At 46.7% G+C, this 144,179-nt stretch overlaps 1 protein-coding gene and 1 pseudogene across 2 annotated transcripts; one reads left to right on the top strand and one right to left on the bottom strand.

Annotated features, from left to right (window-relative positions):
• Positions 1-29,987: 29,987 nt before the first annotated feature.
• On the bottom strand, positions 29,988-77,123 carry LOC144937573 (neuropeptide S receptor-like). The gene is made up of 9 exons (XM_078864912.1): positions 77,001-77,123; positions 75,040-75,175; positions 58,177-58,280; positions 55,443-55,536; positions 50,044-50,248; positions 48,179-48,279; positions 47,313-47,405; positions 43,921-44,101; positions 29,988-30,249 (listed from the first exon to the last, which is right to left on the bottom strand). Exons 1-9 carry the CDS (start codon positions 77,121-77,123, stop codon positions 29,988-29,990), a joined length of 1,299 nt encoding a protein of 432 aa, XP_078721038.1.
• A 9,058-nt stretch (positions 77,124-86,181) lies between these two features.
• LOC144936633 (ATP-dependent 6-phosphofructokinase, platelet type-like) lies at positions 86,182-140,498 on the top strand (annotated as a pseudogene). The gene is made up of 16 exons (XR_013637441.1): positions 86,182-86,571; positions 97,729-97,802; positions 104,446-104,523; positions 105,696-105,885; positions 111,341-111,498; positions 119,333-119,397; positions 121,303-121,366; positions 122,921-123,067; positions 123,765-123,835; positions 124,539-124,626; positions 131,375-131,527; positions 134,232-134,396; positions 136,477-136,538; positions 136,971-137,082; positions 138,181-138,280; positions 138,661-140,498. The product of XR_013637441.1 is annotated as an ATP-dependent 6-phosphofructokinase, platelet type-like (transcript).
• The last annotated feature ends 3,681 nt before the right edge of the window (positions 140,499-144,179 follow it).

Raw genomic sequence — 144,179 nt, 5'->3', positions numbered from 1 at the left:
TTCCAAATGGAGGACGCTTCCTTGGTCGGGATGCGCCACCGCGTCGTGCGGTCTGACGGGGAGGAAGGCCATGGGGGCTTGGCTCCGGTTGTCTTGCGGGACGGCTTATTGATGTGCCGGGACGAGGGTGCACGCCGCTATGTCATTGTCATGCCCACAGCTCTGCGAGAGAGAATTGTGTGGGCAATGCACGAAAGGCTTATGCACTTGGGCGTGCACAAGACCCTAGCCACAATCCAGCGGGACTTTGTCTGACCGCGCATGGCCAGGGATGTGGCTGACTTACTGAAGGGCTGTGTGCAGTGCACGCGGCGGAATTGGCCGGCCAAGCCCTGTTGTCCGCCCTTATAATCAATTCAGGTTTCCCGCATCAATGAGCTCGTCGCCCTGGACATCCTGGGTCCTTTTCCCGCCACCCCGTGGGGTAACACATTTTTGCCGGTAGGGGTCGAGTATTTTTCACGATGGCCCATGGCCAGCAGCGACCATCGCGGACGCTTTCCTAAACGGCTACGTTATGGACAAGGGGGCCCTCGAACATCTGCTGATGGACCAGGGAAATTTTTTTTTTCCAAATTGCTGCGGGAGGTGTGCTAAGATGGCGCCGATGATGGCAGCCTCGGCCGGTCAGTGCGCCCTGTTTTGTCTTGTTTTGTCTGTTAATTCAGTGTTCTGCCAAGATTTTCGGAGTTCTCTGACAAGAGACGAACTTCTAAACATCAGGGAAACAACTCCTGTGGATTTATTTCCCACTTTTCTGCTTCCAGCGGCAGAATTAGTGGGCGTTCTAGTCAAAGCCGTGCTAGGCTTTGCTCAAGCAGTGAAACGCCGTCGAAGGGGTAAAAGGTCGGGGGCTCTAGTACGGCTACGCAGACGCGGGATCCGAACAGTGCTTCCAAGCTTTTTCCTCTCCAACGTACGCTCACCGTGCAACAAAATGGACGAACTTCAGCGACTGATGGTGAAAAACAGAGACTTTCTTTATTCTTCTTGGTTCTTTCGGTAAAGTCACGTAGAAGGGAAATAATAAAATAATAAAAATAAACATAATAAAATAATTCTCACGACGTTTCGGCCACAACGCAAGCAGCCCTTCTATGTGAATTTACCGAAAGAACCAAGAAGATGAATCCCTGCAGTCACGAAAGCTTTAAATCGAAACTTTCTTTTATCTTCTGTTTTGTGCTTCACGGAGACATGGCTGTGTAATTTGATCCCGGACACTGCGTTACAACTGGCAGGCTTCCAACTCGTAAGATCGGATCGGGACATAGCACTCTCCGGCAAGACGAAAGGCGGTGGTATTTGTTTTTACACTAACAGTGGCTGGTGTGTAGATGTCACAGTGATTCTGCAACATTGTTCTCCGGACCTGGAATCATTTTTTTTTATAAACTGTAAACCTTTCTACTCGCCTCGCGAGTTCGCGTCACTCATTTTGGTCGGAGTTTATTTATCGCCGGGTCCTCAGGTTAAAGAGGCCCAACGCATGCTCGCCGACCAGATTCTGAGTGTGGAGTGAGCAAATCCGGATTCTCTGGTTATCGTACTCGGCGACTTTAACAAAGGTAATCTCAGCCACGAACTCCCCAAATACAGACAATTCATCAAATGCCCTACCAGAGAAGGGAACACTCTGGATCACTGCTACACTACAGTCAGTAGAGCCTACAACGCCATCCCCCAAACAGCACTGGGACACTCTGACCATGCCCTGGTTCACCTGATTCCTGCATACAGGCAGCATACAGGCAGAAACTAAAGCTCTGTAAACCTGCTGTGAGGACATCTAAACAGTGGACCAGTGAGGCTATGGAGGATCTGCGGGCGTGCTTGGACTGTACTGACTGGGATATGTTCACGACTGCTACCAATAGTCTGGATGAACTCACAGAGGCTGTGACGTCGTACATCAGCTTCTGTGAGGACTGCTGTATTCCAACACGCACCAGGGTGAACTTCAACAACAACAAGCCCTGGTTCTCAGCAAAGCTCAGAAGGTTGAGGTTGGAGAAAGAGGAAGCGTTTAGGAGTGGGGATAGAGACAGATTCAAGGAGTCGAAGAACAGGTTTAGCAAGGCGGTGAGAGAGGCGAAACGACTGTACTCAGAGCGACTAAAACACCAGTTCTCTGCTAACGACTCTGCTTCTGTCTGGAGAGGGCTCAGGCAGATCACCAACTACAAGCCCAGAGCCCCCCACAACACTAACGACTCCCGCCTGGCCAACGACCTGAACGAGCTCTACTGCAGATTTGAAAGACAATTGGACTGTCCTGAACTACCCCTTCCCACCCAAGAGGCCTCCCCCCTCCCACCCACTACAGAGACGACTCTCTCCATTCAGGAGGGAGAGGCTAACAGACTTTTCAAGAGGCGGAACCCCCGCAAAGCAGCTGGGCCGGACTCTGTCTCTCCAGCGACCCTCAAGCACTGCGCTGACCAGCTGTCTCCGGTGTTCAACATCTTCAACACCTCACTGGAGACATGCCATGTACCAGCCTGTCTCAAGTCATCCACCATCATCCCTGTGCCCAAAAAGCCAAAGCCAACAGGACTGAATGATTACAGACCCGTCGCCCTAACCTCTGTGGTAATGAAGTCTTTTGAGCGCCTGGTGCTGGCACACCTCAAAGCCATCACAGACCCTCTCCTGGACCCCCTGCAGTTTGCCTACAGAGCTAACAGGTCTGTGGACGACACAGTTAACATGGCCCTCCACTTCACCCTACAGCACCTGGACTCCCCAGCAACCTACGCCAGGATCCTGTTTGTGGACTTCAGCTCTGCTTTCAACACCATCATCCCTGCTCTGCTTCAGGACAAGCTCTCCCAGCTGAACGTGCCCGACTCCACCTGCAGGTGGATCACAGACTTTCTGTCTGACAGGAAGCAGTTCGTTAAGCTGGGAACACAAGTCTCTGACTCGCGGTCCATCAGCACCGGATCTCCTCAGGGCTGCGTCCTTTCCCCTCTGCTCTTCTCCCTGTACACCGACAGCTGCACCTCCAGTCATCCGTCCGTCAAACTCTTGAAGTTTGCGGACGACACCACCCTCATTGGGTTCATCTCTGGTGGGGATGAGTCTGACTATAGGTGGGAAGCTGACAACCTGGTGACCTGGTGTAGCCAGAACAACTTAGAGCTCAATGCTCTTAAGACAGTGGAGATGGCTGTGGACTTCAGGAAGAATACAGCCCCACTCAGCCCCATCACCTTGTGCGACTCCCCAGTCAACACTATGGAGTCCTTCCGCTTCATGGGCACTATCCTCTCCCAGGACCTCAAGTGGGAACTGAACATCAGCTCCCTCATAAAGAGAGCACAACAGAGGATGTACTTCCTACGGCAGCTGAAGAAATTCGACCGGCCAAAGACAATGATGGTGCACTTCTACACAGCCATCATTGAGTCCGTCCTCACCTCCTCCATCACCATCTGGTACGCCGCTGCCACTGCCAAGGACAAGAGCAGACTGCAGCGTATCATCCGCACTGCTGAGAAGGTGATTGGATGCAATCTGCCTACCCTCGAGGACCTGCACACCTCGAGGACCCTGAGACGAGCGAGGAAGATTGTGGCCGACTCCTCCCACCCTGGACACTCTCTGTTCCAGCTACTCCCCTCCGGCAGAAGGCTGCGGTCCATCAGGACCAAAACCTCACGCCACAAAAACAGTTTCTTCCCATCCACTGTTGGCCTCTTCAACAAGGCCAAGGGCTCACACTGACTTTAGAACTTTATCTGCACAATGACACCTTGCCATATTTGCACTATGTTGCCATATTTGTATTTTTGTATTTTAATATTGTATATTATAGCTATTTTATATTTTAATTTATTCAAAATGTATACATACTTTAGCTCCTTAGTATTAGTTAGACTTTGTACTTTTTGTATAGTTAGACTTGCACACCACTTAATTAAGATTTAAGATTCTCATATGTTGAATGTGTAATGTAGTAACTCGGCGGGAGACGACTTCACGGGTAACACACTCTTTATTTTACCAAACTCGTTCACAGGTGACTAACACCTACTTTGTATCTCGGGTGACAAACACCCACTTAGTATCTCGGGTGACAAACACCCACTTAGTATCTCGGGTGACAAACACCCACTTAGCTACCCTGGCGACTAACGCCCACTGAGCTACTCGGGTGACCAACACCCACTTAGCTACTCGGCGACTAACGCCCACTGAGCTACTCGGGACACTCCCTGCCCGGGGTATCCGTCTTGACTGTGGGTTCCCAGCCCGACCCACGTGGGCGTCGGACCCCGGGTCCCACAGTCTCGCCTCCGAGCCACACAGGGCCCCGGTCCCTACAAGGACGGCGGGACTAGGGGTCTCGGGGCACTAGGTCTTCAGCTCCGTCTTCTGGTCTTCAACTGGGTAACTCTCCCCGAGTGCTCTCGCGCGTCCCCCTTTATACCCCACCTGCGGACGTCGCTGCGAGCACCCATCCTATTCGACCAATCACTGGGCGCTGGCTACGATCCTGTTTTCCCACATCTCAGCGTGCCTCAGCACCCACGCCGCGCCGCCCCGTCATCTGTCACTCCCGGCGCGCGCGTCCACACCACGCCCACAACGCGTGCCCAACCCCGCACCTCGCGCCGCCCCGTGATCCATCACTGTCACAGTCGGCGCACGTCAACACCACCACTACATCACCCCCTACCACATAGCTCGCAGCCGACCCGGCTGCTATAAAAATATACAAACCCCCCTGTGTGCCCCGTAACACAACACAACAACAAGAACAACAACTAACGTAACAACCCAACACAACGCGAACACTACCATCCGCAACCATCAACCAATGCCACCGCGACAACAGAACAATATATACAATCCGGCGAGTGACAATAGCAATGTGTATGCAGCAAGAAAAATAAATGGATTTTTTTTTTTTTTTTTTCTCTCTCGACTCGTGCAGCGTCCCATTCTTTCCGAGCGTCCCTACAACGGGACATTACCCCGGCAGAGGGGAACACCGGGCGAGCTCGGTGTCGAAAAAAACGTCTTCATGAAAATTGTTGTGCCCTAGCCCGAGTCCGCCTTGCCGGTCCGTCGTACGGCACCAGACGCGGTTGAACGTCCGGTGGTGCCGGCGGTTCAGGAAGACATCGGCCAGGCATCGAGGACCCGTGCGTGCCGCGGGGTTCAGGCTCCCGACGGTCAGCAGCCGTCAAGCCCGAGGCACCTGGGGGTGGGTCAGGTGGAGACACGTGAGGATCAGCCTGCGACACCTCCCTCCCCGAGTCGACGGTCACATCACACGCCCGGTCGTTACGGCACAGAACGGGGTCACACGGTGCCGCATAGGGCTTCAGTCGGGAGGGGTGCACGTACCAACGGCGTTTTTCCCATTTAATCTGTATACTCTGGGGTCGTGCAACCCGCACAATTTCCACCGGTCCCCTCCAAGGTCTCAACAACTTGGGGGACGTAGCCAACGGTGCATGTGGACAATGCAGCCAGGCCTTATCGCCTGGTTTCCAATCATGCGTATGCACCCTCCGCCCATGCAATCTCTCGTTCGCAATTTGCCGAGACCGCGAATTCAACCTCGCCGCCTCCCGCGCTTCAGTCAATTTGGCGATATTAAATTTGATGTGGTCTGCCAATTTTGATTTTGCTCGTGGCTGGGAAATCCCCAGTTGGACGTCCATGGCCGGATCGGCCTCCCGCCCATACATAAGAAAAAATGGGGAAAACCCCGTCGCCGCATGAGGGGCCATTCGATAGGCCGCGAGTACCCCCGGCACCTGTAAGTCCCAATCAACCTGATCGTCGCAGACCTGTTGGCACAACATAGACGTAATCGTCCTGTTCAGACGCTCAACCATCCCGTCAGTCTGCGGGTGGTAGGGGGAAGTACGCACTTTCTTTGTACCCAACAGGTCGCACACCTCGCGCAACAAAACGCTCGAAAATTCTTTCCTTGATCCGTCAGCAAGCGTTCGGGGGCGCCCTTGTCCAAAACATAGCCCTGGACGAAGGCGTCCGCCACCGCTGCAGCCGACTGGTTGGCGAGTGGCCATGCCATGGGCCATCGGGTGAAGTATTCTACGCCAACCAGCAGGAACTTATTTCCCCTTGGTGTAGCAGGAAAGGGCCCCAAGATGTCCAACGCAACTAATTCGTTTATGCGCCAAACTTGAATGGATTGCAGCGGTGGATTAGCTGCCAATGGTGGCGGTTTTCTTTTGGCGCACCCTACGCATCCCTTAAGAATATTCGCCACGTCGTTACCCATCCCCGGCCAATAATAGTCTCGCTGGATTAGGGCGAGCGTTTTGTGAAAACCCAGATGCATGAGCCGTTCATGAGCTGCCAGAACGACCCTACCCCGCATAGCAACAGGCACAACGAGCACGTGACGCCGGGACATGTTGTCCCACTTCATCAAAAGGCGCTGTCTGCACACCCAGGAACCGACCCGCGCATCCCCTACCTCGGGAGCGCCAACTTTTCGACGTAGCGTAAGTAGGGAACCGTCGGACATTTGGAGACGGCCCCACTCAATGAGGGGCAACGACAACAGCGAATCCCTCCCCGTGGGGGCGTCGACTCCCGGCGTGTCAGTGGCGGCGAGCGCAACTCCCGGGGTGCCGGCGACCGGGGGTTTGCACCGCGCCGATCCCAACAAACATGTGCAGTCCGTGCACGGTGGCAACCGCGACAAGGCGTCCGCATTTGAGTGTCGCAATCCCTTGCGGTAAATCGTCGTGAATTGGTAGTCCTGAAGGACCTCCAACCATCGGGACAATTGGCCCGATGGTTGTGCCACGCGCATAGCGTATTGTAGAGCCGCATGGTCCGTACGGACCGTAAAATGACGGCCGTAAAGATACGGCCTGAATTGCTGTGTAAAAAACACAATCGCTATCAATTCACGACGAGTTACGCAATAGCGTTGTTCGGCGGGGGAAAGAACTCTACTACCGTAGGCGACCACCCGTTCAACCCCCCCGACCACCTGTGAGAGCACCCCCCCGATACCCGTGTTGCTGGCATCTGTGTCAAGCAAAAACGGTTGTGTGAAATCGGGGTAACACAAGGGGGGAGCCTGCACCAAGGCGTCACGAAGGGAGCAGAACGCAGCCTCCTCTTCCGCCCCCCAGTGAAACCGCACACCCTTAGCCGTCAAAGCGTGCAGGGGCCTGGCTATGGTGGCAAACTGCTTGACAAAACGACGGTAATAGGAGGCGAAACCAATGAAACTGCGAACCTCCGTGACCGAGGTTGGCGTTGGCCATGAGCTGACGCAGTGCGTCTTAGCAGGGTCCGTCGAGATCCCTGAACGACTCACGATATGGCCCAAATACCTGACCGATTCCCGAAGCAGAAAGCATTTAGCCGGTTTAAATTTAAGCTTAGCGGAACGCATCCTGAGGAACACCGCTCTCAGTCGCTGGAGGTGCTCCTCAAAAGTTCGACTGAAGACGATGATATCGTCGAGATAAATCAAACAGGTATCCCATTGGAGGCCCGACAAAACCAATTCCATGAGTCTCTGGAACGTGGCGGGAGCGGAATGTAAGCCCATGGGCAACCGGTTGAATTCAAATAGGCCACCAGGTGTCCGGAAAGCGGTTTTAGGTTTAGACTCGTTATCGAGTGGCAATTGCTAAAATCCGGAAAGCAGATCGAGTGTGGAAAAAAACTGTGCTCCCGCCAAGGCATCCAGCGACTCATCCATCCTGGGGAGCGGATACGCATCCGCCATCGAGATTTTGTTTAAGCGGCGGAAATCGACACAAAACCGCAAGGACCCGTCATGTTTTTTTACTAGGACAATAGGAGCACCCCACGGACTAGAAGAGGGCGAAATGATATCGGCCGCCAACATATCATTAACCGCCGATTGCACATGCTCCTTCTCGGCTGGGCTGAGCCGGAAGGGATTCTGACGAATAGGGGCCACGTCCCCTGTAGCCATGTGGTGGCGCAACAGGTCAGTGCAGCCGATATCGTACTTATGTTTGCTGAACACGTCAGCAAACTCGAGTAGCAAACCCCTCAATGCTCCCAATTGCACCTTGGACAAGTTAGCCGAACCGGCACACAACGAGTCCAACCACTCAGTCCCCTCATCACTTGGAGGATGCGACTCGACAGTGAAATCTGCTTGAGCCACGAGCCGTTCCTCAACGGGTAGCGGCGCGGCGTGAGCCAGCACCGTTCCCTGCGCAATTACGGCCGGCCGCGAGCCCGTATTCAAGACCATTACGAACGGCTCACTGTCCCCTCTCACCATGGTTTGAGCAACCGCTAAATCGAGGCCCCTTCTGGCCCTGTTAGACGGCCCCAACAGCACCCCCTGTGCCTCCGCACCCACCTCGAGTGGTTTCCTCAACCGAAGGGGTACCAACATTTGCGATCCCGGGGGCACCCGTACAGTGTGAGTTGCCAGCGCCTGCACCGTCGCACAAACCGTGCGTATTTTGGTAGGGCTCGTCAAGAACGCAATCCGCCGACCTGACGGAAGCTCAATGCAGGCCTGATCTATAAGAATTTTGATGGGCATTTTGGACAAAAAGTCCGTACCTAGCAAACAGGGAACGGCCAGCGATGATGATACAAAAATAGGGCCCGCCAATTTGATGTCACCAATGCAAATAGTCGCCCGAATCTGGCCGATGATCCCCAGGGATCCCCCATTCGCCGCATAAAATGGCACGTCTACTGGCAGAAGGGGTCTACTTTGGACGGGAAGAATGTTATAAATAAGGTCCGAGATGATAGTGGCCGACGCACCCGTGTCCACCAGCACCCGGACCTCAACCCCGTCAATAAACCCCGTCACCACGGACGACCCGGCCGACGCAGCCACTATCCTGTGGGCCAATTCGGACCACTCGACTGCTTGCGGGCCGTGTACGGACCCCCCTCGCCGAAGTGAACCCCCGGCACCCAGCCGCGAACCCCCCACCGCCAAGCGGCGACCCGAATGTGCCGTGTTTGTGGACCGAACGTGTGAGGTGCCGCGACTCGCCGGGTTTTGTTGGGATGACTTGTGGGCCTGGTCGTCGTCCCGACGTGGTCCTGTGGCGCGCTGACGCGGGGCCCGGCACCCGGCTGCGACGTGGCCCCGAAGGCCGCAGTTGTAGCAGACGACGAGGGACGTCATAGGTTTCGGTTGCTCCAGCTTGCGGGATGAACGTGTGGGCGAACGACCTCCCGTTCTCCACTCCCCCGGACGCGATGCAGCGAAGGCCTGCTCCTGATCCGCAGCTGGCTGAGGTTCGGCGATCGTGGCGGCCAGTGCCGCGTTCCCCGCCCATTTGCAGACGACCCCCGGCTTGCGTTTGAGGACCTCGTACGCGTGAATGCTCGTGGCGATCGCCAGGGAGCAGATATCCATTTCGTCCGCCACATTGATGGGGACCCCCAACTCGTGGGCCAACGCCAGCAGCTGCTCCGTCACCATGGCGTCCTTCCCCTCCTTATCCATGCGGGGAAAAGCTGCGTCCGCCAAGGCGAGCAGTGCCGTGCGATAGGCGAGCGTCGTTTCTCCAGCCACCTTCCGCCGATCGTAGAACTGGTGGCGACACGTGGAGGGCGGTTTGAACACCTTCGCCATCAGGTGTAGTGCGGCCTGGAGCGTAGAGCGGGACGACCTTGCAGCAGATGTGAAGGCTGCAAGCGCGTCGTCGTCGAGCATCGCTGGCAACGCACGCAGGGCAGTGGTGTCGGACCACCCCGACATCTCCTGATGAGCGAGGAACCTTCGTTGGAAGGCTCCCCAGTCGCCCCCATCCGCCTTGAACGCCGACAGCACGGGCAATCTTTGCTGGAGGACCCGATCGTCGTCGACGTCGGAGAGATTTTCCCGCGCTCCGCTGTAGTTGTGTAAAATGTCGGCTCGGTTGTCAGGCGCAAAATGGAGAGCTCCGGCGCGCGCTGATGACGTGGGCTGCGCTGAGCGGAGGTCTCCGGCCACGTGGTGTCCGTGTTTCCCGCCAATCGATGGCGGCCCCTCAAAAACGGCGGCAACTTCCAGACTTTTGGCGCGAAGCGCCTTTTGGCGGGATCCCTCCAACGTCGCTTTCTCCACCAACCCCGCAGCCGTTTTTCCGCTCGCCGGAACAGAGATGTCCGCCAAGACAGCGGCGGCGGCGAGTAGCAACTCCGCCAACCGGGAGTGCGCGTCTTGGAGGCTGGTGTCGGAGGCGAGCGGAGCGTCGGCCATCACCGCGAAGTGCTGCATCGGCGGCAACTCCTCGTCCTCTCCTCCCGAGGTTGGTGTCCCCGGTACGCCGTCGTCGTCCCGACCTCGCTCGTGGGTACGGGTAGTCTTCCTCGTGTCCATACTTCTTGAAGACAGGTTTACTTCTGACGCCAGTTGTAATGTAGTAACTCGGCGGGAGACGACTTCACGGGTAACACACTCTTTATTTTACCAAACTCGTTCACAGGTGACTAACACCTACTTTGTATCTCGGGTGACAAACACCCACTTAGTATCGCGGGTGACAAACACCCACTTAGTATCTCGGGTGACAAACACCCACTTAGTATCTCGGGTGACAAACACCCACTTAGCTACCCTGGCGACTAACGCCCACTGAGCTACTCGGGTGACCAACACCCACTTAGCTACTCGGCGACTAACGCCCACTGAGCTACTCGGGACACTCCCTGCCCGGGGTATCCGTCTTGACTGTGGGTCCCCAGCCCGACCCACGTGGGCGTCGGACCCCGGGTCCCACAGTCTCGCCTCCGAGCCACACAGGGCCCCGGTCCCTACAAGGACGGCGGGACTAGGGGTCTCGGGGCACTAGGTCTTCAGCTCCGTCTTCTGGTCTTCAACTGGGTAACTCTCCCCGAGTGCTCTCGCGCGTCCCCCTTTATACCCCACCTGCGGACGTCGCTGCGAGCACCCATCCTATTCGACCAATCACTGGGCGCTGGCTACGATCCTGTTTTCCCACATCTCAGCGTGCCTCAGCACCCACGCCGCGCCGCCCCGTCATCTGTCACTCCCGGCGCGCGCGTCCACACCACGCCCACAACGCGTGCCCAACCCCGCACCTCGCGCCGCCCCGTGATCCATCACTGTCACAGTCGGCGCACGTCAACACCACCACTACAAATGTATGCACCTTCCTGCCAAAGTAAATTCCTTGTCTGTGCGAACTTTCATGGCGAATAAAGCACAAATACAGCATCTGTTAATATCTTTCTCGAAGGCTTCCAAGAGCTCTTTTAGACCACCCAGCGGCCCCCGTCTACCGGTGGCCCCCTACAATATCATCCAGTCACGTGTCATCAGGTCAACCAGCGTATCTTGCCCCAACGTAACCCTGGCTGGCTGACGCTCCCTCTCGCTCCCTCACCGGGAGCCCGCACTGCACACTGATCGTGGTGCCTCCGCGCTGACCAGCGCTTACCCAAGCCCCGCTAAGGCGGGTACTACGTCCCGTAAGCGGGCTACACATGTCAGCACATTATTCGCTGTGGCTCCGTAAGCCCGGCACCACACAGTGACAATCACAGGAACTACACACACACACATAGACTCACACACATACATAGACTCACCCAAACATTGGCCTACACACACATATGGACTTACACACACAGACATGGACTTTAGATACACACAAATGGAGTTACACACACATATCGATTCACACACACATTGACTTACACACACACATAGCGACGTACACACACATATGGACTAACTCACACACATATGGAGTCACACACATACACATCGACGTACACACACACAGTGACTTATCTCTCTGGCGAGCCTTAGCGAGGAGCAGTTTGAAAACAAAGGTCTTCCCAGGACTGGCAGGTGCATCAAGGAAAAAAAAGACTCGATTTGTAGTCTCAATGTCTTCCAAGATTTTCGTGTAGGCTTCTATTTGTGCATCCATCAGCTTTGGTTTATTTTCCTAACTAAATTTAAGAAGCTGTAAAGCATAATAGCATATTTAACGTAGGATCTCTTGAGCAAGGGCATGCAGGTTGTCCCTGTAGGGTGTTGGTAGTCCCATTGACGTGAGGTATTTTCCACCAATGAAGTGCAGTTTGTCCTGAAGGAGGATAAGGGACTGTTTGAAGATGACATAAGAAAAGTTGACGTCGAGATTTGTATTTTCTCATTGAGTTCCGTGGAGGATGTCCTCACTCATGCCCTCTTTGTATTTTTGCCAGAGTCCCATGGGGTTAGATGGGCTGCAAACTTCGAAGATTTATGCAGCAAAGCAATGTCAGTTGGAAAGGGGACTGTCCAACAGAAGCTTCTGTCATAGCTTTACGAAGATGGTGATCATGCGTAAGAATTGCATGAAGATTGCAAGCTTCCCTGAAGGTATGACAGACAACTCCTTCCACTGTTTAGAGGTCTTGGAAAGATTTTTGCCCTTTGGCAACATGGAGAAGCATTGGGAGAAAGTAGCACTGCTGATTGTTGGCATGAACTGTGTAGACTCGTCCTAAGGCATCAGATTCACCGTCAGCAGCACGTCGCTTCCATTTTTTTTAGCAGTCCATGTATAGTAGGAGGGAACTTAATGGTAGCGCAGGTTGGCAGCAAATGGGTCAAAACAAAGAACGCCATAAGGTGGAGCCAGGGCCTGCTGTTGGGCATTTCCTTTGGTGACGTAGATGCGTTGACCATTTTGGAGGTGAAGTGCCAAATGGACGACTGTGGGGGAACGGTCATGGGTGGGGAAGCCAATAATTCTGCAAATGGCCTCATTGTTGCTGATGTATGTTCCTTGCAAAATAAGTTTGATCTCATGTACACTTTTCCCCTCTGTTTTGTAAGGCAAAGACAGCCATGTCAGAGCCTTTGCTGATGTATTGGCAAACATATTTGATGGCTTTTTTAGAATAGCAGAATTTCACATTAATGTGGGCCTGGAAGATTTTGCACAGAAGAGGGCAGTAGGGAATGATCCACCGGTTGTGAATCTTAATTAGCGAGTTAGTGGTAGGTGTGAGCATTGTTTGAAATCCACCATGCTCAGTATTTCTGTGACGATATAGAGGATAGCCATCATGGACCGACTGAGTGTTTTTCAAGTAGTTCCGTGGATACCTCTTGGTCCACCTGTGGTCTTGCATACATGGTGCATTTGGATAGAACTGGCCACATGGGCCATGTACCATTTGGTTGCAGACCGCATGAGGTAGCTCAGCACTGATAAATGTGTCAATGTGACTTGCATGAATTGTTTCCTTCATCCATATCGAAATGTGAGCATGAGGAAGACGACGTTTTCGCCACCCAATGGTGTGCAAGTTACTGCTTGTCTATCCAAAGACGCCACCTTTGTTGGTCGTAATAAGCATCATGAGGTCATAAACTTTGAGTTTTAAGACCCTCGCTAAGATGTCTTGTCTGTCTGGTGGCTTTTGGTTTGGATCAAGGTAAACCTGGATGTCCTTTCATTTGGGATTGCAAGTGAAGGTGATGAGGAGATGGGGCGTGGCATATTGGCTGATGTATGTCATGGCATCCTGAGTCTTTTCATGCATGTATCTTGGTGGAGCTGTGAAGGATGAAGGCAAAATAACTAATCAGCCCACATTGTGACCGTTTGCATCTCCTTCGGCATTGATGGCGTCCCAGAGATGACCATACTGTTCACACGCAGGCGGTTTTTATTCAGTTGATTGTAAAGAAGGCGCTCACTCTCAATATTTGCATACCATCGACAACATACTGGTGAAAGAGGTTGGCGCACCATAATATGTGGTTTCCTCCTGTGTCCATGATCACGAAGGAATAGAAGTTTTTTTAGAGGAGACAGTTTTGTGAGGATGTCTTTGTCCTGCAGCTTTGTAATTGGAGGAATCTTGACGTGGTACCCATCTTGGCCTTGCGACAGGAAAAAGTGTCATTGTAGGGCATCATATGCTCTGTTAGTGTCAGGAAATCGTGCGATGGTGTTTTCTTGGTATGGAAGAACAATGTCTCTCTCACAATGTTCCTCACCCACGTAAGAAAGCAAGGTCAACAATATTTGGAGCATTGAACCTCCCTGCGTGCTCCTCGCTTTGGTGGAAAGTAAAGGTGTTTTACGGCAAAATTTGAATGGGTGATGTCCCCACGATTGTAACAAAACGATAAACGAAATGCAATGGGCTGTAGCTAAGAAAGTCCAACGTATTTAGCAGTATAACATATTAATCAGCATCGCAGTACTACGTATCAGTAAATTGCGTGACGTGAGCAATCGAAACAATAGAAATGCATTGAATGAATACACTGGAATAAGTGTACATTATAGAGCAGCAGTCCGCACAGGTAAGTTGAGAAGCAGGCTACAGTCTAGATTATAGACTGCCAGTACGCCGACTTAATGACATAAGCAGTCGACATAAAAAGCTGGAAATATGGTCAGCAGCTGAAAAAGCAGGATACAGTCGACATGAAAGGCCGGCAGTACACTGAGTGAGGTAAAAAAGCAGGCAACAGATTATAGACTGGCATACACTCATAATGGCCAAATGCAAAATCAGCAGTGTAAATAAGAGAGTGCCAATGCACTGACGTTAATTAATCAGCAGACAGCAGGCCACAGCACAGACTGGCAGTACACCATCGCAGCGTCATAAAAACACACCAAAAAAAGAAAATATTTAGCAACCTATTAATGAAATATTAGTTTTCTGCACACAAACATTATTATTGTAATATTTGCCATCTGATTTGTTTCATACTAGTAAACAATGAACCTGAGTCCTTAGCGAAAGATTCAATAAAATTGTACTTTACATTGACGTGGTGAGGCCTAGTCCCGTGCAGAACCCACGGCCTCGCCTAGATTGCCCAGCCGGAGGAGGTGACACATTGCCAGGCGGGGGGCTGGGCCGCTCTCCCCATCCGCGCTGCATTAATGCTATATAAGCGCTCTAATGTTAATATCTACGGACTTTATAGCAGCAACTGCACGCATTGGGGTGGGGGGGAGAAGAGGACATAAGACTGTGAAAAATGAACCTCAGCGTTGTATATATATTTTTTAAGCATTGTTAACGCGAATGAATTTTTTTAGCGATCGTGTGTGCGTTGCTAATGGCAACTCCTGTTAGCGTTTCGCGCATGCACAATTGCGTGCTTTGTCCCGCAGCCGGCAGAAAAACTGTATAAATAAATAACGAAAAATCGCACGAAATTGCGAATTAAACTAATTTAAAGAATTCCATCCCCGGACTCAAGCACAATTTCCAAAATCTTAAACAAACACAAGATCCAGGTCCGATTCAATACAGTACACAAAATCCGTGATTTGATCCCATCTGTGAAGGATGTCATTCCTGACATGCAATACCCTGGTGTCTACAAAATAAATTGTGTCTGCGGCAGCAGTTACATTGGGGAAACGAAACAACATGTCTCGGACCATGTTCGCAAACACAAGGCAGATTTGAAACATAGCAGAACCAATACCTCTGCAATGGTTGATCATTGTTATAACGCAGTGGGTTCGCACGATATAGTTTTTTCCGACACCAAGGTACTCTGCAAACCTTCGGGCTACCATCAAAGATTTGTTCATGAAGCCATCCAGATATATAAACACAGAGACAATTTCAACCGAGAAGATGGATATAAGTTGAGCAATCATTGGAAGGACGTTATTAACCAAGCAAAGTCATAACTTGTTGTGGTGCTTCCATTTTCCCCTGACGTTTGGCTGTTATCTCTGACTCTCTGAGTTGCATTGCCCTGTTATGTGTCCTCTGCATCAATGGGCTGGGGTCTCACTAACATGGCCACCTCTGCTCCCTTAGCCTCGATGTTTGATGGTTCCGGCTGTGTGATGGGCTTTGTGTCTCACTGGCATGACCACCATTGCGGTCGTTCTCTTGCATAGACGCGCTTGCCTCACAGCACAGTTGGTAGCGCCACAGCTTGTGTTATACATAGACATGACATGAACTTGCTGAACCCCCTAATCTCCCTGCCTAATCTCTCCCATCAACATAGTGCTAATCTCCCATTAACACTGCTGTTGTGCGTATATGCGGGTATGATACTCTTACACAGCGACGGAAGCTCATTTCATGCTAATTTCTTTCCCTAAGCTCTCTCTCCCTAATCTCCCCTATTAACACAACTGACGTGCTTGCGTCCGGGGATGGAATTCCTTTCCAGCTCAGACCCCACTTGCTTGCCCATCGCCATGTAAATAACCTCTTGTTGTAACAGCTCTCTCGCTGGTTCAGCAGTTCCAATGTTGGATAATTTTTCCGTCTGAGGACGACCGCTTGTGTTGCGATCGAAACGTGACATATTATTTTTATGTTTTATTTTATGTTTCTACTTATATGACTTCACCGAAAGAACCAAAGAGTATAATTTAAAGGTGACGGACATGAAAAAAGAATAGCGCTTGCCAACCGCGGGGCTTACGGTGTGGTACCTGGCAAATCCCTCGCAAGTGCACGTACTACGACTAGCGCTATAGCGGCGGTGCGAACGAACGTGCTTCTGCGGACGTTTATATCCTAACCCGTGCACGCACTATGACTAATACTACAGCGGCGGCGCAAACGCACGTGCCTCTGCTGATGATTGTACTTTAATACGCGCACGTCCCACGACTAGTGCTATAGCGGCGGCGCGAATAAGGTGCGCTTCTGCGGGCGGTTTATATCCTAACCCGCGCACGCACTGCCATTAATGCTATGGCTGCGGCGCGAACATGCGCGCCCCTGCTGACATTTGTATTCTAACACGCGCACGCCCCACGGTTACCACTACAACAGCGGCGCAAACACACGCGCACCTGCAGGTGATTAATTTAACGAGCGCTTGTGCTGCGGCTCTGCCCTCGCCGCTCGTCCGCCTACGCAGCTGCTCCACGCACACACACAAATCACACTGCACCGATGCTCTGTGCTAACGTTTATTCATGGCGCATAACCCTGCACTGCCCGGAGGAAATATTCTGCGAGCAGAGCTGATCCTATCACTACCCAATTCCCGCAAACACTTACGTGCCCTGTTACGTACCTCGCAGCCATCCTCACGGCGTCGGACGGATGCGGGGAGAGGCGGAGGAACGGAGATGGGAGAGAACCTTGCCTATCACTGTCTCGTGGCGGGACTCGCTGGCATCTCACGGACGCCGGGAGTGGCTTGAAGAGGCTTGCTGGCCGAGAATCGGTCTGGGTCACCAAGCGACAGGAGATCAGAATACCCCTGAACCATTTCGGGTTCCCCTTTTTATGCCCTGGGATTTCAAATATCCAGTGTTACATTACGTCATCCTACACAGCCAATTTTGCGCCTACCTTTTGATTTTCAAACGTTTCGCTGCCATTACCTAGGGCATTACATTACGCTATCTCCCAGCCAATTGTCTCCCGCGCCCGCATTCCTTACCCCCAACTCAGCCGGCTTAATCGGAGAGGCCGCCGGCTGCCGATTACACACCCGCGGTGTGCACAGGGATTTCCCTCTCACCTCCGCGTCTGCGCTGCTCGCGTAATATTTCACCCTGGCCCCTCCCCGGTGCTGTGAGCATCTAATTGCGGTTAGCCCGGTGAGCTTCTGTGCGTCCATACAATTTTCAGCCAATTTAGGGGGGGGGGCGCAATGTAATTTGTTCTGGGGTTGTCGGCAAATCTCCTGGCACCGTGAAACCGTTGGACTTCCCCTCTAGGGGCTCTTCGGATGAAAACCCGTGGTGCCAGGCGATCCCCCGCCGGGACACTATGTGTGTGTGTGTGTGCGCGGCGTGTGTGCGTTCAGGGCGGGGGTAGGGGGGGAGTCGCGGCGCTTGCGGAGTGGCTCCGCGGTCGTGGCACCACACTGGCAGTTCAATCACCGAGCTTAAAAACCATTGCTACAGTCTCCATTATAGACTGCCAGTACACTCACCAAACTTAATAACCAGGCTACAGTCTATATTATAGACTGCCAGTACACTCACCGAGGTTAAGATCCAGGCAACAGTCTACATTATAGATTGCCAGTACACTCACCCAGCTTAATAACCATTGCTACAGTCTATATTATAGACTGCTAGTACACTCACCCAGCTTAATAACAATTGCTACAGTCTACATTATAGACTGCCAGCACACTCAACAAACTTAATAACCAGGCTACAGTCTACATTATAGACTGCCAGTACACTCACCCAGATTAATCACCATTGCTGCAGTCTACATTATAGACTGCTAGTACACTCACCAAACTTAATAACCAGGCTGAAGTCTACATTATAGACTGCCAGTACACTCAACGAGGTTAAGAACCAGGCTACAGTCTACATTATAGACTGGCAGTACACTCACCCAGTTTCTATCGAAACACAAGCGGTCTTCATCAGGTGGAGAGGAAAGAGGGGTCAAGCCTCCAAATGCTTAGAAGGGCTTCGAAAGTGAGTGAGCGGGGGACGAGAGTTGCGAGGCAGCAGCAATGAAAGCTGTGCGGCATAAAGAGCATGGGCGGGGCAGCCACTGCTAATGTAGGAGTAAAGCGCGAGAAGTAGGAGTAAAGCGCGAGATAGAGGTTGAACTGAAGGCGAGGGACGCAGTCCAAGTGTGTTAGACAATGGGGGGAGGGAGGGGGTAGAGATAGGGGGGGAGAGACGGGGCGGGGGGGGGTAGAGATCGGCGGAGAGGGGGGGGGGTAGAGATAGGGGGAGAGAGGGGAGTAGAGATGGGGGGGGGGGCATTGCACCTCGCTACACACATCCACACTGCTGATGGTAGAGGTTGACAAGAAAACACAAATCAAATCATGACCCAAAGTGGTTGATGACATCTTTCCAATGATTGTTGAGTTTATAACCGTCGTCTCGGTTGAAATTGTGTCTGTGTCTATATATATGGATGGCTTCGTGAATGAATCGTTTTTGATAACCAGTCGGCTTGCAAAGTACCATCGTCTTAGAGAAATCAATTTCATGTGAGCCAGCCGCATTAAAGTAATGATCAGCCACAGCAGAAGTATTGGTCCTGCCGTGTTTCAGATATGCCTTATGTTCACGAACACGGTCCGAGGCATGTTGTTTAGTTTCCCCAATGTAACTGCTGCCGCAGATACAGCTTAGTTTGTAGACGCCGGGATATTGCATGTCAGGAATTTTGTCCTTCACAGATGGGATCAGATCACGAATTTTATGCACTGTGTTAAATCGGACCTGGATCTTGTGTTTGTTCAAGATTTTGGAAATCTTTTTGGTTATCCCTGCTATGTAAGGCAAGGTGATGGTTTTGATTGGATCTTCAGATGGCTCCTTCCTCACGGTTGGGGTGATGGCTTTGCAGAATTTGTAGTCAGAATATCCAACCTCTACCGTCAGCAGTGTGGATGTGTGTAGCGAGGTGCAATGCCCCCGCACCCCATCTCTACCCCCTCCCTCCCCCTATCTCTACCCCCTTCCTCCCCCATTGTCTAACACACTTAGACTGTACCCCTCGCCTTCAGCTCCACCTCTATTTCGCGCTTTACTAAATAACTACTGCTGGTTTTTATGATTATCATCATCAAATCTGAGATGATTCATGTTTTTTTCCATTCATATTTGTAATAAAGGACTCTCTCTCAGATGTCGATCTCCGTTGTCCTTTATTGGGTTCGTAGAATCTCGATACCACGGCGTCTCGCTCAGGCACGCGTCCCTCACGACGACCTCTCCACAGCCCCTCGGCTGCTCCTATATGCAGTCTCCCTGCTGCTCCGATATGCAGTCTCCCTGCTGCTCTGTTAGGCAGTCTCCCTGCTGCTCTGCCTTGCAGCCACACCGCTGCTCCGCTCTCTAGCTTCACTGCTGCCCCATATACAGCTAGCCTCCCACAGCCGCTAGCTCTCTGCGTCTGACACCAATGGCTAACGATGTCGACGTCTCCCACCGCGTGGCGACCGCGCCACTCTCTCCGTCCTGCCCAGCGTGGCCTCCTCCTGTTTCACTCCGTCTCAACTCCCCCTTCCCCTTCCGGTTCTCTCCCTAAATCCTCTCCCCCACGTGACCCTAACTCCACCCACTCCCCACGTGACCCAGACTCTGCCCCCCCTCAATCCTTGCTCGCATTACATATTTATGCTTTTATATCTCCGATATAATTTTTTGTAAACATCTTATAATTTTTCTGTGAATAACTTAAGAGAAAAGTGTTCCTTTGTCTGACTTCCCTCAAAAATATATTTGATTACTTTCGTCATGATAAAATAAAATGAAGTAAATAAATTGAGAAGAGCAGATTTGAGTGCTTTTGAAAACTTGATGAAAGGAAACTTTACAATGTGCGTAAATGGGAATGGTTATCCATAATAGAGGTTTTTGGGTTAGATCGCGTAAATATTTAAATGTGTCGTTAAAACCCGCCACCACCCGACACAGCCAACTAGTAAGGGTTGTCACGTATACAGAACATGCCAATTCGTCACTAGTACAGCACACTAGTGTGTTGGAGAGCGAAGGCACAACATTTACAATCTGAGTACAACGTTTCGCCAGTAAATACAACTAGTTTCATAACGCTACAGTCAGATTTGTGGAGTCTTACTGTTTCGTTCCCTACATATAGGCCTAGATGTGCTGACCACGCAGCTGCGTTCTTGCACAATGTGGGGGGGGGGGTTTACTGAGGCAACGTACATTATGCATGGCCGTCCTCCCCATCAGTTGGTATGGTTGTGCATGCGTCATAAATAAATAAATAAGGAAGCGCATAGAAATCGCACAAATTCGCGAATTAAACTAATTTAAAGTTGACAGATGTGAAAAAAGTATAGCGCTTGCTCACGGCAGGGCTTACGGCATGGTACCTGGCTATTTTTATTTTACGTAAACCCCACCGTTGGAGAGGCAAATCCTTCGCAAGCACGCGAACACACATGTAGTGGGTCAATAACTAGAGGAGAGTCGCTCTGAGGCAACACGTATTTTTATTACCAAATAATTCCTAACACAAAGGGATAACGGCCCCTTACACCCGATACACCTCTCACTGGCTATTCTAACTCTTCTTGAGTGAATCTTGGTCTTCACTAGAAAAAAGCTGGGGTTGACCCTTGCCAGGGGTACGACTCTGTCCGTGGGCCCTTCTCTTCAGTCTTCACTGGTATAGCTTAGAGCCGACCCTTGCCAGGAGTACGGCTCTGCCCATTGGGCTCTTCTCTTCAGGAGGCTCGAGATCTTCGGGTGGACGACAACTGCCTGGACCGTTTAGAGGTCCGGCTTTTATTCAAGTCCGTGGCTTGCTCCGCCCCAGCCACGCATTCCTTCCAGGACCTTCCGCCAGGTACTGGGAGGGTGACGTCATCCCCCAGCCCCCCTCCCGGGGTCTGGGGTCTGCGTCCCAGAATTTGTTTTCCCATCGGGGTTATCATTGGCCGCATGGGCCATCGTCCCTTGACACTGGGCTCAGTCACACTACCGCCCCCTATTGACACGTGTGGGATACTACCAACTGACAGCATGGGGAGTGCATAATAATACCTCTACACACAAACCCACACACAAACACACAAACCCACAGACAAATTTTTACTTTTATATATATAGATTGATCAGAGACCATACACAATCTTAATTTGGGAGCTTTCGTGACTGCAGGAATTATTATTTGGTTCTTTTCGGTTAAGTCACGTCTAAAAATAAAATAATAAATCAAAATAAAACAACACATTACGACGTTTCGATTGCAACACAAGCAATCATCATCAGGCATAAAAGAAATAGCAACAAAAATCTAACTAGAAAACTATAGACCGACATACAAGCAGACAGACATCACAACGGCACACATAGAGAGGAGTATACAGGCACACAAAAATTAAATAACCTAGTAAAATATTGAAATGTGATGTAATACAACACAGAGAGTCGGTTAACACACAATTAACGCATGGCCTGGTTGACTACGTGTTTCAAAATTTGCTAAGTTAGAATTTTAAGTGTGAGCAACAAATATCTAACTAGAAAACTATAGACAGACATACAAGCAGACAGACATCACAACGGCACACAGAGAGGACACAAATCGGCTGTGTGAGCAACAAAAATCTAACTAGAAAACTATAGGCAGACATACAAGCAGACAGACATCACAACGGCACACAGAGAGAGGACACAAATCGGCACAAAGAGATGGTCGTTTCTGTGACGGTCCCTTAAATATAGAGAGGAGGGGGAGGGGACGGGGGGAGGGAGAGGGCGGGGAGATCAATAGGTGCACGCCAACGTACTCCTATTGTAAGTGAGATGATAGACGCGGCACGGGAGGCAAACCTGAAAATTAGGACAAACGCGGCACGGGAGGCAAGCCTGAAAATTAGGAGATAAGCACACGAAAATTAAATAACCTTGTAAATTATCGAAATGTGATGTAATACAACACAGAAAGTCGGTTAACACACAATTAACGCATAGCCTGGTTTATTACGTGTTTCAAAATTTGCTAAGTTAGAATTTTAAGTGTGAAATTTCAAGGAGAGGACACAGGTAGAGAGAACAAATAGCCAGAAAGAAAAAAGGATAAGTTTAAAACTTCCCCGTAGAAGTGGTTCAATCTTAATTTGGGAGCTTTCGTGACTGCAGGAATTATGTTTTGGTTCTTTTCGGTTAAGTCACGTCTAAAAATAAAATAATAAATCAAAATAAAACAACACATTACGACGTTTCGATTGCAACACAAGCAATCATCATCAGGCATAAAAGAAATAGCAACAAAAATCTAACTAGAAAACTATAGACCGACATACAAGCAGACAGACATCACAACGGCACACATAGAGAGGAGTATACAGGCACACGAAAATTAAATAACCTAGTAAAATATTGAAATGTGATGTAATACAACACAGAGAGTCGGTTAACACACAATTAACGCATGGCCTGGTTGACTACGTGTTTCAAAATTTGCTAAGTTAGAATTTTAAGTGTGAGCAACAAATATCTAACTAGAAAACTATAGACAGACATACAAGCAGACAGACATCACAACGGCACACAGAGAGAGGACACAAATCGGCTGTGTGAGCAACAAAAATCTAACTAGAAAACTATAGGCAGACATACAAGCAGACAGACATCACAACGGCACACAGAGAGAGGACACAAATCGGCACAAAGAGATGGTCGTTTCTGTGACGGTCCCTTAAATATAGAGAGGAGGGGGAGGGGACGGGGGGAGGGAGAGGGCGGGGAGATCAATAGGTGCACGCCAACGTACTCCTATTGTAAGTGAGATGATAGACGCGGCACGGGAGTCAAACCTGAAAATTAGGACAAACGCGGCACGGGAGGCAAGCCTGAAAATTAGGAGACAAGCACACGAAAATTAAATAACCTAGTAAATTATCGAAATGTGATGTAATACAACACAGAAAGTCGGTTAACACACAATTAACGCATAGCCTGGTTTATTACGTGTTTCAAAATTTGCTAAGTTAGAATTTTAAGTGTGAAATTTCAAGGAGAGGACACAGGTAGAGAGAACAAATAGCCAGAAAGAAAAAAGGATAAGTTTAAAACTTCCCCGTAGAAGTGGTTCAATCTTAATTTGGGAGCTTTCGTGACTGCAGGAATTATTCTTTGGTTCTTTTCGGTTAAGTCACGTCTAAAAATAAAATAATAAATCAAAATAAAACAACACATTACGACGTTTCGATTGCAACACAAGCAATCATCATCAGGCATAAAAGAAATAGCAACAAAAATCTAACTAGAAAACTATAGACCGACATACAAGCAGACAGACATCACAACGGCACACATAGAAAGGAGTATACAGGCACACGAAAATTAAATAACCTAGTAAAATATTGAAATGTGATGTAATACAACACAGAGAGTCGGTTAACACACAATTAACGCATGGCCTGGTTGACTACGTGTTTCAAAATTTGCTAAGTTAGAATTTTAAGTGTGAGCAACAAATATCTAACTAGAAAACTATAGACAGACATACAAGCAGACAGACATCACAACGGCACACAGAGAGAAGACACAAATCGGCTGTGTGAGCAACAAAAATCTAACTAGAAAACTATAGGCAGACATACAAGCAGACAGACATCACAACGGCACACAGAGAGAGGACACAAATCGGCACAAAGAGATGGTCGTTTCTGTGACGGTCCCTTAAATATAGAGAGGAGGGGGAGGGGACGGGGGGAGGGAGAGGGCGGGGAGATCAATAGGTGCACGCCAACGTACTCCTATTGTAAGTGAGATGATAGACGCGGCACGGGAGGCAAACCTGAAAATTAGGACAAACGCGGCACGGGAGGCAAGCCTGAAAATTAGGAGACAAGCACACGAAAATTAAATAACCTAGTAAATTATCGAAATGTGATGTAATACAACACAGAAAGTCGGTTAACACACAATTAACGCATAGCCTGGTTTATTACGTGTTGCGAGCTGTACAGGGCGGGGTGATGTAGAGGTGTAATTGTGTATGGGCACGGATGGCTAACAAACACAAGGGGCGTGGTTAGGGCCGTACACAGAGGAGGTGCTCACACCGACGTCCGCACCTGCATCCCCCACGGGCCCCTCCTGGGGGCCGAGTACTATAAAAGGTGGTGAGCCGGAGGGCTCGAGGTCGAGTATTAGCTTAAACCAGCGAAGAGCAAAGACCAGCTAGAATAGGCCCCGGAGCTCCCCTGGCTCGCTGTCCTTGTCAGGGCCGACCAAGGCAAGCCGGTGGCGTGGCCCCGAGAGCCCAGACTGACGTTCTTATAAGAGCCGGTCTGGAGACTCAGGGTGCCGGGATCCCAGCTTGACCAGGGCTGGGATAGGTAGCCTTCCCTAGCTCCGTAGTGGAGGACTCGGGCGTAGGTTAGTGGGGTTGGATGTTGCGTCTCCCTGTTAGACGAGTGAAGGGGACGATACCCCTCTAAGTGCTGTGTGTACCCGTTACTGTACACAAGTTTGTGTTAATAAATAAGTGTGCCTCCGACCCCGTCGTCAAAGCCTCCTGAATACTTACTACACCTGTGTAAATTTCAGTGGACACTCGGTGGGGAGCAGGGACGGGCAAATGAACTTCAGCAGAAGGGGAGCGGAGAGGAGCAAGGAGGCTGCCTCTGACGCCACTTGCTCTGGCGACGGTGTCAGGCCTGTGGTGGTCCACGATGCACGGGATCGAGCTTCACCTGGAGTCAGGGTGTTGCGAATGTAGCCCAAAGCGGGTGGTCAACCCCATCTAAGGCTAAACGTGCCTTATTTAAGGGTGTGTGTGTGTTCAGGAACGCGTAGGCTTAGGTGTGAGTGTCGGGATGAAGGGGTCATCCTGTAAGATATTGTGAGTGCGCTGTGGTGTTCCAGAGATACGCTACTGCGTGAGAACTGGCAGGGTGGCTTGTCTAAAAATAAGACCGACCAACCCTATTGAATTGCCTCAGGTGAATGGTCTCGACTGTTGTCACAAGACTTGACCCACAATATACACGGCAGTAATCTGGCTGACCAAAAATATAAGTGACGCGGATAAAGGTGAGCCTTTGAAAGCAGGCAAGAGACTAAGCATCACAGGGATGATGGCTGGTGGTTTAAACTGTGGAGTCGCAGCCTGAAAGGATGTCGACTGCAGAGATGAAGTATTGAGATCACTCTGTATTCAGGCACTCGATGAATTGTGTCATTATGAGACCATGAGAGGTGACAACTTGGAGGCCTTCATCCAGAAGTGGATAAATCATGACCGACAATGTCGTTTTCATCTTCTCCCACATTTATGGCTTCATATCGTGAGACACAGTATCCATTCAGATATCTCGAAGTGCAGTAAAGCCTTCATTTTATAGTTAGGCACGTGGAAGTGGATATCACAGAGCAATACCTTTTTGAGATCCTTTTAAGTTATCGCTCGTCCACACAGGAGAGGGGACCACTAACTAATCACACCTGATTTGCATATGAAAGTCATGTCCCATAACAAATTGTTATTTTAATTCTCAAGAGCTGTAATTTAGCAATGTCAAGTGCAGAAGCAAATTCAACGTATGTGTAGTGACTGGGTATGTCATTATGTTGTGCCAGGCCTGCGAGGCCACGGCGGATAGTATGTTGCCATTATGTGTAGTCCGGTTACTGGGCGCAGTACCAGCCCTAGCGGGGCTTGGGTGAGTGCTGGTTAGCGCAAGGGCACCATGTACACTATGCGGTGCGGGCTCCGGGTGAGGGAGCAAGAGAGAATGTCTGCCAGCCAGGGTTACGTTGGGGCATGATACTCTGGGTGACCTGCTGACACGTGACCGGATGATATTGTTGGGGGGCTACTGGTGGACGGGGGCCGCTGGGGGGTCACGTGGTATCGAGGAGCTCTTGGGAGCCTTGGGGAAAGTGCTGGAGAGATCGAGAAGGTGGGCGGGGCGAGAGGCGGAGCCAGCTGTGGCCCAGGCTGATATAACGGGGGGCCCCGTTTGGGGCTCGGGGGTTCTTGACTGTTGCTGAGTGAAGATCCACATCGGGTTGAAGAAGCCTCTAGCCACGCGGTCCGGGACCCAGCTCGTGGTCCGGACCGGAATAGCGGGACCGTGTCTTGTTCTGCCGTAGCGTGGTTAGATGGGCGTTCAACACCCGAGTGTAGGTTATGTTATGTTGTGTTGATTCGATGTAATAAATAGTGTTGCTCCCAAGACAACGTCTGCGACTCAGTTGGACTCACTACATGTGTTTTTTTGTATGCAGTTCATAAACTCATTACGCATGGGAACTCTTCTTGGTTCTTTCGGTAAAGTCACGTAGAAGGAAAATAATAAAATAATAAAAATAAAACATAATAAAATAATTCTCACGACGTTTCGGCCACAACGCAAGCAGCCGTCTTTAGGTGGAGAACAGGTCTGTCGAGAAGACAGACCTGTTCTCCACCTGAAGACGAGAAGACAGACCTGTTCTCCACCTGAAGACGGCTGCTTGCGTTGTGGCCGAAACGTCGTGAGAATTATTTTATTGTTTTATTTTTATTATTTTATTATTTTCCTTCTACGTGACTTTACCGAAAGAACCAATAAGATGAATCCCTGCAGTCACAAAAGCTTTAAATCTAAATCATGGGAACTCTATTTAATCACAGGTGGCTGTCAAGATTCAAACTCAAATGATCAATCTCCGCAGTGCCTGCTGAAAGCTCTGACGTTTGAGCCACACCGCTACTCCATCAATATATTTACAATAACGCTATCACTGAATATATCCAGCTGTGCTATGGAAATGACAAAAGCAAGTTGATTTTTGCTACAAATTGCATATGGAAAACCACATGACATAATGACAAATGCAGTCATCTATTTTGTGCAATGTTCCGAATGCAAATATATTCTTACAAAGTTATGACATGTACATTTTTCAGGTGTGGTAAATTGATGATACTGTAATATATACTTCATGAGCAGGAACTTGCGGAACTGTAAAAGGTTGGCGAATATGTAGAGAAACTGATGGTTTTATAAACTGATTATGTCATACGGAAAGATAGATTTTTCATATCTATATGGATATATGCTGAAAATACATTACAATTATTCACGATTGTATCTCAATTACAATACATTTGATCGATAAAAGTAACAACAAGAACAAAGAAAAACTATCTACTCAATTATTTGCAGGAAACACTGGGAAAGAGCATTTGAGAGTTAGACACACGAACAAGACTTGTAGAGTCGAATGGAGCAAAACTTCATCAAACACAGCGAGGTTGTAACGCTTTACCCACTGCAAGTACGATTAAGCTGAATGGATGTGTAGTATAGTAAACTACGGCGGGAGACCACTTGACGGGTAGCACACTTTATTCACACTTGGGTTGTCACAATAACACGTGTGGTCACTACAGCTCACGCTACACGTTCCACCTGACACGGGTGGTTACTACAGCTCAGGCTACACGTTCCACCTGACACGGGTGGTTACTACAGCTCACGCTACATGTTCCCCCCTGACACGTGTGGTATCTACAGCTCACGCTACCCGTTCCACCCGGCTACACACACACGGGCATTCCAGCCCCGTAGCATCCGGGGGAACCTCTAGACCCACCCCAGCTTGGGTATGGATCACGACCACTGGGTCCCGCGGCCCGATCCTCACACGGACGTCCGGCCCCCGGGTCCCAAGGTCCCGCCTCTGAGCCACACAGGGCCCCGGTCCTTACAAGGACAGCGGGACTAGGTGTCTCAGGGCCCTATCTCTTCCTCCTCCGTCTTCCGTCTTCACTGGTCACCAACTGCCCCCCGAGCGCCCGCGCGCACCGCCTTATATAGCCCTCCGCTCCAAGGAGACGGAGCCTATGCGGACCGCGATGTGAGCACCCACCCTAGCCGATCAATCATCACGCGCTGCCACACGATCCCTTCTTGTGTCAGCGCACATAACCAATCACCACGCGCTGCCACACGATCCATCACAGTCAGCGCGCGTCACCAACACACAGCCAATCACCATCACATAACCCATGACCCCGCGCCTACCTACGATCCCTCACCGTCAGCGCGCGTCACCAACACACAGCCAATCACTACGCGCTACCCCACGATCCCTACTGCCAGCGCGTATCACCACTACAGATGCACGACCTTTCTGTTTGTCGGAAGGAATTAGACAAAACGTGTTAACTTATTTATTTTCAGTTTTCTGCGGCCGTCTGGAATGCTCTTCCGATATTAGGAAGCCACTGGGGCTATGCAGTTTTAAATCTAAATTGAGAACTCTTTTCTTTAGTACTGATTTTTTGTGATTAGTTTGTTGTCCTTCCCACACACCTCCGATAAGCACGGTTGTCTATGTACGGCTCAAAATAAGTTGAACATACAGTACCTACATAATACATATGTTCTGGTTCGTTATAGACACACGAACACGCGTAAAGTAAACCCTCTCTATCCGCGAGGGTTACGTTGTTGAAAATACTCGTGAATACAGAATTCCCAAATGCAGAAACCATGTTCCAATGGGGAAAAATTGGGTTATGTTGCTGGTACGAGTGAACATGGGGTGGAGGGGGGGGAATGTTAAATGTTTTAATAACAATGACTACCATAAATAATAAAGAGTAATGTGTTTTTTATTTATTCATTACGTTTGTGATGATGATTTGACGACGATAGAGGTGGTTGTGAATTCAAGAGGATGACTCCTCGGGAGACGCAGGTGTTTGATAACAACGCACAGTTGTTATCATTTTAGCACCCTAGGGAGTGCTCAGAATCGACTCGTTTACACCAAAATGTATAAACGAGTTGACTGCAAGTACGTATAAAGTAAAAAAAACAATACAGTAGCGAGTTCAGAGCGGGATTACTACGAGACTGAGGACTTACGTGGGCAGCTTAGGAGGCGTGCCTCGTCTTCGCAGCTCCCAATGTAAATTTTTGCCCACACCTCCCCGGTGGAAGTGGTCTGGTACGGTACACTCGCGAACGCTGGAGTCCGACGGGTCGCGACTAGGGAATTCATATGCATTTCGCAACTCGCGGATATGCGAAACTCGCGAATCCAGAACTCGTGGATAGAAAACGTTTAACCGTATTATCATAATTTGACTGTAATACTTTTAGGATGTGAAAACAAAATATTCTGACATTGGGTGTAATTAATATCAATATGATGTCGTGCGTTCATGGAATCGTCATTATTTCATGTGGGCAAAGACCAGTCCAGTTATAGGACAGCCATTGGGCCTTGAGCGACAATGGGCTGAATGGTCCACCAGCTAGGACTTAATGAACCCGTCTCTCCAATTGTTAAACACTGACAACAGCACTAAATTACATAATATAGTGAAAATATGCTACGTACATATTACGATAATAATTATGAGAGTATTTTCCCCTCTTAAGTTTACGTCGAGTTGTCACAAATAGAAAACGTAAATCACAATGCAAAGTTTATATCGACGTTTAGGTCCATGAAGGTTAACATGCTATGGCCAAAGCTACTAATGCCATGTCGAGTACAGCGTGTGAAAGGTTGAAATCAGAAATGCACAGGCACGTGTTATCACAACAGCTAAAAAGGCCACAAAAGAACCTCTTATTGCACACAAACGTTTTCTCTGTGCAGTACAGCATGTGCTGACTGCTGTTTGATAGATGTCGTCTCAGATACGAATGTGAGAATGATGTCCGATGAGGAGATTTCGGTGGCATCGTTGTGCCTCCAAGCATCTTGCCTGCCTGGGCTTGTGGACACCCTTGGAATGTGTGTGGAGCAATTACGACGGTCCAGACACCGAAGGTCATGCTGGCGCTTCCGCAGACGCACGGGAAACATCCACGATGTCTTTATCCCCAACCTGTGTGTACAAGAGAATGGTGATGGAAAATGACAGTTACAGAATCACATACATGCATTTCCACTCCCAACAGTCAGTGTGAAAAATAAGAGGGATTTGTTATTGGGTATATTTCATAAATTGTCCTCACTCGGCTACAGTCAACATTTAATTTAGACCCGAATGGGAAGCCAAGTGATTCCAGAAATGATGGCATCAACTGGGTCTGGATATAAGCCACGCCGTTGTGCCATTAACTTATTTGTGAATCCATTGAAGACACTTTTGACACAATGTGATTATCTCCTGTAAGAGCTGTGACCAGATCTGAAACCATTAAATGTACGTACTGCGTATGTATGTGCATGCAGCGTTTTAGATGAGTTACATGCTGTAAAATATATTACATATGCCTGCACAATTTGAGTCTACGTCATGAAGAAAAAAAACGAAATTATTCTTAAGTGGGCGCATTGGGCCTGCTGAAACACTTTCTGGAAGGGTCGGTACATGTGAGGGGAATAGAGGATGCAGGTATATAATACAGAAAGCTCCACTGTGGTCGGAAATCAAATACAGATTGCTGGGTTTGTACGACCACTCGACCTTGTCACGTTTATGATGGAATATTGCCATATTTCAATAACATAAAAAAAGAGAAATTTCACATTAATTGTAAATATGCTATTAGACGGAAATTTTGCAATACCAGACTACATTGACATTAATCAGCTGATACACCTTCCCTTCAGCTTGATGTCGCATTCCATATTTTCAAACGATTTGGTCCTGAATGGGCTGTACTTGTTGCTATTAGAAACATGACTCAAATGCTGGACAATTTTGGCTCAAGGCACCAATTAAATATTTATGTTGGCACGTGTCATTACATGAGAGTAAATACACATAAATACTGTATGCACCATGTTATTTGATCATATGCCAGCAGTCAGTTGTGCATGAATTATTTTATGTATATTGCAGGTGTGAAAGTGACTTAACAGCAAATGATTCAAATATATGTTTGTAAACAAGCTGAGAATGAAATACCATTTCGTTACTTCATACATTTAAAAATAGATATACTTTTTGGATAAATTCATTAATCAAACACTTCCTCTTCATCAGGGGACCTCCTTTGCCAGTACCAAAATATGAGAATAGGTTTTTTCCCTTTTTTTCTGGCAACAAAACAGGTGTTAAGATGTTAAAACACCAAACTAAAACCTTTTAGAAGTACTCTTTAGTTATTTCGGTAATAAAAATAACATACAACAAAAAAGAATATTTCACAACGTTTCGATCGCAACACAAGCGGTCGTCCTCAGTCGGAAAAAAACAATCCAGCAGTGGAACTGCTGAACCGCAATGCTTGTGGTCAGAATGCAAACCAAAAACATACTCTGATAATATATACATTGTCTTTGCAACTGATTGGTCCACACCAGAGACAGCTTTCTTCTGAGCCTCGTCTCAAACGGTGTTAGACCAGAGGCCACTTCCTCTATGAGCACAACTGTTTGTGAGCATGTTTTATCGTGCATGACTATTCACATTTTGACCATCCATATCCAATCTCAATACCTTTGTTAATTTCTAAGCATGGGTTTCATCTACTGTGAAGTGTGTATTTTCCTTGTGAGAATGTAAATGTACACTACATTACCTCCTACAAAAAGTCAAGTTGAGACAATTATCTTTACGACGACTCTTTTATGAACTATTCCCCACAGCAAGTAATTACTATTATTCACCTAATAAACCTTGACAACAGCAGCAGCAGCAGCAGCTCATATGTCGGTATATCATCATTACAGGATGCACATGCCTGTCTTGGATTGAGAATTAAGTGATGGGCCCATGTCTTATCGCATGGGTTTACACTCATGAGTTGTAGAAGCTGTTGCAAATGATGCAGATTAAATAAAAAGGGGAGAGTTGTTTAATGTTATTATTGCAGCTATTTAAGGATGCAGATCAGGAAGCCCATTAGCCTGAGGTCTGAGCTCTTGTTAATATCTGATGATGTTGAATGTAATCTCCAGTGAAATGTATATTAATTGTCAAATTTTGCTTGCATTTTCAAGTGGCACATATGTCCAGGTGACATCTTTATTTGTTTGGCTGTCAGTTGGTGTTGGGTGAATCTCTCTAATTTACATTATTCCTACACGAACTAACCCAATGAAGGGTTAACTGTTAAATACTTGAATACAGTATGAATAACAGTAACCAGAAGAGCCTCATTTTGTTTCATAATGGTTTCATAATGGTCCTGATCTCGGATATTTAACTCATTCATTTAGCGAATGTAACGATGTACCAGTGCATTGATTTTATTGATATTTATGCTCACATTACACCCATGAATTACAATTAGAATACATATCTTAAAATTTGTAGTTATACGTAAATGGGTTCACGTGACCCGTGCAGCAACGTGTGGCCGTGAATACGTAAATATTTGCTTGCATGTGATTTAAAACAGGTTTTTTTAAGAATAGGGTTTTCCCCTTTTTCTGGCAACAAAACTGAAACCTTTTACAAGGAATCATGTCTGCATTAACCACAATGCTTGTGGTCTGAATGCAAACTAAAACATACTCTGATAATATATGCATTGACCTTGAAACTGATTGGTTCACACCAGAGACACCTTTCTTTTGAGCCTCGTTTCAAACGGTGTTAGACCAGAGGACGCCAAAATGCATGCACCCCAAAGACAATGCACTATCAGAGCAATGAGAGCTCGGGTGAGCATCTTCATCATGGGATCTCCTTTGTCAGTACCAAAATATGATAATAGGCTTTTTCCCCTTTTTTCTGGCTACAAAACTGAGACCTTTTTACAAGGAATCATGTCTGCATTAACCACAATACGTGTGGTCAGAATACAAACAAAAGAGACGGACGCCATCCAGACTGCCACTCTACGCCCGACCTTATGGAAGAGGTACGTAGACGACACTTTTGTCATCTGGCCACATGGCCGGCCTGCTCTAGACCAATTTCTTGACCACATCAATTCCATACACCCAGCCATCAGATTCACCATGGAAGTCGAAAAAGATGGCAAGCTACCCTTTTTGGATGTCCTAATCAAAAGGAGACCTGATGGTTCAATGAGCCACTCTGTCTACAGGAAATCCACCCATACGGACGCTTATCTAAAACCGAATTCCCACCACCATCCATCCCAGAAGAATTCCCTCATCAAGACTCTATATCATAGAGCCCAATGCATATCCGACCATGAACACATTTCCAGTGAACTCAAACACATACGCCAAGCTCTTAAGGCTAATGGTTACTCCGACTACACAATCCGCAATGCCATCTCTCCAACCATCAAGAAGGATCCTGTTGAGGAGCCTTTCAAGACCATCACCTTACCTTACATTGCTGGGGTCACAAAAAAGATCTCCAAAATCCTGATTAAACACAAGATCCAGGTCCGATTCAACACAGTACATAAAATCCGTGATCTGGTACCGTCTGTAAAAGATGTGGTTCCAGACATACAGCACCCTGGTGTCTACAAACTAAGTTGCCTCTGTGGTAGCAGTTACATTGGACAAACCAAACGACATGTCTCGGACCGCATCCGTGAACATAAAGCTGACCTGAAACACGGTAGGACAAACACCTCAGCCGTGGCAGATCACTGTTATAACTCAGTGGGCTCACATGACATTGACTTCTCCAAGACAGAGGTTCTCTGCAAGCCACCTGGCTATCATGAGAGATTCGTTCATGAGGCGATCCACATATACAAACACAGAGACAATTTTAATCGAGAAGATGGATTCTGGCTTAGCAATCATTGGAAGGACGTAATAAACCATTTTGATACACATTAGGGTAGGTAGAATAATACATAGTGTTATGTTGAAATGTGGTTTATTGCAATACAGTATATAATTTAATGTTGGGTTTATCTATGGCAGTATATAGTACGGTATATGCTCGGTTGATGTAAGAGAATAAAGTTTAGATGGAAGCATATTATATAACTTTTACGACGTAGTATTGTAATGTATTACTTGCCGTTAGTAACTCAGCTTATTGTAGAGTATAGTAAGTATACTGATGGTGCTATGCAGTTTATATTTTAGTCTTTGTATGTAGTTTATACCTTAGTTTTCTACGGTGTTGTTTAGTTACTGCAGCTACATATCATTGGCATTCCTTTCCTTTGTTAATGCTAATCCCTGCACCCCCCTTTGGTGCTCTTGATCCTGCATAGTGCGTGGGCATGGTATGACTTTGAAGCCCCCCCGCCCCTTGCGCATTTCCCATGTATATGCTAAACTCATCTTGATATGCACATTCTTTTTGTTAAGGCGCTCTTCTACCACCCCCAACCCAGCTTATATGTAAGTTCCTAGCTTGAAGTGTCTCATTCTTCACCTGAGGACGGCTGCTTGCGTTGTGGCCGAAACGTCGTGAGAATTGTTGCATTTTATTATGTTTTATTTTTATTATTTTATTACTTCCCTTCTACGTGACTTTACCGAAAAAACCAAGAAGACAAACAAAAGTTCTGATAATATATGCATTGTCAGTTTAACACGTAGGCTTTCACGACCAATATTATTTCGCTACACTACCGCTCCCATCACTTGCACCAACAGCCTGTTGGGGGAAGTGGTGTCGTTTGGTGTGTGTGTGTCTTTGTGTAATACACCTCTTGGAGATGGCTTGTGGAATCGGTCCTTTTATTTCACTTCTTCAGTTCACAAACACTCCCCCGTTGCTGGCAGGCAACGGGAAGCGGGCAGACAGCCCACAAGAGACGCACCGCCACGTGGCACCTGGAGCCCCGCTCGCGCATGGCCCCTCTCTCTCTTCGTTCTGATCTCTCCCCTTATTTAACGCCTGGGTCACGTGGTACACTTGTGGCACATTAGGAATGGATCACTCTTTTAAGTATGTCCTTGTGCAGCAAGGGAGTAAAGTGTGGTTTTGTGAAAGTCCTGATGTGCTGTGCAGTGCATCAATGCAAGTGTGTACAGCAGCAGGTGATGACTGAGTCGGGCCTGTAGGTGGCTGGCAGGGTTATTGAATGACCACGCGGATATACCAGTCACATGGTTAATGGCGACTCGGGCGCAAGGCTGGTTGTAACACACGTGTTGTTGCATTTGACAGGTAAAGGACCCAAAGGTTGTTTTTTATCGTTATATAAATGTTCTAGACATGTTCTAGACTTGTTCTAGACTTGTTCTAGACTTTAAGCCTTTGCTTTGAATTGTTCGTTTGTGATATATGCAATTAGAGGCGTTTTAGCACTGTGCATTGTAAAGGGATGACGCACTGTAATTAGTTACTGTCATTGTAATTCTCTAACTCTAATACTGTTTAGTCTATAACCATGCCCATGTACCCAGAATATGACTACTTGCAATGCTATTGAGAATAGAACACATGTAAAGTAGTAAGCTGTACAATGGTGATATACAGTACGTATACTGTACACATACAGTACATATAATGGGTGTAAGATACCGATATAAGTGGATAGTATAGATAGACATACAGCTTAGAATTAAAGTAATAGTCGAATAGTGATGTGCAAATGTGATTGTCAAAGACAAAGATAGTTTTCAGTAGTAGAATTGGGTTTAAGAGAAAGGGTTAATGAATAACCGTACGTATATACCAGTCACATGGTTAATGGCGACTCGGGCGCAAGGTTGGTTGTAACACACGTGTTGTTGCATTTGACAGAGTGACGGTGCTGTTCTTCCCAAGATTAATATTAACTACAATAAATAAATGTGCTTGCCCTCGATTTGGAGCACCTGCCCACGTCCTTCATTTCGAGTGTGCAACACACTCCAGCCAATGATTAATAGCCTGCGCCGAATGTTCCAGATTCCCCATCAACTCCCGGGACCACGCCCCTTACTTGTCTTCCCATTGAATGAGGCCAAGACCAGCAGAACCAATCACCCTAGCTGACATCCCGTGATCACGCCGAGGCCATGCTCCCAGGCTCTCCCCCCATTGGCTGTAAAGCGGGACCGGCAGAGCCGATCACCACGTGAGCCGGACATAGGCTCTTATTACATCTGTGTGCTTGGGGAGCCGTAGTGTAGCGGTTAGCACGCTGCGCTACGAACCCGGCGATCTGTGTTTGATTTCAGCTCACGGCCAACACCAGTGACAATTATCTGAACCAGTCATGGGCCTCCTCTAGGTCGACTAAGCCTCAAATGAGTGCCTGGTGAGGTGTGTAAAAATATCGTCACAGGGGAGACAAGGCGGCCGGACGTGGTGGGTGCCACCTGTCCCCTCATGAGCCCTGCCGGCCTTCATAGGTGCTCACTAACAGCACTTGTATTTGTTGGCTTCGGAACAGACCCCCTTCGTAAATCGGGGACTGCCCAAATCCTCATGGAAGTTCTGTGGGTTCCTGCTAGTTCTAAATAATTCCTATTTAATGTTTGGTTTGATATAGGGTGCCCCGTGTGTGTGCAATTATGGTGACTCATTGCCCTCCTTCCCATGACAAGCTAGCATCAGGACTCAAAGTAAGTGAAAATAAATACTGTTTTTTTAATGTTACTTTATGTTTTATTTACTATATAGTATTTGTTTAGTGTTACATGCAAATGTACAATATTTCTAGTTATGAGTTTAACAATGGTTAATTTTTGCTGTTGAACCATAACACATTTCATTTAAATACAATTCATTAGTGGTCCCACTTAGGAACTGTTCGACTTATGAACGGGTCTTAGGAACTAATTAGATTCATGAACTCGACGACTGCCTTATGTAAATTGACTGCCGCAGGCATGGCCATACTACATATCCTTTTTATTATTTTAATATTAAGATTGCTAAATTAGAGCTGTGTGGAAATCCACCTCGTGGCGGCAAGGGGAGAGAAAGACCCAACAAACCTGGTATATTTTAGAGAGAGTTGTGTGGAAATCCACCCAGAAGTGGCCGGGGGAGAGAAAGAGCGATGAACCTATGAGAGCCTGGTACATTTTTAGAAAGAGAAATAGGCAGTTTGAGAAAACAAACTTAGCAATTTTTTGGATATCTAATGTAATGCAACGCAGAGAGTCGGCTAACACACATTTAACGTATAGCCTGGTTGAGTACGTTCTCCAGAGATTGCTAAATTAGAGCTGTGTGGAGGATGTAAGTTTGTTTTCTCTCTCTGTGTGTCTCTGTTTGTCAAATTTCACACCTAACTTCTAATTTAGCAATCTCTAGGCGACTAGGGAGAGTGCAAGGCCGAACCTGTGAACCTGGAGGCGTTAATAAAGGAGGTGCTTCTGAAAAACCTTGTCTCCTGTTCCCACTCCTGGTGTCAGGAGTGGGGTGACAAAATAACCCACCTATAGTGTCATCGGAGGATGGGAACGGCAGAACATTCGTCCCTCCGGCAGCCCCAGGATCCAGGACCCTGGATACGAAGCCCGTGGGCAGCGGGAGAGGGGTTGCAGAATTGCGGGAGAGAGCGGCTACGCATCAGCGGGAGAGCGGCTGCGGATCAGCGGTAGAGCGACCGGAGGAGATCACTGATGGCAATGTCTCCAGACCTTTCAAGGATTTGTGAGCTCCTCACACAATCCAGCCTAGTTAAACCCAGGGTGCCTGAATGTTTCTAACCGGAGCAGATGTTCCATTTAGAGGAGTTCACATTACATAATATGCTTGACCAATAGGGAGCCGTCCCTTGACCGCGCCAAGACATCGATCAGACTCAATTGTATCTATACCAGATGGACATTCCACCGGTACATCCATGGAAAGCTTATCGAACTATGTGGTCAAAGAAGATGTTAAAGTGTAGGGGCCAGAGGACATCCCTGCCGCACCCGAAGGTGGACAGAAAATAGCTATGACACCTGACCACACAACTTTACCCGGGCCTGCCCACCATCATAAAGGTCCTTAATGATTGTCAGCAGATGGTCTGGGATTCCAAAAGGATAAAGAATAACTCAGAGCCCTGGCTTATTTATAGTATCATATGACATGACCATACTCTTTGGATCTTTCGGTAAAGTCACGTAGGTATAAAAGAAAATAAACTGCAGTCACGAAAACTTCAAATCTAGGACATAACCAGGTTAATAAAGCAGAGATGTAGGTCTTGTTGGAATTCCCTACACCGCTGCTGTAGCAGACGGACAGAAAATGTGGCATCTGTGCAGGACCGCCCTTTCCTGACACCGCATTGGGGCTCCGCAAGCCTCTCCACAGCGTGCCTAGTAAGGCGATGTTGAATAATCCTTGCCAGGACCTTTCCCGGCAAAACTGAGGAGTGAGATGCCCCTGTAGTTGTTACAGTCTGTGCAATCCCCCTTCTTAAAGAGGGGGACCACCCGGGCATCCTTCCAATCCTGCGGAACCCGTCCAGTGGTCCAGACTGTTGTTATGATGTCATGTAGGGCAGTCTGTGCACAAACGCCACCTTCCCTCAGCATTTCCCTTGGGAGATCATCTCTGCCCGGTGCCTTTCCTGGTCTCAGACTCTGGATCGCCTTCAGTACTTCCTCAACAGATGGCACCTCAGCCAGCCACTCACAGGGGGTGACTTCTTCTTCCAATATTTGAGGCACCGCAGCCCTAAGCAGGGTCATCCCCACTTCGTGCCACATTGTTTCCCTGGCTGGGGGATTTCCCCTCCCCCAGGACCTCACAGAAATGCTCAGCAAATCTGCAAACCTGTTCCTGGGGGTCGGAGATTGGATCTGTGATCGCAGGCCACTGAGGCAGACTCCATCTCCTCAGCAACCCGCGACCACCACCCATCCTTGCAGCGCCACACGGCTCTCCAAACCTCCGAGCGAACGCTGTGGTAAGCCTCCTCATTCTCTGGCGTAGGATGCTGTAGACGATTAGAGTGGGCCTGTCGCTTTTTCTCAACCATCCTGAACACCTCCTCTGTCAGCCAGGGTCTCTGGGGAGGTCTGGACCGCATACCCAAACCAGCCATTGCAGCTGCATGAGTCACAGTCCTAAACCTCGCCCATTTACCCTCGACATCAGGAGGAGTGGGGTAGGATGCCAACTCCAGCTGCAAGCGATGATTAAATTCTCGCTTGCAACTTTCATCAGCTGAGACCAGGCCACCTTAGGTTGGAATGGGGTCCTGGGTGTACACCCACCACCGGAGTGGAAGAATGGCAGGCACATCTTACAGATGACTAGTCGATGGTCAGAGGGCAGATCAACTCCACGGTAGGTCCTGGTGTCAAGGACATGGGCTCGCATCCGCTGGTTCGTCACTATGTAGTTCAGCAGATGTTCTTGCTTGGACCCGGCATGCATCCATGATGTTGTGTGGATGCGCAGATGCCGGAACAGCGTGTTGGTAATTACAAGCCCATGGGCTGCACACAAATCTAGCAGCCTCCTACCATTGTTATTGAGCTGATCTGGCCCATGCCTTCCAATCACTCCAGACCAGGTGCCAGCATCATGACCAACTCGGGCATTGAAGTCACCAAACAAGATGACTCTATCCCGAGGGGCCACTTTAGCCAGAACCTGTGACAGGTCATAGAAGGCATCTGACTCATCGGCCTTGCCTGCATCCCTCCACGGATGTTCGTCTTTGGTGGGGGTATAAGTAACTATGACCACCACTCCTCGCCTCCGGTTGATGGGAAGGCGAGCCCAAAGTAGCCTAGGGCTTACAGCTTCTCACACCTTACCACCACGCTCCCACGCCCCCTTCATTCTTTTGTTCAGAAGAAGAGCCACACCTTGTTGTTTGGCAGTCTCCTGCCCCGAGTAGAGGACTGTCCACCCCTCATGGTGGCAGGAGCCAAAGCTGGTCCACCGGACCTCCTGAATGACACAGAGATCCAGGTGGTACCGGTCCAGCCCCCAACAGAGGAGTGGTAGCCTCTCCTCCGCAGTGAGCGTTCGAACATTCCACGTGGCCATCCGTAGTGGCTTTGCGTTGTTTCTGGAGGAGCCCCGAGTGTAAAGATTAAATCTCCTGGCTCCGCCTCAACACTCACCCCCACTCACACACACTTCAGACTCACTCCAACTTACTTAGGTTTGCCTCACTGTAGGCACCCTCACACTGCACTCTCACATACGTAAGTTGAACTTCTTTTACACTGTATATAGCCAACCGTGCTAATCAGGAGGTACATACACTGCACCATAGAATACATAATACACTACACACAGCAAATTGCACCAGACTGCAACATTTATCAAACACTACTGTGCAATATACTGCACGTCATGTTCTACTTTATCCATCAGCATCCAACTATACAGAACAGCAGTATATAGTATTCCGCATTAAATGACACACATGAACATGCACGCAACACACAACTACAGAAAATCTGAAACAGACACGCATACAAACACACAAATATATATGCTAATTAATTAGCAAAAGAAACGGATGAAAACTAATTTAAAACTGAGAATTTTAATAATATACAAACCAAACCGTTAAGTAAAGTCACGTAGAAGGGAAATAATAAAAATCAAACCGTTAAGTGTTTAAACTAAGGATCAAAGGTTAAATAACACATTTACACAAACCCATGTAGACATGAACACTAACTTGAAGGGAAAAAAGTCAGAACGTTAATAGATTGTTATTACAGTATTTTAACATTGCTGCAGCCTAATTGAGCATCCACCATTGCGCCATGCTTGTGGGACAAAATACGAAAGCGGCATTCTCTTCTCCCTGAACTGCAAGGAAAGTCTGCCTATCAGTGATGAATTCTATAAATTTACCATAAAAAATTAACAATAAAAAATATGAATCTTATGTTACTTATTAAATTATTATTCTTACCTATAAAATAATTTTTGTCTGTCTGTGTGTGGACGCCTATCCTTGTAACGCGTTTAACTGACAAACTGTTGAGTTTACATATTAACAAAGTACACAGATACAATAAACTAAGCCCCCTGACAAAAAAAAAAACTCGCTATTTGTTTTTGCCGTTAGTCTAATGTAAACTAATAAAATCACACTTTGTAACAATGTAAGATGATCGTAATGATCACTCTGAGCTCACGCCAAAGCACGCATGTGCTTATGTGCAGAAACGCCGACTCGCGGTTGCCCCTCGCAACGCAATCGAGCTTGCCTCGCGGAGGACGAGAGGGAGGTTCTCCTTTGCGTAAAAAATGCCAAAAAGAAAAAAAACCCCAATGTGTGCAGTTACTACTGTAGAGTCAGTAGATACTACTATAGAGTCAGTATATACTATTATAGAGTCAGTAGATACTACTGTAGAGTTACTAGATACTACTGACTATTGTATGTAGGGTGTGTAGGTATATATGCCTACAAAATAAAAATTAGGTCGGGGGGCTGTAAAAACATTTTTGGAGAGGGGGGGGAATCGACAATTTTTTGAAACCTTTTAGATCAATTATTTACCCTCCACTTTCTATAACTTTTTGATTCAGGCTTTCTGTAAGGCTCTTATAATTTGGTTGACCGGACAAATGGAGAAACGGAACAGCGGGCTTTTATAATAGCTTAATATTTGTGTATGTATATGTTATGTTTTTTAAGAGAAGACAAGTTTAGAGATACATATATGTATTCCCCCCCCGGGCAAAGCTGGGTACTTCCTGCTAGAATACAATAATAGGCGAAAACACGTTTTTCCTGTAACATTCTGCCCCTCTGGTTGGCTGCTTGGTCGCGGTGACGTCACACACTGCAACCAATCGGCGTGTGCGACAGGGCTCATTAACATAATTTGATACAAAGCATCATCGCACAGGCTGGCTGGCCGCTTGCTGAGCGTTACCTCACATATACATTGGCTGTAAACGTGAGGACACAAACTTCCGATAACAAAATAAAGGTGAGACATCCTATCCATACAACATTATTTGCAATTTATCGTCAAAACACTTTATGGCTAGTTCTCGCCTTACAAATGGGTTCTGTTCCTGAGGCCTGTTCATTGGTCCAACTCAATGTACGTCGACACACTCAGTGCACGAAAGTCCCACTAAAGGCAATACTGAGATAACAAATTCCGTGAAAAAAAGCTGTTTCAATACAAATTGCAAACGTCTACTCACACTGGCGAAATTAACCGTGGAACTATTTCGTTTGGAGGTGCAATCCAGCAGCTGTAATTAGTCCTTATGTCACCAGTGGGAGTGTGTTTGTTGAGAGTGTGTGTTTTGTGTATGTGTAGTGACATGGAATGGGTCACTATGGCGCGTAGCGCTGGTTTCTGGCCGAGAAGGGATTCTGCTGTTGTAACAGCCCTGCCTGCCAGTGGGTCATGTGATAAGCCAGAGAGAGGGAAGTGGGGCAAAGGTAACAGAGGGGACACGTGGGGCGATAACCTTTTGGTAGGTTCTAGAAGGGGGGCGTGGCCGAGGGTGGAGCAAGGCCACGCTGGGTGGATAAAAGGGGGACCCCGAGCAAGGTTCACGGCTGCTGTTTGGAGTGGAACCCGTCGTGCTACAGGAGTCTTCGTCACCATCTTCACCTCCTCGGCGTTGTTGGTCAGGCAGCCTGTTCACTGTCCTGACCATAGTGTAGTTATTCCCTGTGTAGATCGACTTAGCCTGAAATGCGTACCCAGTGTGGTGTGCAAACATCGCCACTAGGGAGACAAAGGCGGCCGGGCGTGGTGTTGGCCACCCACCCCCTCGTGCACCGGGCCAGCCTTCATAGGCGCTGCTCGCTAACTGCACTTGCACTAACAGTCTGCTAAGGCTACACGAGGGATCTTTTTTTCCCCGTCAGGAGCGGTCGTGTAGCAGTTTGCGCTACGCTACGTTAAAAACCTGCTGACCCAAGTTCCATTTGCGCACCCGCGCACCACCAGTGACGATTATCTGAACTACTCATGGGCCTCCGCTAGGTCGACTCAGCATCAAATAAGCACCTGGTGCGGTGTATAAACATCGCCACTCGGGAGACAAAGGTGGTCCGGGGTGGTGCTGGACACCCACCACCCTCTTGTGTGCCGTGCCACCCTTTATTAGGTGCTACTCGCGAATAGCACTTGCCCCAACAGTCTGTTAAGGCTATGTGGGGGGTGTGAAAGTTTACGTGTGTGCATTAACAGCTCTGACGATTATCCCCTATAACTTATATCCACTCAGCCTCAAATGCGTACCGGGTGCGGTGTATAAACATTGCCACTCGGAAGACAAAGGCGGTTCGGCGTGGAGCTGGCCACCCAACCCTCTTGTGTGTCGTTCCGGCCTTGAGATGTGCTGCTCGCTAACAGCACTTGCCCCAACAGCCTGTTAAGGTTATACAGGGGATCTTTGTCTTTGTGTGCGCGTGTGAAAGTTAGTGTATGTATGTATGTTTTCGGAACAGACCCCCTTCGTAAATCAGGGATTGCCCAAATCCTCGCGGAAGTTCCGCGGGTTCCTGCTAGTTGTAAATAATTCCTGTTGTAGGGTAACATAAAACAAAAGGAGGGAGTGTTGCATTTCAAACCAAGAACCAAATCCTAGTTTTTCCATTTGAGTTTGGGGATCGCGGATTTGCCAATTGCAGCCATTTCAAGAACGTAGCGATGGGCAAAGTTTTGCTGTTTTACAGTCAGCCTGCTCGAAATCCTGCCCACACTTTTGAGTAGTTACTGCACCACTTGACACACCTGAACAATAATACCTGCGAGGAACTCGTTGACAAATACACCGAGGACTAGACTCAAAGGGCGGCGTACAGCAATTTCTCACCGGATGCAGTGGCAGGCATTGTCACTGAATGCACAGTACACCAATGGGTTGATGGCGCTGTTGAGCGCAGGCAGGTTCTGAATGATGAGTAACGCAAAATTACGTTCCTCTGTCTCGGCCAGAAGGTAGAAGTTGTCCAGAATGTCAAACATGAAGTACGGGCTCCAGCACAGCACAAACGCTGGGAATGAGAACCGAGCACATTTGTTAACAGATAAATCTTCATACAGGCTATTGGCTCGTATAAATAATCGATTTTAAAACAAAATAAAATGTCAAGTGACACATTATGGTTGTTGAAGTTATATAAGAATTTGAAAACTATGTTGTATTAAGCACAATCAAAATAATTCAACCTGATTACGATGTACAGGCAGTCCTCGACTTATGTGCACCTGTCTGATAAACACCCACACTCACAAAACAGTTTCCATGACACCTACATATTTTTTTTTAACACTGACTTAAAATGCAAACTCGCACTTGCAAACTGAACCACGTAACTATTTTGTTTGGCGGAGCGATGCTCCGCGAGATGTAACAAGTCAGCCTTGTGCCAGGAGTTTGTGCGTGTGTGTACATGGGGTGCCAAGGCTTTGAAGCCACTCTGCAAGCGCTGCGACTCCCCCTGTCCCCCACACTGAGTACACACGCGCAGTACACACACGTAGTGTCCTGGCATGGGATTGCTTGGCACAACAGGTTTAAATCCAAAGGGTACCTATGAGGAAAGTCCCACGGTTTCCCGGTGTTAAGTAATTGGCCGACCCTTGCAGGACAATTTACATCGCGGTGCCCCTGGATTGGCTTAATTGTGTATGGGCGCAAAAAGGTTAGCGGTCGAGCTGTAATGAGTCATTCATGCCGGGGGGGAAAAAGTGAGAAAAGCAGGTGATGAGCAGAGGGGAGCTCAGCGCCACGACCCCCCGCTGACCCCCACACCAAATATACACCCGTAGGGTGTGTATTCGCCAGTCGGGTGTTAATCTGGATTAACGAGGGTGAGTTTGATTCTTGAGTGCGGAAGGGCTGACAATGGATCGCGGGAACCGCGGGTGCGACGATCCATGTAAGGGCAAAAACCTGAGCAGAAACTACAGGTAGGCACACGATTGGCCGTGCGGTACGATGCGACCCCGGGCTTTTAAAGTCAGGGGGATAAAAAGGGGAGCCCAGGGGCCATTCAAGAAATTAATCTTCAACATCTTGGCCGTCAAGACCCCCCTGCTGTCCTGCCTTCTTCAGGCGCTCACAGCGTCCATGTGATGCCGTGCGTACAGTTACGAAGTACGTGGTAGGATGCTTGAGTGACTGGTTGTGTAGGCAGTAGTAGGCTAGGCTTTTCTCGCGAGATACTCCCTCTGGGTAGTGCTGACTGGGTAGCTTCCTTTAAAGGATTGTAGTTTGCGCCGAGAATAAAAGTCAGCACAGAGCCAGCAGGGGCATGCGTGTTCGCGCAGCCGCCTTCGCATTAGTGGTGGTGTACGTGGGCGTGTGCGGAGTAACCTCGTGCGGCGGTGAGCCAGCCCTTTAGCCATGTCTCTCCGAGATGGCGCTAGCGCGGGAGGACCGACCACCCGATTGGCAAGGGCCCGGTGGGAGCTGAGCGATGTGGTAAAGGAGGGAGTGGAGGGGACGAACGTAGCACCCCACCTGCCAAACGAGGGCGGTAGGGCGGACGTCGACCCTCACACACTCAGTCGACAGGGGCCTGGCGGGAGCCGACTGACGTGGTGGAGTAGGAAGCAGAATGGGCAGATGTCGTGCCCCATCTACCCAGCGAGGGCGGCATGGCGGACGTGGGGCCCCACATACACACACGCGTGGGTCATGTAGCCTGCATGCCCAGCCACTGCACGCCTGAGCAGCTTTTGTTTGGCCAGATAGAGGGGGCTAAATGGGCGCGGCAAGGGCTAGGGAAGAGATGGAGTGATGTGGCACAAGAGGATGTGGAGCTAAGTGGACTTCCCGACCACTGGTGCCAGCGGTATCAAGATTTGCCTCTGTGGAGGAGGCTCGTGAAGGACGCTACTGGGCAGTTGGAGGCAGTCGCCCTCCAGCAACAACGGAGGGCAAAGGAGCGACGCTCACAACAATGAGCGGAGCACCGGGTGGATAAAACACAGTAAGTTGGTACAATAGAGGGCACAGGTGGTGCATTGGCCAATTATCTCAGTCAGTCGACCCATGGCACCTGGGTCTGCCCCGTGACCTCCTGACTGTGGGCATTTGACACTTCACATGGTCTCAATATGCACATAGCCTGGCACAAGCGCCGTGGTGACGTCACCACCACTTAGTGGCGAATGGCGGTTGTTGTTGTTGCACACGCATGTGTGTGTGGGGAGCGGTTGCACAACGCTGTGTGGAAGCTACGTGGTCTGTCGCTCCGCACGAAGTTTCGGGTCTTCTTGGCCAAAATCACGCCCTCACTTCTCTATGCTTGTGAAACATGGACCCCTCCAATTGGACATATGCGCCAGTTAGAAACATTCAGGTTTGTACGGCCTACGATCCATCCCGGGTTTAACCAGGCTGGCTTGTGTGAGGAGCTCACATGTCATTGAAAGATCTGGACACATTCTCATCAGTGAGCTCCTCCGGCAGGCAAGGCTGCGTTGGCTGAGTCATGTTGCCCGCATGCCCAGCCACCACATACCCAAACAGCTTCTGTTTGGCCGGACCGAGGGGGCTAAACAGGCACAACACGGGCTGGAGAAGAGACGGAGCTGATGCGGTACGGGAGGATGTGGAGCTGAGTGGACTTCCCGACCACTGCTACCACCGGTGTCAAGATTGGCCTCTGTGGAGGAGGCTCATGAAGGACGCTGCTGCTGGGCAGTTGGAGGCAGTCGCCCTCCAGCAACAACCAAGGGCGGAGGAATGACGCTCACAACAACGAGTGGCGTGCCGGGTGGCTAAAATGCAGCAAGTTGGCACAGGTAGGGGGAACAGCTGGTGCATCTACAGGTCATCTCAGTCAGCCAACCCATGGCACCTGGGTCCGTCCCAAGACCACCTGTCAGCAGCAAGCCTTCGACACTTCACGTGGCCTCAAAGTGCACCTGGCCTGGCACAGGCGCCGTGGTGATGTTACTGTCACTTAGTGGCGATTGGCAGGTATTAGTGTGTGGGTATACACAATAGGAGTGAGCGGTAGTGTAGCAGTTAGCGCGCTTCGCTACGAAAGCAGCGACCCAAGTTAATTCTTGCTTACGGCCAACAGAAGTACCTGGTGTGTAAACATCACCACTGGGGAGACCGTTTTGCGGTTGCTAAGCTGGCATTATTGTTCTTGGTAACATTGCGGATATATTTGTGGTGCACAAATTAAGGGAAATCTCAGTCCTACGAATAATAGAGCATGTATAATATGTTATGAACATGCTTACCAGATATGACAGCTAGGCTGTATTTAATGGTCTTCTTTTTTGCCTTCCTGTATGTTTCTATAGGCAAAATATCAGCCTGAACACCATCGTAACCTGTGAGAAAATTACGAAAGGGTTAATAAATAAAAAGCCATATCTAATGTTCATTCATGTATGGGGCAGTGTTCAACTTAATTAAACAATTCAATCAGGATCTAAGATAGCGGGTACATAAGAAAATGCTTCCAAGCGTATGATGGCCGATGGTCCAGAATAGTGGCAGAGTGGCAGCAAAGGAATGGAATGCATCCAAGAGGACGTCTAACAGGAAGATGGAGCGATTAATTCAGTTTGTGTGTAGGTGCTTGGGAGCGGTGGTGTGGCGGCTAGCGCACTGAACTACGAATCCGGTGACACACACGAATTTGATTCCCACTCACGGCCAATACCAGTGACAATTATCTGAACCGGTCTTGGGCTTCCTCAAGGTCGATTCGAGCTCAAATGACTACCTAGTGCGGTGTATAGAAATCGCTACTAGGGAGACAAAGGCAGTCAGGCATGGTGCTGTCCACCCATCCCCTCGTGTACCGTTACGGCCTTCATAGGTGCTCGCTAACAGCACTTGCCCCAACAGTATGTTGAAGACTATACGGGAGATCTTTGTCTTTATTACATAATTGGATTGGGATACATGACGACAGTTTGGGGGAAGCCTTCATCCAGGGTAGATTGATCATGGCTTATGATGATGAAAAAATGAAGACTAATTGGAATGTGCACAACATATGCAATTTAATGTAATCGATGGCAACTACTATAGCCCTGCCTAAAGTACTGTACATCCCTTCGCTAGAGCTTGTGTGGCCAGCAATTGAGGTACGTACCATCATTGCTGCCAGTGGTTGCCACGGGTCGACATTTCAAGACATTTGCTGCATTGCTGCTTTTTCTCCAGATGGTACGTACTATGAAAAAATACACCACACTTCACAAACACACGGAGCACGGTAAATGAAAAGAACACTGACATACATACTTTGTTTTGTTTACGTTACGTGACGTGACTTGTTCAGTAATCAAGATTTTTTTCTTTTTTTTTTACTTGGATTGTAAATCTCAAGATTGCAAAAATCATTTAAAATGGATCCATTGGCCGGATTTGCTCCACTTGGGCTTCAGGATTACAGGAGTTGACAGTCAGGTTCCATGCATATCCTGTAATTCGCTTTTTCCCACGGAGAATAACAGAATCCTGTGGCTAATTTGTCCTTAAATCCGCCGTGCACTGCCATTGGGTTTTTTTGTGGTCTGCCGTGAATTACCGGATCCGTGAGTAGGTCATCCCCCATGTAACCGTGGATTATACAATTTCGCCTGAAACAACACTTAAAATATACTCTACTACAGGTACTGAACTGTAATCTGAGTCACCATCACCGTGAAGCAGAGGATGGAAGGCTGATTCTTAAACCAAAAACAGACTGATTCTCATGGGCTTGAATAATTTGTTTTTATAAAATAAATACAAAATTGAAGGAGAGAAAGGGTTTACCCAATTCCGTACAACAGGAACATAGATGTAGTTACTGTATTATAATGATTGGATAGTGTCCAGTCTTAATGTAATAAACCCGCTCTGGACGATATCGTGTCTGTTGTCTTTTCTTTATTCTTTCTTCGTTTACACGGCTCCCTCACTTCCTTTTTCCTGTTACTCCCGTTCCTTGAGCGTGGCGTTCGCTCGCTTCCTCGCTCCCTCACGCCGCTGGCTGACGGCGTGTGGGAGACAGCCTCCGGCCTGCCACGTGGCCGCTGGCGTGCCGGAGGCACAGATGTGGTCTCCCTCTTCAGCCCCTCTCCAAACTGACCTAGAGCTGTCTCTCTCCACCCCTTATAACACCTGGCCCACGTGATACCACGCAGCCAATCCTCAGCCTCACCCTTGGAACTTTCCAGATGTTACTATGCAGCCACAGGGCTACGCCCCTGGCTCGACGTCCCATTGGTTGCGGGCTGAGGCCGGCAGAGCCTATCACCATCGCCCAGTTACCCCCCGGGTGCATCCTCATATTACATTAATAAATGCACCTGGAATTACTACACAACATTAGCATAGCTTTAAGCAGTATCCTACGTTGCTCAGCTTAATTAGAGCGTGGAGAGTGTTCTGGTCGAAGGATTACGTGTTGTTTATTTGTGGAAAATATAAATACAGTAATCCCTCGCCACTTCGCGGTTCAAGTTTCGCGGCCTCAGTGCATCGCGGGTTTTTCGAACTGTTTAAAGGCCTCATTATACCTGTGCAGTGACACCATCATCATCATCATCATTCATCATCACATTCATCGAACTGCGCAGGTCTGTCATCGTCGTCATTGTCATCGTCATTGGCATCGTCGTCGTCGTCATTACTGGAGTCAAGTCTCAAGATGCTACTGTCATTGGTGAGTGTAAAACACCATAATACGTATCGTATGAGAGAGAGTGAATGTATAATATTAAGGTTTTATAATTAAATAGATTTAAGTAAAATATATATATAAAGTATAAATATACATATTATAAACATTCTGGTACCCACACAAATATATACGGAAATTCCTAGGGGGCCAATCCTACTTCGCGGATTTTCATCTATCGCGAGGGGTTCCGGTCCCCATTTACCGTGATAAACGAGGGATCACTGCACAAGTCTTTTTTTTAAGAGGTCCATTTAACCGTTTGTACAATGTGAATGCATGTGGCTCACCAGATGACAGTGAGCGGAATGAAGAACACCAAGCAGGCCACTGTGGTCATGTAGCTCGTCCAGAATATCTCCTTCTCTGCCCACACGACCCAGCACTGTTGCTCTCCGTTAGGCAGCAGCTTCAGTGTGTACAGGGCGATAGTCGGCGACGCAAATAGCAAAGAGAGGCACCAGGCAGCCACTACCAGCTGACGAGAGCGGCTGTCTGCACGCCACAAAAGTAAATGTGCACTTAAAATTTAATTCAGTCACGTCGCATGGTGATATTTGGGTAGTGCTATCATAAAAATGACGACTGTTCGTAAAATATTTGTGCTGCCAATCACAATTTGTTTGGGGAATCATGGGGATGGCATTGGGTGTGCTACAACTGTGTGTGAACCAAGCGATTGCTATTGTGATTCCACGGCTGCGGTGCAACTCCACCAATGCCGCCATCCACATGAACGCACGCACACCCTCACTAAACACACACACGCACCCACGTAGAGTCTTGATGGGGGGGGGGGGTGCTTGGCACCACGGATTTTCATCCGAAGGGCCCCTAGCAGGGATGTCCCCTGGTTTCCCGTTGCCAGGAGATTGGCCGACCCCCCCCAGGCCGGATTACATGGCGGCCCCCCTAAAATCAACTTAAAAAGCCGTAGTGGCACATAGAGCTTTACAGGCTGGCGGCGATGAAGCATACAAAACACGGGAGGTGGGGCCTCGAAGGCAAACACTCTACGGGCAGTGCAAACAATGGGGTGCGGGAAAAATCCCTGGGCGTCCTAGGAGGAGCGATTTAAGAGAGAGACACAAGAAATTACTGGTGAATCTGAGATGAGGAACGCATATACGGGGACAATGGAAAGGGGGGGGGGGGATTACGTGATGCTCCCCCATAACGGCTATAGCGTTTAAAACTCGGAAGGTAAAGCACTCGATTGGCCGCGCAGGATAACATCATGTCACCCGGGGATTAATGGGCTCTGAGAGGATAAGAGGGGAGGGAGAGAGCGAATTTGAAGCAGAGTTCTCATGCGACCATCGAGAATCCCAGCCGCCCTCAGCATCCTCACGTATATTGCGCAATCAGCGCAGGCAGGTGGAACGCCGCGAGTGCGGACGTGCGTGTTGTGGAGTGAAGAGTGCCCATAAAGGCGCACGCGTAATAATCCCAGGGCGGTGGTGAATCAGCCGTGAGACATCTCCAAGAAGGTGCTGGCGCGGGGGGGGGGAGCTGATCACCCGATCGGCGGTGGCCCGGCGAGAAGCTCCCGTGGGGAGGGGGGAGGTGGGCGTCAGCCCCCACAATATCTCCATGACCGATACAACATTGGGATGCATTTATGCACATGAGCTGATCTCTTAAACCGCTCCCTGCAGAAGTTTTCCTTTTGGGCAGGTTTTCTCCATCACCAATCTTGCCGATCCGCCATTATCTCTTCTGGTACATCTTGCTCAAAATCAGACGCCTCGGGGTTGAAATCTGAGTTAAATTAGCTCATTATTTCCAAATTTGTAAACTAAGTTCTTTATTGTTGGAAATCGTCAGTCGTTTTCCTATAGTTTGGAGGGGAACGTCCAGCCTGTGGGCCATATAAGGCCCGCAAAATCATTACCTCATACCCTGCCAAGGCACGACTCGAAATTCAATAAATCTAGGAGTTTTTTTCATAGCAACATAAATTAAATTTTGCATGGCCCGCGAATGATGTTATAAATGTCCAAATGGCCCTTGACAGAAAAAGGTTCCCCACCCCTATAGACAAACTGTTCCTAGCCCTACCAGAATGTAGCTTTTTCACTAATGACAAAGCAACACTAATGGTGTAACTAAAGTCCAATGCTCAAGCATGAAATTACTGCGACTTTGATATGTACAAATCTGGTGAGAGGAGTAATGCGTTAGCACAAAAATGTATTATAACATTGCCACTGATATTTTAAAACTTGAATCCGAAATACAGCATCACTTCAAAAACTGTTCAAGTAACTATGATGATATATTTTCCCCACCAATGTATTTTCAGGATTATTTTGGTGTGTAAAAATAAGTACAAATAACCTCCGAATTGTATTTTTTTTTTATTAATGACTGAAATGTTTTACTACATCATATGATTGATAAAATGTCATTTTAAAATACTTTTATATGCTGGGTTGATGAGAAATTTAGGAAACGTGTATTTGTGAAATCACAAGTAAATAAGTAAAAAAAATATCACCCTCTGGCTCACCTGTTTTATGATTAAATGAAATCAAAGGCAGCAGTGGCAGATTAAGCTAGTGCCTGTAGCATATGTTATAAAGGGCCCCTAAATAAAAAAATAAACATAAATATTAAAACACACATTTTTTACTTGCATAGTAAAGTAATTGTACATTTTTATTTGCTATGCAGCCAGATAATACGACAACTCGCTAAAGGTTGAAGGCAGTATAATACTATAGTAATATATCAGTAATATATCAAGTGCAGAATCACTGAACCGGAATTGATAGCTTGAAAGCATTTAGCGTGGGGCCCTTGAAAGTGCGGGGCCCGTAGCATTTGCTACTTTTGGTACTAGGATAATCCGGCACTGAAAGGCAGTAGCAATCACTGTGAGAGATTAAAAAATATTTTCAAATCAATTTCTTTTTTTATTTCACATTTGTCACTGTGTACCAGAATTATGTCAAGCATGCCCTTGAACATGTCGCATACATTATAATGTGCAAGAGAAAGCAACATCAGGTGGATTTTTAGGCCAATGTACACAACTTGTCACAATCGCTTTCTTATTTCTGTCAGATCCCTCAGGTGTTGCAGGGTTGACACTTAAGCAGCATGATCTATTTTAGCAGGATCGTACAAGATGGCTTTAGGCGTTTAAGGTCTCATTTAATTATCCCTGGAGGGATGCTGGTCTGAGTCAGTCCTCAGTATTAATATCAACGCTCAACCTTTTAACTGACATTTTAACGTACTACCGCAATACTAATTTGAAAGATACATAGTCTATATATAACGTACAATATTGCCTCGCTTACTATCTCAGTTGCCCAAATAAACATACATTACCTTTGAATGTTAAAATGTCTATACAAATGTATATTTTATGATGTACTAGCAATGCTAATCTACCCGTGTATTATTGGGAACAGTTTAAAGATTATAAATATGAAGTCTGGGAGAAGAAGCATCGTTTAAGGATTGCAGATGATTGACATTTTTTCTACTAATCCACCTGAGTAATATTCCAAAAGTCAACCATTCCAATGGGTGTGTATGACAGTTAACATTTGACTTGTATGGGTGCATATGCAGTCTCCATGTGACTGTAAAAAAAATTACTAAATGTCACAGCCAAGTGGAAAAAATAATGCATGTTGCCCTTAGTATGTAAAAAATTACCAAATAGATGCTACTGTAGTGACTGTGAATGTTACTGTGTGGTGCCCGGCTTACGAAACCACGGCAGATAATGTGTTGGCATTATGTGTAGTCCGCTTACTGGGCGTAGTACCAGCCCTAGCGGGGCTTGGGTGAGCGCTGGTCAGCGCGGAGGCACCACGTACAGTGTGTGGTGCGGGCTCCCGGTGAGGGAGCGAGAGTGAGTGTCAGCCAGCCAGGGTTACGTTGAGGCATGATACGCTGGTTGACCTGCCGACACGTGACTGGATGATATTGGAGGGGGGCCACCGGTGGATGGGGGCCGCTGGACGGTCACGTGGTATAAAAGAGCTCTCGGGAGCCTTCGGGAAAGAGCTCGAGAGATCTAGAAGGTGAGCGGGGCGAGGGGCAGAGCCAGCCCCAGCCCAGGCCGATATAACGGGGGCCCCGTGAGGGGCTCGGGGTTCTTCGTGTTGCTGGTGATGAAGATCCACGTCAGGTAAAAGAAGCCTCTAGCCACACGGTTCGGAACCCAGCTTGTGGTCCGGGCCGGGATAGCGAACCGGGTCTAGTTCTGCCGTAGCGTGGCTAGATGGGCATTCAACACCCAAGTGTAGGTTGTGCTATGTTATGTTGAGTTGGTGTAATAAATAGTGTTGCTCCCAAGACAACGTTTGCGACTCAGTTGGACTCACTACACTACTATAATGAGCCAAGAATGTCTGTGTCCTGCGCGTGACGTCACTCCACGTCGACCAGCCCCCCTCATTAATAATCATGAACAGGTTACATCCTCCACATGGACCCCCCTCATTAATAATCATGAGCGGGTGACGTCACTCCACATGGAGAACCCCCCCTCCCCTTCATTAATACTCATAAGGTGACGTCACTCCACATCGAACAGCCCCCCTCATTAATAATCATGAACAGGTGACGTCCTATTCTTTGGTTCTTTCGGTAAAGTCACGTAGATAGAAAAATAATAATAAAATAATACTAATAAAATAATAAATATAATAAAAAACAAAAAAACACTGATGTTTACTGTAGCCTGGTTCTTAATCGGAGTGAGTGTCCTGGCAGTCTATGTTGACTGGCGCCTAGTTATTAAGTTTGGTGAGTGTACTGGCAGTCTATAATGTAAACTGTAGCCTGGTTCTTAACCTCGGTGAGTGTACTGGTAGTTTATAATGTAGACTGTAGCCTCGTTTTTAAGCTGGTGAGGGTATTGGTAGTCTATGATGTAGACTGTAGCAATGGTTATTGAACTGAGTGAGCACACTTGCAGTCTAGAATGTAGACTGTAGCTAGGTTCTTAACCTGAGAGAGTGTATTGGCAGTCGAAAATGTAGACTTATTCTGGTTCTTTTAGTAATAAAAAAAACCCACGACGTTTCGTGGCGTCCCTTAAATAGACCCCCCCCCCACGCCATTAATAATAATTAGCGGGTGACGTCACTCCACATGAGGGGGCGAGGCGCCTCCTCCCCCCTCCTCAGCGTCAATTTATAACCCTCACTAAATAGGCAGAACCCTCATGTCACGCGGTCTCCGTAACGCTATTGAGACATAGAAGTAAAAAGCCGTCATGATGAACAAGGGATTATAACCTTTAAATGAAATAAGTCTGTGTCATCGCTTCCTTACAAATTGCACGCAAATGGATGCAATGAATATCACGTCGCAGTCTGCTTTTCGCTTGCAAGTTTCAGATTTACTGCAATACACCTGTCCTTGGATGGGCAAAAGGCGAGTTAAATATATTCGTCTTCAGATATGAAACCTAAAAGACTTAAAAATTGTGAAAAATTGATAAACATAATCTGTCTAGATCTGCAATCACAAGGTTGTGAGTTCAAATCCTAGTTGGTCAGTGCATGTTGGTGAAGCAGGGCAATGTCACTTCAAATATCACTCTCCAATTATTTTAGCCATGACCCAGAATAAAACTGAGGTTACCAACTTCATAGCACAGTGAGCTAAATCGCCACTTCACCCTCACGACATGAATGTATTTCAGTGGTGGAAGTGTTACCTGTTTTTGAAAATTTCATGGGATGCACGATGGCCAGGTAACGGTCTATGCTCAAAGATACCAACACGTACGTGGAGGCGTACAAAAGTACCACCTGAGAAAGAAGAAAAACCGTCACTGTGGGAAAATGTCAGTAATGTGTTAAGCAAAGCCATTCAGCCAAAGGATGAGTCAATCCCAGTGTTTGCAAGTACTTGAATAAATTACTGTAATTTAGGGTGAAAAAAAATCATATATACCATGTGTTAAATCAGGTCAATCATCTGCTGAGTGGGTTCTTCCCAGTAATTACATATATCATGATGAGATAAACCCATCATAACAATCCTTTGCAGTTTTTTGAAAAACCATACATGTAATGAATTATTATAATCATGGAGAAATTAATGAGTCGGTAGCTTCGGTTAATGTGGAATCAAAGAAACCAGTCCATATATGGAAATGTTGCGTTCCAGAACTGTAAAGCTTATGTCCAGTTTGGTGACTGCACGTTAATTGCTTTAAAGATAGTTTGCCATTGGACCTGGGTGTCGGCATCTAAATAGGTTCCATTTTTCCTCAAACTCCAACTCGAAACCCGTACACAAGAAGCGTCAGACTAGGTCCATCAACACACATGGTGCAGATGCACGCATATGTCCTCAATGGCTCCCAACTGGTACTGGTTCTAGCCAGATCAGAAGCTCTGTGCAGTGGGTGCAGCCTCAGTGGTACACTGCTTGAGTGCAGAAATCAGTGTCCCCATTGCTCCTTAGCGCAGAATAGTGCTGTGGCCTTCAAACCAGTGTTCTGTCAATTATGTGAGTGTGGTGGCACATGCTCAATGTATGGTACAGCCGAGATGGCGCAATTAGAATCAGGAGCCATCCACAGAAGCATTGAGATGCCTACAATAGGCAGTACAGCAAGAAGGTTGGTCACCTATCCGCACTTAATTTATTTTTACCTTGTAAAAATGCAGCTTTCGATATACTCTGGTTTTCATTTGCATCGAACAAGAATATTGAGACTTAATTGACGTTTCTCTGGTTGAACAAATCATTGTTACTGCAATATCTACTGCTCAGTAAGTTGGAGGGAACAGGATGTAAACAAAAATATTAAACTTGGTTTTACATTCTGAACAATTACGTGAGCTGCTCAAATAATAGAGGGAAAGTTACTAAATGTATCTGTTTCCACGTACCATGAAAAACCAATCAGATAAGTAATTCAACGTATTACTCAAATAGCGTAATCACATCTTTGCCAAATTATGAATAAACAAATTGGTAATTAAAAAGGCTTTTTATGATAATTATCTTCTCATGAATAATTTATACTGTAATATTTACTGGAAAGGCTTTGTTTCATGTGAATATGAGACAGCAAAAATCAATCATAACAAAATTAACTAAGAGTTCAACTTCCTTTCAAAATCTAAGATTACATGTTGTTCACCAATTATGGTGCAGGTTTTTTTGTTGTTGTTTATCCTATTTCTCAATGGCTTGCTCTATGATTATTATACAACCGTGGTTATTGCCGTATTTTTAAGCTTCTGTGATCATTTTTTTAAATATGCAAAGCATAATTTGACAAAATGTAATAGGAATGAGTGACTTGGCTGAATTCCCACAAAGTGATCGATAGGCCACATGGAGGAGCAACAGCTGCAAGATGTAAGCAGAAGTCCTCATTAAATTAATATTCAAAGTTATCTCACTTTGCTGACAGGATGGGATAGGCATGGCAGTTTGACCAGCTGATGTTGAGATTGACGAGACAAGTGGCTGGTCTCCTCTGACTTTTCTTGGTGCCACGGCAGCAAGATATTAACTCCCTCACTTGGTATGCAAAAGGTCGTGGATCCTGACCCTGAAGCCTGTTTATTTGGAGTTTGTACGTTCTCTCCGTGGTTACGTGGATTTTTCTCTGGGTCCTCCGGTTTTCCCCTCCACATTTATAAACATGCATTTAGAGTATTTTGTTGCTATTAAATGTCACGTGATAAGCCACTTCGTTGAGCTTTCATGTGTGGCCAGGTCGATCTGAAAAAGAGCTATGTAGCTCAGTGGCCATTACCTGGTGAAATAAAAAAATAGTTTGTCGTTTAGTTTAGAATTGCAGGTGAATATCTCCTCTTCCATCCCTGTTCCTCTTCCTTCATCTCCTTTGCTCTTCATGTAAACTAATGTGATCAATGTCCTCAAGATATTAACACAATGGTATAGCATACATTGTGGTGTTGTTTTTTGGGTACGAAGGTTTCCTGCCACATGCCAAACAATCAATAATGGAATTTGTCAGACAACCGAATGCAGGACCCTCCTGAAAAAAAGAGTCATAAAGTTCAGTGCCACTTTACTGTATAAATAAATAAAAGGTGTTTACCTATGAAACGACCATTATGGATTCCAATATAATTTAATTATCTTAGCCAATCAACCTTATTGAAAATGTTTGGACAGGTTGACAAGTTAATCAAAACATTGCAGAACTGACGAGTTGTTGACAGAACATCATTGCATATTCTAAATGGCTACTTGCCCAGATTTGTTTTTCTAGGAGAGCAGCTCCTTTTAACCTGTACATTGTAACACTCTGAAAGAACATGTAACAGCTGAAGATTGAGTACTCAAGTGGCACTCAACTGTGTCTTGTTTTATCTTCAGTGGGCACAACGCTTTAAGACATACAGTACTTTCCTGGGTACATCGTGATGATATTGAATTACCAAGGGAATGAGGCTTACCTGCAGATATCGCACAATCCGGCACATGGCATCATTGGCTAGAAACTCTCCAGTATATCTCCAGATGATATCTGCAAGGATGGTCACTAATCCTGTTAGGAGATCTGCAAAATACTCAGAAAGTAGACACACATTCAACTCAAATACAGCAATATTTTAACATTGAAAAACCAGGCAATGAACAGCAAATTATGAAACACTAAACATTTTGAGAATGGTTCCCGAGCAGTGAATTTATGAAAATTGGAAATGTATACATTATTTTTCAATGTAATACTTTTTCCTGTCTCCATTGGTGTAGAAATATCTTTCAGAACGTTTATTCAAAGTCAAAGCACTTCCCTGCTCAAAAGAGAAAAGGGGGACTCCTCTTCATCTCGGCTCCGAGCCGGTGGGTAGAAATGTAATATTCAAAGAGTGAGAGCCATTGTCTGCACATGTTTATCACTGCCGACCTCTCCCATAGTGGCACTTACTCTATCGACCCATGGGAGATTATGGCCTGTGTAAAATCAAATGGAATTTTAACTCACAATTTTCAATATAAATTGAGTGCCCGAATCATAGAAATAATCGATATGACTGTGAAAAGTGTACGCTTTTATAAGTTAGAGAAAAAAAATATTTATGCAAAGATAGAATTGTTGTATTTTTGCTGAATGTCAGACATAATTTCTGTATCCATGATCTTCCATGTCTGTTTTACATCATTAAGCAGTTCAATTAGTAGAAGAATATTGAATAATATGTGTATTTACGCTGCATTAAGTGTTGTTTGGCATATAAATTGTCAATTCATTATGGAGCATATATATGTTTTGCATATGAGTTTTTTTCGTGCAATTTTTTTTACTGGGAATGCAGGTGGTGATAAGGAACAATTTTCCAATATAATACCAGAATGTATGCGAAAAGCGCGTGCCACCAAAAAATCCCTCCACCCCTTATTCAGCCTCTGTCTGCCAGCTCACCATTGTGTGGTCGATGCACACGTGTTAGGTAGAAATACATTGTTCGTTGAGAGTTTTTAAAAGTACAAAGGGCTTAGAAATAAGAGGGAAAAACGCAAAGTAAATGATGATCATGCCTCTGACAAGAAAAGGCAAAGCAAACGTGTAACCAGAGGTAAAATAATAAGTTATAACTCATTTTGAAGCAAGTCAAAAGGCGGTCGTCAAATATTAACGGTGTGTGGCAAAACAAATCAGCAAGTTATTTAAACATCTCTGGGAAGTTTTATCTAATTATTTGTATGTATTATTAGTCAAAATGCATGTTATGATCATGCTATTTTTGTCCACTTCATGATATTTAGTCACGTGTCTTTTTCCAGAAATGTCGGCTCGGACGGCTTGGAACGGAACCCCTGATTTTAACAATATGTGTATGAAAAATTAGTTGGCTTTAAATTATTTCGAGTTTAGTAGCATTTCTCAGGAATGCATCCCTTGTGTATAGCGGGGGATTCCTATATATTGCACTTAAATGTCTCAGCAACTAAAAGCGCCTTATATCGCATCTCGTCTCAAACATTCAAAGGGGACCCCAGTGGAAGCTGTCCCTGTGCAGCACGAGGCATTTCAGCACTGGCCTGCAAGCGGGCATTCGTAATTTATTCGAATCTGGCAAATTTGGATCTTGATGCCAGGAGACAACAACTTACTCTTTTCAAATGACATTACGGGATCTTTAACATCCACTGTGTAGTTTATGGTTCATACACCTGCGATATTAACCAGGTCAGAATCACTATGAATCTCTGCAACAATGTCAGTGCCATGATGGCACAATTACACGGAATAAAGCGTAATTCATTTTTTACTTCAATTATACATTGGAAATATAACCTTGTGATTCAAATTTATTTATTGGTACAATATCTGTTTAAAGCTTTCATGACTGCAGGGATTCATCTTCTTGGTTCTTTCGGTAAAGTCACGTAGAAGGGAAGTAATAAATTAATAAAAATCAAACATAATAAAATAATTCTCACGACGTTTCGGCTACAACGCAAGCAGCCGTCTTCAGGTGAAGAATGAAACACTCAGGAGGTGGGCGGGGGGGGGGGTTTAAAGTCATATTATGCCCATGCATTATGCAGGATTAGCAGCATCAAAAGGAGGGGGTATGGGGTAGCATTAACAAAGGGAGGGAATGTTAATAGTATGTAGAAGCAACGAAACATGTCAATGGGAGAGCAGTGGCCGGAGACCCGCAGAGGAGCATATAATGCATTCCCTGTGGAGAACACAGGATACACAGTCAATGCCAGTGAGTGGACTGCGGTCTGAAAGTCACCGTAAACGTGAACAACAATCAGTTAAGATCCGAAATGGTTTATTACGTCCTTCCAATGATTGCTGAGCCAGAATCCATCTTCTCGGTTGAAATTCTCTCTGTGTTTGTATATGTGGATCGCCTCATGAACGAATCTCTCATGGTAGCCAGATGGCTTGCAGAGAACCTCTGTCTTGGAGAAGTCAATGTCATGTGAGCCCACTGAATTGTAACAATGATCTGCCACGGCTGAGGTGTTTGTCCTACCGTGTTTCAGGTCTGCTTTATGTTCACGAATGCGGTCCGAGACATGTAGTTTGGTTTCTACAATGTAACTGCTACCACAGAGGCAACTTAGTTTGTAGACGCCAGGGTACTGTATGTCTGGAACCACGTCTTTTACAGATGGGACCAGATCACGGATTTTATGTACTGTGTTGAATCGGACCTGGAACTTGTGTTTAATCAGGATTTTGGAGATCTGTTTAGTGACCCCAGCAATGTAGGGTAAGGTGATGGTTTTGAAAGGCTCCTCAACAGGATCCTTCTTGATAGTTGGAGTGATGGCTTTGCGGATTGTGTAGTCGGAGTATCCATTAGCCTTAAGAGCTTGGCGTACGTGTTTGAGTTCACTGGCAATGTGTTCCTGGTCGGAGATGCATTGGGCGCTATGGTATAGAGTCTTGATGAGGGAGTTCTTCTGGGATGGATGGTGGTGGGAATCCGGTTTTAGGTAAGCATCCGTATGGGTGACTTTCCTGCAGACAGAATGGCTCATTGAACCATCAGGTCTCCTTTTAATTAGGACATCCAAAAAGGGTAGCTTGCCATCTTTTTCGACTTCCATGGTGAATCTGATGGCTGGGTGTATGGAATTGATGTGGTCGAGGAATTGGTCTAGAGCAGGCCGGCCATGTGGCCAGATGACAAAAGTGTCATCTACGTACCTCTTCCATAAGGTCGGGCATAGAGTGGCAGTCTGGATGGCGTCAGTCTAAAATTTATCCATGAAAACGTTGGCTACAACCGGAGATAGGGGGGAGCCCATTCGGGTGCCCTCAGTTTGTTTGTAGAAAGTTCCATTCCAGGTGAAGTATGTATTGGTTAAGCAGTGTCTCACTAGGGGGTGTACCCCAGTATTCAGTCCTTGATGAACCAAGTCTTCAATGATTGCGATGGTGTCAGGTACAGGAACTTTGGTGAATAAGGAAACCACATCAAAACTGACAAGCAGGTCGTCTGGGGACAGGGAAATTCCCTTGATTGTCGATACCAGGTCAGTGGAGTTTAGTACCGTAGAGGTGGTTTTTCCAGTGAAAGGCCACAGGATTTCAGACAAAAAACGAGCCAATATGTACGTGGGGGAGTTGATAGTAGAGACAATGGGACAAAGAGGCGTATCTTCTTTATGTATCTTTGGAAGGCCATATAATCTTGGTGGCCTGGCTGCAGAAGGTTTTAACGAGAACTGTTTGGTTTGATCAATTAACGTGGTTGAATCAGACATTATTTTGTTGGTTTTAGTAACGATGCTGTTGGTGGGGTCTCTTTTTATTTTTGTATGGCTGCCATCGTTGAGTAGTTCTTTAAATTTGTTGTTGTATTCTATTTTGTCCATGATGACAGTGGCATTGCCTTTGTCAGCTGAGAGGATGACAATGTCATCCCTCTTTTTTAATTGAGCTAATTCAAAACGCTTATCTTTTCTGATGTTACTAGCTGGCATCTTAGCGTTTTTGAGGGTTGCATCGATTTCAGATCTTGCTACGTCTGCAGCGATGTGACCCAGGCCCTTGAGGCGATCCACATATACAAACACAGAGACAATTTCAACCGAGAAGATGGATTCTGGCTCAGCAATCATTGGAAGGACGTAATAAACCATTTCGGATCTTAACTGATTGTTGTTCACGTTTACGGTGACTTTCAGACCGCAGTCCACTCACTGGCATTGACTGTGTATCCTGTGTTCTCCACAGGGAATGCATTATTTGCTCCGCTGCAGGTCTCCTTTCACCACTCTCCCATTGACATGTTTCATTGCTTCTGCATACTATTAACATTCCCTCCCTTTGTTAATGCTACCCCCTACCCCCTCCCTTTGATGCTGCTAATTCTGCATAATGCATGGGCATAATATGACTTTGAAACCCCCCCGCCCACCTCCTACGCATTTCCCATAAATATGCTAAATTCCTCTTTATATGCAAATTATTTTATCAAGGCGTTCTTCTTCCACCTCCAACCCAGCTTATATATACGCTCCAAGCTTGGCAGTGTTTCATTCTTCACCTCAAGACGGCTGCTTGCGTTGTAGCCGAAACGTCGTGAGAATTATTTTATTATGTTTTATTTTTATTATTTTATTACTTCCCTTCTACGTGACTTTACCGAAAGAACCAAGAAGATGAATCCCTGCAGTCACGAAAGCTTTAAATCGAAATTTAACCACCTCTACGGGGAGGGATTCCACATAACTTTGAGATCCTTCAACAAGCTCCGTGATAAGAAGGCTCAGCTAATCGAGTCTCTCGCCTTTCTGAAGAGATGCCGCGACTCTAAGGTAATACCAATCGCATTTACAATAACCTCTGCTGCTGTAACTTCTTCTAATGCTAAACGAATTCTGTCTAGAATTAGCTTAGCTCTTATCTCAGAGAAAATCCGACTAACGCGCACCAAACTAGATCAGTTAGACAAGACACTCTACAAATCACACTTATCTTTGACTGCAACAATGTCCACATCGGATTGGGAACATGTAGACAAGATGACTGCCTCTTCAGCTGCCGCTATGTCGACCAAATGTAAGGACAACTTGATTTCCAAATTCAACCGCCTCTCAAATAAGAGACCGGACCCACACACTGAAAAACTAGACGTTAACAAAGTCGTAATTAATCGCAGTAACAGTTCTATTTCTGATGGTCTGAAATCCGTTTTAGCTAAAGGACTAAACTTTGCAGTCACACCTAGACACATACCAGTTAATGATATCATTGCCCGAATAGATGTGGCTCTCAAGGGCCTGGGTCACATCGCTGCAGACGTAGCAAGATCTGAAATCGCTGCAACCCTCAAAAACGCTAAGATGCCAGCTAGTAACATCAGCAAAAATGAGCGTTTTGAATTAGCTCAATTAAAAAAGAGGGATGACATTGTCATCCTCTCAGCTGACAAAGGCAATGCCACTGTCATCATGGACAAAATAGAATACAACAACAAAATTCAAGAACTACTCAACGATGGCAGCTATACAAAAATAAAAAGAGACCCCACCAACAGCCTCGTTACTAAAACCAACAAAATCATTTCTAATTCAACCGCATTAATTGATCAAACCAAACAGTTTTCGTTAAAACCTTCTGCAGCCAGGCCACCAAGATTATATGGCCTTCCAAAGATACATTAAGAAGATACGCCTCTTCGTCCCATTGTCTTTACTATCAACTCCCCCACGTACAAATTGGCTCGTTTTTTATCTGAAATCCTGCGGCCTTTCACTGGAAAAACCACCTCTGCGGTACTAAACTCTACTGACCTGGTATCGACAATCAAGGGAATTTCCCTGTCCCCAGACGACCTGCTTGTCAGTTTTGATGTGGTTTCCTTATTCACCAAAGTTCCTGTACCTGACACCATCGAAATCATTGAAGACTTGGTTCATCAAGGACTGAATACTGGGGTACCCCCCCTGGTGAGACACTGCTTAACCAATACATACTTCAACTGGAATGGAACTTTCTACAAACAAACTGAGGGCACCCGAATGGGCTCCCCCCTATCTCCGGTTGTAGCCAACGTTTTCATGGATACATTTTAGACTGACGCCATCCAGCCTGCCACTCTACGCCCGACCTTATGGAAGAGGTACGTAGATGACACTTTTGTCATCTGGCCACATGGCCGGCCTGCTCTAGACCAATTCCTCGACCACATCAATTCCATACACCCAGCCATCAGATTCACCATGGAAGTCGAAAAAGATGGCAAGCTACCCTTTTTGGATGTCCTAATTAAAAGGAGACCTGATGGTTCAATGAGCCATTCTGTCTACAGGAAAGTCACCCATACGGATGCTTACCTAAAACCGGATTCCCACCACCATCCATCCCAGAAGAACTCCCTCATCAAGACTCTATACCATAGAGCCCAATGCATCTCCGACCAGGAACACATTGCCAGTGAACTCAAACACGTACGCCAAGCTCTTAAGGCTAATGGTTACTCCAACTACACAATCCGCAAGGCCATCACTCCAACCGTCAAGAAGGATCCTGTTGAGGAGCCTTTCAAGACCATCACCTTACCCTACATTGCTGGGGTCACAAAAAAGATCTCCAAAATCCTGATTAAACACAAGATCCAGGTCAGATTCAACACAGTACATACAATCCGTGATCTGGTCCTGTCTGTAAAAGACGTGGTTCCAGACATACAGTACCCTGGCGTCTACAAACTAAGTTGCCTCTGTGCTAGCAGTTACATTGGAGAAACCAAACGACATGTCTCGGACCGCATTTGTGAACATAAAGCAGACCTGAAACACGGTAGGACAAACACCTCAGCCGTGGCAGATCACTGTTACAATTTAGTGGGCTCACATGACATTGCCTTCTCCAAGACAGAGGTTCTCTGCAAGCCATCTGGCTACCATGAGAGATTTGTTCATGAGGCGATCCACATATACAAACACAGAGACAATTTCAACCGAGAAGATGGATTCTGGCTCAGCAATCATTGCAAGGACGTAATAAACCATTTCGGATCTTAACTGATTGTTGTTCACGTTTACGGTGACTTTCAGACCGCAGTCCACTCACTGGCATTGACTGTGTATCCTGTGTTCTCCACAGGGAATGCATTATTTGCTCCGCTGCGGGTCTCCTTTCACCGCTCTCCCATTGACATGTTTCATTGCTTCTACATACTATTAACATTCCCTCCCTTTGTTAATGCTACCCCCTACCCCCTCCATTTGATGCTGCTAATCTTGCATAATGCATGAGCATAATATGACTTTGAAACCCCCCCCGCCCACCTCCTTCGCATTTCCCATAAATATGCTAAATTCCTCTTGATATGCAAATTATTTTGTCAAGGCGCTCTTCTTCCACCTCCAACCCAGCTTATATATACGCTCCAAGCTTGGCAGTGTTTCATTCTTCACCTGAAGACGGCTGCTTGCGTTGTAGCCTAAACGTCGTGAGAATTATTTTATTATGTTTTATTTTTATTATTTTATTACTTCCCTTCTAGGTGACTTTATCCTAACACACTGACATATGGACACACAGGATGTTACAAGTGAAGAAATATTTTCATGATTATTCTCTCGTGACCAGGTAAACCACGACAACAGTGGTTACCTTTAAAAATTTGTACCTCAAAAGAGGTTAACTTATAAGCAGGGTTTCTAAATGCTCACCTATCTTCTTGCCCACCACTGCGCATCTTAATATGTTCACTAGTAATTTCAAGCCAATGTTGAGTTGTGACACTTCATACATTTGAATATTTGAAAACATAAATGCATCTTCAGTGTCCGTGATGGGGTGCTGTTGTGAATAAATAACATTAGAATGACAGTGGCACTGTTTGATTCACAATCAGAACATCAAAAAGATTACTATCGAGAGGGGGCCATTCTCTCCTCCTAGCTCGTCAAAGTAGGAAACCAAAGATATTCAGAGGATAGTTAAAATTCTAGTTAGTGATTGACAGACCATCCTTCAGTTCGAATAATGGGCAACTGTGGTGGACAGACATTATACACGCCGGTGAGGGTGTGCACGGTGTGTTGGCAGGTCACGGCGGAGCCAGGCCGCGCATGGTAGCATAAAAGGAGCCAAGAGCGGGAGTTTGAGTCTGCCGGTTCTGGGAGTGGACTCGTCTCATCGTTGCTGTCGTCTCGTTGCCGTTATCGCTACTGTCTCCGCTAGATATTGCGCGACGAAGGATAGTAGTTGGCTATCTCAGTCAGCGCCGTCAGTGTTAGATGGCTAGTGTTCTGTACAGACAAGGCTCATCTATTGTGGAGAGTTTGTGGATGAGACCGTGGAAGTTGTTAATAAAGAAGGTGCCTCCTATAAACTCTGTTTCTGAATCGTTGACACTACAACTAGTGTCAGAAGTGGTTGAAAAATTCGACAGGCATTAGGGTATAAGTCGCAATATCGAAGCTATCCAGGAAGAAGAATCCACCCATAGTGTCATCAAAGGGCGAGGACGGCGAGACGGTCATCCGGTTACAAACCTCATGGGCGCGGGAGTGGCGGCTGCGGATCAGCGGGAGAGGGGCACCGATCCTCCGGAGTTGCGAGCCGAGGATGGGTGGGATGAGGTGGTTAGCCACCTCGACTTGCTACTCATGACCATTGGCCAGCTGGTTGCGCAGCTCTCCACGTCTGCCATTCAGGAGACAGCGGTTGTCGACTGCCATTTCGGCTGCGGAGGGTACGGCGTTGTCAGTGGGTGCCACTTGGAGTGGGCCGCGGGGCTTGCTGGAGCTGCCATCTGCAGCGGCAATTCCAGCGGCAGAGACCACCCGGTTGCCGGGCGCCATTTTGCCCGCAGAGGGCATGGCTTGGCTGGTGGGTACCATTTGGAGCGGGACGTGGGACGATGCTAAGGCAGCGCTACAAGGAGCCGCGTGCCGACAAAGATAGCTGCCTCCCATTCGGGAGTTCGTGGCAGCAGGAGGCGATTGGACGGCGTTCTGTCATCGCTTTGAGGCAGCTTGGTTGTCTGTCGGGTGGATGGAAGAGGAGGCCCTGTGAGCCCTACCGACGGCCCTCGACGATGATGCGTTGGTGGCGTTCCAGGCCATTCCGGAAGGTAATCGGTCAATTCTCCAGCGGGCATACACCCAAATGGCGGCAATCATTGACCCGCCGTACAACACCCGCAGGAAATTTTTGCAGCGGAAGTGAGGGGAGACCGAGACGCCTCTCACTTTTCGTAGTGCTTTACTGGCGTTGGGGCAGGAGGCATATCCCCTCATAGACCGGACGGCGCTCGACTCCCTAGCAGTGGAAAGGCTGCTATCATTGGCGCAGAAGTTGGGGCTCGTACTGACGATCACGGAGAACGATGAATTAACAATGTTTAACGGTGGCCCAGTGGATTCAGGCCCACAAAAACATGCAGCAATGGCCCAAGGTGCTGGCTTGGACGGGGGATGCCGAGGCACAGGGGCCCTTGTTCTGGGAGGTGGTGGCTGCGGTGTACGGTTATGGACCGCACGGGAGGGGCTTCTTCAGAAGGCCGATGGGATGCAGTCGATGAGATGGGCAGCCCCCTCTGCCCTGGAGACGCAGGACCATCTGCTTCAGGTGCGGTTGGCGGGGCCACATCACAAGAGAGTGCCTGGGTATTAGCGGGATGTCGGTAGTGCCACCGACGCTCTCCACCCTGCTGGCTTCTGCTCCCCAAGTCCCACAGGATCTGAGCCTCTGATGCCAGAAAATATTCCCAGGTCGCCATGTGCGAGAGATCTGAGGCTGGAGCCTGGTCAAGTGCTGCTAATGAATACAGGGAGGGGCCGTGCCCTTAAGGCCGTTTTTTGTGTTCCTCGGAACCCCCCAAGAAGTTGTCCAGGGGCCCCCTTATCAAGAACATAACCAAATAAAAAGGCATCGGCTAAAGACGCAGCCAAATGGTGAGCCAGAGTCCAGGCCATAGGCCAGCGGGTCACATATTCAACCCCAATGAGGAGGTACTTGTGTCCTCTCTGGGAGACCGGAAAGGGCCACCAAATGTCAAGGGCCATTAATTCATTCACCCGTGACACAACATTGGACTATAATGGGATCTGCGGTCACAGGGCAGGAGATTTCCGACGCGCATAATCGGCACAACCTTTAATGAGGAGGAGTATATCGTTTTCCATGCTGGGCCAGTAAAAGTCCTTTTTCAGTGTCGTCAACGTTTTGTGAACAACCAGATGCATCAATTTCTCATGTATGGCTTTAGTAGGTTTTCCCCTAAGGACCGTAGGTACGACCAAGGAATAACGCTGGGACTCCCCTTCCCACCGCATGAGGAGTCCCTCGTGCATTACAATGGATGGTTGACCCGCAGGGCCTGGCTCACAAGAAGCACGACGGCGCAATATCAAGAGTGAGGCGTCATCAACCTGTAGCTTAGCCCAAGCATCATGGTCGAGATTCAAACAGAATCACGTGGGTACTAAGCGCCTTCATCCTGCATTGTCCCTGCTGCCGCAAGCACCGCGGGCACACCCTCTTGTGAGGGCTTACATTTCGACACCCCCGAGGCACACGTGCGCACGACATGGGGCGGCATGCGGGACAACGCGTCAGCATTGATGTGCCGAGTGCCTTTCCTGTGCACCACTGTGAATGAAAATCCCTGGAGGATTCCGAGCCATCAGGACAACTGCCCAGACGGCTGGTCGATGCGCAGGGAGTACTGGAGGGCTGCATGGTCCGTGCAGACGACAAAGTCCCGTCCGTACAAATATGAACGATAGAGCTGGATGAAATGGACCATAGCCAGTAACTCCCTGCACGTGATGCAAAAGCGCTATTCAGCAGGAGACAGGAATCGACTCCTTTAAGTCACTACCCTTTCTGTGCCTTCGACAAGCTGGGAAAGGACTGCCCCGATGCCCGTATCACTGGCGTCCATATCCAATATGAAGGGCCTGGTAAAATCGCGATATTTGCGAGCGGAGGTGCATCGGCAAGGGCAGCGCAGAGAGCGAGGAAGGAATCCTTCTCAGCCTTATCTCACCGAAATTTCTGGCCCTTGGCCATGAGGGTGTGCAGTGGTTTAGCAATGGTTTCAAAATCCCTGACAAAACGCTGGTAGTATGAAGAAAATCCGATGAAACTGCGGACTTCCGCCACCGACTTGGGCACCTGCCACATGCGCACGCATGCAGTTTTCTCCGGATCTGTGGCAACACCGGCTGCACTTACTATATGGCCCAATCACTTAACCGATGTCTGAGACAAATGACATTTGTGAGGTTTGAATTTCAACTTAGCTGCACGTACTTTCTCAAAGACCGAATGCAATCGTTGTACATGTTCGTCGAAGGTACTGCCAAAATCGATGACGTCGTGCAAATAAATTTGGCAGAATCCCATTGCAAACCTACTAGGACTAATTCCATTAATTGCTGAAAGGTGGCTGGCGCCGAATTCAATCCCATCGGAAGACAATTGAAGTGGTCGAGCCCCTGGGGCGTGCAAAAAGTGTTTTTTGGTTTGGATTCGTTCTCAAGGGGAAATTGACAAAACCCGGACAGTATATCGAGTGTAGAAAAAAACTGTGCGCCCAATAACGAATCTAGCGAGTCGTCCATACGAGGGAGGGGATATGCATCTGCCACCGATCTTATTTAACTTACGGAAATCCACGCAGAATTGTAAGTTCCCATCACCTTTTTTCACTAGACTATGGGCGCCCCCCACAGGCTATTGGACGGGGAAATAATATCAGCTGCCAGCATCTAATCCACAGCCTGGCGTACCTGTTCCTTCTCCGCGGGGCTAAGTCTGTGGGAATTATTCCAAATTGGGGGCGTTCACCCGTATTGATATGATGGTGGAGGAGAGGAGTGTGTGGTGCCGCCGCCACGAAGCCGTTCGGCAGGCACCCCATCCCCGACCTCGCCACCACCAAGCGACGGAGCCAACCCCTCGTCCCCCTCACCTCACCTCACATGAACACACCCGCATGCATTCCCCCCCCCCCCCCCCCCATAGAACTGGAAGGGGAGGACACCTGATCGACCGGTTTTTATCCGAGAAACCCTTATCGGCATTAACTCTCATGGTTTCCGGCGATCAGGGAATTGGATGACCTCCCCCGACGCTACGTTGCACCGCGGTGCTGCGACCGACCTTAAGATGGTATGGTTGCGGCGAGGGGCATTCGGCCTCCGCGGTTGAGGCGCATCCCCCACACACACCCCCCACGTGTCGACGAGGCAAGCAGGGGAGGGACGGGACGGCATAATTAGCAGGAATGCGGCGGCTCTTGCATAGTCGCGGATGGTTAGGATGGTTGCGCTTGAACGCGCAGGCACCATTGTTAGGAAAGGTAAAGCACTAAGCGGAAAGTATGAATAATCGGGAGGGCGGACGCACGCGGGGAGCCCGGGCACAAATTCCCATGGCGAGCCTTTGTAATGGACGCCGCCGCATAATCTGCAATAACAAAGGCATGCGTGAGAAAGAGATTAATTCGAATTTACACCGCGTGCGCAGCACATTGATTAGCATATGCGCCGCTCATGAGCGGAGAGCATTCGGGGAGTACGGGAGAGAGGATAAAAGGGATCGTCGCAAGGTAGAGAGAGCTCACTTCTCTTCAAGAGGCACGCGTGCAAGTCGGCTCCCAGCTCTGCCCTCTGGACGTCCACGTGACGTGTCCCGACGGCATAGAGGAAAAGCCACAGGACGCCGAATACTTCGAACCGTGAGTAGCAAGGTGACAGGGTATCGTAAGCAGATAAATCGGGAATAGGTATAAAGGTATCAGCGTAGGCCAGCCTCGTCGACTCACTGATTTAACACCTAGTTCCAGGTAGCGGACAATAAATCATTAATAGCTGATCGCGGCCTGTGATCTCGTTGAGAGGTGTGAACGTGTGTGGTACTGTGTACACAGTGGTTCGCCGCGTGAGTGAGCGCTGTGCGGAGCTGCGCGTGTGGCTGCGAGTGTGTTCACTACGTGTGTGATACAGGTGCGTGATCATAACGTGAGTAATCAGAGTTGAGTTGGAGCGCACGGAGCAGCGTGTGTGGGTGTGCGTACGTTTGCTCCGTGGGGATTGCAGGTGAGCGATTAGGAAAGGGAGGTATCGTGGTAGCGTAAAGGGGGGCATAATACCACTCGTCAACTAACCATGCCTACGACGCGGACCCGCGCTGGGGGGAATCCTCGAGCGACGGCTCCCACACCATGGGTGAGGAACACAGCAGCGGTTCGCATAGCAGCGGGGGGGCGAGTGACGATGTTAGCCCGGCCATTAACATTATCGAGGGAGGGACCTCGGGGGCTAGCGACCCTCACAAGTGCGCCCAATATCAAATTTTCTGGTACTAAAGACATCGGAAAAATCGTATAAGAGCCGGCGTAACTGAGCTCGCTGGGTTCTCGGAGCATAGCGATTCCAACCATGCGGAATCCGGCTCATCAGGTCTACCAACGCTTCCCGCGAACTCAGGAGCTAGCTCTGCATTATCAAAACACTGGGCCACCGAGGCGTGCACCAGGACAGTGCCCGTCTGAATCATAACGAGCGCATGCCCCGCATTAAGTACTTGTAGGAACGGCATCCCCTCGGCGGATACAATAGTCATAGTCCCCGCCAGGGAAGGAAATCGCGACACGGCGTTAGAAGGGGTTAGCAGGATCCCCTCCTCCAGGCCTGGTGAAGGCAACTCTTTGCGCAATCGCAGCGGTACAAGCATTTGAGAACCCGGAGGCACTTTAATGGTTTGGCTAGCCATCGCATGAATGACAGCGTTCTGCGATGGCTGTCGACCAGGGGAGTTCAGAAACAGCAACCACTGTCCTGATGGTAATTCAATACACCCTTGGCCTAGACAATCGGTGCCCAGCAAACAGGGCATGGCCAATGTCCGTGAAACCAATATCTGCCCTTCAAAAAAGATTTCCCCAATTTGCACAGAGGCCAACATCTCGCCCATTATATCCAGAATCCTGCCGTTAGCCTCCACACAAGCGCTCTCCACGGGGGTAAGAGGATCGGACGACGACGGTAATTTACGAAATACAGCCTCGGAGACCATAGTCGCAACGGCCCCGGTATCTATCAACAGACGGACCTGGATCCCCTGGATTAACCCCATAACTGTTGAGGAACCTGCTGCTGCACCCACTATGTGATGAGCCAGTGCATTCCACTGCTTAACGCCGCGCGGCCAACATGCTAACAACCCCGCACCCTGTTTCCGAGTCGTGATGGGATGAGATTCCACAGGATGAGTCCGCATACGACCTATGCTAGATGGATGATGGGACAAAAGTGGCCATGTGTCTGATGCGTCCGGACTCGGCTGTGTATTGTGGGAGGAGGTGTTGAAGCCGGAGGATGGATGCGGCGAGAACCCTCAAGTCCTGCGGCGGCAGTCGATGGCGATGTGCACAGTGGTGCACATCGCCATCGACGGCGAAGATTCGTTGGCACTTCTGGCTTCAAATGTAGTGTTTTCAAAAATTACTCACACCGACACGTTGTAACAAGTCACCTGCTTACACTTTATTCACCTGTTCTTGCGCCAGTTATAGGTACTCCTATAACTGGAAGTTAAGTATATGTGACCGTACAGACAGTTATAGGTACTCCTATAACTGTCTGTACGGTCACATATACTTAACTTCTCCCCGCTCTTATCTATCCTACACCTCACTTATCCTGCACTCAGCAGCTCTGCTCTCAGCGTCTTCACACTCAGCGACTCCGCACACAGCGTCTTCACACTCAGCGACTCCGCATACAGCGTCTTCGCACACAGAAACTTTGCATCTCCACCGCTGCCCTCACCTATGCTCCCTCAGACCCGCTAACCCGTCTGTCATGGGCGGGGGGTTCAGCCAACACCCGCCCGGCGACGGTGTGAGTGTTGAGGTCCCGTTGAAGGCTGGAGCGGCAGCGGCGAGATGTCTTCACTCTTGGTTCCTGGCAACAACTCCCCTCGCTCACACACACTCCCGCTTATATCCCCCTGCTCATCCCGAGTCCTCATGTGCTTCCACTTAAGCTGCTGCCAGGCCGGCGCCAGTTGTCACATTAATCTCTTATCATCACCCCCCATCTCCCGTCACCTAGGCGCCAACCTCCCGTCACAGCGTAGCACCTGTTTGTTCTCGGTTGCACCCACTCCTCTACACCACTATAGAGTCGGCAGATACTACTATTGAGTCAGAAGATACTACTATAATCAGTAGATACCACTACGGTCAGTAAATACTGCTACAGTCAGTAGATACTACTATACAGTCAGTAGATACTACTTTAGAGTCAGTAGATACTACTGTAGAGTTAGTAGTTACTATTATCGTCAGTAGTTACTACTATAGAGTCAGTAGATACTATTGTCGGGTCAGTAGATACTACTACGGTCAGTAGTTACTACTACAGTCGGTATATACTACTATACAGTCAGTAGCTACTACTGGGCCCAGTAGATACTACTGTACAGTCAGTAGATATTCCTATAGAGTCAATAGATACTACTGTAGAGGAGTATTGTGAGTAACCAATGAAGGGGCGAATAGAAGAAGGTGCGAGCGGGTTGATAGTCAAGGATGACGTAACATTTTGGGTTGCGTTGGGGGCTTCGGAGAGCACCTTCGGGAACAGGGGTGGGTCCGAGCTGGGGGCAGGAGCTGCCCAAAGGGTTCTTAAGGGGGACCCTGTGACAAAGGCGTGGTCGTTGTGGGGAGCCAGGGTAAGGATCGGCTGCAGGGGGTCTCTCCCTCCCCGTCGCAGAGCGGTGTTGGCTGAACCCCCACTCCGGGCAGACGAGTGGGAGAGCCAAGGGGTAGCCGAGGGTAGGGTCCCGTAGTATTCAGTAAGGGTCGGCTGGAAGAGGGTCTCTCTCTCATCGTCTCGGAGCGGTGTTGGCTGAACCCCCGCTCCGAGTAGACGAGTGAGAGAGCCCAAGGGGTAGCCAAGGGTAGGACCCAAATAGTATTCAGTGTCCGGGGTAAAGGACCGAGATAGAGTGCACCTACACTGGTGTGAGCGTAGGATGTCGAGTGTGACAGTGATTTAATAAACGGCAACAGCCCTTATAGTATTCCTTGTCTCCGCGTGGTTCTACTGCACACTACTACTATAGAGTCAGTAGATACTACTGTAGAGCCAGATACTACTGCAGAGTCAGATACTACTATAGAGTCACTACATACTACTCACAATATGTTATGTAGGGTGTGTAGGTATATATGCCAACGGGGGGGTAAAAATATTTTTGAGGGGGGGTGGGTCGACAATTTCCGGAAACCTCTTCGATCAACTATTTACCCCCCACTTTCTATAACTTTTTGAACTTCTGCAAGCCTCTTATAATTTTGTTGACGGACAAATGGACAGACAAACAGCACGCTGGGCTTTCACAATAGCTTCGTATTTGTGTATGTATATGTTATGTTTTTAAGAGACGTTTTGAAATATATTTTTCCCACGGACAACGCCGTGTACTTCCCGTTAGTATGTAATATATTTTAGTTAGTGCACGAAACTCAGATTTTAGATTCCCACATTCAAGTTTGCCATACACAGTAGAGTCTCGAGTGAGCCACTCCTGTGCTGACTTGGCTAATATTGGAGAGACCGTAAGGCAGCCTTAAAATGAACTATTTCTCAACTATTAAATTATGGTAACGCATGCCTGGAGTTATTATTAAAAACAACCTTTATGCAAGAGATATCCAACACCAAACGCCTAGGGTCTCTGTCGCGGGGATCACTGATGGTGAACAGGAGGATCTGGTCCCCTTTTTCTTATGAAACAACCTCCACCCACCCAACGCCCCTTGGGCTGTATCAGTAACTGTGCTGTTGCGGGAAAGTCCTACCAGTGATTGCCAGGTTTATGGCAAAGAAGGTCATCCGTGGCTTTGCTCGACGAGCAGGTATGGCGAGAAGGAGCACCACAACATTCCCGCACATCACGAGCACAAACAGGACCCACAGCGTGATCAGCTGCTCTGTCTGCAAGGAACGTGCACGTCATATGTCAGAACAATTCGGTGATAGTGTTCTCTGTTCTAGCGGGCAACGGGCCAAGGTTATCTCCACTAGCAGCCTTTGTTCCATGGTTATTCGTATTTTTAAATATCTGTGGTGGGAGCCAGTTATACAACATGTAATGTTATACATTTTAGATATTTAAGATATTACAACACTGAATTTCGCACCACCGATTAGTAGTTGTTATGTTACGTCAACACGTACTATCTGTTATGACTCGTGGTTTGTAAACAACGGCAGAGTGGAGCGATTAAATCGGGTCATTTGCAAGTGCTCAGTGGATTTTTACACTGTATTACTGAGAGATAATGACTTGGGAAGGACTGAAGATGATTGATGAAATGAACACAATCTGTTCACAAGTGGATAATAGTACATAACTTGACCATGATTACAGAAACATATGCAATTCAATTACACCTTATAATGTAATCAATCATAGTTCCCCCCTACCCCTCCCTCCAATGTATTCCATCGGTGCTGTCTGCATGATGAAATGAAGAGTACATTTTAAAATATAATTCCCGCATTACTGAATATCACGATTGGCTACGTACAGTGCGAAAGAAGTTCAACATACATAAGTGAGCCTTGTATGTCAGAGAATAGCCCACATTAGACATTGTTCACAGGACTTTTAACATTTTCAAGCGGCCTTTCTATTCTTTACACGGCAAGGTGTGCACTTTCCCACAAGCTCTGCTGTAAAATTGTTGTACGAGTTGAACTGATAAACTGCACAGTAGGAATCCAAAAATCCGAGTTGATATAGGCAGACCGCATCGTGGATCACGTGATCCACAGTGCACCAGAGGTTAGTCCTGATTCTGTAACTCGCTGACCCGCCCATCCTGGACGTCTGTGAAAACGGTCTTCGAATCTCATCGGATTCCTCCAGTCTAAACGAAGATTTTGATACTGATATAATGCGCAAAAAGAAACTTGGCACCAACGCAGTGCGCTGCGGATTTTTGGAGGAATTAGCCCCACGCCTCCATTACACGGGAAGCAAGGCATTTGACTCGTTACTTCATTAACCTGCAAACAAATATCTGGTTTATACGAGACGATGTTTTCTAAAATCCAAATGGCACATTTGCCAAATGGGTCTATGTTATTCAAGTAAAAAAAAAAACGAATTTACTTTTAAGCTCAACAAACCAAGTTACCACAACTAGTTTGTATAACATAAACACATATATACAGTATTGTAAAATGAAATGATTTTTACTTCCGATTTTCCCTGCAGCTCTGCGGCTCCAATTTTCCCTTTGCAGCTCCACTTTTTTTCTGCAGCTCCGTTTTCCCTCTGCGCATCCATTTTTTACTCGGCATCTCCGTTTCCCCTCTACAGCTCTGCTTTTACCTGCGCAGCTCTGCTTTTCCCATTCTATCTCCCCTTGTCGATGTGCAGCTCAACTTTTCTCTCTCTGCAGCCTCTTTTGTTTCACTGCAGCTCTCCATTGGCCCTGCCCACCTCGAGGGATCGCGGTTTGTGGTCAGCTGAGCACGTTCAATCTGCCACCAGTATGTTTCGAATTTTTAAAGGATAACAGCCGTCCGATTCCATTCATCCTGTGAAACTTTCGTATATTGCAAGGTTGGCTGGTAAGTTCATGGCACGCGCTGATACAAGTTTGCAGTTTCCCTACAACAACCACTTGGCAAAGAAATAACACATCAATATACGCAACACGCATTTCACAACCATTTCAATTCAGGACCCTCTTGAAAATTATTGAAGGTCTCATGGATACATTAATGGCGATATCACAGTGGTTCTCACCTGGTAGATTAGGTACCCCGATCCCTGGTAAGGATCCGCCGTGGGGATGGATGCGTTGTCTAATTTATTGGCACAGCAGGAGGGTGAGGGCGACGCTCTGCTGCTGAGGCTGATGTTGGGCATGGCAGCTGTCTATATGATTGCTATGTCTTTACTGCCTTGTTCGAATGTCCTATATGACTGCGTGATTTGTTTGCCTGTCTGTATGATATGATTGTCATGCAGTCTAGCTGTCGATGTGGCTGTTATGTAGGCTGTCTGTTTGTATGACTTCGGTATACTGTCTACTGCAGTATTTGTAAATTGTCTAGATGCTGTTGAGTAGGCTATCTTTATGAATGTATGTATATATGAAGGTCGTGTAGGATATCTAAGTTATCTATGCTGCGGTCTACCTTAACAAACGGTCTATGAGTCTTGGCTAGACAGACTCTTCTTACTGTCTGCCCTTGTGGACTGTATTTCTGCTAGGTAGACTGTTTATATGGGTTTTCTTTATAGTTAGTTGGTTAGCTATAAATACAAGGTTATTCTTATGATTGTCTGTGTCTGGCAATATGCCACACTTACTAACTCGCGACTTTTCTCCCTGTCCACCTGCCTGAGTCCGGCTGTATTTGTCTATCTGGCCAGCTGTCTGAATATGTTGAGTGCCCGTCTGTGTAAGTCTCCACTTCTCACCAAACGTGTAATTTATCTGTGTATATCCACCCTCCTATATGTCTATAAATACTCTTGTCCACATATGTATGTCCACCAGTCAGATCTTCAGATAACCTGCATGCGTGAATATCCACTGCGCGTCCATCTATCTGTCCACCTGTATGTTAATCAATCCGACCGTGTGTCCGTCTGTCCGCCTGTGTGTCTGTCAATGCGTCTATGTGTACGTTCAGCTATTTACCAGCCTATCAGTCTGCAAAACGTAAGGGTTGTGTGAATTGTGGCTAGAGATTGCGCTCGGGTGGGAGGGAGTGAGCACGCGGAGTTCCGCGCTTCGCTTTTAAGGCTGCGGATTCGTGCGTGCGAAGCCAGGCAAACAAACAGTGAACGCTCACCTCTTCAAACACGAGAGATGCCATTGACAATAACTCGGAATGGGGGGATAAATACGTTGAATCATCGGTAATTTCGATGTCGTCTTGGTTATAAGTAGGCGTTTTGACATCGGAACGTGCGTGTTTTGCTTTACGATGCTGTATTTCTCACACGAAGTCCGAAATATACAAAATATCCCACGATCCCGTCGGCCACCTTCGCAATTCTTGTCGGTCCCACGCTTCCGTTTCTCACAGCTGTCCACTTGATGCGTTCTCATTTCAGCGCTCGTCTGCCGAGGCCGAGCTGGAGTGGAAAATGGCAAGCCTTCATTCACACCCTTTCGTGAAAAATCACAACTAATGTCGTTAACACAGGGAGCGAACCTCGATCAACGGATCTCTTTGTCTCCAGAGTAGCAACTCACGCTGATGCATATGACTCCCCATACGGCGCACGTGAGATATACAGCGTTCTAAAGACTCGCATAAAATGCTCACATGCGGCTGCTTCAAGGAGCCAGCAGACGTCGTTGACAGGCGCATAAAGTTAATATTGGAAAGTAGACATTGAGTGTTGACTCTGCAACTGCCCAATAAACATGGAACATTGGGCCAACGTTTGTCCAATAGTTCCAAACACACGCCAATGTTGGCCCAAAATTGAATGTTTGCTGGGCTTGTTCCTTTTGATTTTCAGTTTTTGGTATTTTATGATAAATAATTGTATTCGATAATAAGCATTGCTTTTGAATATCTATATCCTGTAAATAGTTAATAAATAAAACACATCGAACAATAATTTAAGTTCCCTCTCGTGCCCGATATTTTAGTGTACAGTATTGTGACGTAAACTTAATGCAAACATCACTCAATCTACACTCGGGTCTCGAATGCCCATCTAACCACGCTACGGCAGAACTAGACACGGTTCGCTATCCCGGCCCGGACCACAGGCTGCTGGGTCCCGGACCGCGTGGCTTGAGGCTTCTTCTCCCCGATGTGGATATTCTTCACACCAGCACACGAAGAACCACGAGCTCCTCACCGGGCCCCCGTTATATGCCCCTGGGGTGGGGCTGGCTCTGCCCTTCGCCCCGCCCACCTTCCAGATCTCTCGAGCTCTTTCTCGAAGGCTCCCGAGAGCTCTTTTAGACCACATGACCGCCCAGCGGCCCCCGTCCACCGGTGTCTCCCATCCAATATCATCCGGTCACGTGTCAGCAGGTCACCCAGAGTATCATGCCCCAACGTAGCCCTGGCTGGCTGACGCTCCCTCTCGCTCCCTCACCGGGAGCCCGCAACGGGAGCCCGCAACGCACACTGCTCGCGGTGCCTCCGCGCTGACCAGCGCTCACCCAAGCCCCGCTAGGGCTGGTACTACGCCCCGTAAGAGGGCTATACATAATGTCAGCACATTATCCGCCGTGGCTTCGTAAGCCCGGCACCACACAGTGACAATCACAGTCACTACATTTGTATTAAAAAAAAAGATTGTTCGATATACCATATAATTTTTTTAATGACATCTCATCTCTAACAATGACAAATAGTGTACCTGTACAGCTCTTTTTCTATCCACTCATGGAAGAATGCCTCATTCCGTCAACCGGCACTGACCAGTGTGGTGAATCAACTCTCGCGATCTGTTGACATGCCGTTGAAGGTGGCCTAGTTCCGTTTCAGATTTCACTTTCTACCGATAACCCTGGTCGAGCATCAGTGGAAAGCTGTATTCATGTACTCAAGTGGCCTGCAACGTAAAAAGCATAGTCATAGCTCAGTCCTATGCACCCCACACCTCACTCGGCTCACATAAGAAAAACGCACTTCGTGGTGTGCTTTCGGGTCAAATCTATGAAGCTATTAACATACATTTGTTATCATGTTACAATAAAACGATAGTCCCAATATTAGTGTTAACATTTTTTTGAAGCACCCTGCATTGCCACTGGGGGAGTGGTGTTCGCCACTGACCTGGTGTGCCGTTCCGACCTTCATAGGTGCTCGGTAACAGCACTTGCCCTAAAAGTCTGTTAAAATACTATATTGGGGATCTAAGTATTTGGTGAGAATATAAGTGATGATGGTGAGCATAGTAGTGATCATGATTGACGGTGGTTTTGGTGAGGATTGTGCTTGTTGGTGTCCGTATAAGATCGCAGCTCGCCTACATTCAGCATTCACTCGTATATTTGAGAATGTGGGAGAATTATAGACATGAGGCGCCACCTTGTGGCTTACTCTGTCTTTCTCGTAAGGCTGATGTTAAAGTAGAGCAACAACTATAATTTTCCATGAGGTGTTTGAGCCTGATAATTATTATTGCTGCATCATGCAAGAGAAGTAGAGTGCATCGCTGTGATGATGAATCGGGCATTGAGTCGTTATATGTTCTATGGTCTGTTCTGGGTGATCACAATCGCACACCAGAGATTTGTTAATGGTCCATTTTGTGCATTAAGTATCCGTATCTGCCACGGTTCGTATGGATGCGGTTTAATGGTAGTAGCTCATAAGATTCGCAAAGATCGAAGCCAGGGATCTTCTTCGCCGGGTCTTTCACAGGGGTGTTTGTGACTCCTTTTGAACTACATTTGGCTTTCCATGCATCATAATCACGTTGAAGTTGTATTGTTCATGGTTAACCGCGTGGGTTGAAAGGGCTTAGCGAATTCAAGCAGTGGCAAGCGACGTTACTGAGATCCTGGTGGATGTGGAGATGTATAATTTCCATGATTCTCTGGACTTTCCAGAGGGTTGCAACATTGCAGTGGGTACGTTGTGTGTGTAGTCTATTGTCCTTGACTCGCACCTTCGATTAGCACGGTTGGCTATGTACGGTGCTAAATAAGTTCAATATACATACATTTACGTAAGCACTTCATTTAAATTCTGCCACCTTTAATTATTACAGTATAACGCTTATTTTACCCTCACTGTGTATCACGACTCTTTTTAAAGCCCTGCCAAATCTTTGCAGGAGGAGGCAGTGATTGTTATGTATATTCCAATTGAGTACCGTACGTTTGGACCATGACATCCGCACATACTTCAAGTCAACTTTATGACTTGTTTCATAGAATTATTAAGGCATCATTCTATGATTGCGGTATTTCATATCCATATAAACATTTACTAAATAGGTTTGCTAATTATGTTTCAACCTAGTCGCAAAAACTATGAGGGAAGTTAGATTCTTCAAGTGTGACATCTGGAACTTCGTCGTCATCTGAGGAACGGTGGGAATTCTGGGATATGTGATTTTTGTTGAGAGATTTGAAAAATCTGTAAACAATGTCACATTCTATCTGAATAATATATTGTGGTTCTATCTTGTTCTTTAGGGGACACCATTTGGGTATCGTGTACATGGAGACACAAGTCTAATTTGGGAATGTGGACTGCCCATCACTGATTGAGGACCGCTGATGATTATGAGCAACATCCATTGTTTGCGTTCGCAGGGAGACTACCTAGTCTTGTATTTTATGTGACTCCGTTGCCCACACGGCTTTGAAAATGTAAAGGACCAACACAGAACGTTTCTGTGTTTGCTATACTGTACCTACTGTACTGTATACAAGCTGCCACTGTTCTGCCAAAATGTACTGTACCAGCCCACACATGTGTGCACTTTAGCTTGTAAGTGCAAGTCAAATGATTGCATGATTTAAATCTGCTTATGTCCGATTAATGTCTAACGTTTGAAATGGACTGCGCAGAGGAAATTGTTGCCAGCGTGACTGGCCGACACGAGAATTGGTATTCTGCTGTAGTTTCTGATCACTTACATGAATACTGCACTTCATGTATTACTGAGCGAAATGAAAGACATTTCGCGTACAATCCTTTCTGAGATCATTTGAATGCATTGAGATTATTATATGGCACTGCAGTACAGTATTGTGAACCTGCGAAAATCACACGAATAAAAACAAATGCATTGTTTTAGCATGAAACATTACACGCTGTTGACTAAACAGTGTTAATGCAATGTACACAATTACAGGATGTGAAAATTATATGCGTATTTGTAACAACAATCCGTTCGTTCTCATAAATTGGCTGGATGGGGCTGTGATTAGTGGGAAACTCGAAATCAGAATGTCGTGAGTTGCAATCCCACTTAGCATGTCAGCTCAGCCAAATACCACCTTGCGGGGTATCATGATAGTTGTGATGCTCCGGGGAAACTGGACCCAGCATAGGAGTGTGGGATTCGCATCTCCGGCTCAAGGCCACGAATGGAGATGAGCACCACCCAATGCACACTGAGCATGGGGACACTGACTTGGATGTGATATCCAATGTTTGTATGTTTATTATCTTGACTTCATTGGACTAACTCCCAGAGGCCATCCATGAACATTGATTCCCTTTTCATTAATGCAGATTGACGAAACATCAGTACAAAGAAGCTACGTGTATCCATTAACACGGGGCTGTGCTGTTACTAGCAAGGTTAAAGTCTAATTGCATTGATTATGTGATAACTTTTTACGGTTGTTAATAGTTGATGTCATAGTCTATCACCAATTCGTAACATGAGTGATATGTTTTGTAGGGGAAAAAAAATCAGTGTTTGAATGCCAATCACGAGATCTGAAACTAGTTGAGACTCAATTGACTAAGCAGCCTGTCTCAATAGTGGTACAATGTTAGCCATCCCAAATATACTGTATTGTCCTCCATTCACTATAGTAAGAGGTAATTGAATAGTCTTTGAAAACAAATAATCTATGTTCGTTTAAAGGTTGATTATTTTAAGATTTACCAAACTTTATAGCAATTTATTAGACCTATTTTACAGGACAAAAAGATTACATTATCTAGTTTGTTTATTAACTAAACATTGTAACAATCTGTAAAATGAATACACATCTGGACAAAAATATTCTAAGGTTTGGAAAAAATCCATAGAAAACCAGGTTCGCAGTAGCTTGCACAAATTTCCACACTAAAATAATCACAAGCTGGATTTTTTTTTATAACAACGATGTGAAGTGTGCTGTGAATGCGTGGCTTTAGGAGAAAATTTGTTATTCCAGGATGAAATTAAACCCTTGAAAATTGATTAATCAAGTACAACAGTTGCATCAAGATCAGAGCACTGAGCCAGAGTACTGAGCCAGCATTGCCTAAATTCTTCCTCGGTTTTAATCTGGGGTTTGATCACCCATGACTAAACTAAGTTCCCAAGTATGGAAAGTTGATGGTCTCTATAAACTTTGAAAAATCATCAGGCACATTTATTATCTCTGTTGGGAAATTATAATGTCTGGGCTGTGGTTTCCACCAAGTTAGGGCGTGGGCCAAAATTCATGAATTTTATTTTCATAGTTAATTCGGTGGGCTAATTAATATTTTACCACGATTAATTTATGTTATTGTCGAAATCATCAATGCTATCTGGATTTCACTTGCACACTATTTTGCAAAAATCACCAGAACAATTAGCCTTAGTTTCCACCTTCTACCAACAGACAGAAGCAATTTTGCTCATACAATGATGTTATGTGAAGAAAAAAAACGTACACCTGGGGCCATTCTCTAAAAAGGGGTGGTTGCAAGGGGTGGTTACAATGCTAGCTGGGAGAGTTCCAAAATAAAATGTTTTCATATCATTACCTAAAGCCGATAATAGAATATCATATAATTTGGAAGAAAAATATGTCGTTGCCTTCCATATCACACCATGTTATGTTAAACCACTCTTTATGCTGTAATAGATAACCACTCCTACACGTGCTCCCAAATACAATTTTCATGCATGGAGTATACCACTTGCCAATAATGTTCTATTTCTGCTGTTTTTACCCATTGTTATTATGGTGCTTACCCTCTTGTCCCTTATGCCTCTGGAATGCTGATGAATTACATCTCCCATTAGCACGGTTGGCAACGTATGGTGGAAAAAGAAGTTCAACATAATACATGAATGCTATTTCGTGTTTTATAAACGTGTTTACCTCCAGGTCAGCAGCAAGTAACCCATAATTCCTCAAAAAGTTTATATAACGAGCACAATTTCGTGGGAAGTCAAAAGTAGTTTGCCTATGCGGGAATGGATATGTAAATATTCCACCACTGAAACCACCATCTCACAGTCCATGGTGTTGATGACGGTGGTAGTTATGGTCAGTGGCGATGCTAGGCATTAACAAAGTAACATTGTAGGGCCCCAAGTAGATCAGGGGCCGCAGATTAGGGAAAATGTAGCGATGCACTAAAATGTTTTAAAATTCACAGCCTAATCGATATAAACATCAAATGATTATAATAACACGGTGAATATTATTTTATTACGTTAAGTATTAAACGTTATGTATTTGATATAACTATGTAATATAAATACGTTATGAAGCTTGTTTAGCAGTCATGTGATCCACTGGAGGTGGTCACCGCTGAGGGTGGGGACTGAATCCTTGTAACTAACGATATTCGATGGCATGGTGAGTAGAGTATCCACTTGCCATTCTCCAAATACCTCTTTGCTGTCTGTCATATCTCTTTTGAAAACGTATCTCTCCTGTCTTTTAACACAATACATTGCCATCTTGTTGCATCTCATATGCTACCTTTATCTTACCGTATGGATACATATCTCTCTTATCTCATCTCAATACATCTAGCTCATATCATCTCTCCCATCTCATCTGAATTATTCTTCAGTCTCCTGTGGCTGAAGAATATATTTTTCATATCCCTTAACTCATCTGGGAAATATCCTACCATACTTCTCAATTCTTGTCTGAAGATTTCTATATCCACGTTGCCTTACTGTCTCTAAACCACTACAATTTGTATCTATAATTTCTACATTCTACATATCTATCTTCACTACATGCACCTACTCTCATCTGATGCCATCTCTGTATCTTATAAGTTCACTACATATCACACCTTTCATCTCACTAAATCTCTTTTTTATGTCGTCTCACTGACAAAATCTCGTCTGTCACATTACTAGGAATGGATCATTTCGAGGGCTGTGAAACACGTTTTTCCATAGGGTTTCCAAATGAGCTAGCAACAAGCACTGATTATGATGCACGCAATTGTCATTCATGATGAGCAAGAAGACACTTTCACCAGACTTTATGCTGTACAGTATTCATATTTTCTGCATGCCAAACCCACCACCATCATCAGCCATGATCAATCTACTACTGTATGAAGGCTTCCCCCAAATTGTCACTGTCTCCCAATCCTATTATGTAATAAAGACAAATATCCCCCATATAGTATTTAACAAATTGTAGTAGCAAGTGCCGTTAGTGAGCATCTATGAAGGTCGGAACGGTACACGAGGGGGTCAGTGGCCAGCACCACGCCCGACCGCCTTTGTATCCCTAATGGCGATGTTTACACACCGCACCAGGTATTCATTTGAGGCTGAGTCGACCTAGGGGAAGCCCATGACCGGTTGAGATTATTCGTGACTAGTGTTGGCCGTGAGGGGTTCGTAGCGCAGCGCACTCACCGCTACACCACCACTCCCCATACACACCACCATCAACCATCATCACCACAACCCGGCTCTCCTTAAACTACAGGTTGGTCCAGATGTCCAGTGACCCCAGTTTTAATTATCTAAAACGTTTGAAAGCTTTCGTGACTGCAGGGATTAATATTCTTGGTTCTTTCGGTAAAGTCATGTAGAAGGGATATAATAAAATAGTAAAAAATAAAACCAATAAAATTCTCAAAACGTTTCGATTGCGACACAAGCAATCATCATCAGGTGTGAAAACCACAGCAAGAATATTTTTTTTCACCACCACTTTTTTCAAAACATTTTCTTGCTGTGGTTTTCACACCTGATGATGATTGCTTGTGTCGCAATCGAAACGTCGTTAGAATTTTATTGTTTTATTTTTATTATTCGATTATTTCCCTTTCTACGTTACTTTATCGAAAGAACCAAGAATATCTAAAACGTATTGCGTTTTTTTTCTTCTTCTTCCTTCTTCTTCTTCTTCTTCAGTAAGGGTGATTTAAAACAGAAATAGATATGCATTCGGGAGAGAAAAAAAAACACGTTACGGGGGGTCAATTAATCGGGAGGTCACAAGACATATTTTGGTCCCAAGATGTGTGCGCATCCCGCGACGTCAGCCAGCAGAGGGCACGCTGAGTGTGACGTCACAGCCGCAGACAGCTGATGTGGCCGCTCGGTGCGTCCACGCTGCGGATCGGAGCAACGCAACCTCCTTTGTTTGCGGCCGCAACCTCTTCGCGTTCGTCTCTCCCATCTTCTCATTAGGCCAGCGAGAGAGAGAGAGAGAGAAAGCCGTCTGGTGCGCTATCACACGGTAATTTTTGTTGTTTGGTTTTCATGTAGGCATTAGGTTCGCTCGATTAACCACAGTGCCGTCACGGCTTTCATTCAGAGCGTTGCAGTCGTAGCCGCTTCGTGTTCATAGGAAGGACATTCGAGAAGATGGCTCCCAGCGATAAGAAGTTCCTGGAGAGCCTCTCTGGGGCTGGACGGGCGATCGGAGTGCTGACAAGCGGGGGAGATGCCCAAGGTGAGATCAATGGCGATGCGTGCTGCTGTTGATCGGTGGCAGTGGCGGTGATGCTCTCACTGGAGCACGCGTTATGGTGTTCAGGACCCAGTGAAGGTCTTGGTGGGTCGGCGCGACTCGTCCGTGTGTAGAGAGCACAGAGGTCCATGGTTGAAGAAGAGCGTTTTTTTTCTTCTGGAGGGTGTCCCGTAGACGTAACCGAAGCCTGTGTTATGTAAAAGAGGGCGATTGGAGCGGGAAGTTCTTTGCTTTGAGCAGAGCGGTCAAATGGCTGAACGAGGGAGATCTGCGGTGCAGAGATGTTCAGAGTTGTAAATGTGATGTCCGTGTTTGGGTGAATGAGAAATGTGGTTTTAATGACGCATGTGGTGCGATTAGCACGGTTGGCTGCGTACGGTGGAAAAGCCACATACACACGCATACCTGTCAACCCTTTATCAGTGTCTACCTTATTTCACACCAATACAGACCTTTTTGGTGACCCTTTGTCCTCATAACTCTCAACGTGCATCCTACAAAGTCCCATCGCAAGGGAGAAACACAAACAAATAGACAAAAATATGATTGAGAATAGGGTTTTCCCCTTTTAATCTTGATTTTAAGTTTTCGTGACTGCAGGAATCCATACTCTTTGGTTATTTCGGTAAAGTCACTGGCAACAGAACAGGTGTTAAGTTGTTAAAACACCAAACTGAAACCTTTTACAATGAATCATGTCTGCATTAACCACAATAATTGTCGTCAAAATGCAAACAAAAAACATACTCTGATAATATATGCATTGTCCTTGAAACTGATTGGTCCACACCAGAGACATCTTTCTTTTGAAAGAGAGACATCTCTGGGTCGACAGGTAGTATACACACGTACACCAGGGGTCCATAGAGAATAACGATGCGTGTTTGAAATAAGTTTCTGTGGTTGAAGTTGAGATTTCCCACGCTGGGGGCATTTCCGTAGTTGAAACGCACAGGCCCTCGGTCGCAACAGAAGTTCGTGGTTGGGACGAAGAGACTCGTATTTGGAACAGGAGTTTCAGTCGTCGGAGAAGTGATGTCTGCAGAACACAGAGTGGAGGTCCACGGATGTCGCAGAGAAATCCTGTTGCATATCCAGAGGGCCACATTGTAAAAGTGCAGGTCTACCATTGAGAGCAGAGAGATCAAAATTCGCAACAAGAGTTCCTGCAGCGTGTCGAGAATTGTGGTTTGTGTCACATCCATGGCGTGGTTTATGGGTGGAGCAGCAGTATGTTATTTATGCGGAGGTACAGTACGAGTGAAATAATCTGTAAGTCCACTGGAGCACGAAAATGCGACTCGTTTAGTCATCTAGATTTTCATGTTGGCAGTTTTAATGTTTACAGGCCAAACCTGTTCCTACCTGAGTGGGCATGATCCACGTGGCAAAATATCTCGGTTTCTCGAGAATACATCGTCAATGTATGGCACAATGTGTTTAAGTGCAGTAGCACCGTGATAATTCAGTAATTTAACACGTGACCTTATATTACCGAATGTTAAGGTATGCATAACGCAACTATTAAGACCAAAAAACTTGCTACCTTTTAGACAAGTTGCATGCTTAAAGCAACGCACAGGCTTGTGTGCATACATCTTCCTATATGAATTTGCCTTATTAAACGATGTCCACAATGCATCCTCTGCATGCTTCCTGAATAAAGTCCAGTGGTACGTGACGATGCGCTGGTCCGCAATGGTGCCGGATTCATGCCGCAACATAAGGTGCCCTCTTCTACTCCTGCGCCATGGCTGTGATGACAGCCACATTGCGTTTGCTCAGCTGTTAATTCTTCTGGAAATATTATGCAGCAGCAGCAGCAGAACATTTGGCTTAGCAGTGCAGCTGTATTTAACAAGGATGTGGTGTCGGTTTTGTGGTTGTGAATGGGCACGTTTTCCAGCCGCATGTATACCACAGACAAATATGCCATGTATAGCCTTAACAGACTGTTGTGGCAAGTTTTGTTATCGAGCATCTATGAAGGCCAGAACGACACACGACGGGGTGGGTGGACAGCACCACGCCCGGCCGCCTTTGTCTCTCCAGTGGCGATGTGTACACAACGGACCAGGAACTCATATGAGGCTAAGTCAACTTAGGTGAGGCTCAGGACCGGTACAGATAATCGTCACTGGTATTGGCCATGAGTGGGAATTGAACTCATTGAACTCGGGTTCGCAGTGCAGCGCGCTAATCGCTACACAACCGCTCCGCCCCACACACATACCCCAAACACACAGGCTCTGGAGCACACAAGACACTATTGAACAAAGACAAACACACAAACTCTGGAACACATGCAGACCAATTTTCCAATCTTGATAGGACTTTTTGGAGAAGTCCTGTTAATGAGGACCAATTAATCTTGGTTCTGACCACCCTATCCCACTGTGCGGAGTGTCCACACTTGAGATAGACCACACGTTACAGGTACTGTACTCCGTTTTAACATTGTCTCAACCCAAGGGAAGGGAGTTTCATAACAATTGTGGTCGGCCTCAGCTTGCCTCCACAGTGCTGGATTACAGGTGTGTATAACCACCACAAAAGCATTTGCAACAGTTGCTTACATTGGTTTAGATGTTCCCTCTTTGACCGTGCACTAAATAAACATTACATTCCTTTGTGTGCAGCAAAGATTTGCCGTGCACAATATTCCATGGTACGCATAGAGGTGACATCTGCCAATAGACCAGACAGGGCTTTATAGAGTACATCCCCCTGGGCTTAAGAATGACTTACTCTTTGGTTATTTCGGTAAAGTCACGTAGGTAGAAAGAAAATAAAACATATCACGACGTTTCGATCGCAACGCAAGCAATCTTCATCAGGTGGAACAACCACAGCAAGGAAATCAGTCTCTTTGATACTGTAGCTCGATCGCCTTTAGCACAATCGAAAGGTTGGGAATTCAAATCTTGGCCATGGTTGACTTAGCCCATCGTTCTTCGGTACTAAACAAGTACAGGTACCAATTTCATCCAATGGATAGACGATCCCGTGCCATGGGTGCATGATTCGCAGATGCAGCACTTTGGACTAAACCCCAGCAAGGGTTGTTACACGTACAAGCTGCTGTATATACACCTATAGTTGTCCTTGTATGCCCTGACCGATCTCAAAGAATCTTGGCACCCCCCACTGTGCTTAATTGTGAAACCGCACACACGTGGCATGGCGACATGGTATGGAGGAAACAATCTCAGATTTCATTAATAAGCAGAACGTGCACGGTAATCAAAATGTTATCACAGTCAAATAGTCTCCGTAAAATATGCTTTTGGCGATGTCTTATTAAGTGGTTCGGCTATGGATTCTGTGTTTAGGTTAATTGGAATTTCAACTTGTAACGCGCTGCAGAGGTATTTGCTCACACTCGACGAGAGAGAATGAGTCCGAGGCGCGAGGAACCACAGACGAGCGGGCAAGGCAGCCGCGGTGAGCTGGCTTCACATTCCACCCCAAACTCTGCGATCCTCCGTATGTTCAGGTGTTATCGGCCAATGAATGAGTGTTTACATGTGGAAGGAAAACAGAGCTCCTGGAGAAACCCCACGTGTATTAAGGCTTAAGGGGCAACACTCATACGGATGGAACAGGTGAAGTCCTCTTTACTGCATTCTCTTGGTAAGTCAAGGTATGGCACCTCGATTGTGCACGGGAAGGGAGTTTCACAACAATTGTGGTCGGCCTCAGCTCGCCTCCACAGTGCTGGATTACAGGCGTGTATAACCACCAAAAAGCATTTGCAACAGTTGCTTACATTGGTTTAGATGTTCCCTCTTTGACCGTGCACTAAATAAACATTACATTCCTTTGTGTGCAGCAAAGATTTGCCGTGCACAATATTCTATGGTACGCATAGAGGTGACATCTGCCAATAGACCAGACAGGGCTTTATAGAGTACATCCCCCTGGGCTTAAGGATGACTTACTCTAAATCATTAAACTACTGTCCGTGCCATGACCAATGTAGTCTATCAGTTTGCAGACCGTAAAGGTTAACACAGTGAATCACTTATTTTGAAGTTGAATAAATGAATGTCTCCTTAAAATCGTAGAATATCCTGAAATTTTTATTCCTAGATTTAATCATACAGTGTATATCTTAGTGAATAGGATTATTGGATTGAAATCCGTTTTTTTAACGCCGAATTGTTACAGTGTAGGTTACCTCTGAATTTGTGCAATGTTGAAAGAGAGAGCTTGAAATAATGTGACACTTTTTGGATTAAAACGTGCACGACCATAAATTAAACAGAACCGAGGTAACATCTTTCATGTGCAAGGCACAATTCACATGTTTTGCACTGCACATTCGCTTAGCTCTATTTCTCCTATTGGAGTGCACTCACATTAGCGCTGCACTGTACATCAGTGAAAAGGCCCATTTGCATCATTCTGGGGCTGCACTAAAGCTTGCCAGCTGCTTATACATCAGAAGTGAAAGTGAGAAAAAAGTGAAGAGGCCATACTGGGCGGTATGTGTCTGGGCAAATGCTAAGTGGCAGAGTGCACAACCTGGCCTCGAGCCGGATCCCATATCCTTAACTAAATTAATCCACCACACCTTAACAATAGCCCCATCCCTGCCCATAAATCTGACCCTAATGCCACTTCTCAAACTTAACTCGGCCCCATTTTCAGTCTTTGGTTCAGTTTTTACATTTGTTATTTATGGTTCCAAAGACAAAGATATGCCGTGTAGCCTTTAACATACTGTTGGGGCAAGTGCTTTAGCAAGCACCTATTAAGGCCGACACATCACACAAGTGTGTACCTAGGTGCCTAAAACAGACCCCTAAGCAGCTTATACACTGCCAAGCCCCAGTTCAATGAGTGTGAAAGTGTCACTAACTTTAAGAGGCCTTGAACCCATGATGGGGGTTGAGCTGCTGTCAGACTTTTAAGACATTGGTGCCTGATCGGATTGTGGCAAGGTGACCTATGACCCGAGTACACCCTTGTAGCTGGCAGGGGCTGTCCTGACCTATGTGGTACTGCCACTTGAAAAACAACATTCATATAAATTTACAAGCAAATTAAATCTGCACATAATGTATACACAGTCATCTAAATAAAATGCAGTTCAATTAGGTTATGTATTGCAAACCAGATAAAAGGCAACTGTAGACACTTGGCTATTCCATGAAATATAAGACATTGCCATGTATTTCCACTGATGTGAATGCTTTTATTTGTATATTTTTTTATTGGTATTGTTATCATTGTCATGATCTTTGTCAATGAAACTTGGTCGGAATTGTAGCTATCATAGCATGAATACATGTTCATATAGACGGTTTAAGATCTTCAAATGAAAGACGCTGTGCCATAAATATAGGGCACTGATATTACAAATGTAATTAATTCTACATTCAGTTGACTTTCACATAAGTGGGAAATGCATTTTAAACCTGAAATTGAGTCCATAACTAATGGTAACCATTGTAAAATCATTGCAACCATTCACAAATTTAGTATTGCACATGTGCACACTTAAAAAGTTACCAAGTTGTGAACATGATTAAACATGGACAACATTACTTCTGTAGATTTCATGTAAACATTGTCCTACCTCTTTCCTTAAGCCAGGTGTCAAGAACCAAAATTTACAAGAAGAGAATTTTTTTTCAAATTCGGTGAAAAACTCAATGTTTCAGGAGCCGCAATGCATGCGAATACGAGTCACGAAACAGTCCTTAAAGAGCCGCATGCAGCTCCGGAGCCCAGGCTGCCGACCCCTGCCTTAAGCCTTTTGAGCCAATACACAAAGTCTGCAGCAATTTCCTCCCCACTGTGCCACGGCAACCCTGCCTGCTGTGCACACACTATTTGGAGGAATGGTGACGCATACAGTATTGTTGCTGTTGAGAGCTAGCTCGGTGACGTTGGATGCCCTTGTTTGACTACCGTATTTATCTGGTGCTGTCCTTTTGGTCTTAATTGAACTTGTACATTTTCTTCTGAGGTTCAAGGACAATGCCGCCAACCCCCCCTGCCCCCCCCCCCCCCAAATAACTATTGTTTGTAGATATAGATTAAGTAAGGCTGTGTATCCTGGGCGTTCCAATGCGAGATTGCAATTTAACAATCATATTAAGAAGCAACAAAGGACCTGTTTTTGTAACTCCTAGAGGATGCTGGTACAGAACAATGGTACAGAACAATAATCTCTACCCTTACGATGCTTCTTCACTGTTTGGAGAGTGATCAGTCTTGTTTCCTTCATTCAGTCAACATTTATTGTACACATATGGCCCTGTTTAGTTGGGCCCAGGTCAAAGTAAAAACACCCATGATTGGAAATGGAATTTAGCTTTTTTTTCACAGAATGTGCTACTGGTGCTAAACTTTGTATCTTACCAGGTAAGGCCCACTGAGCTACTTTTTTTCAGAAGCGACCTGGCCACAAATGATAGCTCAACAAAGTGGCCAATCATGTGTAAATGTATATAATCCAAATACTGTAGACGCATGTTGATTCTAAATGTGGAGGGAAAACCCGGAGAACCCGAAGAAAATTGATGTAGGCTTTTGCTTAATATATTTTAAGGGCCTAACTTAACACAGCCTCTCCAGTGTGCTGTTTTAAGACACAATGGAGGTTCATCAATTCTACAGTAAAATAAAAAATGGACATCGATGTAGGGGACGTTTGCTGATCCTAAAATCAGCGATGCACTGCAATAATGACGCCCAACATTTGCGGCAAAAAATCATGGTAAAATCAAGATAACATTAAAAAATATATATTATTGTGTTATTAAAAACAAAAAAACTCATCACACAGACATGGAGACAGAGAGAGAAGCTTGGACATGGAGAGACATGGAGAGAGACAAAGATACCGAGAGACATCGATATACATAAAAGACAAGGAGATACACGTACATGGAGATGTACATTGTTGAATTTAATAACGAAAAGAAATAAACATTGTGCTTAAAAATATATTTCTAAAATGTGTTACATTTCTTGTGGCGAGGTAAATTCTATTAACAAAAGGAAGCAGCAGCCAGAAATGGGCTCTCCTTTGTCTCCTGTGATAGCGAATTTGTACATGGAAGATTTTAAAACAAAAGCAATAGCTTCAAGCACACTAAAACCATCTGCTTGGTTTAGATATGTGGATGACACATTGTTGGTCTGGCCACACGGCAAAGATACACTGAACGCATTTTTAAATCATCTCAACTCGCAAAACCCATCCATCCAGTTCACCATGGAAGTGGAAGCTGACAGAACTGTACCATTTCTGGATATTCTGCTCGGACTGGGTCGAAATGGTAAAATAACACAGTGTTTACCGAAAAAAAACGCATACTGACACCTATCTGAATGCAGTCACACCATCACCCCGCGCAGAAATCTGCTCTTATCAAGACGCTCATTCATCGAGCTAAGAAACTGTCAGATGGTGACAGTCTGAGAAGTGAAATTCAACATGTTAAAGAAGCGCTGCAAATGAATGGTTACAATGATGCACAAATCAACAGGGCATTGGACACCAAAACCAAATCGAATATTAAGAGCATTAAAACTGCCCAAGTAATTAAAACGATAAAAAATACCGTACATTGCGGGAGTAACTGATAAACTAGCCAGATGTTTGGAAAAACCAAACATCCGAGTCAGATTTGACACGGTACATGAAATACAGAAATTTAAATCTGGTACAAAATATGTATTACTGAAGCTATCAACAGAAGGTGTGTACAGGATTAACTGCACGTGTGGTAAATGTTATGTTGGGCAAACAGAACGAATGATCAGCACGAGACTAAAAGAACATCAGAGAAATATGAAATTATCCCAAATACAACTGTCAGCAGTAGCAGAACACACATGCCAACAAGAACACTCAATTGATTTTGATACTCTTTGGTTCTTTCGGTAAAGTCACCCTTTATAGACTCTTGTTGTCAGCAGCTCTTTCTCCTATGTCAGCGGTTGTCCTGCTGTATCGGTGCAACCTGATGAAGGTCCCTTGTGTGGCGATCAAAACGTCGTGTTCTATTATTTCTTCTACCTACGTGACTTTACCGAAAGAACCAAAGAGTATGGATTCCTGCAGTTACGAAAGCTTCAAATCAAGATTTATTTTGATAATGTTGAAGTTTTGTGCAAAACTAGCTACGACTGGCCAAAGACTAATTAGAGAATCTATCGAAATTGAAATAAGTCAAAATAACTTTAACCTTTACACTATGAGATCTCTTTTACCAGTGGCAAAATATAATGGTAGGTTTTTACCCTTTTAACTGGTACAAAACTGACACCTTTATTCAAGGCATCATGTTTGCAATGACCACAACACAAGTAGTCAATAAAGCAAACAAAAAGAAGCAACTCTGATAAGGATAATAATATGCACTGTCCTTGAAGTTGATTGGCCCACACCCGAGACGGCTTTCTTTAGAGCCTAGTCCCCATTGGTGTAGGGCCAGATGACACCAGAAGGCGTACAACTCAAAAACAGTGCAATATCAGAGTATTGAGAGTTCGGGGTAAACATTTACACTATGAGATCTCTTTTACCAGTGGCAAAATATAATGTTAGGTTTTTACCCTTTTAACTGGTACAAAACTGACACCTTTATTCAAGGCATCATGTTTGCAATGACCACAACACAAGTAGTCAATAAAGCAAACAAAAAGAAGCAACTCTGATAAGGATAATAATATGCACTGTCCTTGAAGTTGATTGGCCCACACCCGAGACGGCTTTCTTTAGAGCCTAGTCCCCATTGGTGTAGGGCCAGATGACACCAGAAGGCGTACAACTCAAAAACAGTGCAATATCAGAGTATTGAGAGTTTGGGGTAAACATTTACACTATGAGATCTCTTTTACCAGTGGCAAAATATAATGGTAGGTTTTTACCCTTTTAACTGGTACAAAACTGACACCTTTATTCAAGGCATCATGTTTGCAATGACCACAACACTAGTAGTCAATAAAGCAAACAAAAAGAAGCAACTCTGATAAGGATAATAATATGCACTGTCCTTGAAGTTGATTGGCCCACACCCGAGACGGCTTTCTTTAGAGCCTAGTCCCCATTGGTGTAGGGCCAGATGACACCAGAAGGCGCACAACTCAAAAACAGTGCAATATCAGAGTATTGAGAGTTTGGGGTAAACATTTACACTATGAGATCTCTTTTACCAGTGGCAAAATATAATGGTAGGTTTTTACCCTTTTAACTGGTACAAAACTGACACCTTTATTCAAGGCATCATGTTTGCAATGACCACAACACAAGTAGTCAATAAAGCAAACAAAAAGAAGCAACTCTGATAAGGATAATAATATGCACTGTCTTTGAAGTTTATTGGCCCACACCCGAGAGGGCTTTCTTTAGAGCCTAGTCCCCATTGGTGTAGGGCCAGATGACACCAGAAGGCGTACAACTCAAAAACAGTGCAATATCAGAGTATTGAGAGTTCGGGGTAAACATTTACACTATGAGATCTCTTTTACCAGTGGCAAAATATAATGGTAGGTTTTTACCCTTTTAACTGGTACAAAACTGACACCTTTATTCAAGGCATCATGTTTGCAATGACCACAACACAAGTAGTCAATAAAGCAAACAAAAAGAAGCAACTCTGATAAGGATAATAATATGCACTGTCCTTGAAGTTGATTGGCCCACACCCGAGACGGCTTTCTTTAGAGCCTAGTCCCCATTGGTGTAGGGCCAGATGACACCAGAAGGCGTACAACTCAAAAACAGTGCAATATCAGAGTATTGAGAGTTCGGGGTAAACATTTACACTATGAGATCTCTTTTACCAGTGGCAAATATATATTTACGCGATCTAACCCAAAAAAAGCCTCTATTATGGATGATATTGGTCTCGAAAGCCTACGTGTGGATAGAGGTGAGGCGGATTTAAGAAACTTGCCCTATTGTTTCAGCTGCTGCGGCAAGAGATTGAATCAAACTGGTGACCTCTTGATGGTCCAACATGCCAACCATTACACAAATGCAGCTCTGTTAGTTTCTCATTGGAAAAGGTTAAATGTTTGTTTTTGCAAGACATTTCTATTTGTGCGGAAAAGCGGTAACTTATTATGTGCAAGCATTGAATGACCTATAGTAGTAGTCTGGGACCCCTTGGGGTTTACACTTGCACCCAGTCCCAGCCCAGCCTCTCCCGACCCAGTCAGCTGTCTGCTGACATCGTGTGTGAATGTGCATCCGTGCATGTTTGCGCACCATTATTTATTTATTTGATTAGACAATTGAAACCGACGGCCGACTTGACTTACGAGTTGGTGGTCCTTAGAGTTTTAGACGTGACCACGCATGTGGTCACTGTGTAAGGGTGTGTGCAGGGTGTGGTGGTGCACTCTTTAACACGTGGCACTTGACCTAGGGGTCAATCAAAATTAAAACCAAAATCAGTCGGAGCAGCATTGTTAGCTGAAAGTAGGATTGCTTTCGTGCTGCGTCGTTCAATAACGGTACAGTAATGCTGCAGCAATTATATTTTTTACAAAAAAGAAAAAAATGCACGTTGACATCTACTCCCATTTAGTCCAAATAACCAAGCAATAAGAACAGGTACAACTGCATACATGGTGTTGTTGAAACAAATGGAGAAATTAACAGTTAATTTTAATTTACAATATTAAGTTTCCATTGCATCTGAGATGCAGGAATCATTTCAATATAATATCTGAGAGAAAAAACATCTCTTGGGCCTAAGAGACCTTTCCAGCAACTGGAAACGGATGCTCAAAAACGAGCATTCGAAGCTGGTGTCGCAAGATTTGCAAGATACCCAGTAGCAAGATGGGCATATTGGGAAAGGGCCACTTTGGGGTTCTTTCAAGAAGGCGAGTGCATCTGCATTCTCAGATATCCTTGGCAGAATACAGTGGCTCTCGACTTGAGACATGTTGGCTGTGAGAATCCGAAGCCTGTGGGAAAAAAGTGGTTCTCCCTTAGGTCGACTCGGCCTAAAGTGAATACCTGGTACGGTGTATAAGCCAGGGCAATCGGGAGCTCAAAGGCTTTTGGGTGTTTGACGACTGGATGTAACAGGTCCTCTCCAACTGTATTGGCTTTACAGTCCAAACGGTGATTTGAGGAATCTGTGTGTGTTTAACGCTGTGCAGGGATGAATGCTGCAGTGAGGGCGGTGGTGCGGATGGGCATCTACGTTGGAGCAAAGGTCTACTTCATCTATGAGGTACTGTGAAAGACTTGGCCTCACACAAGTTTGGGTTCTCGGGTGGCCACGTCTCCATTTTCAGTTGTGTTTGTTGTGTGTGCAAATGAGCACAATGAACCCTTCAACTGAGGCATGTGGATCCAATACTCACATAGTAGCAATTGGTATTACTTGAGGGTTATTGCCCACATGATAAGAAAATTGAATTCCCACTACTGGCAAAAAGCCCTGAAAGTCAAGCTTCTCCCGGCTCAAATGAGCAAATCAGTACTGCTCGTCCGTGTTGGACACCTGACCTGCTCGTGACATTCCATATTCCTGTGATGCAGTCGTACCATGGAGTGCCATTAACTTATTACAACATGCTACTGACTCTATTAACTCCGTGACGGTAAAACATTTATTTGGACCCTGACCAGGATTTGAACTTGGCACGTCTGTGAAGTCGTGTGCTCTGGCCACTTCCATCCGGTTGGATAAGCTATCGCTTTAGCAGTGATAAGTAGTATTTTCTTTTTGGTTCTTTCCTGGACTTTATTAAAGTTCTACTTGTTCTATTATGAAGTTTACCTTTGATTCTTTCACTTGTCACTTGGTATTTGTGTACATTTCTACACATGAATTGTCAACCGTTATAATTTAAGGCCATTCTGAATTTGTACATGTATGCTACTGATATGAAATTCCAGCTATTGTGTATTTCTACTGATAAACTCGTAGAGGATGCAAGCGGTGAGTTATGCTCGTGTTTTCATAGTGCAATTATCTATGGTATATGTAAAAGGCATTGTGTAGCCAAAGGCAACACGAAATGGAAACATGAGCAGTTCAGAAACAAAGCTGCGTGCTGGAGAGCCACCGTGTTCCCATTCATTCCGATTACACGAGTCGACCATAGTGCACTGTGTTAACCATGTGTAAGGACATTTTAGATGCGCTAATTAACACTGGGAAATGTAATCAGTTATCTGCAACTAGTGTACAAAATACAATTGACATGCAATTGTACACTTGCATGTATGGAATTCGGTGAACCCATGGGAGTGGATGACTTGGTCGTTACACATTGCTCTGCCAAGGCTTGCGCTCTCTCTCTTGTTTTCACATTTTACGATTTTTTTAACTCTTCAAGCCGATTAGAATATCTCTTCAGCCTTCCACATCCACGAGCCTGAGCCTTGCACCTCTACTTCATGATGATGGACTCGGATTAAACCTTGCGGTAATACTTTGAAATAATTATTAAAAAGTAAATATGGTACATGGGCAGTAATTATATTGTGTATTATTAATAGTCAATTAAATTTGTGGGGTGTTTTGTGAAAAGGTTACATAAATGTAGAGTCATGTTTTAGAGTGACGAGTGGTTTGCCATTGCTCATCACTGGATGGCCACTCGTTCGTTCTCTTGTATAGCGGTGGTTGCACGCACGTTAGTCCTTCAATATTTTAAAATGTCATCGAGCGTTCAGTTATGAACTAAAACATCACAGTCTATAATACCCAAAAAAATTATTATTTTGTGAAGTAATTCATAATTGGGCTTAGACAATTAACTGCACATTTGAGAATCTGATTTAATTCTAGATTTGAAGCTTTCGTGACTGCAAGGATTCATACTCTTAGGTTTGTTCGGTAAAGTCACGTAGGTAAAAAAGAAAATAAATCAATTGATTTATTTGGCAACCAGAATTTAATCACCTCTGGGTAATTTGTCTCTAAGTGAGATCCGCTTCCTTGAATTTATTATCGGGGGTTTTAAGTTCTCAAGAACTGTGTGAAACTCTCTGAGGATTGACAAAACACCAGTGGTCGGTTGCATAATTATATCTGAAGTGATATTTTTCCCTAATTTGCAATGTAAATTGGTGTGTCCTTTAAGGGGGCAATTTCACTTCAGGAAGTGTTATGCAACTGTACACAGGGCCTTAAAAGTACCGCAATAGACAGATAAAACATCTATAGTGTCGCTGTACAACTTGGAGCACACTCTGCCTCTACCAAGAAGATGTGCACATTTACACGTAGACTGGCTGCTTTCGCCTTCATTTGTGATACAAATCAATGATCCTTATCCATTGAATTGGTTTGGAGAGCAAGCCGCGCTTGAAAGTGTAAACGAACTGTCTTTGAGTGGCGTTATAAATAGCACTGGTGGGTTTGCTTCTAGTCTTGCCTTTTGAAAGTCATTAGTATTGCACTGCCATAAAGTTGGCATGATCTCATAATGAATCGGTCAAGTTATCATGTTTTGCTTCTAACGACGGTCGTGTTAGATAATGATCAAGTTTGAAAGGAAGCGAGAATTGTCATTTTATGGAGTGGAATTTTACCTCATTAGTGAAGTCAAATATTCTGCTCAGATGAGCACTGCGGTGATTTGTTAAACATTTCACATTCCCATGGAATGGACCAGTCTATTCAGAATTACAACTGTTGTATGTATGTTGAACTTCGTTCACTCCGTATGTAGCCAGCCGTGATAATCCGAGGTGCAAAATGAGGTGTTGTTCATTCCCTACAAAGTGGTATTTATTTTAGCAATCCGGAAGGGAATTAATGATAGGCTGAGTCAGTGTAAGGCCTGGATTTGAACTGGCTATGTCATTGATTGCGAATCATGTGCTCGGAACACAGCACAACCATTCCAGATTTGGATTGGAAATACGTCTTTAATTAAATTCTCTGACAATCAATGTCAACTGAAAGTTACATTGCATTGCACTTTCGACTTGACATCAACATCGATGGTGCACCCAACATTGAATATTGCATGGCTGGTTTTACAGTTACTGGATATTCAGGAACTCAAAAAGAACAGCAATATAAGCGGATGTGCCTGCTCAGGAACTGTAGACCCTACTTGCTAAACAAATCCTCTTTCCTGTTACAGTGGAACACCCCCCCCCCCATGAATCCGACCTCGTGGTGCCGTGGTAAGAGCGTTTGACTCGCAATCAGAGGGATAATAATTATAGTTCTCGTTAGGAGTCTTCTAAAGCTGTATCTCCCCCCCCCCCACAGGGTTCACTTATTACGTTCCACGTGATGAGAAGTTGACAGTGGTTGCATTATGAAGGAATGAGCCCCCTGCCATAGGAATATGGATGTTCTACTGCAACTCAAATATACCAGCTCCACCCCACTTTTGTTTCTGAAGGGAAACACTTTGAATGTTGCTTCTGTTAGATTTATAAACAATAAACAGATTAAATAAAGTGCTGACCTTCACTTACGGACAAACGCAGTTCAATCTTTAAGATGATAAGCCCCGCAGAAATGTAATTGTTTGTTCACAGCGTGGGAAATAGGAATAGGTTTCACCCTCACAAAGGCTCATCGGTGAGTCATACCGAGCTACAGACTACCAAGGAGAACGCAGCGTTTTATATAAGCGAGAGTGTCACGGATATATTATGGGACCTCTAAAAGTTGTAACAGTATGCGACTCACTCATTATAATGTATGATGGCCACAGGGTTATATATATTGGAGTTGCTGACGTTTTGTTGTGTAACATTTGTGAAAATTATTCTGTGTCTCTGCCAAAGCACTGTCAATAAAATAAGAATCCTAGTCAGTGCTGGCTGGAGCACAATCAATCGGTCACCATGGCCTCTGTTGTTGATGCTACCAGACTTAATCATCACTTGCTTCTTTCTGTCACACCTTGCAACTGATACACAGTTCATATACAACCTCAAAAGCCTGCTCCTAAAAAATCCTACCAGCTGGCTTTGTCTTCTCCTTGGTATCTAAATTCCGTATACCCACTCACATGCCATTCCTTGTAATCTGCTCTTCTGCATTGTATTAATGTACCCGACTTGTTGTAGTGTTTACTTTATTTTCTTATCGTGTTCCAATCCTGACTTAAAGCTTACGTGACTGCAGGAATTCATATTTTATGGGTCTTTCGGTAAAGCCACGTATCTACATATCTACGTGGCTTTACCGAGAGTCCCAAAGAATGTGAAAATCTACTTTTACGTGAAAAAGTCTACACTTAAGCCAATTCTATCCTTTTGATGAGGATATTCTGTTCGCAGCTGAGCTCGAATGCATTCCTTTGTTGACTCCAGTAAGATCAGGTTGCATTCAAACTTTCTGACTTCGTAATCAGTTAAGACCAAGTGGAGTGAATGGAATGTATTTAATTTCCCTGAGCGTTCGCCTTTATGAACAGTGCAGGGGATTTTGTGCAAACTTGGCTTCGTTTTTTTTCTGAGCCATAATTTGGCATTTGTGAGCAAAATGTCATGGAAACTGGATGTCAGGTAATTAAAGGCATTTCTGCCTTTGTTTCATTGAGCATAGTTCCTGGCAGTGGCATTTCCTGGCAGTACAGTAGCAGGATTAAAATTATAATATAACAGCTTTTGTGTCAATATGCTAATTTATTTATGTGAGAATATTCATGGTTGACGTCATGCCACATTCTTCCAGAAAAATTGGGCGCTGCACGTTGGTTAACAACACGGGTTTATTAGTATGCACCTCACATCCTTACCACTGTGCCTGCTCAGAATGATGCAATCCCATTTTTGTGACGATCACTGTCCTGGCCTAACCTCTGTTGTATTTTTTTCATAGACAGATATGTTATTATATTCAGAAGTGACCTTGAATATGGGGAGTGGGGGGGGGGCGTTTTGTGACTAGCAAATGGACAATTCCCAAAGTTTAATGACATCAAAGAGTATAATTTTATCTTTAGATTAACCTATGTTTTTGTGTAACCTAGGGAACTGTTGGTTGCTTTGTGTAATATTGTAGTGCTACGCTTGGATCTCACCATGAACGTGTGGTTTGTAAAATATGGTTTTTAATTTGTACTGTCGCTTGTGACCTTTCTAAGAATAGGTCAAGCTTCATTAATGCGGCCAAGGATCCCAATTAGCCTGTATTTTTAGAGATATATATAGTGGCTCTAATTTGGTTACTATAACCACGAGTCCTTATAGCTTAGATTTATATTCGGATTGTTCATGTCATTAGATTGTTTTAATGTTATTGAAAATTGCATCCAAAAAACGTATACATATTAATCATGTTGGCTGCACGTATGGAAACGTGTAATAATTGATGACGTTGCAAAGCTACGTGCAGAATGACAATGAACAAAGCAAAAGGTCCCTAAAGCAAATTCGTTAAACAACCGGAGATATGTCAGAGTGACACATTTGAAACGAGACAGCAGTGTTTTAATCGGTTACAATTTTTTGCTTATTATGACGTATGGATCGGAAAGTAAAAATGTGCAAAAAAGCGGGGAGAGATGCATGCTTGGAATTACATTGACCGAGAGAAAGAAGAGCACACGGATGAAAGTACGCGCACATGTTAAAGATACATATTGTACTGGCATTGACAGGACTCGTTGCATAAAGTGATGATGGCCATTGGTTGAGAACAATTATGGGCACGGCGGTCAGGAGAAGTACTGCGTCCAAGATATGTCTCCCGCGGAGAGGTGGAGCACAAAGCACCTGTCTGGGTCTTTTTTGAATGTCATCAAACACTTCACACCCTGAACTCTCCATGCACACTGGGGCAGTTGTGGAGAGAGTGGAGGAGTGCCTTTACCTTGGCAGTGTGCTCACGACCAGTTTGGACAGCGGAGATGTCGCTTTGAATCAGTCGATCAGCATTATCTTTTCATTGTCTGTGTAATACTGTGTGGAAGCTCCTAGCCTCTTGCTCCACGTACATTTTTGGGTCTCTACTAAAATTATGACCTCTCTTTTTTATACTTCGAAAACATGGACCCCTTTAAAATAATACTTGTGCGAACTTAAACATTAATTCTATCCTGGGTTTCATCAGGCTACATTGTGTTAGGAGTTCACACATCCTTGATATATCAGTGAATTCCTCCGTTACGCGAGGTTGTGTTGGCCAGCATCCCGAGCCAAGCGGCTTCTGATAGAGGGGGCTAAACAGGCATGGTACAGGCTGGAAAGGAGATGGGCTGATGTATATCGGAGGATTTGAAACTGATTTAAATTCCTAATAACTGGTACCAAGCAGTGTCAGCTTCTGTAGAGGAGTCCTGAGAATGATGGTATTGGACAGTTGGAGGCAGTCGCCCTCCAACAACAACGGAGGGCAGAGGAGCAACATTCACAAAAATGAGCAGAGTACCAGGTGACTAAATTACTTAAAGCTAGCATATTGGGGAGCATAGGCGTTGCATTTGCCAGTTATCTCAGTCAATTAACCCATAATACCTGAGTCTGTCCTGTGACATGCCACTGAGCCTTCAACACTTCACACGGCCTTAAAAGTGCACCTAGCCTGGCACAAGCGCTGTTGTGACATCACCCTCACTTAGTGATGAATGGTGGCTGCTGTTGTGTGTGGACGAACGTTGGTATAGTAATTTGTGTACGCGTTATGATCCTGATCATCGTTATTTGATTACCGGCCATACATTTTTGTGACAGGTGGTAACTAAACCTGTACTGGGTCTCCTTTAAGTTGACTTGGTCTTAAATGTGTGAACATCGGCATAAACAAGTCCGGATGTGGGTTTAGCCACATGGCTCGCTTGAATGTCATACTAGCCTTACTAGTTGTTCCCTAGCAGCACCTGCTCTAAAAAGTCTATAAAGGTAATGGGGGACCTTTGTCTGTCTGTGTGTGTATATGTGATCGGCAGGGCTACCAGGTTATGGTGGATGGAGGGGAGCACATCCAGGAGGCTTCGTGGGACCGTGTCTCCAGCATCCTGCAACTGGTACCAATACATGCTCGCACACGGTATCCACATCGTGGCCCCCACAGACTTCGTCTAGAAATACTTGCACAAGTGCCTGAGCCATGAGCAATATGCCAATGCTTATTGCACAGGGACATTGATATGGATATTAATGAGTAGTGGCTCACCTGTGATTAAAGTTAGATTGTATGGGAATTTCACTAACATTCCATGAAAGTGCACATGCCTCTAATAATGAGAGTCCCATCGTGTGACACCTGTTACCACGTCCGGACACGACAAATGTAACTCTCATCTATGGTCTCCCACAATACCTTAACTCCAGATCACGTGAATATACTGATCTCATTCCAATCCTGGATGAATTTGTGTTTAGTTTGTTGTCCTTCCCCTGCACCTCCAATTAGCACGGTTGGCTAGGTATGGTGCGAAAGAAGTTCAACATGAATACATACATCATCTTCACGATCATCTGTGGACTCGCTCCTGCCTACCTCTCCCCTCTCATCTCACTTTATTCCCCTCCACACTGTCCTACCTCTCCCCCCCTCAAGCCACTTTCTTTCCCCCCATACAGGCTCTCTGCTTCACAAAGCAACGTTTTCTGTTGAAGTCCTCCCAGTCAGCATTTGGCTTGTTGTGGAAGATTGCTCATTCTCCTCCTTTGTTATCCATACAGTCTGTAAATCCCTTAACCTGGCCTCCCTTTCCCCAGTACAGATGCCCATGTTTGTGCGTACATATGCACATGTTTCTGTGAATATATGCGTGTATGTATGTAGGTGCTCGCTAACAGCACTTGTCCCAACAGTCTGCTAAGGCTATATGGGGATATGTGTCTTTGTGAGGAGCAGTGGTGTAGCGGTTAGTACGCTGCACTATGAACCCAGCTGCCAGAGTTTGATTCCCGCTCATAACCAACACTGTGACGATTGCCTGAAACAAACCTGGGCCTCTCCTAGGCCGATTTGGCCTCAAATGAGTACCTGATGCAATGGTGTGTAAACATTGCCACTCAGGAGACAAAGGTGGTCGGGCATGGTGCTGGTCACCCACCCCCTCATGTGCCATGCCGGCCTTCAAAGGTGCTCGCTAACATCACTTGCCCCAAGAGTCTTGTTAAGGCTCTACGGGGGGGAACTTTGTCTTTGTTTTGCATACATATGGGCGCGCGTGTGTGTGGATTGCAGGGCGGCACGGTGATCGGCAGTGCTCGCTGCAAGGACTTCCGCTAGCGCGAGGGGCGGCTGAAGGCGGCATTGAACCTGGTGCAGCATGGCATCTCAAACCTGTGTGTGATCGGCGGTGATGGCAGCCTCACGGGGGCCAACCTCTTTCGCGAGGAGTGGAGCGGCCTGCTCGAGGAGCTGGTCAACAACGGTGAGAGCGCGAGCAAGCGTGTGTGCGTGCGTGTGAAGTTTGCATCAGTGAGTGTATGCTAAGGTCGGCGTTGCTCTGTTAGGGGAAGTATGGCCAGAACTAGCCTTGCTTTGGCCACCTTTGTCTGCCTGGTATGACTATCTATAGCATGCTATAGCACATCTCAAAAATACCACGGATCTAAGCACGAACCTGGCTGATACTCATTTATGAACGAGATACTGTAGGGGAGTCCCAATGTATGTTAAGATAAAACGGCCCACTTATGATCTTTATGGCTGGGTATCGAATGCAGGTGCTTGCTAACATCACTTTCCTGTATTATAAATATTTGTATGTACACTCGTGTGTGTGTATACAGTATATGTGTAATGGGTTCAATCAGGGTGCACACTAGAAATTGGAGGCAACACGTTTATTAACTAACGGGATAACGACATAAGGTGGTAACCCACCGTTCCTACACTTAGCTATATACACTTGGAGTAGATGGCTATTTACATTCTGGACGGGGCAACTACTAAATCGGACCAGGTCAGCCAACACGCTGCCTGGTCCACGTGTGCGACGCCCGGAGACCGAAGACCACGACGACGAAGGTTTCATCCCAGCCAGGACGAACCCCAGTCCCCCCTGGGGCTCGGCCTTTATCCTTACGGTGTGGCCAGGCCCCGCCCTTGGCCACGCCTCTTTTTCCAGATCCTTCGTGAGGGTTCAGGGCCCACCTCATGTGTTCCTCTCATCCTCAACCCTGGTCCCCGTTCGCACCTCATCCGGTCACGTGCCCCCTCGTGTTTACCCAGCCTCTCCCCTGGTATGCCCATCTGGTGCCAGGGAGAGGTGTTGTATATGTTGGGTATGAAAATTTTGATATGTTGTATGCGTGCGTGGGTGAAATTATTATGTTGTATGTGTGGGTTATGAATATTCAGTGAAAATAATAATAATCAATTGAAATTTGGCCAAATGTGTAATTATCCGGAAATATGTTAATTGAGGTAATTATGCACATTTAATTATGCCAATTCGAGAGGTAATCGTAGTAATTATGCGAGTGGGTGGAATTATGATAATGCAAGTCGTTATGATAACCAGACCCCGCCTCGGTGACGAGGGTGGGTTATCGATCGTAATAAGGCAATTAATCGTATGCAGTTATGCAGGTGTGGTGTAAGTATGCAAGATTAACTTAGATTAACTCGGCATCGTTGTCTAGGTTCGTCTCATTCTCGCTTATCTTTAGGTCCCCGGTTCACCCCGTTATCGCTTTAACATTTATTGAGTATGTGATAGTGTGTTTATTAAGGTCACCAAGTTCAGATCTCAACGCAGAAGCAGATCTTATGCATAGACTTCAGGAAAGAATCACAACCACTTCTGTATTAATCAATTTATTACTAATTCAACCTCAACTATGATATAGTATGCGAACTCTCAATCCCGGAACGTCAATACGGCATCAATACAGTATCATCAACGATTGTCTGATTTCACTTTGACAACGGCACATGGATCCCGCATAACGCGATGGTTGTTAGTGAGAGAGAGTCGTTGAAACATGCAAATACTATGCTAAGAAAACCTTAACGTTAATGAATGATTATAATCAATATTGTTCACGCAGTACCGCACTCCTTATCGATCATACGCAACCCTTATCACGTTGTTAACCCCTTGGGTCACGGGACAGTTAGTACGTGCGGCGATTATGACTGAAAGATACTTGAAAGATTATACGGCGATAAAAAAACACAATCAAAACAGTTATTATTCTTAAAGGCACCAATCTCAACAGATACATCGGCAGGTTATCTGACAACAGAATGGCTCGGAGTAAAGGCCTGCGACGGCGCTCCTTTTCCGAAGATCGTTATCTTATACAGAGTTTACTAATTGGGGACCAGATCACCTGTTAAGGATCTGGTGGGCCACCACTCCCCACGTGAGCGTTGCTCGGCGGAAGGAGGTGCCAAGAATCAATTCGTATTGATGGATCTGTTGGGAATTTATGCGATTAAGAGTACAGCCCACTAAATATTAAAGATAAAATTACGAATACTCTTATAAACGACGGATGGCCATCACTCGGTCGTTGGGATGCCTTCACAGCCACGGACGGCTTATGGGTTCGAGTGGGTTTGAGTGGTAAGAGTTGTCTTCAATAGTCAGTGTTCGGAGTCGGTTCTTTATGTCAAACAGACGCCTGGTGGTCGTGTGGTGAGGGGGCGGTGCGCGTCATACGTATTAGTCGCTCCTCTGTCACCGTGGTGAATTTGGTTTGGATGCTCGGTCGGTAGGTGGCGCCCACAGCTCGCTCCTGGCGTGCAGTGTTGGGTCGTCACCTCGTCGCCAAACCGCGACGCTGGCGGCCAGCAGAGGGACCTCCGACTCGGCAGAGGTTGGCCCACGCGGCCGAGTTGAGCTGTCAAGCGGGTCTTGCCCGCCTGCAGAGGAGACGGGGAGCCGCTTGAGTCGAGCCCCGAGAGCCGGCTGAACTCGGCTGAGTCCCAGAAGCTGAAGAGTCGAGCCGACCCGTTGGTCGCAGCTCGCCCTTGAGTCGACCCGCTCGGTCAACTCCTGAGCCGACCCACTGGTCGAGCTCGGCTGGTGAGTTGACCCTTCTGGTCGAACTCGGCTGATGAGTTGACACTCCTGGTCAAACTGATTTCCAATGCTCAGGGTCCTTTCTTTTATGCCGAAAAATCCCTTTGGGTCCTGCCCACAAGGCGGAGTTTCTTTCGATTTTTGCTGTGTCAGGATCTGTCCGTAGGTAGGTGTGTCCATGTGTGTGTCCGTACGTCCGTGTCCTTGTGTGCATCACCCACGGTATTTTCCGTTGTCATACTCCCTCCATAAAATCCATGAGCAAACAATCAGATGTTACAAATTGCCTCGAAATCGTCTCTCTGTCTGGGTGCAATATTTTCTCTTGTCTGGCCTTCTTCATGGACCAAAACACAGACGTTACAAATCGTCTCACAGGCGCCTCTGTCCGTGTTGCACGACCTGGAGGGAGGGGCACACTCCCTCCGACCCTCACAGACGCACACAGACATGGTTAAAAAGTTTTAAATTAACATTTGTCCCTTACCATTTCCCAGTTATGATTCTGTATGTAACCTCAGGTGTGTCGTTTCCCATCGTGGTGCTTGACTCAAGTGGAGGTGCCTCCCCGAGCACATACACACTCCCATCCCGCGCTGCGGGGATACAAAGACGGCCGGGATCTCCCTTTCTCTCCGACCCTGGGTTTAACATCGTTCTTTTATTATGTATTTTCTTTCGACCTGGTGGTGATTTATCCCGCTATCCTGGCTTTTCATAAGTTTTACTTTTGTCTTTTCATGCATAGGCTTATTATTATTAATTTATTTCCGATATCTTAGGTTAAGGGGTAAGTTTCTTGATCCTAGGAATTCGTATTCCTTGGTGTCTGCATGGTTATATAAGCGGAATATAGTTTACGGTGAATAGAGTTAACATTGATGTTATGTACGATATTATGTATTGTGATGTCTTTAACTTAACTTGTTGGTCGGCTTTACTGACATGAAGTTGCATTTAATAGCCTCGCAGTCTTTGCCTCACTCTGTCTCTGCTCGCCGTTGTTGTTGCTGTCCAGCTGACGCTGTTAACTCAAGGCCTCATTAATTTCCGTCACTCCTTGTAGGTGAGGGCGGTTGAACCTTGGAGTCAGTTCTGGTTTTTGTCTGCTTGCTTTTTCTGATGTCCCCTGACCCCGGGAGTTATTATTTCTACTTTTATGGCCTGTCGAAGCCCGACTCGCTGTTGCTGGGCTTGGTGGGTCGCTGGGTTGGTGTGTTCCCGGCTTTTTTGCTTACGTTTGCAGTTCGCCGTGCTCTTAATTTCCTTCCCTCTTCAACCTTATATCGACTATTCGCTCCTGTCTGGGTGCGATTCAATTTTGACTTAGGAAGGTTCTGATTGTCATATGCTTTGGGTCGAGTTGTATAAAAAGTATTAAAGTATGGAAATAACATTTCATATTGACTTAATGATGGTGATGGTTCAGTAGGCGTAACTTGTGGCCTGGTTTAATTGGAGTGGGTGTGAATATCGATAACTTTAGCCTATCCTGTTGTTAAATTCCGACTTTAACGTTACTTTAATAGCAATACAGAATAATTGAGCTTTTCGACTTAACTAGGCGAACACGAACTTCTGGTGACCCCTGCAGCCTCGCCGTTCAGCTGAGCCTGCAGCCTTGAGAAAGGCACAACACCCTTATTCTCGTCTCACTGTGGTCATCCAACCTTCTGCTCTGGGAGTGTTATTCTTAATTTCAGGTCAAAGGCCCCCTCACGTTCAGACGTGCAGTGGTTGTTAATCAGCCCCCTCTCCTGTGTACACAACCTTGAGCTGAGTTTATCTTGGCTCTTTCAGCTGCAGAGAACAAGGCGTATTTCTCCTCCCTGTGTGCACGTGTTCCAATTAGCTCGAAATTCCTAACACACAATCAGTGATGACCCCCCCGGCCTTCTGTGGCCGTGATCCAGACAAAGGCGCCTCTGCTTCGAGTCGACACTGCCCTTATCTCTCCTCGAAGCAAGGTTGTAATTCTGCCATCCTAGCCCTCCTCCAGTTCATCACTTAACAACACCTGGTGTTTTGCAGTTTGCTGCGCTTTGGGGTGTTTTCATTCATTATATATCAAGTAAAAAGATAATATAGAAAAATATCAAGTTTGGAAGAAGGCTTAGGATACAACAGAGGCTCTGCCCATACAGTACCACCCACACGGTACTGTCGCTACACAACGTTACCCACATCAATTACACCACATATATGTAAGGTGTGGTGGTTTATTGTTTAGCACATTGCCTAAACACTTGGTTAACTTCCTGGCCATGGATAACATCAGTGGCATCAGTGGTACGTTGTATCTCAGGCTGTTCTGTGTCTCCCCCCAGTGGACTGTCTTAAATGTGTGCCTGGTGTGGTGGGAAATATTCACACTGGAGAGGCCGAGGTAGCTGGGTGTTGGTTCTGGTTACACCACAGCCTCTGTATCGAACGTTGGCTTTAATAAGCGTTTTCTAATAACTTTCATTTTATGTTCAAATAAACTAATGCCAGATCTTGTATTTTGTATTAATTTGGTGATATATTGAGCACATTTTTAATTAAAACAACAGACTATCAAGTAGAGCTCAGAGTATAATCTAGGTCCTCGTTAATACCGCTTGAAGATTGTTCTCATCCCTGCAAAAAGAGTCGTGACATTTCTATGGCTAGCTGTGGGCTGCCAATGGGGATGAGCACTGTTCCTCACTCATTGGAGCATGGAAACACCTTGATGTTTGTCTTAGTTTAGCAACAATCGGCCCAGCCGCAGACTGCGAAGTCTGGGCAATAGAACTGAATCGCAGTAGGGGTCCCATAAGTTGTGGCAGAAGGGAGATCATATTGCTGCTGCTGCTTTCCCCACGGGCAGACCAGATAACGGGGGAGATGGCACAGAAGTTCACGCACCTCAATATTGTGGGCATGGTTGGCTCCATCGACAATGACTTCTGTGGCACCGACATGACGATCGGCACGGACTCGGCACTGCACCGCATCATCGAGGTGGTGGACGCTATCACAACCACAGCGCAGAGGTAACGTACGCATGGACGCGCACGTGTTTACGGAGATTGGGGTGCAGCATGCAATGCAATGCGGTTTTAATGCATCGCTCACACACTCACGGATGAATACGTTCAGACCTAAGCACAGCTCACAACACATCGCACGAGTTCGTCACCATGTTGATGCCAACCCTTAGCAAAGCACTCGGCGCAAAGGAAGATTGAGCTCATCACATGTGTGCACTTACATGCACATTCACGTAGGCTGGATACAGCACAATGCAGTTTGGGATCTGTGTGGGCAAACAATCAAATTGTTGTTTGGCTTGTTTTAGTTTTACCAAAATAAGACCATATATGTGGCAACGTGTCAGTTAAAATTTGCTGCTTCAGAAACAGATGAGCGCCACTCAACATTAAATTCATTTCAGCATGTAGACGCATTGGTTTTTTATGAAGATGTAGTGGTGGTATTGACGTGCGCCGACTGTGACAGTGATGGATCACGGGGCGGCGCGGGGTGCGGGGTTGGGCACGCGTTGTGGGCGTGGTGTGGACGCGCGCGCCGGGAGTGACAGATGACGGGGCGGCGCGGCGTGAGTGGTGAGGCACGATGAGATGTGGGAAAAGAGGATCGTAGCCAGCGCCCGGCGATTGGTCGAATAAGTGGGTGCTCGCAGCGACGTCCGCAGGTGGGGTATAAAGGGGGACGCGCGAGAGCACTCGGGGAGAGTTACCCAGTTGAAGACCCGAAGACGGAGCTGAAGACTTAGTCTCCGAGTAGCCCAGTGGCGTTAGTCGCCGAGTAGCTAAGTGGATGTTGGTCATCCGAGTAGCTCAGTGGGCGTTAGTCGCCAAGTAGCTAAGTGGGTGTTTGTCACCCGAGTACTAAGTGGATGTGGGTCATCCGAGTAGCTCAGTGGGCGTTAGTCGCCAAGCAGCTAAGTGGGTGTTTGTCACCCGAGATATAAAGTAGGTGTTAGTCACCTGTAACCAAGTTTGATAAAATAAAGAGTGTGTTACCCGTGAAGTCGTCTCCCGCCGAGTTACTACATTACAACTGGCGTCAGAAGTAAACCTGTCTTCAAGGAGTATGGACACAAGGAAGACTACCCGTACCCACGAGCGAGGTCGGGATGACGACGGCGTACCGGGGACACCGACCTCGGGAGTAGAGGACGAGGAGTTGCCGCCGATGCAGCACTTCGCGGTGATGGCCGACGCTCCGCTTGCCTCCGACACCAGCCTCCAGGACGCGCACTCCCGGTTGGCGGAGTTGCTACTCGCCGCCGCCGCTGTCTTGGCCGATATCTCCGTTCCGGCGAGCGGAAAAACGGCTGCGGGGGTCGTGGAGGAAGCGACGTTGGAGGATTCCCGCCAAAAGGCGCTTCGCGCCAAAAGTCTGGAAGTTGCCGCCGTTTTTGGGGGGCCGCCACCGATTGGCGGGAAAGACGGACGCCACGTGGCCGGACACCTCCGCGCAGCGCAGCCCACGTCATCAGCGCGCGCCGGAGCCCTCCATTTTGCGCCTGACAACCGAGCCGACATTTTACACAACTCCAGCGGAGCGCGGGAAAATCTCTCCGACGTCGACGACGATCGGGTCCTCCAGCAAAGATTGCCCGCGCTGTCGGCGTTCAAGGCGGATGGGGGCGACTGGGGAGCCTTCCAACGAAGGTTCCTCGCTCATCAGGAGATGTCGGGGTGGTCCGACACCACTGCCCTGCGGGCGTTGCCAGCGATGCTTGACGACGACGCGCTTGCAGCCTTCACATCTGCTGCAAGGTCGTCCCGCTCTACGCTCCAGGCCGCACTACACCTGATGGCGAAGGTGTTCGGGCCGCCCTCCACGTGTCGCCACCAGTTCTACGATCGGCGGAAGGTAGCTGGGGAAACGACGCTAGCCTACCGCACGGCACTACTCGCCTTGGCGGACGCAGCTTTTCCCCGCATGGATAAGGAGGGGAAGGACGCCATGGTGACGGAGCAGCTGCTGGTGTTGGCCCACGAGTTGGGGGTCCCCATCAACGTGGCAGACGAGATGGAGATCTGCTCCCTGGCGATCGCCACGAGCATTCACGCGTACGAGGTCCTCAAACGCAAGCCGGGGGTCGTCTGCAAATGGCCGGGGAACGCGGCACTGGCCGCCACGATCGCCGAACCTCAGCCAGCTGCGGTGCAGGAGCAGGCCTTCGCTGCATCGCGTCCGGGGGAGTGGAGAACGGGAGGTCGTTCGCCCACACGTTCGCCCCGCAAGCTGGAGCAACCGAAACCTACGACGTCCGTCGTCTGCTACAACTGCGGCCTTCGGGGTCACGTCGCAGCCGGGTGCCGGGCCCCGCGTCAGCGCGCCGCAGGACCACGTCGGGACGACGACCAGGGCCACAAGTCATCCCAACAAAACCCGGCAAGTCGCGGCACCTCACACGTTCGGTCCACAAACACGGCACATTCGGGTCGCCGCTTCGTGGTGGGGGGTTCGCGGCTGGGTGCCGGGGGTTCAATTCGGCGAGGGGGGTCCGTACGCGGCCCGCAAGCAGTCGAGTGGTCCGAATTGGCCCACAGGATCGTGGCTGCGTCAGCCGGGTCGTCCGTGGTAACGGGGTTCATTGACGGGGTTGAGGTCCGGGTGCTTGTTGACACGGGTGCGTCGGCCACCATCATCTCGGACCTTATTTATAACATTCTTCCCGTCCAAAGTAGACCCCTTCTGCCAGTAGACGTGCCATTTTATGCGGCGAATGGGGGATCCCTGGGGATCATCGGCCAGATTCGGGCGACTATTTGCATTGGTGACATTAAATTAGCGGGCCCTATTTTTGTATCATCATCGCTGGCCGTTCCCTGTTTGCTAGGTACGGACTTTTTGTCAAAAATGCCCATCAAAATTCTTATAGATCAGGCCTGCATAGAGCTTCCGTCAGGTCGGCGGGTTGCCTTCTTGTCGAGCCCTACCAAAGTGCGCACGGTTTGTGCGACGGTGCAGGCGCTGGCGACTCACACTGTACGGGTGCCCCCGGGATCGCAAATGTTAGTGCCCCTTCGGTTCAGGAAGCCACTCGAGGTGGGTGCGGAGGCACAGGGGGTGCTGTTGGGGCCGTCAAACAGAGCCAGTAAGGGCCTCGACTTAGCGGTTGCTCAAACCATGGTGAGAGGGGACAGTGAGCCGTTCGTAATGGTCCTGAATACGGGGTCGCGGCCGGCCGTAATTGCGCAGGGAACGGTGCTGGCTCACGCCGCGCCGCTACCCGTTGAGGAACGGCTCGTGGCTCAAGCAGATTTCACTGTCAAGTCGCATCCTCAAAGTGATGAGGGGACTGAGTGGTTGGACTCGCTGTGTGCGGGTTCTGCTAACTTGTCCGGGGTGCAATTGGGAGCATTGAGGGGTTTGCTCATCGAGTTTGCTGACGTGTTCAGCAAACATAAGTACGATATCGGCTGCACTGACCTGTTGCGCCACCACATAGCTACAGGGGACGCGGCCCCTATTCGTCAGAATCCCTTCCGGCTCAGCCCAGCCGAGAAGGAACATGTGCAATCGGCGGTTAATGATATGTTGGCGGCCGATATCATTTCGCCCTCTTCTAGTCCGTGGGGTGCTCCTATTGTCCTAGTAAAGAAACAGGACGGGTCCTTGCGGTTTTGTGTCGATTTCCGCCGCTTAAACAAAATCTCGATGGCGGATGCGTATCCGCTCCCCAGGATGGATGAGTCGCTGGATGCCTTGGCGGGAGCGCAGTTTTTTTCCACACTCGATCTGCTTTCTGGATTTTGGCAATTGCCACTCGATAACGAGTCTAAACCTAAAACTGCTTTCCGGACACCTGGGGGCCTATTTGAATTCAACCGTTTGCCCATGGGCTTACATTCCGCTCCCGCCACGTTCCAGAGACTCATGGAATTGGTTTTGTCGGGCCTCCAATGGGATACCTGTTTGATTTATCTTGACGATATCATCGTCTTTAGTCGGACTTTCGAGGAGCACCTCCAGCGACTGAGAGCGGTGTTCCTCAGGATGCGTTCCGCTAAGCTTAAATTCAAACCGGCTAAATGTTTTCTGCTTCGGGAATCGGTCAGGTATTTGGGCCATATCGTGAGTCGTTCAGGGATCTCGACGGACCCTGCTAAGACGCATTGCGTCAGCTCATGGCCAACGCCAACCTCGGTCACGGAGGTTCGTAGTTTTATTGGTTTTGCCTCCTATTACCGTCGTTTTGTCAAGCAATTTGCCACCATAGCCAAGCCCCTGCACGCTTTGACGGCTAAGGGTGTGAGGTTTCACTGGGGGGCGGAAGAGGAGGCTGCGTTCTGCTCCCTCCGTGACGCCTTGGTGCAGGCTCCCCCCTTGTGTTACCCCGATTTCACACAACCGTTTTTGCTTGACACGGACGCCAGCAATACGGGTATCGGGGGGGTGCTCTCACAGGTGGTCGGGGGGGTTGAACGGGTGGTCGCCTACGGTAGTAGGGTTCTTTCCCCCGCAGAACAACGCTATTGCGTAACTCGTCGTGAATTGTTAGCCATTGTGTTTTTTACACAGCAATTCAGGCCGTATCTTTACGGCCGTCATTTTACGGTCCGGACGGACCATGCGGCTCTACAATACGCTATGCGCGTGGCACAGCCATCGGGCCAATTGTCCCGATGGTTGGAGGTCCTTCAAGACTACCAATTCACGACGATTTACCGCAAGGGGTTGCGGCACTCAAACGCGGACGCCTTGTCGCGGTTGCCGCCGTGCACGGACTGCACATGTTTGTTGGGATCAGCGCGGTGCAAACCCCCGGTCGCCGGCACCCCGGGAGTTGCGCTCGCCGCCACTGACACCCCGGGAGAGGACGCCCCCACGGGGAGGGATTCGCTGTTGTCGTTGCCCCTCATTGAGTGGGGCCGCCTCCAGATGTCCGACAGCTCCCTACTTACGCTGCGTCGGAAAGTTGGCGCTCCCGAAGAAGGGGAGGCGCGGGTCGGTTCCTGGGTGTGCAGACAGGGCCTTTTGATGAGGTGGGACAACATGTCCCGGCGTCACGTGCTCGTTGTGCCTGTTGCTATGCGGGGTAGGGTTGTTCTGGCAGCTCATGAACGGCTCATGCATCTGGGTTTTCACAAAACGCTCGCCCTAATCCAGCGAGACTATTATTGGCCGGGGATGGGTAACGACGTGGCGAATATTCTTAAGGGATGCGTAGGGTGCGCCAAAAGGAAACCGCCACCATTGGCAGCTAATCCACCGCTGCAATCCATTCAGGTTTCGCGTATAAACGAATTGGTAGCGTTGGACATCTTGGGGCCCTTTCCGGTTACACCAAGGGGAAATAGGTTCCTGCTGGTTGGCGTGGAATACTTCACCCGATGGCCTATGGCATGGCCGCTCGCCAACCAGTCGGCTGCGGCGGTGGCGGACGCCTTTGTCCAGGGTTATGTGTTGGACAAGGGCGCCCCCGAACGCTTGCTGACGGATCAAGGGAAGAATTTTTCGAGCGTTTTGTTGCGCGAGGTGTGCGACCTGTTGGGTACAAAGAAAGTGCGTACTTCCCCCTACCACCCGCAGACTGACGGGATGGTTGAGCGTCTGAACAGGACGATTACGTCTATGTTGTGCCAACAGGTCTGCGACGATCAGGTTGATTGGGACTTACAGGTGCCGGGGGTACTCGCGGCCTATCGAATGGCCCCTCATGCGGCGACGGGGTTTTCCCCATTTTTTCTTATGTATGGGCGGGAGGCCGATCCGGCCATGGACGTCCAACTGGGGATTTCCCAGCCACGTGCAAAATCTAAATTGGCAGACCACATCAAATTTAATATCGCCAAATTGACTGAAGCGCGGGAGGCGGCAAGGTTGAATTCGCGGTCGCGGCAAATTGCAAACGAGAAATTGCATGAGCGGAGGGTGCATACGCATGATTGGAAACCAGGCGATAAGGCCTGGCTGCATTGCCCACATGCACCGTTGGCTACGTCCCCCAAGTTGTTGAGACCTTGGAGGGGACCGGTGGAAATTGTGCGGGTTGCACGACCCCAGAGTATACAGATTAAATGGGGGAAACGCCGTTGGTATGTGCACCCCTCCCGACTGAAGCCCTATGCGGCACCGTGTGACCCCGTTCTGTGCCGTGACGACCGGGCGTGTGATGTGACCGTCGACTCGGGGAGGGAGGTGTCGCAGGCGGATCCTCACGTGTCTCCACCTGACCCACCCCCAGGTGCCTCGGGCTTGACGGCTGCTGACCGTCGAGAGCCTGAACCCCGGGGCACGCACGAGTCCTCGATGCCTGGCCGATGTCTTCCTGAACCGCCGGCACCACCGGACGTTCAACCGCGTCTGGTGCCGTACGACGGACCGGCAAGGCGGACTCGGGCTAGGTCTCAACAATTTTCATGAAGACGTTTTTTGCTCTACACCGAGCTCGCCCGGTGTTCCCCTCTGCCGGGGTAATGTCCCGTTGTAGGGACGCTCGGAAGAAAAGGGGACACTGCACGAGTCGAAAGAAAAAAAAAAAATTTTCCATTTATTTTTTTTACACATACACATTGCTATTGTCACTCGCCGGTTTGTATATATTGTTCTATTGTCGCGGTGGCATTGGTTGAGGGTTGCGGATGGTAGTGTTCGCGTCGTGTTGTGTTGTTAGGTTAGTTGTTGTTCTTGTTGTTGTGTTGTGTTACGGGGCACACAGGGGGGTTTGTATATTTTTTTATAGCAGCCGGGGCGGCTGCGAGCTATGTGGTAGGGGGTGATGTAGTGGTGGTATTGACGTGCGCCGACTGTGACAGTGATGGATCACGGGGCGGCGCGGGGTGCGGGGTTGGGCACGCGTTGTGGGCGTGGTGTGGACGCGCGCGCCGGGAGTGACAGATGACGGGGCGGCGCGGCGTGAGTGGTGAGGCACGATGAGATGTGGGAAAAGAGGATCGTAGCCAGCGCCCGGCGATTGGTCGAATAAGTGGGTGCTCGCAGCGACGTCCGCAGGTGGGGTATAAAGGGGGACGCGCGAGAGCACTCGGGGAGAGTTACCCAGTTGAAGACCCGAAGACGGAGCTGAAGACTTAGTCTCCGAGTAGCCCAGTGGCGTTAGTCGCCGAGTAGCTAAGTGGATGTTGGTCATCCGAGTAGCTCAGTGGGCGTTAGTCGCCAAGTAGCTAAGTGGGTGTTTGTCACCCGAGTACTAAGTGGATGTGGGTCATCCGAGTAGCTCAGTGGGCGTTAGTCGCCAAGCAGCTAAGTGGGTGTTTGTCACCCGAGATATAAAGTAGGTGTTAGTCACCTGTAACCAAGTTTGATAAAATAAAGAGTGTGTTACCCGTGAAGTCGTCTCCCGCCGAGTTACTACATTACAAAGACATGCCCATGAATTGCTTCGAAAAGTGAGGTGGCCAGATGATTAAAGGGGGTCATCATGGTTGTCAGAACACTGAGCTGGCACTTTTGAGATGCTGGGTTAAGTTTCTCACACATTTAAACCGATTTCTCTCATTTATATCACTGACGACTGCACAAAAAACTAATCCCATAAAAAATGGCCATCGTGTTATGGGTATGATATTGTGCACTTTCCGTGGCTTTCTGATGAGCCTTTATGAGGATGAAATACATCTATGTCTCCCATGTTGTGAACAACCTGTAACGAATTTCAACTAGGCCTCTTGGTTCACAGATTTGGTTACATTTGTCAGCATGCAAAACCCTATTTTTAACTAATGTTGCATATTCTAAACATGCTGAAGAGACATGAGATGCAATTTTTCCGCTGTAAGTCTTGAATGGTGATCTATCGGGTGGGGGAGAAGGTTTCTTGAATGTAAAAGCAACGATTACAGTGCTCCCCTTTAATCCTCCCCCCCTCCTCCCACAGACTAAAGATGTGCAGAAAGCGATGGACGAATGCAGGTTTGACGAGGCTGTCAAGCTGCGTGGCAGGTATGTGTGCGTGTCCATGTTTCCCATCAAGCTAATTTCATAAAGTAGCACCCATTGCAAGTGTGATTGTTGGCCAAACTGTATGTTTTCTTAAATTTTCTTCTGTTCAGCTATGAGGACACTGCTATTTGAGGAATTTCCATGGTGGAATGGTCCCCTCTATATTGGCAGCCCCTGAGCGAGCACAACCCACGATTACCTTCTCACAAAGTAGTGTACTCCTTTTATTAATTTGGCAGGGATGATTTGACTGAGTTGACCATTGATCAGGAGTTGAACTCATCACCTTATGAATGACAACATAAAACACAAGAGGTTAATTTGAAAAATAAAAAATAGAGAATATACGGCATGCTTGGCTGCTCAATTAATTTCTATTGCGCTCGCATGTATTATGGCTTCACAATTTTGCACGCATTTGTGATGGTCTGGACTCATAAGAGTATGTGATAAAAAACAATGTTTCTGACGTACTTCCATCACGATGTGCAGTAGTGGTTAATTTCCATCGACTTAAGCGAATTGTATGAAATCATGTGTAATTGGCTGTTGTGTCTAGCTTATTAAATTTCCATTCGCTCTGGAGATGCCAATTAAATTCGTAATGGGTGGCTGATTTTACGGCAGGAGACGGCTCATCGGGTGTAATGGTCATTGGGAGTGCTCCGGAAATAAGTGAAAATAGCCCCGATCTGGCTGTTCCTTCACATCTGTTATCTTGATACCCGGGAGACACAAAGGCCACAGCACATTTTATGGATCAGCAGTTTGAAGAACTGCATGCAGACGACCAACTTTCAGGGTTGCTTACGCAGAACAATTAGGATCGGTTTTATTTTCTCGTGGCTTCACCACAAGACCTGTGCACTTCAGCCAATACCACTCAGGGATATGATAACATGCTCATGTATAATTTCTGTCTGTGGTGTAATGTGTAACATTATAACCCAGAATGAGATTAAAATTCAACTGCTGTTAGGAGATGACAGAAATATGACATTTACAGTGTGTCTCTGCTCAAGCAAAAAATGTTGTGGTGCTCATCGCCTTCAGTGTCTTTGGGCTGGTGAATGATTACTGTACAGATAATTGGATCTATCAATCGACTCTTAAAAATTAATTTAAAGGGGTAAAAAAAAGTCTTACCTCTGTTTCAAAGTGTGCTGCTGGACGGAAAGTGATGAGCGGAGGATGGTGATGTCATCGATATCATTACCCGCGTCATGCTTTATGTGGCCTGTAGGAGTTTCTCATCTTCGGGCGGCAGAATGTAGTGGCAGCTGCAATTAGTAAATTATCATTTTTAGTCGACAAATCGATATACAGGGACTCCTCTACTTACGAACATTAAACTTACGAACTTTCAGAGATAGGAACAAACATGTCCGAATGTTTAGTTGCCTGTTTGGACCAAGAGTCGTAAATTCAACCGCCGCAATATATGGCGGTGGTTGTTCAGTATCAAGCACTGGCTTGTTTTGAGTCTTAGGACCGAAACACTGAAAGGTTTACGAAGGTGTTGGCAGCTTTCACGATGCTATTGCATGTTACAAGTTAATGTATGAAGAGAAGAAGAGAGCAACTGTGCATACATCTCTTGGTAAAATTTTCAAGAAAGTAGAGAGGAAACACGAGCACCAAAGGAAATTAGCATCTTCATCTGCAGAACATGAAGAGCCAGTGGCATTTACATCTACAGGAGATTATACAACTGTTCAAGTCATTCCCCATGTTTAATGTACATGCCGTACAACATGTTTGGAATCGACAGAAGTAAAGTTGGGCTTATGAACAAATCGACTTACGAACAGACCTCTGGAACCTAACTCGTTCGTAAGTAGAGAAGTACCGGTAATCGGCTAATCATCCCAGCTATGATTTGTATCTTCTCTCTTTGTCTCTTAGGAGCTTTGAGAATAACCTGAACATATACCGCTTGTTGGCACACAAGAAATCAGAGATCAAGAAGGTTTGTTGTTCTGCTTGCCTTTGGACAATAACACATCAGTATATTTTACTTACATGGTGGGTTTTCTTTTCATGGCAAAATATTTTAAACAAACATATCTATTTTGCAACACTGATCATGGTTCTTTTAGGTTTCAATGTTTTTACATTGCATTTTTAAAGCTACCCTGATTTCCCTTTGGAAAGTGAAAATGTATATCATTGGGCCACGTCAGATAATGTGAAATTATGGAATTTTAACCACGGACTGATGGCTGCAAATGAAAATGTGTACTACCCATTTCTCATGAAGGCACTTTGAGCATGAAAGCACTTTAACTTTGCATCCAAGCTAGCACTCAACTTTGTTCATAAGAACATTTAAAAATGCAGATTTCTGACCACCACCATCACCAAGCTGACATCCCCTAGATTTGTGTCTTTAAGACGGTCAGCCACAAACCTATCATACAGTACTTTTTAGTACGGCTTGGCAGCACTAAGACCAATAACTGTTAAACACTTTTTGGTTCTTTCGGTAAAGTCACGTAGAAGGGAAGTAATAAAATAATAAAAATAAAACATAATAAAATGAAATAATTCTCACGACGTTTCGGCTACAACGCATGCAGCCGTCTTCAGGTGAAGAATGAGACACTACCAAGCTAGGAGCTTATATATAAACTGGGTTGGAGGTGGAAGAGCGCCTTAACAAAAAGAATGTGCATATGAAGAGGAATTTAGCATATTCATGGAAAATGCGTAGGAGGTGGGCGGGGGGGGGGGTTTCAAAGGCATATTATGCCCATGCATTATGCAGGATCAACAGCACCAAGGGGGGGTGCAGGGAGTAGCATTAACAAAGGAAAGGAATGTTATTGATATGTAGCTGCAGTTACTAAACAACCACGTAGAAAACTAAAGTATAAACTACATAAAAAACTAAAGTATAAACTGCATAGCACCATCAGTATACTTACTATACTCTACAATAAGCTGAGTTACTAACAGCAAGTAATACATTACAATTCTACGTCGTAAAAATTATATAATATGCTTCCATCTAAACTTCTTTTTATTATGTTTTATTTTTATTATTTTATTACTTCCCTTCTACGTGACTTTACCGAAAGAACCAAGAAGATGAATCCCTGCAGTCACGAAAGCTTTAAATCGAAATGTTAAACACTTTGTTATATGCAATGAGATTATTTAGATTATTTTGGTGCTGTAAATGTCAAAATGATGGGCCGATTTGTTGAGCTATCATCTGTGGCCAGGTCGCTTCTGAAAAATAAGTTAATACCTCACTGGGCTTTGCCTGGTAGGAAGGGAATGGTTTATTTGTATTTGTATGTGTTTAGGTAATTTGTTTACCTCTCTTGTACTTTGCACTACTATCATATTTTGTACTGTTTGTTATTGTAACGTTCCTACAGGACATCTGTGAAGAATAGCTTGAGAGCTCATCGGATTCCTCCAGTATAAATAAATATTATTCTGATATTCCCTCTGTCACTGCTCTGGTACCTGCCGCCGCTTGCTCTACCTTGTGTGCCTGTCTGTGTGTGTGCAGAGCGGCTTCTCTGTGGCAGTGCTGTGCGTGGGCGCTCCTGCGGCCGGCATGAATGCGGCGGTCCATGCGGCGATCCGGGTGGGCATCTCGGAGGGCCACCGCATGTACGCGGTACACGATGGCTTTGAGGGCCTCGCCAAGGGACAGGTACTGCCCCGCGCCATCTCCTCTGCCATCACAAGACCCTCCTTAACCATTGGCCGACTTCCCATGGAACCATTAGCCTTCACGCCCCCCCCCCCTAATGATAGCCACCGGTATCCAAATGGTGAATGGACCTCTAGATTTCCCACACCTCTTATTAGCACGGTTGGCTATGTACGGTGTGAAAGAAGTTCAACATACATAACCACAATATCTTATGTGTGTTAGAACTAGCTGGTTGGCTGAGAGGGTTCATGATGGCTATGTGACTATGAAACATTGAGCCGTCGTTGATGGGATACTTGGTTTGTGTCCATGTTACAGCCACGTGTAATTTAAAGTGGTTCTCAAGTGGAGGAAGTTGATAGTCAAAACCGGGAAATTGAGGACTGCAGGGATATTCTCCACCATATGAAATGTTGTTTATTGCAGCTCTGAGGACTAAAGTTCTGGTTTTCCATGTGACAAACTCTCTTTGCAAGGCTTGTAAGAGCGCACTGCTTGTAAGAGTGCACTGCTTGATGTTTGATCAGAGATCACTTTTGAAGTGACTACTGCAGCCTTCCATGGGCTGTTCTCTGACACTATGTGATGGTTCTGCTTTTTGTTGTGAATTTTTCCAAAAAGTGTCTTTCTCCTTAAGACATCGCGACTTGAATGCAACGATTTGAACACAATCAAGTGTTGTGTGTGAGCATAGGTGGAGGAGTTTGGTTGGGGTGATGTTGGTGGATGGACTGGATGTGGAGGCGCTAAGCTGGGCACCAAACGGTGAGTTCCACAGCACGCTAAACCCACACTTGGGAAACAGAAAGTGGTCTTTAGGAAACTGTTCATTCACGTGATACAATGCAATTTTTTTTATTTTAAAAATTGAAAACTAATATCTTTATAACTGTGTTTAGTTTGTTGTCCTTCTCCCTTACCTTCGATTAACACGGTTGGCTTGATACGGCGCAAAATAAGTTCTACATACATACTAATGTCTTTTAAATTTCAAGACTTTTTTTTCATCTCGTAACTTGACTCCAATAGTATTATTTGGGATATACTTGGTGATATAAATGAAAGTGAATGCAATTGTCTTCATGCTCAACTTAGCAATGGTGTGGCGCTCTTCTCCATTCGTGGCCCTGAGACATCGGTCATATTTCCACATTACCATGGTTAAGGCCAGTCTCTTCAAATGATAACCACTGATGATGTTCATTTTATTGACCTTGAGAGTATGATGGGGTGTTTACTTTTGGCCAGAATTTGAACTCACTACATTGTGAATCTGAGCCAATTGTATCAATCATCCCGTCACCCAGCCAAATATTAACACAAAACTACCGTAATGTACTGAACCGTGTGTGGCCCGAAGTTGGAATGCTATGAAATGCAGGTTTGGAATTCCATGCACGATACTTTTATGGGAAATGAATACTCTGGAATGATGAAGGAGCACGGGTGCTTTGTGTATGTTCTACAGGACCCTTCCTAACAAGTTTTTGGACAAAATCGTCGAACAGATCCAAAAACACTCCATATCTGCTCTACTGATCATTGGTGGATTTACGGTAAGGGCTACACAATGCGCTTGAATTCTCCCTCATGTATTATCCATTGTGGGGCTTGAATGGAAGACTGGTATACTTATTCTAAAGCATTGGCTTTGAAGCCTTGCACCGTGGATTATTCATATTCTCATTAAATCATTTCTTAGACCACGTGTCCCCTTCTCAAACTTTAAATTCACCTCTTGTGTTTTTGAATTTGAGTTCAATCAGCTCAATTATTCTAATCCAGTGGGTGGGGTATTTTAATAGAATATCACTCAAGAGAGGGACTTGGTCAAGTGACATTGTCTCGGCCTGGCTGTGCGCTGCGTTGCACCACTATCCGAGTAGTTAACCTCGCATTCAATAAACCTTCAGAGCCAGGGTGAACATCCGACTCCAAACATATTTAATGAATAGAACGAGGTAAAACTGACGGAAAAACACAGCACAAAATACAGCATCTGTTAATACTTGCAATATCGATACAATGAATGAACACAAGGAGCATCATAACATTATCTTAGATAACATGAAACTCAACAATAGGTCCTGGATGGACCAGGCACCTATATTAGCACTGAATAGCTACACAAGAGAATAAGCTACTGTGTTAAATAAGGTCACATTGTGTAATCACCATACTGCAGCCTAAATGTACAGCGCTGCACATAACAATGAACTGTGGATGAGATACTTCTTCATCCTTGCTCTCAAGATCGCATTAAAGTTACATGGGTACAAGTCTGACTTGACTTATCCAATTACAAGTAACATTCACAATAATGCAAGTGGCAGGCTTCGTTGTTAACAAGGCCTCATATTTATCTTAACAATTTAACAGCATTATAAAGGCATTTACAGTATTATAACGGCAATCCTAACATTATAACAGCATTCCCCGTATTATAAGAACATAAACAAACTTACAGACAATGCTTCTTAAAGTCCCACAATGAACAGATGCACCTGTCTACACTGAGACACTATTTGTCCCTCCATTTTGTACTCTGTGTAATGGCTGACACCCTGCCTCATGGCTTAGAGAATCTTAAATCATAACTTCCTGGTCACGTATCCAAACTCAACACCATATCAGGAAGTTCCTGTGTAATCAACACCCCCATACAAATGTACAACAAACTTCAACGGGTCAACTTATTTGTCCACATCTTTGCGAGAGAGAAGTAGCACTGTCTCAGCTATAGGCCTGACGAAAGTTCTTGTGACACCTTGCTTCGCTATCATAACCTCAACTTTTCAAACTTTTCCATCGGCACTGGACATCGTCTTGAGGAAGCGGCTCATTGGCCACTCATTTCGTTTGACTTGGTTGTCCTTCAGCAGGACAAGGTCACCTTTTTGGATGTCTGGTCTGCTCGACTGCCACTTACTGCGCACTTGAAGTGTCGCAAGGTACTTGTATTTCCAGCGATGCCAGAACATGTTGGCGAAGCTCTGCACTTATCTCCATTGACGTCTGTAGATGTCTGTAGTGCTGGCCTCCTCGGTGGGTGCTGTGAGCACGTCTGTCTTCTGGGTAAGAAGTGTAGCAGGAGTCAAAATGAATGGTGACTCTGGGTCGGTTGAGATGGGGATCAGGGGTCTTGAGTTAATTATAGCTGAGATCTCGGCCATGAGAGTGGTTAAGACCTCGTGAGAGAGACGTGTGGACCCGACATCACACAGCATGGAGTCAAGAATGCGTCAAGCAATCCCGATCATGCATTCCCAGGCTCCGCCCATAAGCAAAGAGTGATGAGGATTGAAGATCCATGTGCAGCCCTGGTCACTAAGGGAATCATCTTCAAATTTTCTGTATTGATCTTAAGCTCTTTACATGCTCCGGTGAAATTGTTTCCACAATCAGAACAGAGTTGCTTGGCCAGCCCTCTGATGGCGAAAAATCTCCGGAGTGTATTTTCAAGCTGGAAGAGTCCATGGACTCGATGACTTAGATGTGCACTGCTCGTGTACTCATACAGGTGAACAGCACTGCCCAACGTTTGCTGTTCGCGAGCCCTCCTCTGGTGCATCAGGAGATGACTTTTCACGGTCCGAACACGTCGATCCCTACAGAGGTGAAGGGAGGTTCCATACTGAGTTGATCAGCTGGGAGGTCTGTCATTTTCTGTTCTTCCTGTTTTCCACGTAGCTTGTGACACCTGATACACTTGTGGATTGTGCTGGTGATGAACTTCTGCTCCAACGATCCACAACTCTGCAGATCGGATTTCTCCTTTTGTGAAGTGCTGACCTTGGAGCTTGACCTTCCCGTGGTAGTAGCGCACAAGTAAAATTGCGATGTGGCTCTGGCTTGGGATTGAGGGGGTTTCGTTCATTCTCACCTAATTTTTCATTCCCTAGCCGACCACTGATCCTGAGCAAGCCGTCTTTGTCCATCCTGGGGTTTAACTTTCTGAGGGAGCTGACCCTAGGAAGGTCTTCTTCCTTGTTGATCGACTTGATCTCACTTGCATAAGCTGCATGTTGCACACAACGGAAGATTAATTTCCTTGTTCTGGAAAGCTCATCTTCAGTGCGTGGTACTGTGCAGTGATGCCACCCATTGCAGCTACCAGTGGTGCCTCTCATCGGGCGATGGAAGCAGTCTGCGATATGCATTAGATGTGCTATCGCTCACATGAGCGTCGTCCATTTCGAGAAATGTTCAAAATAGTGTGGACTCAGTGGACTTCTTGGTGGCACATTTGTGACGAAAGTTGTCACTTGAGGACGAATCTCCTTGTCTGACTCGGGCTCTACGAGTCCAAAAGTCTCTTTGGTAGTACATGGGCCACCGTCACGTCGTAAGAGGGACGCTGAACCCGTCGGCCAGATGGTATGTTACAGCAGAGATGCAGGGACGGACGTAGTTGCGAGATCTGCTGGATTCTGTTCAGTTGGAACGTAATTCCATTGCTCTAGCTGCTTCGACCTCCTGATGCGTTCCACCCTGTTGCTGATGTAGGTGTAGGACCTTCTGGTTTGGTTTTTTATGTAGCCTAGTACGACCTTGCTGTCCGTGTAGAACTTGACCGCATCCAGTTTAATGTCCAATTCGTCTAAGATCAGTTCTGCCAATTTTGTAGCTAGAACGGCTCCACACAGCTTGAGCCTTGGGATGGTATGTTCCGGTTGTGGGGCCAATTTGGCCTTGCCTAAGATGAACCCAACGTGTTAGATTCCTTCTGCGCTTGTGGTTTTTAGGTAAGCTACAGCTGCTACGGCTGCTACGGCCATCGTAGAAGCATCTGCAAACACATGTAACTTCTTACGTTGGGTTACGGATAGATATGTGGGCATGTAGGAATGCGGAATCTGTAGCTGCTCAAGTGCCTGTAAGAAATTTCTCCAAGTTTCCATTCTTGTTGCCTTTCCTCAGACAACAGGCTATCCCAGTCTTGTATATCAGCACAAATATCCCTGAGTATCCAACGGCCTTAAATGGTGACCAGCGCTAAAAATCCTAGTGGATCATACAGGCTGTTTACCATCGACAAGATGCCACGTCGAGTGTAAGGCTTCTCTCCAATTGATGCTCGGAATGTGAATGTGTCCGCTTTCAGGTCCCAACTCAGTCCAAGGCTGCGTTGGATTGGTGGTGTGTCGACGTTAAGGTCCAAGTCTTTCAAGTCCTTTGAACGATCGTCTGAAGGAAACTCTTTAATCACTTCTGCGTTGCTGGACGCTATCTTGTGAAGTCTCAGGTTAGCAGTAGCCAGAGGTGGGACAAAGTCATTGTTATGCAAGTCCAAGTCGAGTCGCAAGTCATCAAATTCATGACTCGAGTCTGACTCGAGTCCAAGTCACATGACTCGAGTCCACATCTCATAGGTGGGACAAAGTCATTGTTATGCAAGTCCAAGTCGAGTCGCAAGTCATCAAATTCATGACTCGAGTCTGACTCGAGTCCAAGTCACATGACTCGAGTCCACACCTCTGGCAGTAGCTAACATTCCTTGCATCCTTTGGAGCAGATTGATGGCTTCTGAGGCCGTGGGCATTGATTTGAGTGCATCGTCAACGTAGAAATGTAGCTCTACAAATCACTTGGCGTCTTCCCCAAATTCCACGTTTTCCTGCTTGCGCGGTCCTCCTAAGTCCATAGGTGGCTACCGCTGGGGATGGGCTGTTGCCGAAGACATGCACCTTCATTCTGTATTCAACAATTCGATCATCAACGTTGTTATTGTGGTACCACATAAATCTGAGAATTTCTGTTGTCTTCTCAGACAATGAAGCAGTGGAACATTTGTTGAATGTCGGCTGTTACAGGGATTGACTCCTTTCTGAAACAGATGAGTAATCCTAGGAGACTGTTGGTCAAGTCTGGTCTGGTGAGCATTACGTTGTTCAAGGAAACGCCCTTAAATTGAGTACTGGAATCGAACACCACTCTGATCTGATCCGGCTTGTTCGGGTGATAAACACCAAAGATTGGTAAGTACCAGCATTCCTCTCCTTCTTCTAGAGGAGGGGCTGCTTCAGCATGACCACTGTCAAATATGATTTCATGAAATATACAAAATTAGTTTTCATCTCTGGTTTCTTGTCCAAGGTGCGGCGCAATGAGTTGAGCCGTGAGAGGGCTTGTTCTCTATTGTTGGGTAATCGGCATCTGGGATTACGAAATGGCAGAGGGGCAACCCAACTGTTTGACTCATCTTGGAAGAACTCTCTGTCCATTATTTTCAATAATTCTTTATCCTCTAGCGATGGAGCAGGTTTGTTGTCGTCCTTCGTTGTCACGAACACCGTATGTTCAACATCATCTTCTTGTGTTTCCAGCATGGAGGTTTCTTCGTAAGTCCGCATGGTACAGCCTTGACTTCTCTCTTCCTGTTCCTCTTTCATCGTGAAGTGGTTGGGGCACGGCTTGAAGTGCGACGTGCGTCCATTCGTGAGCACACTTGTTCTGAATGTGCTAATGCGGTCTGGTTTGTGTGTTCCATTGAGACAGACATCACCTATGATGACCCAGCCAAGGTCAAGTCTCTGGGCATAGGCAGCGTCTTGAGGTCCATTCTGTTGATCGCGAACCTTGTGCACTCTCAGTATGTCCCTGCCAAGCAGAAGTAAAATCTGTGCCCCGTGATCCAATGGCAGAATGAACTCTGCTTTGGGCTTCAGATGTGTGTGGTGAGGTGCGACTTCGGGCGTGGGAATCTCGCTCCTGTCGTCTGGTATCTCATTGCACTCTATCACCATAGGAAGGGCTAGCTTCATGGTGCTATCCATGGTTTCCACCATGAGGCCTCTCGCTCTTCTTCCTGCTGTCTCCATCAGTCCTGACCATGTTCTGAGCGTGTATGGAAAGGAATTCCCACATACACTTAGCTGATCAAAGAACTCTGACCTTGCCAAAGACTTGTTGCTCTGATCGTCCATTATGGCGTACATCTTTACTGTCCTTTCAGGATGTCCTTTGGGATACACTCGGACGAGGCATATCTTTGAGCAAGATTTTCCTTTGAAGCCTTCTCCACAGTTGACTGTGCATTTGGTTGTGACTGATGAAGTGGGTGCGGCGGTCTCACCTTGCTCCCCGCCGTGCTCTGCTTTGGGATAGGAAGCCTTAGTGCCACCAGGTTTGGAGTAAAATGTGTGCAGAGTAGTTGGGTGTTTGTCGCTGCCACATTCCTCGCACTTGATATCTGCCTTGCAATTCCTTGCAAAGTGGTTTGTAGAAGCACAGCATTTGAAGCACACTCAAAATTCTTTCAGCATATTCTTCCGCTCTTCCAGTGGCTTCCTCCTGAACTCACAGCATTTCTGGAGGTAGTGAAGTTCATCATGCAATGGTCATTGCCTTTCTGGATCTTTTATCTTCTTCTTTGTGATGGTTGCCCATGAAACTCGGGTTATTTCTGCTGTCGCCTCGACAGACCTAGTTTCACCTGAGGACGGCTGCTTGCGTTGTGGCCGAAACGTCATGAGAATTATTTTATTATGTTTTATTTTTATTATTTTATTACTTCTCTTCTACGTGACTTTACCGAAAGAACCAAGAAGATGGACAAAGTTTGCTAATATCGTAAGAAAGAACTGAGTCTTGTGTACAGAGATTGGCACTCTCGCTGTTTCTCGACTCGCCGTTGCTCTTTCAATTTTTGGGAGATCTGGACTGGAGAGCCCCGTGGTGCCAAACATGAAACTCGGGTTATTTCTGGTTCTAGCCTGGTTGCAGATAAACTTTGAGAAAAAAGAGAATGGGGGGAATGTAACCTGATGCTCTGACTTGTATCTTGAATCCTCTGTTATCCATTTTTCCTGCACGTCGAATGGCAAATTGTCTACAAGGTGTTCAAAACAATGAGACCTGGTAAGTAGGTGTCAGCCTGGGCTGATTCAATCTCCATCAGAAGATCTCCAAGCTCTCGTAATCTTTTATTGTCTCGACCAGAGATTTTTGGAAAATTCTGCAACTTTTTGTAGAGAGCTTTCTCAATGGTTTCTGGGCTACCATAGCATTCCTAGAGCCTCTTCCACACCGCATGCAGGCTTGAGGCAGGATCGTCTATGTTTGCAACCGGATCGAGTTCTTTACTTGCAGAGATGTGTATAATCAACACCCCCATACCTGCCATGGGGCAGAACAGACATTTTTTTCAAGAAATAAGACAACACATTTTCTATTTGCTAATCTTTAAATTATTTTGCTCTTAAAGATACATTTTCACGTTGAGGAAAATCAATGTGATTGAGTAATTTCATCCTGACAACATATCTGCTTTCATGCTGCTCACAAATCTCGTACATAACTCAGGCCCTTGAAGGAGCCATGCAGCTGGCGAGCGGGCGGAGCAAGTTTGAGGAACTGTGCATCCCCATGTGCGTCATTCCCGCCACCATCAGCAACAACGTGCCCGGCACGGACTTCTCCATCGGCACAGACACGGTCCTCAATGCCATCGTGGAGGTGGGGGCCTGCGGAGAGAGAGGGGGAAACAAGTGAAGGGGTGGAACGCTGTATCCAGGAGAGCCTCACCGAGTCGCAAACTATTTTTATTTCATGCTTTTTATTAACTAACTCTGTCTGTTGTATCCTCAAATCTTGTAACTCAATTTTTAACCACTTCCCAATGTGGCATGGACTGGAAACTTGGTATACTTATGTCATGCTTAATTTTAGAACTTTCGTGACTGCAGGAATTATTATTTGTTTCTTTCGGTTAAGTCACGTCTAAAGATAAAATAATAAATTAAATTAAATAATAGAATACGACGTTTCGATTGCAACACAAGCAATCATCATCAGGTATAATGAAATAGCGACATAAAATCTAACCAGAAAACTATAGACAGACATATTAGCAGACAGATATCACCAAGATACATAGCGAGAGCAACACAGGTAACAGAGAGGGGTGATCGTCTCTGTGTGGTGGCCTTAAATAGACAGAGGGGGGGCGGAGGCAGAGAGAGGGAGGAGGGTTAGAGAAAAAATTAGCATATCAATGAGTGGTCAACAGACGTGGTGCTGCGAATGCGATGGCACGGCAAGCAAGCCTGAAAATCAGGAGAAGGACACACTAAAATTAAATAACCTAGTAAAATATCGAAATGTAATGTAATACAACACAGAGGGTCGGTCAACACACAATTAACGCATAGCCTGGTTGATTACGTATTTCAAAGATTGCTAAGTTAGAATTTAAGTGTGAACAATCTAAAGAGAGGACACAGGCAGAGAAAACAAGTCGCCAGAGAGAGAGAAAAAAGATAAGCTTAAAACTTCCCCGTAGAACCGAAAGAAACAAATAATAATTCCTGCAGTCACGAAAGTTCTAAAATTAAGATTGAACCACTTCTACGGGGAAGTTTTAAGCTTATCTTTTTTCTCTCTCTCTGGCGACTTGTTTTCTCTGCCTGTGTCCTCTCTTTAGATTGTTCACACTTAAATTCTAACTTAGCAATCTTTGAAATACGTAATCAACCAGGCTATGCGTTAATTGTGTGTTGACCGACCCTCTGTGTTGTATTACATTACATTTCGATATTTTACTAGGTTATTTAATTTTAGTGTGTCCTTCTCCTGATTTTCAGGCTTGCTTGCCGTGCCATCGCATTCGCAGCACCACGTCTGTTGACCACTCATTGATATGCTAATTTTTTCTCTAACCCTCCTCCCTCTCTCTGCCTCCGCCCCCCCTCTGTCTATTTAAGGCCACCACACAGAGACGATCACCCCTCTCTGTTACCTGTGTTGCTCTCGCTATGTATCTTGGTGATATCTGTCTGCTAATATGTCTGTCTATAGTTTTCTGGTTAGATTTTATGTCGCTATTTCATTATACCTGATGATGATTGCTTGTGTTGCAATCGAAACGTCGTATTCTATTATTTAATTTAATTTATTATTTTATCTTTAGACGTGACTTAACCGAAAGAAACAAATAATTATGTCATGCTGATGACAATACTATATTCTATCATTAAAAATAGATTAAATATATTTTTAAACATTATTTTTTATACGTTATGTTTCGGCTTGGGTCTAATTGTCCACGCTCAACTAAGGTTGGCTGTAAATCACCATGGTCCCTTACGTTATGGCAAGCTTTGGGGCACTTCCTGGAGTCGTGAAGTTCTTCCATTACTAGTACGGTACATTTTATGAAAGCGTGTTTAAAAAAAAGTTTTTTTTAAAATATTACTTATTAGGACAGTCTTCAATTGGGATGTTTGCCAAATTTCTTTTTTTATGAGTATTACGAGGAAACGAGACTGAACCAAAGCATATGAGGCTATAATATTTAAAGGTCTGTACAAGTCCACTTGCTTGTTTTGCCTTCTGCTAGCCATCACATAGCTCACTCAGCAAGCTGGGAGTTTGACAAATCTGCATGAGTTACCAACTACTGTCCTCAGCAGTCCACCACCACATTTGGCTCAAGAGAAATCAACGTGTCCCCATGGTTAAACAAGGTGCATGAACATTTGCAAACACCTAGCTGCCTTGAGCCAATGGAGGACATTCTTGTTCTAGAGAACAGTCTTCCAATAGAATGGCCACTGGTGAGTTTCCACTATGTGGTGCATCTTCACCAGTGCAACAGTGAGATAGGAGGACCAAGAAAGGTAAACACATGTAGTCCTTGAATAGGTCAAAGAGCTTTTTATTGGATTCAATCAAAAAGTGTTCAAGTTGACTGGTACATCACCCCAAATGTGGATGTAGTGCTGCATTGCTGGGATGTCTAATGGTGTATAGAGTCTTAGCAGTTGCTGTTTGATAATCACATTGGCTTTGCTCAAGAGAGGAACTTGCATTTCTTGAAGTATGTATTATGTTGAACTTTTTTTGCACTGTTCGTAGCCAACCACACTAATCGAAGTTGCATGGGGAAGGTAAATAAACTAAACACAAAAATCAGTGAAAAGAAATGAGCATAATTAAAAGTGCATAACTTCAGTGACTTCCTAACATCAGAAAGGCTACATTAGCAGAGGCATTGTGCAAATCCAAGATAAGTTCCTTTGGGTTACATGAATAACAGGCTGCTTAGGCTTGAGATGTTTCAGCTCAATTCACAACAGGTACAATGGGATGGGGCACCCCGAGGGTTAACATGGCCACTGAGTTTTTCGTTTCCTGCCTGTGACCGCCCTGTTGGGAGCAGACGTGCGACCGCATCAAGCAGTCGGCGAGCGGCACCATGCACCGCGTGTTCATCATCGAGACGATGGGTGGCTACTGCGGGTACCTGGCCACCATGAGCGGCCTGGCTGCTGGAGCGGACGCCGCCTACATCTACGAGGAGCCCTTCAGCATCCGAGACCTGCAGGTGTGCGGTGCAGCTTCGCTGCTATGTGTGTGTTTCCCATTGAAAGGAGTTTGACTGGGGGATTTCACAGGAGGCCTTGGTTGCGGAGCAGAGGGCACATGGCGGGGAGTCAGTTGACGCATATGTGTATGTAGTGGGGAGCGGTACGGTAGTGGTTAGCACACTGTGCTATGAACTCGGTGACCCAATTTCAATTTTCTGCTCACATCCAACACCAGTGACGATTATCTGAACCGGTCCTGGGGCCTCCCCTAGGTCGTTTCAGCTTCAAAGGGGTACCTGGTGCAGTGTGTAAAGCTCGCCACTGGGGAGATAAAGGCGGTCGGGCATGGTGCTGGCCACCCACCCTCTTGCGTACCGTGCTGGCCTTCATAGGTGATCGCTAACAGCACTTGCTCCAAAAGTCTGTTACGGCTATGATGGGATCTTTGTATTATCTTGTATGTCGTCTGGAGCTGAGCCTTAGATCTTCACATGGCCTCAAAGTGCATCTTACCGGGTACAAGAACTGTGGTGATGTCACTGCCACTTAGTGGTAAATGGCGACTGTTGTTCTTGTGGAATGGTGGTGCAGTGATTAGCACACTCCACTGTGAACTGAAAACTGCACTTACGGTTGATCACAATATTATTTTTGACAGATTGCAGAGATGGGTCGGCCTCTCCGGTACAGTTGCAAATTGGTATAAGAGCTATTTGACCAGCAGAGAGCAATTCATTTCCATAGGTGATCTGTCGTCCTCAAAGACAGAAATTACGTGTCGTGTTCCACATGGCTCCATTCTGGGACCTGTTTTATTCAGTCTCTATATGCTACCACTAGGCGATATCATCAGGAAACATGAGATTGATTTTCATTGCTATGCCTACAATATGCCACTCTACATTTCGGTATCTCCGAATGATGTAAGCCGCATCGATACCCTTATGAAGGGCATTGATGATATTAAAATTGGATGGCACTGAATTTCCTGGCAGTTAACAAAGACAAAACCGAGGTCCTGGTAATTGGAGCAAAAGCCCAAAGAGGTAAACTGCTCACAAATGTTTGCTCGCTGACAGAAAATGGCAAACTGCAGGTTAAAAACCTAGGTGTTTTGTTTGTTCAGGATTTTAACTTTGAAGCCCACATCAAATATATCAGCAAAACGGCATTTTATCATCTTAGAAATATAGCTAAAGGTGCAGCCTTTTCTCTTTCGGTTAACTACTGAGAAACTGATTCATACTTTTATTACCAGCAGACTTGACTACAGCAATGCTCTCTTTTCCGGTCTTCCGAAAAAGGCAATGTGTCATCTACAACTTATTCAGAATGCAGCAGCACAGGTGGTCACAGAAACCAGGAAGAGCTCCCATGTAACACCTATTTTACGGTCCTTGCACTGGCTGCCGGTCAGTCATCGGATTAATTGTAAATTTCTGTTATGGGTTTTTAAATCGTTGAATGGTTTGGCTTTGAGCAGATATGAACCAACAAGATCCCTCAGATTCTCCGGTTCCGGTCTTTTAGTCATCCCAAGGGCCAGGTCCAAAACTCATGGAGAAGCGGCTTTCAGTGTGTATAGTCCTCACCTGTGGAATAGTTTGCCAGGGGATCTGAGGGCTTCGCAATCATTAAGAAGTTTTAAGTTAAATGTTAAAACTCACCTTTTTAAACTTGCTTTTACTTAAGATTCTTTTATAGTTTTTTTTATATGCCTTCAACAGTAATGTATTATAATGTTCTTTTGTTTTGTATGGAATTTGTTTTTATTCTTGTGATTTAGTCAATTAACAATGTTTTTTTAAATCTATACAACACTTTGACTGGCATCCTTTTGCACGAAATAGTGCTATAGAAATAAAGACTTGATTTTTTTATGAACTCGGTCACATGGCTTCGATACTCGGCCATTGCTAACATCAGTCGTGAGTGATATCTGGGGAATCTGTGTCTTGGTTTTGTATGATTGGGCCAATGGGTAATATCTGTCTGCGTGTTCCATGGCACATGTTGGATTTTTGCGAGTGCTGTTGAATCTCACTTAAGTGTGTCTTCGAACCCAGTACCGGGTGTTTTCTGTGCTTTTGTCTGCAGATGAATGTGGAGCATCTGACGGAGAAGATGAAAGGAAACATTCACCGTGGGCTCGTAATTCGGTGAGATCCGCTTTGCCTTCAGTGTTGTCATTTACATTAAGGAATCATCACTGTAAGGGAATCGAGTAGCGGTAATGAAGACCAAGAGGTAATTGTAGCCATTGCTTTTTATCTCGCTACACCTTGCAGTCCTTCTTTCAACTGTTGCATGATTTACGTCAATTTCTTTATTATAAGGCTACCTTTTAATTCCCTGGTTATCAAACTTTTGCAAACCTTTCTCTTATTTGTACATCTGCATTCTATTCCTGTCCTCAAATGGCTTCCTCTGTTTTGTCACAAAATCCTTAGCACCCCCTCCACATTACCTATGCCCAAAGGTCAGAATCAAACGTCTTCTCCCGTTGCTTTGTCAAGTTCCGGCTCTTGAACCTACACAATAAAATACACTACTCCCGCCTTGTGCCGTTTGCTGTCTGAATATCCAACCAGAAACGAGAACTGCAACCCCAACTACACGACAGATTTCATCTACCACCTGTACTTGGCTGAGGGGAAAGGGGTGTTTGACTGCCGGAAGAATGTGCTGGGACACATGCAGCAGGTGAAGCACACACACATGGACAATGATGCTCATTGTAACCACTCCCCCTCAGTTATTATGATAACCTTTGGGACCCGATGGCTTGTGTACACAAAAAACACATTCTTCGTGGAGAGACAGTTATATGAAAAGCACAAATTATTTATGTTTTCCACCAGGACGCTAGTGATTATTTTGTGTTATATATCAGAAACTTTAGATCACCCCAAATAAGCTACACAGCTGTTTGGTTATATTCTGCTAAAATAAGCATGAAGGCAGCCCTGAGCCAATGGTGGAAATTCCTCATTCCCATGATGGGGGTGAGTGTATCCATAGAACAACCACTGTTGATTTCTCCAAGAATTGGTACTTGTTTTGTCAACTCCAGAAAGATGAATGGGAAGGATCAATGCAACACCAGGATTAGAACTCGCAACTTTCCGATTGCGAGCCATTTGCTATACCGCTGAGCCACCTAACCGGTGAATTATACTACAAAATACATTCATATATGGGTTTGGGTATTTGTTTGATCACATACAAAGAGTCAACGTGTGTTCATGGCTCATCTACGTTGGTGGCATCAGATGGCACTCTGCCCTATAAAGGTTGTTAACTGAAAATCAGCCAACATTAAAATAATAGAGAGTAGGGTATATTACCTGAAACAAAGCAGTACATCATTTGTAATGATTAAGTCCACAAGTGGGGATAGTGTTACAATCAAATGAAATTACCATTAAATATTTACTTCATATTTAAAAGCCTCACTGTTTCAAAACTTTCCTTGGGATGTTTGGTTATTTCCATTATCATGACTGTTTTTCAACTTGGGAGAAACTGCCATTCCTGGATACGAAATCCATGCATACAAAGGGATACATTCAAAAGTCCACACCAAAGGGGGTTATAACTCCACTTGTTTACGGCCATCACCAAACGACCTCATAGCCCAGTTGGTTGGGAGTTTAACGGCACAGATGACATTTGTGAGGTTCACCAACCCAACCTCCAAAAGTTTCTGACGGGTGCATCACCATGCCACAGCTGGTGTTTGTAAAGGGCCATTAAAGCTACCTTCCTGTTGTTTCCACTGCTGTGTGTTTGTGCTGGCAGGGCGGCTGTCCCTCCCCATTTGACAGGAACTTCGGCACGAAGATTGCTGCCAAGGGTGTGCAGTGGGTCTCCAAGAAGCTCCAGGAGTGCTACAGGCAAGGTGCGTCTCCTGACGTTTCCTTGTGGCAAGCAGCTCACAGTTGTGCTGGCATCAGGGGTTAAGCCAGAGCTGAAGGAGCGCCACCCCTCCTATTGCATAGCCCGCTGCCTGTGCACGCTCCACCCTCTCCACAGCCATACTTGGAAATCGGTTTGCTTATGAAGCAGAAATGTAAGTCGACTTCAGATTCAACTAATTTCTGTCTTCTGTTTATATGTGTCGCTCTCCCGCTGTTTCTGTCTGAGTTTAGTGATATGAACAGAGAAGCAGTGGGATGTTTTTGCATTCTCATTGGCCAAAGTGTTATGTCCTAGGATTAAAATGTGTGATCCTACTCTGAGCCAGTGGTGGAAATTACACATTCCTGTATCTGGGGCCAGATCACCAACTACAAGCCCAGAGCCCCGCACACCACTATCGACTCCTGCCTGGCCAACGACCTGAACGAGTTCTACTGCAGATTTGAAAGACAATTGGACTGTCCTGAACTACCCCTTCCCACCCAAGAGGCCTCCCCCCTCCCCCCCACTACTCAATTCAGGAGGGAGAGGCTAACAGACTTTTCAAGAGGCGGAACCCCCGCAAAGCAGCTGGGCCGGACTCTGTCTCTCCAGCGAACCCTCAAGCACTGCGCTGACCAGCTGTCTCCAGTATTCACCAACATCTTCAACACCTCACTGGAGACATGCCATGTACCATCCTGTCTCAAGTCATCCACCATCATCCCTGTGCCCAAAAAGCTAAGGCCAAGGAATTAATGATTACAGACCCGTCGCCTTAACCTCTGTGGTAATGAAGTCTTTTGAGCACCTGGTGCTGACACACCTCAAAGCCATCACAGACCCTCTCCTGGACCCCCTGCAGTTTGCCTACAGAGCCAACAGGTCTTTAGACGACACAGTTAACATGGCCCTCCACTTTACCCTACAGCACCTGGATTCCCCAGCAACCTATGCCAGGATCCTGTTTGTGGACTTCAGCTCTGCTTTCAACACCATCATCCCTGCCCTGCTTCAGGACAAGCTCTCCCAGCTGAACATGCCCGACTCCACCTGCAGGTGGATCACAGACTTTCTGTCTGACAGGAAGCAGTGCGTTAAGCTGGGAACACAAGTCTCTGACTCGCAGTCCATCAGCATCGGATCTCCTCAGGGCTGCGTCCTTTCCCCTCTGCTCTTCTCCCTGTACACCGACAGCTGCACCTCCAGTCATCCGTCCGTCAAACTTTTGAAGTTTGCGGACGACACCACCCTCATTGGGCTCATCTCTGGTGAGGATGGGTCTGACTATAGGTGGGAAGCTGACAACCTGGTGACCTGGTGTAGCCAGAACAACTTAGAGCTCAATGCTCTTAAGACAGTGGAGATGGTTGTGGACTTCAGGAAGAATGCAGCCCCACTCACCCCCATCACCCTGTGCGACTCCCCAGTCAACACTATGAAGTCCTTCCGCTTCCTGGGCACTATCCTCTCCCAGGACCTCAAGTGGGAACTGAACATCAGCTCCCTCATAAAGAGAGCACAACAGAGGATGTACTTCTTACGGCAGCTGAAGAAATTCGACCGGCCAAAGACAATGATGGTGCACTTCTACACAGCCATCAATGAGTCCGTCCTCACCTCCTCCATCACCATCTGGTACGCCGCTGCCACTACCAAGGACAAGAGCAGACTGCAGCGTATCATCCGCACTGCTGAGAAGGTGATTGGCTGCAATCTGCCTACCCTCGAGGACCTGCACACCTCGAGGACCCTGAGGCGAGCGAGGAAGATTGTGGTTGACTCCTCCCACCCTGGACACTCTCTGTTCCAGCTACTCCCCTCCGGCAGAAGGCTGCGGTCCATCAGGACCAAAACCTCACGCCACAAAAACAGTTTCTTCCCATCCGCTGTTGGCCTCTTCAACAAGGCCAAGGGCTCACACTGACTTTAACACTTTATCTGCACAATGACACCTTGCCATATTTGCACTATGTTGCCATATTTGTATTTTTATATTGTATATTATAGCTATTTTATATTTTATATTTTAATTTATTAAAAATGTATACATACTTTAGCCCCTTAGTATTAGTTAGACTTTGTACTATTAGTATAGTTAGACTTGCACACCACTTAATTAAGATTTAAGATTCCTATATGTTGAATGTATGCACCTTCCTGCCAAAGTAAATTCCTTGTCTGTGCAAACTTTCATGGCGAATAAAGCACAAATACAGCATCTGTTAATATCTTTCTCGAAGGCTTCCAAGAGCTCTTTTAGACCACCCAGCGGCCCCTGTCTACCGGTGGCCCCCTCCAATATCATCCAGTCACGTGTCATCAGGTCAACCAGCGTATCTTGCCCCAATGTAACCCTGGCTGGCTGACGCTCCCTCTCGCTCCCTCACCGGGAGCCCGCACTGCACACTGCTCGTGGTGCCTCCGCGCTGACCAACGCTCACCCAAGCCCCGATATGGGGCGGTTACTACATCCCGTAAGCGGGCTACACATGTCAGCACATTATTGGCTGTGGCTTCGTAAGCCCGGCACCACACAGTGACAATCACAGGAACTACACACACACACATGGACTCACACACATACATAGACTCACCCAAACATTGGCCTACACACACATACACATATGGACTTACACACACAGACATGGACTTTAGATACACACAAATGGAGTTACACACACATATCGATTCACACACACATTGACTTACACACACACATAGCGACGTACACACACATGGACTAACACACACACATATGGACTCACACACATACACATCGACGTACACACACACAGTGACTTCTCTTTCTGGCGAGTCTTAGCGAGGAGCAGTTTGAAAACAAAGGTCTTCCCAGGACTGGCAGGTGCATCAAGGAAAAAAAGACTCGATTTGTAGTCTCAATGTCTTCCAAGATTTTCGTGTAGGCTTCTATTTGTGCATCCATCAGGTTTGGCTTATTTTCCTAACTAAATTTAAGAAGCTGTAAAGCATAATAGCATATTTAACGTAGGATCTCTTTAGCAAGGGCATTCAGGTTGTCCCTGTAGGGTGTTGGTAGTCCCATTGACGTGAGGTATTTTCCACCAATGAAGTGCAGTTTGTCCTGAAGGAGGATGAGGGACTGTTTGAAGATGACATAAGAAAAGTTGACGTCGAGGTTTGTATTTTCTCATTGAGTTCCGTGGAGGATGTCCTCACTCATGCCCTCTTTGTATTTTTGACAGAGTCCCATGGGGTTAGATGAGCTGCAAACTTCGAATATTTATGCAGAAAAGCAATGTCAGTTGGAAAGGGGACTGACCAACAGAAGCTTCTGTCATAGCTTTATGAAGATGGTGATCATGCGCAAGAATTGCATGAAGATTGCAAGCTTCCCTGAAGGTATGACAGACAACTCCTTCCACTGTTTAGAGGTCTTGGAAAGATTTTTGCCCTTTGGCAACATGGAGAAGCATTGAGAGAAAGTAGCACTGCTGAATGTTGGCATGAACTGTGTAGACTCGTCCTAAGGCATCAGATTCACCGTCAGCAGCACGTCGCTTCCATTTTTTTTAGCAGTCCATGTGTAATGCGAGCGTAAACGGCCTCGCTGGGTGTGACGTAACAGGTGGGAGGAGTTAGGGTCACGTGGGGAGAGAGAGAGCTTTTAAGGACAGGAACCGGAAGGGCTCGAAGGGAGTGTGAGGGTAGAGACAGAAGGAGGCCACGCGGGGCAGGAGAAGGAAAGTGGCGTGATCGCCACAGGGTTGGGATTCGCCACCGTCGGCCATCGGTGTCCGGGCACAGAGGCGACAGAGAGCCAGCAGCGGGGCTGCATAGTGAGCAGCAGTGGGGCTGCAGATTGGGAAGCAGAGAGGCTGCATAACGAGCCAGCAGCGGGGCTGCATAGTGGGGCAGCAACGGGGCTGCAGGAGCGACGGCAGCAGTGGGGCTGCCGAGCGGGAGACGGAGGAGACACTGAGCGAGACGCCGTGCGGGCAAGTTGTACGAACCAATAAAGGACAACGGAGACAGACCCAGTGCAAGAGTCCTTTCATTAAACTGGTGTCAGAAGTGAAACGGCATGTCAAAGCAGCTCAGAAGAAAGAATATCCCCGCACCATCGTCTGCTACATCTACCGACGACGACGACCTTCCTCAGGCAGTGGCGCTGCCAACGATGGAGGGAGGAATCGACGCGGGAACGAGTGACGGCCCGGGGGTGCAGGAGGTCGCCGCTTCGGTGGATCCGCCCGCGCTGGGGGACGCTGACCAGAGATGACGACAGATGGCGGCCCAGATGGAGACATTAAAGACTGTCTTGGCGCAACTGTGCGACCTTGTCACGCCGGCGACGGGTTCGGGGAGGCCCAGGGGTGAACAACAGACCAGGGTCTTGCCTGCGCCGCCAGCGCCCTCCACCACATGGCACGAGGACGCCATCTTGGGCGTGGCGGGAGAAGAACCGCGGGAAGCCGCCATCTTTGACACGTTGCGGTGCGACGCCATCTTGAACATGCCACGCGACGCGCCGTCTGCGGAGGACAGCGGAGCCTGCCGATTTTTGGCGGCGGTACGCTCCGCCAGATGGACTGACGCAGAGGCCCTGGAAGTCCTGCCAACTCTTCTCGACGATGAGTCGGTCAGACTTTTCCGTTCCATCAAGGCCGAGAATTTGAAAACACTGAGAGGGGTTTTTGATGAGATGGCGGACGCGTACGAGCCTCCGGATGACGCTCACCGACGATTCGTTCAGCGCCAGCGGGCACCCGAAAAGTCGCCGGTGGCATACAGGGGTGCTGTTCTGGAATTGGCCATGGCCGCATACCCTGAGACGGAGCCTGACCTATTGGAACCCCTTATTTTGGGCAAAATGCTGGAGCTATCAAGAGACTTGGGGATCCCTATGCCGGTGTGCGGCCATGAGAAGTTGACGTCACGGGCTGCTGCGAAGTGTTTGGATGCCCAATTTAATCTGCGCCGTTGGAAACAGGTGACAGCGTGGACGGGGGGGGCCCATCGTTGAAGGGGGTGCCGCGGGTTGGGATCCCAAGAAGGCGGTCTACGTTCCTGACGGCGGGGGCCCGCAGGAATTGACGGCCGCCTCCGCGCAGTGGCCTGCCCGGGGAGGGCCGGGGCCGCGGTCTGCACCACCGACGCAGGAGCGTCGGGATGGAGGGAGTGCTGTGCGTCGCAACGACGTCGAGTGTTTTTGCTGCGGTCGCAAAGGCCACTTCACCAGGGATTTTTGGGCCCGTATCCCGGGGCCGCCCCAGCAGGAGGCCTCGACCACGGACGTACCGCGGAAGGACCCTCCAGGACAGGCAAGTCGGTGCGCACCAGACACCCGGCAAGGTTTGGCACCTCATTCATCACCATCGCCGCACGGTCCGGGTGTCGTTAACAATGGGAGGCCGCCGACTGGCCTATGTCGCTCGGTAACGCATTGGCGCAAATTGGCACGAAGGGTTGTTGCGGCCGCTACTGGTTCGTCCACTGTGCCGGGTTCTATACAAGGGGTCGACGTGCGCATTTTGGTAGACTCCGGTGCGTCCGCGACGATTATCTCGGATGTCATTTTCCATCTGTTGGGCACCCTGCCGGACGCAGTGCGGCCGGTTTATGATTCCTGTATAGCAGCGAACGGGGGAAGTATGGGCATTGTGGGCCAGGTGGACGCCAATATATCCATCGGGGGGGTGTCGGCCTCAGGAACTGTGATTTCGAGGTCCCTTGCGGTTCCGTGTTTGTTGGGAACCGATTTTCTGGCTAAAATGCCCATTCTAATAAGGGTTAATCAAAATTGCATTGAACTACCGGGGGGTCGGAAAATTGCATTTTTGCCGTCGCCCTAGGGGCGACCCGCTCCGGTCTGCCAGGTGCAGGCGCTGTCCGAGGTATCTGTTGACATTCCACCT

The sequence above is a fragment of the Lampetra fluviatilis genome, chromosome 1 (assembly GCF_964198595.1).
Source record: "Lampetra fluviatilis chromosome 1, kcLamFluv1.1, whole genome shotgun sequence".
In the NCBI taxonomy this organism is placed as follows: domain Eukaryota; kingdom Metazoa; phylum Chordata; class Hyperoartia; order Petromyzontiformes; family Petromyzontidae; genus Lampetra; species Lampetra fluviatilis.
This window is presented reverse-complemented; position numbering and strand designations above follow the sequence as displayed.

Bases quoted from the DNA above. Each gene is read 5' to 3' on its own strand.
- LOC144937573 (XM_078864912.1), bottom strand. From the start codon at position 77,123: ATGCCCAACATCAGCCTCAGCAGCAGAGCGTCGCCCTCACCCTCCTGC. The intron at 75,176-77,000 runs GTGAGAACCACT...CGTTCCTTGCAG, and splicing joins CGGGGTACCTAATCTACCAG to ACAGAGCAGCTGATCACGCT. The intron at 44,102-47,312 runs GTAAGCATGTTC...TCTCATTCCCAG, and splicing joins CAGCCTAGCTGTCATATCTG to CGTTTGTGCTGTGCTGGAGC.